The 121865-nt window shown below is 37.2% G+C and overlaps 13 protein-coding genes, 2 long non-coding RNA genes and 1 pseudogene across 19 annotated transcripts; 7 read left to right on the top strand and 9 right to left on the bottom strand.

Moving 5' to 3' along the window:
• The first annotated feature begins 33173 nt into the window (after nt 1-33173).
• LOC137722731 (Amino acid dehydrogenase family protein) lies at nt 33174-36075 on the top strand. Of its 2 annotated transcripts, none has more exons than XM_088692863.1 (5): nt 33174-33527; nt 33972-34288; nt 35040-35276; nt 35369-35536; nt 35771-36075. In XM_088692863.1, exons 1-5 carry the CDS (start codon nt 33290-33292, stop codon nt 35939-35941), a joined length of 1131 nt encoding a protein of 376 aa, XP_088548989.1. In that variant the 5' UTR covers nt 33174-33289; the 3' UTR covers nt 35942-36075. The 2 variants fall into 2 exon arrangements, with proteins under 2 accessions (XP_088548989.1, XP_068317907.2); XM_068461806.2 differs by having other exon boundaries at nt 33175-33497.
• A 5-nt stretch (nt 36076-36080) lies between these two features.
• LOC137722730 (retinal-binding protein) lies at nt 36081-40518 on the bottom strand. The gene is made up of 15 exons (XM_068461805.2): nt 40063-40518; nt 39794-39924; nt 39576-39708; nt 39325-39481; nt 39164-39242; nt 38801-38841; nt 38601-38717; nt 38428-38508; nt 37721-37783; nt 37574-37625; nt 37355-37429; nt 37209-37256; nt 37002-37037; nt 36840-36914; nt 36081-36418 (listed from the first exon to the last, which is right to left on the bottom strand). Exons 1-15 carry the CDS (start codon nt 40220-40222, stop codon nt 36344-36346), a joined length of 1323 nt encoding a protein of 440 aa, XP_068317906.2. The 5' UTR covers nt 40223-40518; the 3' UTR covers nt 36081-36343.
• A 3786-nt stretch (nt 40519-44304) lies between these two features.
• Nucleotides 44305-45174, bottom strand: LOC148697610 (putative F-box protein At5g42430; annotated as a pseudogene).
• A 436-nt stretch (nt 45175-45610) lies between these two features.
• Nucleotides 45611-49706, top strand: LOC137722651 (ethanolamine-phosphate cytidylyltransferase). Its single transcript, XM_068461702.2, has 9 exons — nt 45611-46359; nt 46448-46683; nt 46816-46997; nt 47231-47302; nt 47578-47645; nt 48271-48391; nt 48727-48792; nt 48896-49018; nt 49208-49706. The coding sequence occupies exons 1-9, from the start codon at nt 46013-46015 to the stop codon at nt 49277-49279; spliced, it is 1287 nt and encodes a 428-aa protein (XP_068317803.2). The 5' UTR covers nt 45611-46012; the 3' UTR covers nt 49280-49706.
• A 213-nt stretch (nt 49707-49919) lies between these two features.
• LOC137721739 (protein LURP-one-related 5-like) lies at nt 49920-51146 on the bottom strand. Its single transcript, XM_068460761.2, has 2 exons — nt 50698-51146; nt 49920-50506 (listed from the first exon to the last, which is right to left on the bottom strand). Exons 1-2 carry the CDS (start codon nt 50956-50958, stop codon nt 50099-50101), a joined length of 669 nt encoding a protein of 222 aa, XP_068316862.2. The 5' UTR covers nt 50959-51146; the 3' UTR covers nt 49920-50098.
• Nucleotides 51147-53332: 2186 nt separating this feature from the next.
• Nucleotides 53333-54437, bottom strand: LOC137721895 (protein LURP-one-related 5-like). Its single transcript, XM_068460918.2, has 2 exons — nt 54070-54437; nt 53333-53875 (listed from the first exon to the last, which is right to left on the bottom strand). Exons 1-2 carry the CDS (start codon nt 54328-54330, stop codon nt 53468-53470), a joined length of 669 nt encoding a protein of 222 aa, XP_068317019.2. The 5' UTR covers nt 54331-54437; the 3' UTR covers nt 53333-53467.
• Nucleotides 54438-64484: 10047 nt separating this feature from the next.
• LOC148697609 (uncharacterized) lies at nt 64485-65967 on the bottom strand. The gene is made up of 2 exons (XM_088692862.1): nt 65573-65967; nt 64485-65480 (listed from the first exon to the last, which is right to left on the bottom strand). Exons 1-2 carry the CDS (start codon nt 65667-65669, stop codon nt 65185-65187), a joined length of 393 nt encoding a protein of 130 aa, XP_088548988.1. The 5' UTR covers nt 65670-65967; the 3' UTR covers nt 64485-65184.
• Nucleotides 65968-67545: 1578 nt separating this feature from the next.
• On the bottom strand, nt 67546-70912 carry LOC137722850 (putative serine/threonine-protein kinase PBL8). 2 transcript variants are annotated; one of them, XM_088692861.1, is made up of 7 exons: nt 70225-70652; nt 69625-70104; nt 69392-69528; nt 69183-69306; nt 68393-68407; nt 68242-68325; nt 67546-68119 (listed from the first exon to the last, which is right to left on the bottom strand). In XM_088692861.1, the coding sequence occupies exons 1-7, from the start codon at nt 70274-70276 to the stop codon at nt 67653-67655; spliced, it is 1359 nt and encodes a 452-aa protein (XP_088548987.1). In that variant the 5' UTR covers nt 70277-70652; the 3' UTR covers nt 67546-67652. The 2 variants fall into 2 exon arrangements, with proteins under 2 accessions (XP_088548987.1, XP_068318052.2); XM_068461951.2 differs by lacking the exons at nt 68242-68325; nt 68393-68407 and having other exon boundaries at nt 70225-70912.
• Nucleotides 70913-71197: 285 nt separating this feature from the next.
• Nucleotides 71198-72989, top strand: LOC137723097 (large ribosomal subunit protein bL17c). The gene is made up of 2 exons (XM_068462255.2): nt 71198-71504; nt 72471-72989. Exons 1-2 carry the CDS (start codon nt 71255-71257, stop codon nt 72878-72880), a joined length of 660 nt encoding a protein of 219 aa, XP_068318356.1. The 5' UTR covers nt 71198-71254; the 3' UTR covers nt 72881-72989.
• Nucleotides 72990-73141: 152 nt separating this feature from the next.
• On the bottom strand, nt 73142-74617 carry LOC148697608 (uncharacterized). Its single transcript, XR_015961799.1, has 3 exons — nt 74379-74617; nt 73655-74179; nt 73142-73544 (listed from the first exon to the last, which is right to left on the bottom strand). It is a non-coding gene; the product is annotated as an uncharacterized LOC148697608 (long non-coding RNA).
• A 2010-nt stretch (nt 74618-76627) lies between these two features.
• Nucleotides 76628-79233, bottom strand: LOC137708859 (uncharacterized). 3 transcript variants are annotated; one of them, XR_015961797.1, is made up of 3 exons: nt 78165-79233; nt 77155-77975; nt 76628-77040 (listed from the first exon to the last, which is right to left on the bottom strand). It is a non-coding gene; the product is annotated as an uncharacterized LOC137708859 (long non-coding RNA). The 3 variants fall into 3 exon arrangements; XR_015961796.1 differs by having other exon boundaries at nt 76628-77106; nt 77212-77975; XR_015961798.1 differs by lacking the exon at nt 76628-77040 and having other exon boundaries at nt 77547-77998; nt 78165-79135.
• Nucleotides 79234-91874: 12641 nt separating this feature from the next.
• Nucleotides 91875-93167, top strand: LOC137723669 (protein LURP-one-related 8-like). Its single transcript, XM_068462867.2, has 2 exons — nt 91875-92241; nt 92366-93167. The coding sequence occupies exons 1-2, from the start codon at nt 91975-91977 to the stop codon at nt 92756-92758; spliced, it is 660 nt and encodes a 219-aa protein (XP_068318968.2). The 5' UTR covers nt 91875-91974; the 3' UTR covers nt 92759-93167.
• Nucleotides 93168-97246: 4079 nt separating this feature from the next.
• On the top strand, nt 97247-101180 carry LOC137722484 (2,3-bisphosphoglycerate-independent phosphoglycerate mutase). The gene is made up of 10 exons (XM_068461493.2): nt 97247-97665; nt 97846-98028; nt 98161-98288; nt 98457-98607; nt 98705-98908; nt 99290-99714; nt 99878-100070; nt 100155-100250; nt 100397-100552; nt 100694-101180. Exons 2-10 carry the CDS (start codon nt 97867-97869, stop codon nt 100856-100858), a joined length of 1680 nt encoding a protein of 559 aa, XP_068317594.2. The 5' UTR covers nt 97247-97665; nt 97846-97866; the 3' UTR covers nt 100859-101180.
• A 5603-nt stretch (nt 101181-106783) lies between these two features.
• Nucleotides 106784-108827, top strand: LOC137723430 (cell division control protein 2 homolog C). The gene is made up of 4 exons (XM_068462628.2): nt 106784-107612; nt 107718-107787; nt 107900-108038; nt 108438-108827. The coding sequence occupies exons 1-4, from the start codon at nt 107000-107002 to the stop codon at nt 108528-108530; spliced, it is 915 nt and encodes a 304-aa protein (XP_068318729.1). The 5' UTR covers nt 106784-106999; the 3' UTR covers nt 108531-108827.
• A 1971-nt stretch (nt 108828-110798) lies between these two features.
• Nucleotides 110799-112642, top strand: LOC137723723 (serine/threonine-protein phosphatase PP1-like). Its single transcript, XM_068462916.2, has 3 exons — nt 110799-111367; nt 111503-112062; nt 112312-112642. Exons 1-3 carry the CDS (start codon nt 111199-111201, stop codon nt 112486-112488), a joined length of 906 nt encoding a protein of 301 aa, XP_068319017.1. The 5' UTR covers nt 110799-111198; the 3' UTR covers nt 112489-112642.
• A 350-nt stretch (nt 112643-112992) lies between these two features.
• Nucleotides 112993-114324, bottom strand: LOC137722124 (F-box/kelch-repeat protein At3g06240-like). The gene has a single exon (XM_068461103.2). The coding sequence runs from the start codon at nt 114322-114324 to the stop codon at nt 112993-112995; it is 1332 nt and encodes a 443-aa protein (XP_068317204.2).
• Nucleotides 114325-121865: the final 7541 nt, after the last annotated feature.

Genomic DNA, 121865 nt, shown 5'->3' with positions numbered 1-121865 from the left:
TTTTGTTCATCAACGCTTATGCTACAAGTGCTACGTACTAATATACTTCGAAGCATGCTGAGGAAAACTATAATCACATCTCCAGACTAATAAGGCTCATTTGAGATTGATTATTTAGAAAACACTTATACTCGTAAGGCTTTAGAATTGAAATCTTTTTATAAGAATCGCAAATGCTTTCTAGAAAGGACTTGAAAGTGCATCTTCAAATGCTTTTTAGAAGCGCTTTCAAGTTTTTTGTCAAACATTGTCACAAGCACTTTCGATAGTCAAAAAAAAAAAAAAAACTTCAAGCCTTTCAGAAGCAATCTCAAGCATGCCTTAAGTTATTCTCTCATACGTGATAAAAAAAACAATTTTAGTTGTCAGAAAATTCTTTTATACGTTTCAAAATTAAGCAGTTTCACACAAACCCTAATTTTTTTTATCAATATAATCATAAACGTTTCTAATTGTCAAAAAACACTTTTACCATTTCAAGAAACAATTACAACACAATCCCTAAGTGCTTCTGTTTTTCGAAAAAGACCCTAAGCGCTTCTTGAAAAAACACTTTTATAATAATACTTAATAAAAAATTTGTATCATAAACCGGATTTTGACCTTTATGAAAGCAATCTCAAATGTACCCGTAACGATTAATGGGAGTCAAGCTAGCTATCTAGCGATGGAAACAAACAAATGAGATTATAATTATCACATATATACAAGAAGATCGAGGGAAAGAAATGGAAGGGCGTGGGCTGTGGCTCTATGGCTCGTCGTAAAGCGTTTGACGTTTTCATTGGCATTCAGAACTCGGAACGACCATTACGATGATATCTCTCGATGCAAATTGATGTCTGTGGGATATCAGTCCATCGTTATTGTTACTGTCCACAGAAAGAAGATAAAACCCTAGCATGCACTACAAGTTAATGAACTTACCAAATCTAATATCTGCCATTTACTTTACCTGCCACAAATTAAAAGTGCCAACCTCTTTCTTTCATCAGGTTGGAATATTGGATCAGAGCATTTATTTTCGATGAAGTTGTTACATATTTTGGGGGACTGGTAGTACTCATGGGTGCAGCTACCACTCTTAAATTTGATTGTATATATAGGAAATTGTTCCTTGATTATTTATTCGTCAAACTATATCATGACAGTTGAGAAAATGAACTTGACCAAAGTAGTGGACTATATGATTATTGCAATGCACTACTTTGTATCGAGAAAATTGTAGCAATAGCCCTTCAATTTTAACCTAATTAGAACAATGATCAATCAACTAAAAATTTATGATCATTGGTCATTAACTCATCAAAATATGTAACTCATCAACTCTATCAAAATTCTGTCAAAATGAGTCATGCTGGAATGACCATTGCTACAATTGGGTTAAAATTGAAGGAGTACTACTCAAAGTGGGTTAAAGTTGAGAGACCATTACTACAATTGGGTTAGAGTTGAAGGACCATTTCTACACTTTTTCTCATTTGGTTTTCGATATTTGCCCCTTGATTTAGCCTCACGTGCGTGACACATGACTTATTTTGACATAACTTCTAATGGAGCGAACGAAATGGATCATAACTGCACGTTTTGATGAGTTAAGCAACTGATGTTCACGAATTTTTAGTTAAGAGACCATTGCTACAATTTCATCTTTTGTATGGATCATGATTTTGGGACTCTCAGTTTAGATTTTGAGACTTCGAATTGAATAGTTTACAATTTTTTTTATGTTCATAATAAAAGTATCAAATGTTAAATTGCGAGTGTGAAAATTGCTACGTATCCTTTTTGTGTAACTCAATTCGAACTTTGTAAATAATCATGTTAAACTTTAGGTAATCGTGTTATATAGCCATTCAAGACATGTTTACTTGAAGTATATTCCGAGAAGAACTTTTTTCACTTAGTACCATGATCTCGAAAAATAAACATTTTCATTCAACACCTATTGAGGCACATGACCAGTTCTCTTGTGGCACCAAATCTCCGCTCGGTTGGAGGACATCTCATGTTTGGCTCACACAAATATGATCACAACATAGGGAGTTCAATACTAAAATTTGTTGTAACTTATTATGGATAAGTTAATGGCAACTCAAAAATGTCTTTCTTATATTTTTTGAAAAAGACTTTATCCTTTTACTCATCCTATCAATTTTCCAAAAGAAAAAACACATATTGATGAGAAACCTTAAGAACCCTAGCCATCATAAACAAACTAAGCATAACTGCTTGGGTGACGAAGGGACATCCATCATGCAAAGGTAAATACAATTGCCGGAAACATTGGGCGACGAAGAGGGCGTCGTATAAATCTCGTGACGTCAGACATTATACGACAAAGAAAAGTTCTTCATCGCGTGAAATGAATGTTGCGTGGCGGATTTGGTTGTCGTTGTGTGAAATGAAGAGTGACGAATGAGTGTTCATTGCACATGATACTCCGAGCGATGAAACTAGGGTTCGACCCCCTGACCCTTGCGCGACGGACATAAGGCCTTCGCAGTAAGATTTTTAAAATTATTATTTATTTATTTTTCATTTTAAATGATGATAATATTGTTTTATGTGTAAATTAATTTAATGAAATTAAAAACAGAAAATGTAAAGAAGACTATTGAATTAAAAAATTATTGAAAGTATACATACAACGGAAAAGAAATATTTTAAAATTTGAAAACAATTTAAAAAAAAAAAAACTAGAATATATAGTCATCCACGTCACAATGGCTTGTTGGTGGTGTTGCTGCTGCATTGGGTGGTTGTGAGGTCATAATTGTTGCGACGAGGGGATGGGAGGTTGTAGATGCTGCAGCGGCGGCAGGCGCTGAGCAGGGGGGAGGGGGTTAGGGGCAAGCTGAGACTGATGGGCAGCAATCTGCTCCTTTAGATCCACCACTTTAAATGTCAGTGATTCAACCTATTCTGTTCTCTGCCTTGAGGATGAGGCAAACGGGTTCCGAAGGCGGGCTTTCCTAAGCCCTCGGTGAACATTCCCATGCGTACGACCGAGGGTCTGATCGATTGTGTCCATCATGATCTGTAAACTTGCATTGTCAAGGGGAACACCTCCTTGGTCAGGGTCTTTGGGGGAAGTTGGGAAGCCACCTCATCCAAAACAGTCTGGCCCTTTTACACCATGGTGGACTAAAAAAATGAAAACAAACAAAGTAATTTTAATATACATGTAATTAATATTAATACTAATTGAATATTAAAAAATTGAAATAACTTGCAAGAAGCTGCTTCGTTAGCTCATCCGATCCCTGGGCCAGACGTACACCTCCTTGAACATGTCAATCTCAGAAAACTTTGACCCCCCTGAATAAAAAAAAAATATTAACACATAAATTACCAATTGTGTAATAGAGAGTACAAAGAATCAAAACATAAAATAAATATATGGTTACCTTACGTCCCTCCTCCAACCTATAAGAGAAGCGTCATGCACTGTAGTGGTGAAAAAGTTTCTTTTTCGACCGATTGATCGAGTTTGCCTTCACTTTTTTTTTTGCTGAATTAAAAAAAAAAGTATTAGTTTAGATATTTATAAAATTAATGAAAAAAATTAAATATTATTAAAAAATATAAAAGTTTTGATTAAATATTATTGAAATATATATTATACTTACGAGCTATTTCTCGTCTTGAAAATGGTTGCAGAGCCACTCCCATTCATCCCAACGGTCCACCAACTCTATAGGGCACATAACTGCTAAAGCGGCATCTTGCCCGTCATATTTCTCATAATGCTTGTGGAGGTCGTTCTTCCATTGAGCGAACCTAGCAGTGCAAAGGTCGTTGATGTACTAGTTTTGATTGGCATCGACGTTCGTGAGCTCATAGTGATGCTGCAAAACTCAACAAATAAATAGTAGTTAAAATTTATAATATTTGTATACTTTAATAAAAATTTAGTATTTGAGGTTGAAAATACTTATCAATAATTCATAAAGAACACCTTTCTTGACTTCAGGTAGGACAACTTTCCATGACTCCCACAGGAGGGGGCAATGATTCATGATAACCGAGCCAATGTCGCTGGCCAACGCACTATGCTGCTCCTTTGTTGCAGTTGCACGATGTCGAGGATCCCACGTAATAGTGATCTTCTCGGTCGTGGTGCGAGTGGTCTGTGATGTCTTTAAAAGTCTGCATAGGCCCTTGGTTTTTTATTTTTGAACAACCAAATAAACAAAGTAAACATTAGATGAATTCTATTTTCTACCAAAAATTCTGCGGAACCTCCCCTAAAACTATAACATTTTCTAAAACCTGCAGACAATTTAACAATAAAAACAATGCATCCACCCAACAATTCAAAACTTTATACCAATTAGGGACTTTAAAACAAAATTTAAAATTTGTATAAAGTGTTTTCACTTCTAATTGCATCATTGACCATGAATCTGTGAAGAAACTAACACATATTGGATTGCACATGTAATTAAGTTAGTTGAGAACAATATCGATGTAAGTAGTCTCATCTCTTTGAAATTTTAACACACCATATTCCTAACTTGAAAAATATACTAAAGATTTTCACTAATGAGAAAATAAAAGAATAAGAAAGACAACTTTTTAAGAGTGTAACCAAAGAATTTATCAACCAACTTTTTCTAAAAAAGATTGGGGATCTTCTTTTGTCATCCACCAACAGATTTCAGTATCCTCCTTGATAGTATTTTGTAACTAATGACTTTTTATGAACCTACCCGAAAAACCAAATAATTTCAAGTTTGATTTTCACAACAACCAAATAAACTTTCAAAATTTCAATTATACTATGAGAAAGATGCATTATCCTTCTGGGACCTCTCTTTATGAATAGAGGAAGCCTCACCAGACTGCTCAGCCTCCTCAGAACTCTGAGGCCATCAATGAGTCCGTCGGGCGCTTAGTAGAGGATGCGTCACCGAAGAAGTCAATGACATAGGAACCGTAGACACCGTTGGACTGAAAGATGTGACCGGAAGGACACCCATTGTGCCCATATTAGGTGGGGAGGTGGCAACAGCACTACCTGCTGAAGAAGGTGTCTAACTGACCCTACTAGCTGCCTAGCGGTTTGAAATTAAGTTCTACATCTATAAAAACAATAAATAAAAAAGTTACATTCCACTACTTTTAGTCAATTTATTAGAGTATATTACATGGCACATAATATACATAATCCACCAACACCAACATGTTTTTGTTTATGTTTTTCATATAAAAGCTATCAAATGTTTATAAAAAAACATAAGCAATGAATCCTAAGTAGCTTATCCGCCAATAGATCAGTAATAGACAAAGATCCAAATCCAAAGTAAAACACCAAATTCCCCTAAATTCCTTTTGTACTTGGAAGAGGGAAGGAATAACTTGGGCGTTAACACTTTGACTATTCTAACCTATTAATAGCCAGGAAGCTAGAGGGAACAGATTATGGCTAAGAAAAGTGGCAGAAAATCATGAATACTAGATATTTACCATCAGACAGAAAATGAGAGACTGGCATCTATAAGAACTCGATAATGATTAGTAGTAACTAATTAATCTGGTTTGGATATACTAAAAAAATATCCTAACCTGGAAGCAAAATAAGATATATCTTTAAATTCATTAATACCATTAAAGAATAAATCAAATTATGAAATTACCTATACATACGCAAAATATATATTCATGCACAATAAGAACATCTATAGTATCCCACATGCCTAAATATTAAATGTGCAAACCTATATGTATAACCTATTTACATGTCTTATGCAAAACTTACCATGGGCACAAGCATCAGTATGATAAAAATGAACAAGAGAAGTTAAAAGGACAAAACATGTAGATACAGGGACATACTACATTTAACCTCAAAAAAGGTTTGCCTTGTCAGTCAGTTGAACTAATGAGCTTTTCTTGAACAAGGAAGCATACAGTCAATAAACCCTATATTGAAAAACAGTTTGCAAGACAATGCAAAACTTTGCCCCCAACGATGTAGGGAAGCCTGTCAAACTTTACAAATCAAACAATCAAAATCATTAACAAGAGAAATGTCTAAACTTGACGCTATATTATGTGCATATATAAACTCCATATATTTTTACATATTAGACCTACTTCCATATAAAGCAACTAGATTTGCCATTAACAAGAGATGGCCAATGGAGCTTTGGTTCGTGTCTTGATTCACATTGACATTTAAATGCTGATATTTCTGACAAGTGATCGCTTAAAAGTACTAAGTTTATTTTCTGTTTGTTCTAAATGTTGTTCTGATAATTTGATTTTTTACAACCTCTATGCATATTTTGACAATTCATGATGGCCAACAGAGCTTTGATTCGTGTCCTGATTCACACTAACGTTACTAAATATCTAAATTTCAAGGTTGTAGATGGTAGTTTCATGTATAACAAAGGGAAGGTGGGATTCCTAATAATTTTCAAGTTCATTGAGTGCTTATTCATGCATAATCTAAATGACATATATGAAACTACTAATCAATTAATAACATTAACAAGAGAAAGGTCTGAACTTGACGCTATATCATGTACATATATATAAACTCCATATATTTTTACATATTAAACCTACTTCCATATAAAGCAACTAGATTTACCTTGCATCCTGCCCAATTCGAAAACCATCACCCAATATTCTCAATTCAAAAATCATAACCCAATATTCTCAATTCGAAAACCCTAACCCAAGATTCCCAATTCGAACCCTAAACCCTTAAATGTTCTAATTAAAACAATTCAATAGAAAAAATGAAAAACTGCACTAATAAATAATTGAATTAAGGGATAATAGGTGCTTACCTAGTACTATTACGGTTGCGGTGAGATGGTGTGGCGTCGAAGTGCGGCGAATGAGAGATAGAAAGTGATAGAGAGACAGAGAAAAAGAGAGAGAGCGAGAGAGGAAAAGACTGAGATAGTGAGTGATGAGAGCGAGAGATGGAGAGAATCTAGAGAGAGAGAGAGAGAGAGAGAGAGAGAGCAAAGTGAGATTCGGGTAGAATCGAGAGAAAGAGAGAAAGAAGATTGAGCTTCACATGCAAAGAATGAGAGAGAGATAGAGAGATGAGTGAAGACGCAGAAATAAAAATGCGCTAAATTTTCGCCAAAAAAATCAAATTTTTACATGTTTGTGTGACAAAGGTGTTCTAATTTTCGTAGTGCGACTAGTTTTCAGATAAAAAAAACAATTTTTTAAATATTTGCGCGACAAACATTTCCAAAATGTCGTCACGCATATTTGTAAATTTAATTTATTTTTTTGTTTAAATAAATAAATTTTTTTTTTTGTTTAATTAATTTTTTACAAATTTTAAAGGAAACTTTTGTTTGTATGCAAAATAAATATCATTACATTTACATCACAAATTTTCATTAATCTTTGTCTGAACTAGAATAAATATCATTACTTTCGTTCGATTCAAAGTCCTATTCCTCCTCATCTGTAGGCTCGTCAACATCGTTGTTCACATGCTCAGGTGCATTGTATCGCGGTAGATCTTTGAGGTCAATCATAATGGAGTCGATCGGTATTTCGATTTCAAAACCTCTGGCTGCTTGATACGGTTCTTGTACAATAGTCATATCCCGCAGTGTACTATGCACCAAGTTCCGTTGAAGTCTCTAGTTGTTGGTCGGTAATGTCACCATAATCATCATCGTTAGCAAGATCTCGGTCCAAAATATCATACAACCATTTGTGCTCAATCTTCTGAACTACTTTCCATCCCATCTAGCCCTTAGGGTCATCTATATAGAAAATTTGTTTGGCCATTGTTGTCAAAATGTAGGTGTCGTCGTTATACCAACATCTATTAATGTTGACCAATAGCAAACCATCGTCTCGCTTAACACCTCTAACCCTACGTGGGTTTGTATCAAACCATCAACACTTAAACAGGATAACTTGGCAGCGATCTTTGTAAAGCAATTGCACAACACTTATAAGTTTTCCATAGAAATTAATATCTGTAATGTCGCCCGCACCCGGGACATATACCCCCTATTTTGCGTACACATCTTGTCATCGCGATCAACTGCCAAAAACTTGATGTCATTTACATGATAACCGAAGTACAATTCTGGGCTTAAGGGCCCAATAGCCAAGTTGTACAATTCTTTAGTGTAAGTGGGCGAATTCATGTCCTTCAAGTTCTTCACCTAATTTAATGATAAAAAGTTGACGTCTTAGTTTACCATTTACAATTATGCAAATAACCCAAAACACAAACAACTTATAGTTTCACGAAACCAAAGAGGAAACAATTCACGGTGCTTCTTGGCATATAAATGTGAAGGATGTTCCCGCTTCATCAACTCTTCATGCTCATCTATGTAGGTAATTGTCTCATCACAATTGTTAAGTACAAACCAATGTGCTACCTCCATGTCCTTTTTGTTAAACGACTTTCCTCTTATTGGTTCACCAAAAGATCATGCAATTTGGGCAAAAACAAAAAGTTTTTCACTTCTCACACCACCATCATTATTGCGTTGTTGTCGATTGAACGTAGTCTCAACATCTTGTAGGTACATTGCACAAAATGTAAGCAACTCAAATGCGACCCATGCCTCCATAATTGATCCTTCGAGCTTTGCCTTATTCCGTACATTATTTTTTAATTCACCCAATAGTCTACATCAATAAACAAACTAACGTGTAAAATTAGTCAAATCGTACATACATCACGATCTAAAGTATTTAGGGCGATTAAATACCTTTCTATCGGATACATTCATCGATAGTTGACGGGTCTGGCTAGAAATGCCTCCTTCGGTAAGTGAATCGTGACGTGGATCATGCTTATGAAGAAAGTTGGAGGAAATATTTGTTCAAACTTGCATAGCACTTCAATAATATCGTCGCGCAACTGTTTAACATTGGACTTGTGCAAAGATCTTGCAGTTAATTGAGAAAAATATCTCACCAACAACATAATCGGCTTCACCACATCTTTTGGCAATAGGTGTTAAATTCCCACTAGAAGAAGGTGTTAAAGTATCACATGACAATCATGAATCTTGAGCCCTGAAAATTTTCCTTCATCCATGTTTGCGCAACGGCCGATATTTGAAGCATACCCATCCAGACTGTATAGAATATAGAAATTGTAAAAACTCTTTCCTCTTATCACGTTTCACCGAAAATGATGCAAGCTTCTTTTTGGCTATGTCTTCATCCCTTGTCATCTATAAACCTGGCCTAATGCCAATTTTTTCCAGATCGATCCGAGTTTTTATTATGTCCTTTGTTTTTTCCCTCGATGTCTAGTATAGTTTCAACCAGTGTATCAAACACATTTTTCTCAGCATGCATTACATTGATGTTGTGTCTCAATTTTAATTTGGATCAGTACGAGAGCTCGAACATGTGTCCAGTTCAGATATGTGTCTGGCCTTGTCCTATTTACGGATTTGCCTAACGAAGCAAAATTCAGACGATTCACCTAAGCTAAAATTTCTTCTCTGGACCATTTTCTGGGTCTTGGCAGGTCTCTGTGCCGTTGAAGAAGGCTGTCTAGTTCTGACTCCACTCGTGGTTCCACGACAACCATTTATGATGCCCTAGGTAACAAACTTTTCTCGCGTGCCAACTAAATGTTGTGGTCTGTTTGCAAACTGGGCATGCGTAATAACCTTTAGTGCTCTACCCAGACATCATAGTGTATGTAAGAAAATCTTTTATAGTCCACATCACTGCTGCTCTCAAAGTGAACATCTTCCCGATAGATTTATCGTACGTGCGAATACCATTTTCCTATAATTCTTTTAGTTCATCGACCAACGGTTGTAAATAAATATCAATAGACGTGCCCAGAACTTCAGTTATCAACAATGTCATCATCAAATATTCTTTTTTTCATGCACTTCCAAGGCGGCAAATTACACGGAATTGCGAAGATTGGCCAAGTGTTGTGGTTTTGGTTTAGCACCCCGAACGGATTAAACCCATCTGTCACAAGTCACAATCTAACGTTACGGGGCTCAAGTGCAAAATTGGGGTACAACTGATCAAACTCTTTCCATGCCTCTCCATCTACAGGATGTCTCATAACATCGTAATCCACTCGTCCATCCTTATGCCACCTCATGTCGCTTACAGTTGCGTCGACATATATAATCGCTGGAACCTGGGCTTTAATGGGAGATAAAGCATAACTTTTTGTGGAATCTTTATTGTTCTATTATGAGAGGTCATTTTAAACTACGACTCATTACATACAGGGCATTTATCCAAAGCTTTATTCTCTTTGTAGAACAAAATGCAATTTTTTTACACGAGTGAATTTTTTTTCATATCCCAATCCAAGCCCACTCAGCACCTTCTTTGCACTTTTCTGATCTTTAGGCAAGTAATTATCCTTTGGAAGCATCCTCTTGAAAACCTCCCAAAAAGTAATCAAAACACTGGTTCGACATACGAAACTTTATTTGGCCAAGCATCAACTAAACAATGGTTGTGAGCTCCGAAAATCCTTCGCAACTGGGGTATAATTATTGCTCGACACTTTTTAATAGTTTTTCATATTTTTCAAATGCTTCACTGTCCATGGTGGGAGGGACGTCATCTTCTACTTTCTCATTCGTATTTGAACTAGCATTTGGAAAAGCATCATTGATAATGTCCATAATTTGTTCATTTAGGTCCACAATAGATTCAAGCTTGGGTAATGTGTGAGGATGAAGCATGTTGTATTTGTTCTCCATGATGATTCCACGTAGTATAGGTCTTCATCATCCCATTTCTAACTAAATGGTATCGAACAGTTGCAAAATATTCAATCAATGAGTTGTTACACTTTCTACAAGGACACCGAATTTGAGTTGAACCTCGGTTGTTTGTAATTGCAAAATCAATGAACTGATTTATTCCATCCAAATAATTATCAGCACATCTGTTAGGATTATGTATCCATTGTTTGTCCATATCACTTGCAAACGTAAAAAATTTACAAGGGTTACAACAACTTCAATTACGACATGACACTTTATGCCTCTGTTATGGATCTTATCTCATTCGAGAATGCACAGTTACGTGTTGTAATTTACGGTTCCAACACAATAGAGTTCGATCATGGAAAAATTTCGGTAGCATTTCCTTGCAATTATTCAAGTGCACGACGTAGATACAAAAAACTATGATGCACCCGAAAAACGCAAAAGAGATGCTACCAAATTTCTCATGTTCAAACTCTAATGCGTGAACTGCAAAATACAACATGCAACTGTGCATTCTCAAACTGTCCAAAATTTTGGGACAATTCAAGAATTAATTGGACTGCAGTTATGCTTTCGCATCCATTCATGAAATCCAACTAATTCTCAAATGAGAAATTAAGTTATATGAACATTGCCATTTTTTGTACATCCATACAAAAATATTTGCATACAAATACATAAACTCACAATAATTATAAACTGCATACAAAACAATTTAAATGAATGAAAATTAAATAAGTTAGCTAAGAAAATATACCTCCGAGATTAACGACAACACAGCTAGAACGGTTGGATATTCGAGCAGGAAGGCAGCTACTGCAATTGTTTTGCAGCTTCTGCTTTCCTACATTCTGGTTAAATTCAGTAAAGTGAAAAGACTTTGTGCGACGAAAGCACCGTCGCGCAAAACATGGTGCTTCCACGTTTGGAGCCATCCAACTACACTTTGCAGTGTTGTTAATAACACTTTGCGCGATGAACCATACTTTGTCGTGCATTACCCTTTCTTTTTTTCTTTTTTTTTTTTAAATTTCGTATTTTGAAAAAAAAAATTGAATTTTTCCATTTAGTCTTCAATTTTTTTCAAACCACATAAATACTTAATAAAGTAAGAACTTATTTCATTAAACCATTTGTGCATAATTAATTAATATAAATATTTATTAAAATGCATTAATTTTATTCAAAATAAACATTAAGTACATATTTAATTAAACAGTTCATAATAAAAATAAAAAAAATAAAAAAACTTCTAATTCAGATCTCATTATTAAATAAGCAGTAAAATTAAAATAAAAAAACACTATTCTACTCCTCTGTTGGTAGTTCTAGTTCTCACTGTAGTTCTGCCGCACGTTGATTATCAAACTTCCACTCCCGGAAACAAGACTTGAAGATGTTGATAGCCTTCATCAAATGTGGGTTACTTTTGTCAATGTCTCAATGAGGCTGTCATGCAACAATTAATAAATTAAAATCTCACTATTATACTAAATTTAACGAACATAATTATTATTTAACTAATAACTTAACACATACAACTTACTCATCAATCAAGTGCATCTTTAGTTCCTCGAGGATGGCTCTCCAAGACTCCCAATACACAACATATTTGCCATGCACCAATACTCCAACGTCAAACCAAAAGCTAGCACGCATATTTGACTTCACAACCCTTATTAATTCATCAGCAGTGATTTGGTAACGGCTCCCACCAAAAATGTGTCGGACCCGTACCGTAGCTTTTTTCTTCTTGTCTATCAACAAAATATGTATTCATAATACTAAAGCTAAATAAAAACTTTATACAAAATGCAAAATCTACAACGCAAACCTTTTCCGGAACCTTCGCCATCCATTGTCTTTGATGAATGGACACCACAGTCGACCATCGTACCAACAATCAAAGAACAAGTTGATTATAAGCTGCAAAATTGTAAAGCGTTTCCAAAATGAATTGTGTAGAATAAAGAGAGCAGAAGCCCATATTTATAAGAAGGTTAGGGACTTTGTGCGAGGAAGCCTTTGTCGTGCAAACATCTGCATTAAATACAGTATTAATTTCTCTTATTCACATGCACTGAATGAATTGACTGAAAAAACTAAATGGACTTCGCATGATGAAGCCTGTGTCGCACAGGGTCTTCGTGAGAAAATGTTATTCCGCTTATTCGCATGCACTGCATGCTCTGACCTAAAAACTGAACGACTTTTGCACGATGAAGCCTTTATCACACAAGGTTTTACACCATACACAACCAATGTTTCGTCACGCAAAACATATAGATTTGAAATACAGCGGTAAAGTTAACCGCGTTTTTTGTGCCCTTTGCGCAATGAAATGTTCATTGCGCAAAATTTTTAGCATCGAACATAATTGATTGTAATTATAAAGTTTACGTAAACATAGATCTTTAGTATCTATATTTACGTAAACTTCATAATTACAAACAAATATTCAATTATAATATTTATTCTAAAAATGATTAAAAACTTAAATAAATTGAATTAATCCATTCAATTATTTAAACAACAAAACATGAATTAAAGCCTAATTAAGTCCAAATGCATAACCTATATAAAAAATTTTAAAAAAACCTTAAAATTAAATATTGTCCTAAAAACCATAAATTTAAAACTACTGTTTCGCTAGTCCTCCATTTCGCTCTACATCATAACGCCACTACTTGTAACCCCCCTTCAACGCCTCCTCCATCAACTTCATCAACTCTTTGTTCGTATCATCATGAGTCTAGTTATGTTGATACACATATATGCAAATAATTAATTACAACATATAACAAAAAATTTCACAAAATTAATTATTTTCACCATTTGTCACACTTACTAATAATTGATCCATCACCGCCTTCTTCACATTCTCCGGCACATGCTTCCAAGAATGCCACTCAGCAGTAGGACAATTATTTCGCATGGCTACACCAATCACATGCGCAAACTCCACATATTGCCTCATATCATAGGGCCTAGGGGGCATGCTTTGCTCCCAGTTTCTATCCTCCATTCGAGCACAAACAAAATTGTGAAGAACAAGGAGAGCAACAACGCATATTTATAGGAAGGTTAGGGACTTTGAGCGACGAAGCCTTTGTCGCGCAAACATTTGCACTAAACACAGTATTGATTCCTCAGATTCACATGCACTGAATGCTCTAACTCAAAAACTGACTGGATTTTGAGCGATGAAGCCTTTGTCGCGCAAGTGTTCGGCTGATTAGCATGCACTGAATGCTCTAACTAAAAAACTAAACGAACTTTGTGCGACGAAACCTTTGTCACCCAAGGTTTTCGTGGGAAAAACTTCGTCATGCATTTTTTCGAGCCAAAAAAAATTACCCACGGTTTTCTTATGGACTTTGCGCAATGAGTATCTTTTTTTTGTCATGCAAACTATATTGCGTGACAAAGGTGTGTGTCGTACAAATTAGCACCATTCTTGCGCAATGAAGCTATTGTTTTGTTGTGCAAAGCGCACTGGCGCAATGAATTTTGCTTTGTCGCCCAAACATCTGTCACACAAATAATTTTTCCTATTAGTGAAATTATTTAAGGGCATGTTTGGGTGAGGAACTTTCAAATTCCAAGGAATATAGGCATAATGAGGAAGAGATAAATTGCAAAAAATTAAAATAGAAGAAATTAAAAATGCACCATATGAACATTTACAATTTATGTATAAATTCCTCATATGCCGTTGTAATGTTCATGAGGATGCATTTATAATCCACCTAACTAATTTTTTGTGATCTATTTCTGTTTAAGTTCCTTGGAATTTGAAGTTCCTCACCCTAACATGCATGAAGGTTTTCATTATTACTCACTACTTAATTAAGGTTTTGATATTGAACTTTGACAAAAAAAAGTACCCAGACTAGAAGCTGAAAATGGAAACTAATTAATTTGCAACATATATTTTTTCACATCACTATGACATGAACATGATGCATGAGTCATGACAAACCATGCTATTTGCATGTTGCCAAATTTCCTTGTGACAAAAATGCACGAGAAAGTCGACGATAACGCAAGTGAATTACAAGGATTTACTCCAAGAATGTCAATATGACAGCATGAAAGATTGTGATATCTGCATCTTGGATTCTGGATATAGCTAGCTTGCATTTTTGGGTGCATTTTTGTTCGGCACACTTAAATGATGGTAATGCTCACCATTCTACTTATAATTCTTAGGAGAAATGCTAAGGAGACTCTCTGAAAGTAGGACTTTTCATGGACTATCTGCCACATCAATGTTTAATGTTAATCTTTGAACCAAAATATTGTGCCAAAAACATGAAGTGATAGATAGTCCTTGGAGAGTCACACTTTTGAGAGTCTATGGAGAGTCCCACTTTTGAGAGTCTCCTTAGCAATTCTCTTACCATTAGATAAGTTTAAATTTTGAGATTTATATATATCCCCTACACAGATCTCGAAATTTAAACTCAACTCAAGATAATAAATAAGGTAATGGGCATTACCATCACTTGAGAGTGGTAAGCAAACAAGGTAGTGGGCATTACCATCACTTGAAAGTGGTGAGCAAACATATTCCCTGCATTTTAATCCATGCATGAAATGTTTGTTTTTTCTTCCGTCAAACGTAGTGTCTTAATTCGTCGTTGTTTAATTACAATGCAGTTTGCTAATCAATTGATAATTGTTTTGGAATTTACTTTTTGGTCGAAGAAAAGGACGCGTAATTCCAGTAAGTATAAGCTAATTATCTACTAATTAAGATTTGATATGTATTTGACTCAGAAGGCCAACTTTTTCATCGTTTTCAAAGTCTTCAATACCAATATTGACATGGGAAAACGTTGCTATGCTAAAGCTAATTAGCTACTAATTACTTAATTAGTGATTCCATTACCAAGCAGAACATCTCATGCTCGTTCCAAGGCCAAACCTAATGGTAATGCTCACAATTCTACTTATAACTCATAGGAAAAATGTTAAGGAGACTCTTTGAAAGTAGGGCTTTTCATGGATTATCTACCAGATCAATGTTTAATGTTAATTATTATACCAAAATATTGTTTTAAAAACATGAGGTGACAGATAGTCTATGGAAAGTCACACTTTTAAGAGAATCTATGGAGAGTCCCACTTTTGAGAGTCTCCTTAGTAATTCTCTTACCATTAGATAAGTTTAAATTTTGAGATTTATATATATGTCCTACATAGATCTCGAAATTTAAACTCAACTCACGATAATAAATGAGGTAGTGGGCATTACCATCACTTGAGAGTGGTAAGCAAACAAGTTAGTGGGCATTACCATCACTTGAAAGTGGTGAGCAAACATATTCCCTGCATTTTAATCCATGATGAAATGTTTGTTGTTTTTTCCGCCAAACGTAGTGTCTTAATTCGTCATTGTTTAATTACAATGCAGTTTGCTAATCAATTGATAATTGTTTTGGAATTTACTTTATGGTCGAAGAAAACGACGCGTAATTCCAGTAAGTATAAGCTAATTATCTACTAATTAAGATTTGATATGTATTTGACTCAGAAGGCCAACTTTTTCATTGTTTTCAAAGTCTTCAATACCAACATTGACATGGGAAAACGTTGCTATGCTAAAGCTAATTAGCTACTAATTACTTAATTAGTGATTACGTTACCAAGCAGAACATCTCATGCTCATTCCAAGACCAAACCCTAAGGTAATATTTTTGTATTGCAGCTTCGTTAACAGCAAGGAAAATAGCTGTGTTGATATTGTAAACTAGTTTATTTATTTAAATTGCATTTAGGCCCTTTCCCAACTGCTCCATGTAATATAGAAAGAAAATGAAAAAAAAACACACACACAATTTTTAGCCTCAAACACACTTCTGTTTAATTTTGGCCGTTGTTTTTGCTTGATTTTTTTCGATGGCCAAAAACAAAGAAATGTGTGTTAGGAACTAAAATGGATGTGTGAAAATTATCTCTCACATAGAAAGACAGAAAGGAGAAGTCTTTCAATGTACTTGAAATACTACTATGTTCAGGGGTGGATCCACCTTGTGGCAAGGTGGAACAACTGACCCTCTCAAGCTCATAAATTATCTATGAAAGAGTTAGGTGTTGCCCTTTAAAAATTTGAGATGCCCTTGGAAGTTGCCCTTTAATTGCTCAACAAATTACCTCTATTGGCACTATTTGGGTAGCTACTAACCTCATACCTTTGTATGCATCGTTATGGGCACTTGTCAATAGGCTCACCTGGCATACGTTAGCATCTGTTGGCATGCTTGCTTACTCAAAAGCTAACATCAGTCGACATGCCAGCTCAAAAATTATTGGCATATGTCGACAAGCGTGTAATATGACTTAGAAAATGATCAGGCCTAACAAAATTTGATGAAATACCAATTTGTATGCTATTCCGTTCAAAAATATTGTGCGTTTCGTGCATTATTCTTACTAACTCTCCAAATAAAATTTCATGAACCCGCCGCTATCTATGCAATGTTGCTGTTTCATTCAATTTATAATGTATGTATTTATTTATTTTTTTACTAATATACATTAAAAATAAGATGTAGCTATAATATTAATTACTTATAATCTAACACGTGAAATAATACTTTTCAGGACAAGATTTTCCAACGGACAAAAAAAAAATCTCTAGAAATAAATAGAATATAAAGAAGACGGTAAAATCTAAAAGCTGTGGGCATGCAATAATAATATTTAAGCCTCGTGACCGACCCAGAGAGAGAAGAGAGTAGCTGTCAAACCTCAGTTCCTGAAAATTGAAGCCTAGTGTTTGACATTTTGCTTTCCTCTGCATTACCACCCATCAACTTTTTCTTCTTGCCCTTATTTTATTTGTATAGTATCTCTCTCTTCTATATATTTTATTACTTAACTTTTTACTGACTTTTACAGCCAACAAAAGCCTAGCAGTAAAAAACTATGTTGCCTTGTTTGACACTCCCACCGGTTATGTGTTGTTGCCCTAGATTTGGAGATTAGTGTCAGCTAATTAACTTTTGAATAATGTTTGAATACTCAAGAATGAGCAGGAATTCTTACGTAAAATTTTTCATGTTCGAATTATAGAGTTTTATGCTTATGATCAGAATTGTTCATGTTATGAATCACTCTGTAAAGATATATAATTTGTGCAAAAAATGAATTAAAATTAAGGTCCTTTAGTTAATGTATTGTAACAAATATATAGACGGTTTGTAATATTTTTACCAATTCCGTTCATTTGTCAGTTTGATGAATAAACAATCTTAGATTTAATTGATTTTTTGCAAAGACGATCTTTATAAAGTGATTTATAATATGAACGGTTATGATCATAAACAAGAAATTTTATGAATCAACAACGAACAAATTTTAAGTAGGAATTTTTCTAGCTAGGTTTATGAATGAAGTACAATAAGCAAGGGGGGTTGGACAAACTGGAACATCGATAGAGAATTGAGGAAAATTATTAGTTCGCTTAACACGCGACATGTTGATGTTATGAATTTGCTTAATTTTTTTCTACGTCCTATTATATAAAATCAGTACTAATAATTGAAAATATTATTCACAATTATATTATGCATATACTTATTAAACCAAGTTTTGGTTACTAGGTAATAAAAGCTTGTTTTTGTTGTAGCCTATTTTATCTAATAAGGGGAAGGGGGCCAACGGCAAGGGAAGAGAGACAGGGAGATGTGTTTGCAGAATCGTAGGGGAATGTGTATGTTGAGTATGTGTTATTCCCCTATGCATTGCCTGTATTTATAGCAATAAGAGGGAGAATAAATCCTTCATCCCAAAGGAATACAAGTCCATATAGGAAAAAATAACTAGAATCAAATCTAATCTAGGATTTACACAATCACACTTAAACTAGGAAAGTTCATAACACTCCCCCTTGAGTGTGTAAATACTCAAGGTAGATTTAGCATCATGCAAAGTTGAGAAAGTCGACTCGTTAGCACTGATTCTGGGAACAACGCTATTCTCAATAAGGTAGGAACTTGCATAAGGAAGTAAGTCTCACTAAAAAAAAACCCTAAGGCTATGGTAAAAACTCGAATAGGGACAAAATTCATAGTCTAAGGAAAAGTGAGTGAGAAATGCAAAGTTAAAAGAAACGTCCACGGGACGTCATCAGGGATATGATCAACCCAAGGTGGGTGCCTCATTAAAACCTAGTTAGGTAGCAAAAATCCAGTAGGAAAAATGCTCCTAATCGTAGGAAAAAAGAGTATATTAAGATCAAGCAAATACTTCAGGATACTCCCCCTGAATTTGACATAATTCCAAAGAGAACTAGCAATGTTGCAATTCAGAAAGTTTACGCATACCAATTCCTTGAATAAGCTTGTAAAACATCGCCTTTGGTAGTGATTTGGTGATGAGGTTGGCCAAATTGTCTTGTGAACGGATTTGCGTGACTTCAATCTTCTGATGCTCTTGTTGTTGATGTGAGAAGAAGAACTTTGGTGCAATGTGCTTCGTGTTGTCTTATTTGATGTAACCCTTCTTGAACTGTTCGATGCATGCTGCGTTGTCTTCATAGATTGTCGTCGGGACATCCACGACAGGGTAAAGATTGCAAGAGCTTTGAATATGGCCCACAACTGCTCTTAACCAAAAGCATTCTCGAGTTGCTTCATGTAAAGCTAGAATTTCAGCATGGTTAGATGAAGTGGCAACTAAGGTATGTTTAGTTGACCTCTAAGAGATTGTGGTGCCTCCAACGGTAAAGACATAACCCATTTGAGAACGCGCCTTGTGCGGATCAGATAAATATCATGTGTCGGCATAGCCAATAAGGCGAGAATCAACTCGAGAAGCGGGGGGTGTGGCATCACTCGAGGATCCATAGGGATAGAACAAGCCAAAATCTGTAATACCCTTAAGGTAGCTAAAAAAGTCTTTAACACCAGTCCAGTGTCTACGTGTTGGTGCATTACTGTATCTTGCTAAAAGATTAACAGTGAAGAAGATGTCAGGTCTAGTGCATTGAGCTAAGAACAATAAAGCGCCTATCGTACTTAGATAAGGAATTTCAGGCTCCAAAATTTCTTCATCATTCTCATTCGAACGAAGGGGATCTCGTTTTGTATCTAGTGATCGAACGACCATAGGAGTACTCGAAGGCTTCGCTTTATCCTTGTTAAAGCGGCATAACACCTTCTGGTGTAGTTCGTTTGATGTACTAAGATTTCATCCGAACGGTGTTTTATCTCGAAACCGAGACAATATTGAGTTTTTCCTAGATCTTTCATCTCAAATTCCGACTTCAGGTGTGCGGCCGTTTTGGCAAGCTCTTCAGGAGTTTCGATGAGGTTCATGTCATCGATATATACTGCAACTATCGCAAAACCAGAATGTGACTTCTTAATGAACACACAAGAGCATAATTCATTGTTCACATATCTCTGACTAGTCAAATACTCACTCAGATGGTTATACCACATTCTTTCGAATTACTTCAAACCGTAGAGTGAACGCCTCAGCCAAATTGAGAGCATGTTCCGGGGTTAAGAAATATTTGATCTAGTCAATGTAAGTCATTCAGGAGCTTTCATATAAATTTTTGTATCAAGATCCTCATAAAGATACACAATTACTACGCCTATCAGCTGCATAATCAGTTTTTCAAAAACTACCAAACTGATAAGGTAGCGAAAAGTAATCACAACCATAACGGGTGAATAAGTTTCATCATTTTCAATCCCGAGGCATTGTGAGAAGCCTTGTGCAACAAGACAAGCTTTGTAATGCATAATTTTGTTCTTCTCATTACGCTTCGGAACGAAAACCCAATTGTAGCCAACGGGCTTCACATGTGAAGGAGTAGAAGCTACAGGTCCAAACACCATACATTTCGTAAGCGAATCGAATTCGACTTGGATTACTTGTTTCCAGTTTGACAAATCGGTTCTACGTCGACATTCATTAACGGAACGGGGTTCAATGTCATCACTCAACATGATCTTAGTAACAGTTGTATATGCTAATGCATCGTCGATGATTATCTCATTTCTACACCACACATCATCTAAGCTAGCATAATATACCGAAATCTCACGATTTTCGGGAAGAAGATTCATCTTTTCAAGGACACTTTCGTAATCTAAAATTTCCTCATGAGTTGGATAGAATGAGTAGGCGAAAGTCAGATTCACGGTAGGCTCTTCAGAAGCTTGTGCCATGAGTTTTCTCTTCCGGAGAGGGTGAATCATTTGAACCAAGAGGTCTGCCACGCTTATGTGCAGGAGCAAATGATTAGTTAGCAACTAGTGTACATGGATCACCAAAAGTTGGGGTCCCGGGCCTCTAGGAGGGAAGTTAGTCGTACATTTGGTACATCTATCTTTGCAGGCATATTTGCAGCTGGAATATGTGATCTTGTCACTCTCGCTAGATCGGTGAAAGCATCTCGCATGTTTTGGAGATCTAATATGCGCTGCACTTCAGTTTCAGACTGAGCGGTGCGGGGATCTAAATAAGACAAAGTGGGAATCATCCACGATAATTCGTGTCACTCTTCAGGAACGTTGACTTTCTTATCTCCCTCCTAACGACAGGAAAACTGTCTCATAGAAGTGACAATCTGCGAAATGAGCAAGAAATAAATCGCCTATCAAAGGTTCTAAGTAACGAATAATAGAAGGTGAATCATATCTGACATAGAATCTTATCCTTTGTTGAGGCTCCATTTTTGTACGTAAGGGTGGCGAAATCAGCACATAGACCGCACAACAAAAACCAAGCAAATGCGATATGTTGGGCTAGTATCCACTAACCAACTGAAATGCGTTATATGGTTGGGTCGCAACAGGCTTCAGGCGGACCAACATGGCTGTATGCAATATTGCATAGCCCTAAGCAGTTCAAGAGTTTAGTACGTATGACCAATGATTGAGTAATCATTTGTAAGCCCTTAATGAATGCATTTGCCAAACCGTTCTGGGTGTGAACATGGGGTACTGGATGTTAAACTTCAACCCCAATGGACATGCAATAGTCATCAAAAGTTTTAGTTGTGAATTCTTCATCATTATCTAATGAAATAGATTTGATCAGATAATCAGGGTGATGTGCCTTGAGCTTGATAACTTGAGCTAATGGTTTGGAGAATGCAGCGTTCTTTGTGGACAACAAGCACACGTGTGACCAACGTGTGGAAGCGTCAACCAAAACCATAAAATATCTAAATGGTTCGCATGAAGGGTGAATTGGTCCACATATGTACCCCTAAATCTGTTGTAGAAAAATGGGAGGATTCCAACAAATCTTGTCATAAGAAGGCTTAGTAATAAGTTTTCCCATAGAACATGTTTAACATGCGATTCCTTGAATTGAACCTAACCTTTGAGTTAGTTGATGCCCATGTGATGACTTGAGGATACAGCACATCGCTATTTGTCCAAGATGTTCCAAACGTTCATGCCAAAGTGTAATTTCATGTGCGGTCCTAAAGGTAGGGCCAACCACTTAGTAGCTTTCTATGAGGCGTATAGTCATAGTATACAAACCACTCAGGATACGCTCAATCTTTTCTAGAATACGCTTCTGGCCATATTCGTAGGAACTTATGCACAGAAATTCAACTCCATTGTCTACGTGGATTTCAGCGTGGTAATTGTTATCTCTAATGTCGTTAAAGCTTAACAACGTTCTTCCGAAATGTGGAGAATAAAGTGCCTCATCAATGGTCAAAATTGTACCACTGGACAACATTATACATGCCTTATCGTATCCTTTGATCAAGTTGGATGGACCTGAGAGGGTTGTTAAAGGTGCATTCTTAGGTACGAAGTTAGTAAAATAGATGCGTTCACGCAAAATGGTGTGCATGGTTGCACTATCTGTCGAACAACTAACTCCCCCACTAGTCATACTTAGAATGAAAATTAATTTGAATTGGTCACATGCATAAAAGTTCTTAAAACAAATATCCATTCAAAATAATTTAAGTATTCAAGGACGGAAATTAATTAAAACTTAATATCCAAAAAATAAATCGCCAATAAATAATCCAAACATAAAGGAAAATTGTTCAAAATTAACCAAAAAAACATAAGGGGGTTCAGCCACTACTGTGGAATTCAGCCCCATGGTCTTATTTCAACTAAAAAAAATAGTTTATGTCTAAGATTCTAATATTTCATAAGTGTGGTATCCTCCTGAAAGTCAGAAACCTCAATTTTGGTACTCTCTAGTTTGTCCACTTGCACAAAGTTTGATTCAAACTTCTTATGACGACAATGATATTCAGCTACAACCTTCTAGGAAGCTAGACAAACACGGGACCAATGGTTCTTTGAACCACAATGATAACATATGTCTGCATCTATGGTTTCAGGTGTTTTGCCCTTATTCTTGAAGTTTGGGGCCTTTGGAGCGATGTTAGGTGTTTCGGGGCTTTATTTCCTCCCTTAGATGGGCCTTGACTCTATTGACCTTGATGGGGTAGCTTCTGGCCACCTTACCACGCCTCTTTTGGCGTTTCGGGTGTTGGTTTGTGTTATAGTGTGCTTCAGGCACATCAGTTTCCCCAGTAGGTCGAGCTTGATGATTTTTCATCAACAGCTGACTCTGTTTTTCAGCCAGAAGTAAAACAGAGATCAAATCTGAGAACTTTGTGAACTTCTGAGCTCAATATTATTGCTGCATGACAATATTAGTAGCAGAGAATGTCGAACATGTCTTCTCCAGGAGATCCTTTTCGGTCAAAGTTTCGTTACAAAACTTAAGAAGTGATCGAATTTGACAAACTTCATAATTATATTCATTCACATTCTTAAAGTCTTGGAAGCGCAAATGCTACCAGTCATGTCTTGCTTCAGGCAAGAAGATGTCATTTTGGTGATCAAAACGATTAGCCAAAGTGACCCATAGTGCTCATGGATCCTCCTTAGCAAGATACTCAGTTTGCAGTGCGTTATGGATATGTCTTCGGATGAAGATCATAGCAATGGCTTTCTCAGCTTCGCCAACAAGGTTGTCTGAGGTAGTTCCTTCCAAAGACCTCCAAAACCGTGAAGTCGAGTTTGTTCAAATTCGACATGTTCTTATCACAAAAGATGGACAAGATGTGGTTGGTGCAATAGAGAAAGAAAATCAATCCATTCACATAAGAGTAGAACATTCAGGTTCTAATAGACATATATTGGTTAAAATTCACATGAAAAAGCTTTGGGTTTTCATGGGTGATGTTTTTAAGGAAAACTTTAAGTATTCAAACAAGGTATGTTTTTAGAAACTTCAGGTTTCAAAATAATTATGAACTTCAAGTTCATATGTTCCTACAGACGAACACAAATATATACACAGAAAAATGCAACAAGAAAATATACAAATAGAACTTCAGGTCTAGAATTATAATTGAATTAATTATTTGGACTTCGGGCCAAACTTACAGTGTGGGTGAAAAAAATGTAAAACCCATTTGGGCCTAAAATAATTAGGCAATTAAACTCGGGGCCCAAAAATTGGACCAAAGCCCACAAGTGAGCTGAGTAAATAAGGAGTCGTGCAACCTAGGCCCAAGAATGGGCTGGGACAGGCTTGGGTGGATCAGGCATAAAAAGCAGGTGGGTTGCAGGCCTAATAGTAACAAAACCGGTTGCAAAGGAAGTGGGGCCCAAAAAGATGGCCCAGATGGGGGTGTGATCAAGTGTGACACGGGGGATACCGTGTACCGGCATTGGGCTGGGTCCAATAGAAACCCAATGGGGGTTGGATCTGGGTCGAGACAACAAATGACAGCAACAAGCCCAACGGGCGCTGATGCAAGCCGAGGATTCGAGGCCCACTTGGGCTTAGGTCAAAGGTATTCGAGACACCCCAACGGCACTGGGTATTGAAACTAAACTGGGAGAAACACCGGTGTTGCTTCAGGCGACTTTCCTCAGAGGTCATGGCATGGCGAAACTTGTGGGTTCAACTGGTAACCCAAATCGTGGATGGAAACCTAGGTTTCAACGTCGGGGAGATTCGAGAATGGTGAGGATTTGAAGAGTCTGTCAAAAAATTTCTTCGATATTCATCGGATTTCTGAGAAAATTTCATCGTCTCTGACGATGGTGAAGTCCCAAACACGACTGCAATTTATGATTTCCCAAGAATGACGTCGATGAGGCTGTGGCCGACTGCGGCCGACGCCAAGTGTTAGGGTTCGATGCCAAAAGGCATCTTCTTAGATGGAGCAAGGGTTTTGCTCCGATGCTTCTCAGCCCAAGGTGGGCTCATATAACCTCAGTGGTGTTAGAGGTCACGGGTTTGAAGAACCCCTAAGGTTTTCAATTTCGGTTTTTTTTTTCTTTTCTTTTTTTTTTTTTTTCAATTCAATGCTTATTTAAGCATATTCAAATCAATAGTTTAATGCATGTACATATATTTGATCAATTCATGGCAATATCAAATTCACATAATTCAACAATTATGAATATAATGCATACACAATTTATGTAGAATCTAAAATTCGAAAAACATAAAGTTGGGTCATGTATTATGGTGAATGTTCATGATATCAGGGCTGCAAAAATATCGAGATAAAAAACTGTTGTTTTGGAAGAACCTGATTGCGTGATGATATGGATGAACTGGTTTGATGCAGAAAAAAAATCTTCAATGTCAGATTCCTAAGCGCAGCGGTAGGAGCGTGCTAATAACGTGTTGTAGCCTATTTTATCTGACAAGGGAAAGGGGGCCGGCGGCAAGGGAAGAGAGAGGGAGGAAAGATGTGTTTGTAGAATCATAAGGGAATGTGTGTGTTGAAGATGTATTATTCCCACAACATAGGGGGCCGGCGGCAAGGGAAGAGAGAGGGAGGAAAGATGTGTTTGTAGAATCGTAGGGGAATGTGTGTGTTGAGGATGTATTATTCCCCCTACATAGTACCTTTATTTATAGTAATAAGAGTGAGAAGAAATTTTTCATCCCCAAGGAATACAAGTCCATATAGGAAATAATAAATAGAATCAAATCTAATATAGGATTTACACAATCACACTTAAACTAGGAAAGTTCATAACAATTTTTTGTTATTTCTTATTATATCATGGACGTAAAAAAAATAAGGGGCTTTTGGATCTAGGTCCAAAAACTTAGGTAGTTTTTGGGATCAAGTCCAGTTATCCAATTACATATTTTGATATCAATTTTGCCCCTTCATATAAAAATATTTAAATTCTTTAATTTTTTATCATTTATTCAGTTTTTAAATTTTGAATATTTAAATACTCAAACTAAAATATTATCTAGTAACTACCTACTATTTATGAAGAAAACAAGACCGATATAATTTAGTAACTACCTACCTATTGTATAGGAAGAAAATGTTTTATACCTACAAAGTAGATATAATCTACCCGCAAAACAAAAATAAACTACCTATTGTATTGGAAGAAAAATGCTGGGAACCTACATGGCGGAACATAAAAATAAAAATATGATATAATATACCTCCATTAAAGGAACGAATTTGGAGGGAAGAACGCAAAAATATCACCCATGAAAAGAAGAGACAAAAAAGAGGAGGATTGATAGAGGGAATTGTTTGGAAGAAGGAAAAAAGGAGGATGAAACTGACAGGGGGTTGAGGTGATTATATGGCTATAACTAATCCTACAATTAAGGGATTAGTTAAACCACAAATTATCTCATAATTAAGAAATTTTGTGTATTTACTACAATTCGTAAGCCTAAGGGGTAAATATGGTACAAATCATAAATAAACATACATGGAATCTCAATTATTGGACCTATTTCAATGAAGTGGACTAATTCTACTAATGGCTCACAAAATTGGATCTATATCAAGTTATCCCAAAAAATAATTGGTGCAAGTACAAAATAATGTTTAGCATTTTGTTGAATAAGCAAGTTCTTGAATAAGCTTAGAGATTCTTTGAGACGTTTTATGATGACCAAAATCACTTCTAACTACATCCGTTGGAAAAACTCAAACGTAATTTCGGGTTTTTAAGACAAGTCCATGTACTTCTTTAAAAAACGCTTCCAAAATGTATTTATAACTAGAAGGGTTTCATACAAAACCAATTTCAGATCCATACGGATCTTAAAAGTTTAGAAGCAGCCGCTTAGTATGACATTGTATAATTATGGAACCACTTTTACAGTGAAATATGTCTCGAGAACTGGCAGCCAGAGAACCAAAAACAGATACGAACAAAAAGCAGCACGTTCTGTCACCAAAAAGTAGGCTGACTTGTTTGAATCCCTAATACGTAATTAGAGAAAGAGATCAAAAGATTAAATAATTTACTGTAAATAATTATCTAATTAATTATGAAGGAGTTCGAACAGTAATTAGATAGATAGATGCAAGGTGTGGGCATTGCATGTAAAAAGTTATTTGTCTTTTGGACCGTCGTCCTCTCGAACTCTTTCTCTCTTCCTTTCTTCTGTTTCTGCATTTCTGACGTTGCTGACACAGCCACAAGCTAAGAACACGTGAAAGAGAGACATCACCCACGAGCATTCCCTTCATTTTTTGAGATGTGAAGATCTCGACCACATTGGTCCTTTTCACACATTTCTGAATGAATCCCAACTCATCAGCTTTTTGTTTAACCTTTTTCCCACTTTCTGTTGTTCTTTTAATTTACTCATCAATCACCATTCACCATTCACCATGCATGCTTGTCTCGTTATCTAAGTTTCTGTGTTCTTGTTCTTTTCTGCACCTCTGTTTACTTTTCCTCTCATTGTTCTTGTTCTATCCTCTCCAATGTGGAGCATCTTTTCACATCCTCACCAAGTTGTGTGTGGCTAATTTTAAACCTACTGTACATGGCCAACACAAATTGAACGACTGTGTTTCACGTGCGGTCGTTTAATTTACGTGTAGGTCAACCTGGATCTAATACTATAAAAAAGTTGAGATTCTAATATAAAATTTATCGGCTAATTTTAAATCTAATGTACATGGACAATAGTCACAATACAAAAGTGATAATGTATAATACATGTGGCTGTTTAGCGTATGATCTTAATGGTGAATTATCATTGGATTATATAGTGGACAATTACTTGATTTACAAGTATAATTACTATTCAATGAATACAAAAAGGTAATTTTTAATGATACAGGAAAATCAAAGATTATGGAGAATCTCGGTGAATTAGGTAACATTCGCAAGAAATCAGAGGATATCATCTGTCATGAAGTAACCAGGCTCTAATATAAAGAACTTGAGATTCCAAGGTAAAATTCATTGACAAGTTGATAAGTACTCCAATTCTTTAGAAGCAACAAGATTTAGTAGACTTCCAATGTGAGACATTTATTCACATCCTCAAATATAATTTAATGTTGTAATAGTATGACACTGTAAGACTCTAGTCCTTCTGAAAATTATTGACAAATGCCTTTTCTTTCTTATATGAACAGCTTATTGGAGGCAGATTGTCTTCCCTTCTACTTGGGTACCCTTCTCATCCCTTCCTATTTGTGCGGTCACAGTTAAGCCACGTCAACATTTTATATTTCTATTGTTTTTTATCTTGTTCATATTGTTTTTTGTCTTATTATCTTTATAAAAAAAATCAATATAAAATGATAGTGTGGCTTAACCATAACCGCACAAAATAAGAAGGAATGAGAATGACACTCAAACAAGAAGGCAGGCAATCTGCCTCCCAGCTTATTAGTGTTCATATTTTAAAACTGGAAAGATCAAACCCAGCAAGTTGACAAACAAAATCTGGAAAATGCTACTGTAGGAAGATTTTTACAGAAATTACATTTGTTTGATAGGAGTATGACATTCATAATGATGACATGGCACACCTACTTGCTAGCTCTTTTCTCTGTATTTGGAGGACAGATAGATAGAGAGAGGGCCTCAGAATTCCATTTGGTTTGGGTCCGCTTAGACATGGACGAAGTGGACTATTCTTCTGACAGGTGTTGGTGTTTTCTGGTCTAGCTTAGCGTCTTCACCTTTCTAATAAACTCACTCAATCCCCAGACCGCAATCAGTGCAGGGATTATATTTGGTCGAGTCGAGCTTCGAAAAATGTCACTATATTCAGAACTAGTTTTTTATAATAAGATTTTGATTCACTTTCTTTTTAGAACACGCAACAGGTTACTGTGCACAACAAGTACCCTATTCGTTATTGTGTCGGTGCTAGTGTGATAATATACCATGCAATTAGCTAGCTAAATTTCACAATACATATTAGAAAATGCAATGTTAGTTGGGTGTACGAAATTGATATCTTCTCTGATAGCTAAAATTCGCAATACATAGTAGAAAATGTAATGTTATGTGGGTGTACAAAACTAATACCTTCTCTAATACAGACGAACAAATATGCTAATTTTGTGTCTAACTTTTTTTAGAACACACTACAGTTTACTGTGCACTACAAGTACCCTATTCACTATTGGTGTCAATGACAATGTGATAATATACCATATAACTAGCTAGCTAATTTCACAGTACATATTAAAAAATGCAATGTTATTTGGGTATACAAAATTGATACCTTCTATGATACAGACGAACAAATATGTTAATTTTTTTATGTCTAAATTTTCTTGTCGTTAAGAAAATTGATTACATCTGTAAAGATGTGAACGGTATAGTGATTACACGTGTAAGATTGATTACATATAATTACAAAGGTGACAACAAAAACCTTTTTTTGGAGGTAACATGTGATGTGCCATAATCTTTACCCCACAGTGTAAGACTTCCATGCATTCAGCTTTTGTATGTATGAACGCTGTAACTTAAACCACATCAAACATCTCATCCAACTGTTGATGCCAATAAGTACCCAATTATCACTCTTGGCCTTTGAAAAGACATGTTTGGCCCAAAAAGTAAAGTGTTGACCAATGACGACTTCCATTCAAAACCCTAGAAACATACGGAGGCCGTCAAATTTGAATATTTCATGTTTCATGTTTCATGTTTCAACCACAGATTAATCTCGGTTTAGTTAGTTCTCATTCCTCAGGCGTACGATTATATTCCGTAGACCGGATGTGATCATTTATGTATTTGAGTTCGATTTTTTTTTTTTGTTTAAATTAGTTTAAAATATAATATTTCTTGTTTTAATTGTTTGAGCACATAGTTTCACGTCCTCCAATAATTTAGTAGCCTTGTTGAGAAACCCTACAACATCATCTTTGCCTGCCATCAATAAAGAAAAAGGTTGATATTTGCAAGAAAACGATTTGACGCTCAAATTTGCTTGTTCATAAAGTTTGCAATAAAATGTAAAATAATCTCATATCCCTCTCTCCCAAGTGCTTGTGGGTTAAGGTGCCATTGTATAGGCATCAAAGTCTTTCTCGATGCCAAATTCCCCTACTTCTGGCTCCAAGTTTCACATTCCTCATCTTTCTTCATGTGCCATGCATGGTAGTGGGTGTTATGTTGCCACTCTCACAAGTTTAAGAAATTAGGATACATGGAAATTAAGTGGCTCATTACTTGATGCTTAATTTTTTTCTCCCACACAAACCATCATTGCTTACATATATATATATATATATATATGTGTGTGTGTGTGTAATAATACATAATATGATTTTCAATACCTATGTGTAATGGGAAAGTAATTATCTTATGCAACAAATTACACACAATTTTGTATCTATCTCTTTTATCACGCGATAAAACATCAATAAAAAATTCGTGAAAGGGAGCGGTGTGGAGTGGGCAGTGCAGGCAATGTCATATTGTCATGTTAATAGTGTCAAAGCGATCGATCAAAATTGAGGCAGGTCACATGGATTGATGATGTATAGAACAATATGAACAAGTTATATAGGTTAAAACATATTGATGCAGAAGGCGATAATCTGCATTTGATAGGAAAAAGACGCACCAAGTTGTACCAAAACATTCGAGCCTTAACAACACAACAAAGGCATCCATTTAAACTTTAACATCAAATTTAGAATGTGGCTCAAAGCATAGGCCAAAACTTGCCGCTGGCTGTTCATCATATTGTAGCAATATTCATAAATCACGTACAAAAACTTTCAATATGTCCACTCTATCTCTCTATGTCCCTCCCTCTCTCTCTCTCTCTTATGTATGAATTTGATAAGACCATCACTTTTATCATCTGTCGAGGAGTCGACTTGATTGATTTGATGTGTGCATATACGCGCTGATTCATGCAAATATAATCTATTTTTTGCAATATTATGAAAGAGAGATGAGTTGGAAAGAAAATTACATTCGAGTGATTCCACGATAATAACTCCATGCTTCCCTCAAGGGGAGACTCTCATGTCTACACATGCACATACAGAGTTTTGTTTTACTGCTGTTTTTTTGTTCGTTTTCTTGTTTTACATTTGTCTTTGTATTTTTGTTACTTCTTTATTTCCTGGGAAGATTAATTGAAATGTTGAAACAAGCATGTCATCCTAAAACGTGCAGATCATCAATTAATTTCAACTATAAGTATATACAGTAGAGGAGCTAGGATTTTCAAATAATGGGGTCATAATTTTGACCAAAAAAACTTCAATGTATCATTTCGTTGAGAACATGTTAGGAACTTATTCTTGCCAATATCTGCCAAGGGCTTATGCCAACAACACTATGACCTGTAGAGACTTGTCGAGGGTGGCTATAGGCAATTGTGGAGAAATGTTGAAGACTATCAATCCTTGTGGCATTTCATCGAGGTGGGCACAAAAGAATTGCACAAAGAAGAGAGAAAGGGAAGATAGGGATGATAGAAAAAATAGAAGAAGTAGGAAGAGAATGTTGTAAGTTAGTTTTTCCTAGTTGTTTAGGGTTAAATACAATACACATACAAATATATATACATGGAGTTTTTGAAGTTTTTGAGATCATGGACAAACCAATAGCCTGTGCTGACTCCGCCACTGTGTATATACATATATTAGGGAAAAGTATTTGATTTAGAACCCAAAAGAAAGAAAAAGTACTTATACCAGATGTTTAAGTTAAATAGTGAAAGGAATATACTTGGCTCCCTTCTTTGCAAGTAATTATTTCTACTTACGTGTTAATTAATTACAGTTGAAAACATGTGTGTAACTATGATTTGCAAAAAGGGAAAACGATCTCATCTCAATCTGTTGAATGAATTATGCAGGAAAGTATTAAGATATTTATTTCTAGTATTTTAGGAGAAATTCTTCTGTTAACCTCAACGACAACGTCTTTTGTACACATAGAATTGCTAAAACTAGCCTACATACGTGGTTAGATGCAATACAGAAGAGTTCCGCTAAGTTATTTGTGTGGACGTATGGATGGCATGGTTGTTTGGACCGTCAAATAAAGTAAAAAGTCCCATATAGTCATCTTAAACAACAAATTACAATGCATTATTATTTTTAATTGCAATGCCGGAGCCAAGTTTTTATATGTGGGAGTGCCTCTCACATACATAGATAATTGAACTTAAAACATGAGAGATTAGAGTAATTTACATAAAAAGTAATTTGCATAAAAATGGAAAGACCCTAAATTTGATAGAGAGAACTAAAACTACTGCACAAATCTAGAAACTCAAATGAGGTCAAGATTAAGCAAGAATTTATTTCTTTTTTAAATATAAGTTAAAGCCAAAGAGTTGATAGAATAAGGAGGAGAAGTGAAGACCGCACTGCAATAAGAGTGATGGAGAGAAAAATGAGATCTAACATGTAACAAAAAGAGTTTGGATTGAGAATATACTTGATTTTAATATTACTAGACTGATGTATAGCAACAACATCTGTTATAGTAGCAAGAAGAAGAAAAAAAAAAGGCAATATCGGTCAGGACCTATTATGATCCCTTAGTGGTTCGGCCACTATCTAATTGCATTGATGTTATATTCATAAAAACGCCACCTATATAGATTGCAAGAATGATTAAGTAGCGACAATATCAATACGATTAGCTATGAAATCTGATCCGTGTCTCTATAACGTTAACATAGACTAATACAAAAATTTCTTCAAACTTAGTGGGTTCCATATGTTCGTAATGGATTATTCATAAACAAGCGTATGGACGGCTGGACCCACTTTTCTCCATGGAACAATAATGAGTGAGTAAAATTCTGAGGGAATGTCAAAGCGGATAAGAATCCTAGGGATTTTCACATCATAATCGTTCATTATATATCGTGCGGTCAATTTTCGTTACATACTATTTGTATTTAATCTTAAATAAAAAATTTCAAAATGATTTCTGATTCGACGATGTACGATAAATAGTTAAAATGTGAGGATCCTTAGGATCCCCACAATTTGGATCCGGATGGGATCCAAATCCAAAGCTTCGGCCTTTTGTGGGTCCATTTTTGTACTTGGAATATGAGCGAGGGCAGGTAGAATGGGCTTGCTCAGTTTATGGGCTTGGTTGGTCCAATCAATTGGGCCTTAAAGATATTAACAAGGCATTTGGGCCTCTGCCTTTTTGCAGATAAGCAAATGCTCTCTCTCTCTGTAAATGGTGATGCGCAAAGAAAGGAGAGTCGAGAGGAGAAAGACGCAAATGAAGTAGCAGCCAAAGGGGGTAGAGAACAATTTGGAACAGAAGAGCAAAAGCAGGGCAATGATTCCACGAGTGTCATTGCCATGGCGGAACGGACTCAGAACCAGAGTTCCGGCGGGAAGCAGAGGCTGCAGCGGAGCTCAGACCACCTTGAGAAACGACGACGGCCACCCGATTATCATCTCTCCTCCTCTTGTCTCCTTAGACATACCTGACGATTGGGCTCCCGCCACCGCCCAATCTGGGTTTTCTTCCCCTTTGAGTTTCTGTAAGCTTCCTGCTTTCCCATCTCCTGCTGGTTAGCTTTCCTCTGTTTATCTGCTTCCATTTCATTTCTTGTAGTGTTTAATGTGTTAATGTTTCAATATTTTAAGAAAATTAAGTGGTATTTGATGGTTTGTAGAAAACCCAGTTCCTAAAATTTTGATTTGTGTTAGTTCGTCACAGTATTATGTGTTAAAGTTTCCATATTTCTTTTGGGTAAATTAAGTTGTATTTGATGTTCGTTCGTTAATGTGTCCATATCATTGTCGCCAACAATGGCTACCTGACATGTTATCTGTACATTTTCGACAATACTGATATGCGTAGAGAAGCACAAAGAAGTTTCAATATTTTGAGTAAATGGAGTGGTACTTGATTGTCACAGAAAATCCGAAATTTCGGAACTTTGATTTGTGGTAATTCATGATAGTATATAATGCATTAACGATTTCAATCTTCGTCTTCATGCCCACCTCAGCAAACGAGCAGCAAGCTGCTGTGATTGATGGGAAATCGATAGCGGATGAAATTAGATCAAGAATAGGCAGTGAGGTGAGGAGGATGAAGAAGAGCATTGGAATGGTTCCTGGATTGGCTGTAATTGTGGTGGGCCACAGAAGGGACTCGCAGACTTACGTCCGAAACAAGGTGATGGCTTGTGAAGAAGTTGGAATCAAATCAATGGTTACTCAGCTACCTGAAGAGTGTACAAAAGATCAACTTCTTGGCGCTTTATCTTGTTTCGATGTGGATCCCTCTGTTCATGGTATTCTTGTGCAACTTCCTCTACCACAAGTAATTTCTTAATCTGTGCCAATACTTCTTTAAGCTTTATTTTGTGCAATATGCTGTTCTGAGAGTAAAGGATGCATATAGAGCTAGACTAAAATTGAAGTTATATATGTTGTGTTTATTTTCTCTACAAATAATTCATTTCCCCAATGAAAATGTAGTAGATGGTCATGATTCTCCAATTCCGAGATAATTTGAATCTTAAACATAGGTGATTAACTAGAACGATCATTTTATTAAGAGTGATAAAACAAACTTATATACTTGTTAGCTATTACTAATAAGTGCTTTACCTGAAACTACCACAGTCAAGGGAATGCCCCTTTATTGGGGATCTTGCTTGACTCAAAAACTGGGTGGGATAGGCCTTAAAGCCTAAATCTATCACACAATCACCCACCGATTGGAAGCTTCCCCATTTTTAGAATTCAGTTCCCTTGAAAACCACAGCACATTTCAAGCAAAACGGTGTCTGAATTGTGCTAATCCAACAATTTCAAAGTTTCGGTCACTTCGGGATTGCAGGCCCATACGTTTGGTTTCAAGCTTGTGAGATCCCTAGTTGACAAAGTTGAATTCAAGAGTACAGCCACCCACCGAACTTGAGACTTGACCCTTGAGCACCCTAGTGGATAGTTATTACTCTTAGATCACGTGTGGCAAGTTGGCAACTAAATAGTTGAGGTTTTGATGCATTACATGTCAGAACTTGCTGCTGTTGTATGGATGACTTACAACAAACTGTCTGGGACAGCATTTGGATGAGGGAAGAGTTTTGGATGTGCTGAGTCCAGAGAAAGATGTCGATGGCTTCCACCCGATTAATATGGGAAATCTAGCTATGAGAGGAAGGGAGCCTTTGTTCATTCCCTGCACTCCCAAGGGTTGCATTGAGTTGTTGCTCAGGTCTGGTGTGGAAATCACGGGGAAGAAAGCTACTGTGATTGGGAGAAGTAACATTGTCGGACTTCCAGCATCACTGCTCCTGCAGGTGATATTATATTCTTTCAAAAATGAAATTAATAGTAAACAATCCATAGATCGCTAATGTACAGGTATAATTTTCTTCGAATTGTTGTGCAGAGGCACCATGCAACAGTCAGCATTGTACATGCGTTCACAAAGAACCCAGAACATATCACCTGTGAAGCCGACATTGTGGTCACAGCTGCTGGAGTGCCTAATCTGGTCCGTGGAAATTGGCTGAAGCCTGGAGCAGTTGTTATCGACATTGGAACTACTCCAGTTGAGGTAAATACCGGACTCCTCCATCCGTTAAGTTATAACGTTAGAGAATCGAATAAATACCGCGATTGGATAATATTGATCAAGCTTCTGTTATATTGATCAACTAATGGCAACGCCATAGCAGAATCCAGTTTTCTTGCACCTATTTTTAATTAAAAGTTTGAACTTGGCAATACAAAATGACTGCTTCTTGATTAGTTCGCTTTCCGTATGTTAATTGCATATATGCATTCGCAGGACTCGAGCTGTGAGCATGGTTACCGTCTCACCGGAGATGTTTGCTACGAAGAAGCTGTGCGGGTGGCTTCAGCCATCACCCCAGTGCCTGGAGGAGTTGGACCCATGACAATTGCTATGCTTCTATCGAACACTCTCGACTCGGCGAAGCGAGTATACGCCTTCACATGAACTGTAATTTTGTTGATTGTAGCATAGTTTTGGTCATGTTAAACTGCAGGCTTTCGTTGTTTTTTTCGACTTTCAATCTCGTTCAGTGTTCAGTTTACAGTCACTCGAATCATCAAATTATCTAAGGACTACAATAGGCTGCTGAATCAAATTTTTGGGCTGATAGCCTCGTAAATAGGTAATATACAAAAGATTCATAATACAACATTCTGTACCTTCAACGATCGCACGCCCTGATGATGAAGGAAACCAATCTGGATATCCAAACCTCAGGAGATGCGAAGTAAAAAAAAACGAAATGAATAACATGGTACAATTCAATGCTGACAGAAATCACGAATCGCATCAATCTGGCATGAAGATAAAGTATCCACTCTTCAATCTGCGCCGACGCTAAACCAGTCATTCTTCCACTTCAGTCGCAGGTTCAACAGGCTCTGTGACTGGTGGTATGCAATCTACCTTGTAGCGCAGCACCTATATTCCAGCAAATGAAAAGATATAAATGTAAGAAAATTCCGATATTGAACATGTAGAGTCCAACCGCGACCAATTCATAATAAAGTTTGAAAAAAGATCAGATTTTGCTATCGATCTCTCGAACTTGATGATAAAGTCGTCTGACCTACTTTAGCTACTTTGTTAGAGATGGAGACTTAGCAGCCACTATATGTAGTTGCATAGGATTATTGAAAAGAAACGTAACAGAATATAAACAAAAGACGCCAATTCTGTTGACAGCGAGATATGATCCAACGCAACTTAACAGTTCAAACTTCAAAGTGAAGTTTCCAAGTAGCATCTAAGGCCCGCTTGTTTTCAAGCAAGAATAATATGTAAAGCGGCGTAGCAAAACAAAAACAGAATATCTACAAGATACCGAAACATGTCTGCGCACCTTCTTAAAAAAACTAGAATAGGAATTGTCCCAAATCAGTTTGTAGTTTCCCACCTCGCATGTGCAGAAGTTTCCCTGTAAAAGGACATATATTGAAGCCAGGACATTAAAATAAAAAATGGTGTTCTAACACCACAAATAGCCAGAAATAGCAGAACTTACTTGGTCAGACTCGAAACGTCGGTAAGGTAAAATGAGCTGTGGTAAAACCAGCAATGCCCCCAAAGTAATTACAAGAAAACAATTAAGTTAGAAGGAGCAACAAGAGTGAGGAAAAAAAAAAAACAACAACAACAAAACAAGGGTTGAATAGGAAGAGAATAAAGTGAGCATAGTAATTAATAACTGACACGTCATCGTTAAACTTACAGATTTTTGCCCAGATGGATTTGTATACTCAACACTAAATCCAATATCCTGACCACCAAACATAAATATCAGTATGGGATGTACGTTGTCATAAATTTTGCATAAAGCAGCAAACGAGAAATCCCAACAATGCTTAAGAACAATACCAAGTTTATCTTCCCTTGTACAAGCGAGAAATCCCAAGCAATATATGAATTTATTGCGTCCACAGCCAATGAAACCTATAATTACCGGCTGGGTATTAGTTAAACGGCAATAATTGTTAAGAAATAAATCAATAGAATTACACCCCCATGCATGTGAACACTCAAGCAAGACGTCATGAGGAAAAAGAACAAGTACCACGAGAAGATATATAAACAAACCTCATGAATTTTCCCAGCTGGAACACTGGTCTCTTGGTAATCATCGTTATTCCTATACAGAAGAAATTAACAAAAGTTTTAATTCAAAATTACAGAAGATAATTTAAACAAATAAAAAAGAACTAAACTAGAGTCTCAGTGCCCCACCTTCCTTGTAATGCGCCCGCAACCTCTGCTGGGATAAAAAAGGGGGAATTTGCAAAGACTTCACTGAAAAAAATGCATACGTAAATTGATATAGGAAATAGCACAACCTAGCAGCAGGACAAAGGAAAAACAGGCTTGCAGCCCAATATGACAACACTGCTTTTATTTTGGATGTGTAAGTGTGTGAGTACTATCATGCCTATAATACACAAGCAAGCAACCATGATTAGCAATTTTTTACTTCTACACGTTTACGGTCAAAAAAGGATAGTCAAATCAAACCCTTACCAAAAGGAAGGGGTATATAAATTGAAGGGGCAATGTTATTGGCACTCCAAAAAAGTCATTTTGCACTCCTCACAAGTGTATTTTTGTTTAAGGTGTTGCTATCCACACACCCGTTTTTACCTCCCACACATTCCTGTTAATTTCTGTCCATTTGATCTTATTCATTCGACTCGACGGCCAAAAATTACGAGGGTGTGTGGGAAGTAAAACGGGGTGTGTAGATAGCACCACCCTTTGTTTATAAATATAGAAAGTTTGGAGTGCACGCTTACTTTTTTGGAGTAATAACATCTCCCAAATTAAAACCTTAAAACCAATATGCAAGTGATTAATGCAATGACAGCGATAATAATCATTATAGTCAGGATGACATATGGAATTAAAAGTTACCCAATCCAAAACAGAAAAAGGAGTAATACCTGATGAACGTAATAAACCTTACAAATTCAGTGGTGTAGACATCAACAGCTTCTTCGAAGACAGCTAACTCTTGCTTGCTTCTTCTCAATTCATAAAACAAATGAAAGTGTCACCGTTAAAAACAATAGAACTACATCTTGAACATAACAACCTAAGGTAAAAAGATTCTCACAATTTTCTAGTCTCAAATCGCCCCCAAGACAACGAAATAAAGAGTCGTATAAGAAGCGCCATAGTTGTAAGGCTGTATAATGGTGGTCCATAACGCTGTCGTTGCTCTTCCATGGGCCTATTAATGAAGGATACAATAAGAGTATAAGATATTCATTACTATAGGAAATGCAATCAAACTACTCCCACAATAAAACTTACCCATCATCATCATTTATTTGGCGAATAAAATCAAGTAAAACCTGCATCCAAAAGGAAGTGCAGGAACAGTTACCAATGATCGACAATCTATAACATGGAATCAGTAAAATATACTTAATTCATCTACAAACATATAAACTGAAGTTCCATCAAATAACTACGCTCTCACTAATACATACTAAGGCAAAACAAGAAATCTAGGTAGATAGGCAAATCAAACTGTTAATTATTGATCACACCATTAAGAACATTAACCATGAAAATGAACAAACCAGCAGTGGATATACAGGTCCATACAAAGCATATGGTGTAGTAGGCAAATCCAGCCAATAATGTGGCAAGTAAAGGCCGAGAGGAGCATACCTGTGGAACCCCAACCAAGTACTTGACAAGCGTCTTGTAGACACCAGTTGCAGAACCAAGCTGCGCTAACAGTCTCCTCCTGAAAAGTTTTTGGGCCGAGTAGAATGTGAGATGGAGCACGTGTTGCTTTTCAACTGATTGGCAAACGCAAGGAGGCTTACCTCTCCATTTGTTGGTTCCACAAGAGAGCATAACGTTCACGTATAGTTGCTCCAGAACTAACCAAAGCTTCAACCTCTGCTTGCTTATTCCTCTCTGAACGCTCCCGCTGTAGTCTGATGAGCCTTCCCCGAAAATCCTGGGGAATGTAAGTCATAACTGCAGGCAGCACATTCAGAAAATTCCATTACGACCATAGAAAATTCATGAATAACTCATCGAAACACAACACGGGCAAGTGAGAGGGAACTACCCGTGTTGAACACACGTTCGGAATTTTTCGCTTGGAAAGTCTCCAATGTCTTCAAACTGGTTTGAAATTTCTGGTGGAGACGATCAATCACAGTAGCAAGTTCAGCATCATCAGGACTGGACTGCTTTCGAAGCTGCCGAAAGAAACACGGATCAAAACACAACGAAGGCAGCATCTTTCGCAGCAAAACGACTTACATTAACTTAGCTTAGACTTACAGTTTGAGGCCAATGGGATTTTTCAAGCAAAAATAGTATCTCTTCCATATGCTCTCGATTCTTCCACATGTTTTCGTCAACTTTATGGGGAGGTTCACTCTCCAATTCACTCACTAACAATCTCTCCTCGCCTAAAAATCAAACCCATTCGATTCATTCACTATGCAAGATATTGAATTTTTTTAGATTGCAAGCAAAAAATTGGAAAAAGTTGATCACTTTAGCAAAAATATGTAAAATTTTCATAAGGGTTTTGAAATTACGATGACCTTGAGCCGCCGGAGAGTGGCGGAGCAAATCGGCGGTGAATGATCGAATCTCGGCTGAGAGGCGAGCGACGTCGTTTGAGAGAGGGGGAAATTGGTATGTGTCGTAGTAGGAAGCGAGAAAAGCCCTGGTTATTGGTACTATACCCTCCGTGGAAGCCATTTTTACTTGTGAGCAAGACCAGTCCAACGCGATCTCCCTTTACCTATCTTTCTCTCTCCAGCTTTCTCTCTCCAGCTTTCTCTCTCTTACTTTTCTGTGTTCGTCGGCAACAGGAAGAGGGGAAGAGGAAGAAGGAAGTTACGGCGGAATAACGAATTTTGAAAAGGAATAAACCAAATAGAGAGCAATTGAGTCAAGTCCACGCCACTACCCAGCGTACCACCCTCCCCTGATTAAAATTCTCTCTCCTTCTAAATCACTTCTCTCTTCTCCTTTTTTCTTCCGGAGTTGGATTTTTTTTTTTTCTTATATTTAAATAGTTACAATTAAATCACATCGATAATTTATATTAATTTTATATAAATAAACAAAATAAAAAATATGAAATGAGGGGATGGAAGAAGATGGAAAGAGGAGAGGAGATAATCCTAATCCTCCCCTCTCTCTCCCTTCTCTTTTTATCTTTTTCTCTCAATAAAAAAATCACCTTAAAATATTGGTGTAGCTTAATTGACTCCCTCCTTTCTTTTTTACCTGTCTCCCAATAAAAAAAATCACCTTAAAATATTAACGTTGTTTAATTGTGACCGTTTAAATAAAAACGAACGAAAAGAGAATAAAATTTGAAAGAGAAAAAATCCTACTTACTTACGAATATTTTAAATTTAGATCAATTGTATTTTACTCTTAAATGGTTTTAAAATCGTTTATTATTCATTTGAAATCGTTTTTAGATTTTTAAAATCTAATGCCTAAAACCTTCTTTGATTTCAATCACTTTTCTAAAAAAAAAAAAAAAAAAAGTAGTGTAGAGAAAAAAAAAAAAAACCACCTTCTCTAATCACTCAACTTCGTCTCTAAGTTCTAATTAGATTCGAAACCACGTAGTACTATGATCCAGTGGTATTCATTTTCTTTTGTAAATAAGAGATATTAGATTCGATTCTCGCCAAAACTGAATTTGAACTACATTATTGTTAGTTCATTTTGAAGTTGAGCTCACCTGATCATATAATATCGTTCGTTAAAAAATAAAAAATTAGAGTGGGGGTGTACATTAAAAGTCAAAATGGTCATTTAACAATGACAAAATCATATGGGCGAAAGTGCAATAAAGCGGAATGAGTTGTTGAAACTGAAGCAAAGACAATAAAATAAAGCATAATGAGTTAACAAGACGAGGGCTTTGAGAGATGAACAAATACAATGTAGAAATCTCTACATTCATGCCAATGCCACCCCTATTCCGCCGGCCAATTTCCTACGCATCTCCAGCTTCACTTTTTTGAGTTCACAGCGTAGCAAACTTCACCATCGAACCCACCAAACAAGAAGGAAACATAAGCTTTCAAACGGCCGGGAAGAATTTGAAAAAATTTACTTTTCTGTTTGTAGCAATGCAATCTTTGACACCTCTGCGCTATTCGGATATTGCACCTCGCGCTAGTCGAGGGACTGGCGTTGGCCACCATGGGAGCACAATCGGGAAGAATCTGAAACAATTAAATTTTCTGTTTCCAACAATCTTTGACACCTCTCCGATTACAATGTTGCACCTGATAATATCTTTTATCCAAACATGGAACTTCTTCGTATTTACTGTCATATACAAGGTATCCTCGTTATTTTGGTCCAAAAATACCCCCTCAATCTCTGTCAATGGAGAGTAGTTTTACAATATCAAGTCCTCTAAACATATGCTAGGACTTACACAATAATTTGTTAAGAAGTAGACTTCCTCACATTTAAGTTGTTTAAAGAAAGATCTCTAAAGCTTTCCATACCTTAAAATTACACATTGTCACGTTTAGGTAGCAAATACTTCTTGTTAAGTAAATACCATTACATCTTAATAACATTTAAGTCACGCTCACAATTCTCTCATAATTGTGATTGCTAAAATGCATGAGATTAGTAGAAACATATGAAGCTATTCTATCTTTTTAGGCCTTAAAGCCTCACTAGTCTTTTAAGGGAAGCATTTTTGCTCACCACCATTAGTGTGTTGTATACTCACCATCCTATTTATCACCGTTGAATGAGTTTAAATTTTGAAATTTGTGTAGTGGATAAGCACAAATCTCAAAATTCAAACTTATTTAACGGTGCTAAATAGAGTGGTGAGTATACACCACACTAAATGGTGGTGATCAAAAATGCACTCATCTTTTAAGATAAGCACAAAATCTTTCTTCCCATGAACAACCATGATATAACAAACTCATTGGTTGCCCTGACAAATTTTGAATGCACGTCTTTAGGCCAGTATGCAAGTGTATGTACACTTCCTATGACATTCTCTTATTTTGCAAGATAATTTGAAGACTTAATCTTCCAATATCTCAAATAAGGAACTGCTTGAAGACTTAAATCTTCCAAATTTTGCAAACATGTATATGTCTAACCGTTAATTTGGCAGTTCTCTAAATCCATTGAACATAAAACTGATTCGCACGTTCATCTGTTTGGCACAAGTTCTTGGCCCTATATATATATATATATATATATATATATATGTTATATATTGAATGCAATTCAAATGAAGTTCCTTCCTTAAGAGGAACTTATCCCAGGGATTGATACTAATCTGCACTACGAAAAGCAAATGAATCCACGAGTCTCTTTATACATACCAATTGTTCTAGCTTTTCTCATTGAATAGGTTTTCAGTAGCATACTAGCTGCAATAGAACCTTGTCACCTGTCACTACTTTGGAAAACTTGGCTGAGTATCAAACATTGTCAACCGATGAAGTTGTTTTGTGATAATAAGGTTGCTTGCGATATTGCCCGGTGCAATATGATAGAACTTAAGCATGTAGAGGTTGGCAGGTTCTTTATTAAAGAAAAACTAGAAGGTAAAATAATTTAAGTGCCTCTAATCAGAACGGAAGATCAAATAGCTGACATTCTCACCAAAGCAGTTTCTAGTGAAAAGTTCTCTAAGTTTCTAGACAAGTTGGGCATGTGTAACATATATGCACCAACTTGAGGGGGAGTATTGACTTGTATTGTTTCCTATAATTTAGGATTTCCTAGTTTAGGATGAATCCCGTGTAATTTGGGTGAAATCTCTTTGTAATATCCTGTAATTATTTTTTCCTATTTGGTTATGATTAAGATTGTATATTATGCCTCTTTTTGAGAAGAATAAACATATCATTCAAAGCATTCTTGTTTCTCATATGGACATTCGTTTTTAATACACTATTGTCTTCTTGATTTGATTTACTTTCCATATGCTTCTATATTGTTATCAATATATACAAGGTGTTTGTTCAGAAAAATTATACAATGTTGTATTCCATATCGAATAAGCATGTCCAAGAGATTAATATTAAGTAAGCTTAGTTCAGACACCTCTTTGTGAAAAATGTATGTGGACACACTTGCACTAGTAGTGGTTTATACATTTGGTATTCCTTTTGTGACTGCTTGATGTATGTATATGGATTTTATATATGGATTTTATGAAGAAAACTGAGGAGATTTATATTCATGAAGGAAACATAAGCTTACAAACGGGAAGAACCTGAAACAATTTACTTTTCTGTTTGTAGCAATCACTGACACCTCGCCTATTCGGATATTGCACCTTGCGCTAGTCGAGGGACTGGCATGGCGTCGGCCACCATGGGAGCACAAACGGGAAGAATCTGAAACAATTAAATTTCTGTTTCCAACAATCTTTGACACCTCTCCTGTTAGAATGTTGCACCTGATAATATCTTTTTTGCAGACATGGAGGTTATCTACAATCATATACAAGCTATCCTCGTCATTTGGGTCAAAAAATACCGCATCAATATCTGTCCATGGGCCTATCACAACCTTTTTTTCATCCACCAAATAGACCCTCTTCTTAAGTTTCACAAACAAACTTTTTGCTTCTTCATGGATCCTCACTCTCTGATCATCTTCTTGTTCTTCTTCATGCACCTCGCAAATAGACAGATTGAGGGAATAACGGCCGTAGTCGCACATCAGCACACCCCCATCATAGCTGTTATGCACCTCACTGGAACAAAGTCCCACTCATGACTAAAACGACGTCTATAACAGGTTGTAGTAGATAAACTAGCACTCTTGTCGATCATGGACGGATCCAACTGAATAAGAATGTCTCCGTCATCACTCATCCAATACAGCATTCTTTTGGAAGCAACGACAAAACTGGGACTCATTTTTTTCAAACTAAAGTTGAACGCAGATATTACAGTTGTCTCCCTCCATTCACCAGTCTCAGAAGAGAAGATCTGCACTTTGAATTCGCGGGAATATTCTACGTCGTAGTCGTCATCACCATCATCAGGATCCATTAATCTCACAACTCTGCACCTATACTCCGCATTAAGCTGGATCATATCTCCTGGCTGATAATCTTCCTAGTTGTTATAGTAGGGAAGATCACAGATGAATCCCACCAGTACAAATGCGCACACTTGTGGTGGGGGAGGAAGGGGAACCCACTGGTTGTGTATGGATTGCAGACGTAGTAATCCCGCTGGTTAAACTCGCTTGCGCAGCACAGAACCAAGTCATTATACGTACCTACCACAACTGGCTCTTGTTTCAAACTGTGGAAACTCACAAGTCTTTGGAAAAGCTGATTCAACGGTTTAGAGGACGGAGACATTCTTTTAAGGAATTCCTCCCCTTCTGAATTTATTGCAGTAGTTATTGGCTTTTGCTTACGATCCCTTTGGAGGTATAGAAAACGGCCAATGATATGAGGATCTGAAATGAGAGTGCACCAACGCTTGGAAACGCACTTGCATTGTGAAACGTACTTATAAGGAGGAAGTTGACAAAATATTTCAACCCATAACGAGTCCGGTAGATCATCGATATTGCTGTTCATCAATTTTGATGATGGCCAACTTGATGTTGTTGCTGATGATCTTCTTACTCTTATCGAGTGACAGATATTAACCGAAGGCGGTACTGCTCCTGAGGGGGATTACCGGCTTATTCTGCTGCTGGCACTCTTCGCAGCAATAGTACGTACTCTTAGGACCTCTCATGGCAAGATGCACTGTTGAAGCCAGGCAGTCAGCTTCTGACTTCTGAGGGTATTCAGAAACAAATAAAAAAGAAAAAGAAATAAAAAAAAACAAGATAGGTACGCATCAAGCTTGGTTTCCAATCTATACTACTCACAAGGATTGTACTGTACCTAACGAAACAAAATTTTGCAATTCACGGTCTTGCTTCCAGAATTTCGTCTGTGGATTTGGACCGCCAACTGCACGAGTACTACAAGTCCAATTCAATCCAAAAGTTGCAACCTTTGAGATACACGTGCAAACAAAGCATCCTCTATATCACCGGTTTCGTCAGTGTCGAATCATCTTTGACTCGGAAACGAAAAAGGGCGACGAGGATTGCAGATATGAAGAATTTGGGTGCACAGACATGTGAAAGACGGATGAGAGAGAAACAGATGGGTCCGCGAAATATGGGTTTCGCTTTACCCGTTTCAACGCGAAACTATTTTGCCTCAATCCAAAATCTCAAACCGTCCATGTTTGATCCAACGGCGAAGAAGCACAGCGCTTTAGGCCTAGCCCAAGAATCACCCGCCGCACAGAAAAAGAAAGAGTGAAAATTGAGCGAGAGAGAGAAAATTGAGGGGAACCCCCGAACAGAACCCAACAGTTGCGAATAAAAAAGTTGCCGACTTTCTTCGATTTTTCGATTCGATACGCCGAAGGAAATGTTGGGTTGAATCAAATGACCGAAGCAATCGCTTTCGTTTGATTTGATTTGGCAAATTTCAGAAGATTCGAGATGGGTTTGGAAGATGGGAACTCAGAGAACGCGCGGAGCTGGGCGAGGTTTGTAGCCACGGGTCTCGTCGGCGGGGTGGTGGTGGCGGTGGGGGTCGGCGTCGGGGTTTCGCTTCTGGGCTCAGAAGAACGCGGCGGACCTCAGCTTCCTTTGGGACTTCCATGGCGGAGGAAGAAGAACAGACCCGTCCGGGTTTACATGGACGGCTGCTTCGACATGATGCACTACGGCCACTGCAACGCCCTCCGTCAGGCGCGTGCCCTCGGCGACCAATTGGTGGTCGGAGTCGTCAGCGACGCCGAAATCATCGTCAATAAAGGCCCCCCTGTGACTCCTCTCAACGAAAGGTACCAACTTTTTGTGTTGATCAGCTGATTAGCTTCATAATTATGGGTTATGTGAATGTGTGGTTTAGCTAATTACCTTGTTAATTAGGATGATTATGGTTAATGCTGTGAAATGGGTTGATGAGGTGATTCCGGATGCACCTTATGCTATAACCGAAGAGTTCATGAAGAAGCTGTTTGATGAATACAATATAGACTATATCATTCATGGGGATGACCCATGTGTGCTTCCTGATGGGACCGATGCTTATGCTCTTGCGAAGAAGGCCGGCCGCTACAAGCAGATCAAACGGACAGAAGGCGTCTCCAGCACCGACATTGTTGGTTAGTTCCATTTCTAGGAGAGGAGCTGATTAAATACTGATGTTCTGTTAGAGTTACGGTTGTATAGTTCTGTTATTGCGGCAGTTTGAATTTGTTAGTCTAATTTTATTATTTGATAATTCCGTGTAATAGGGCGTATGCTTCTCTGTGTAAGAGAGAGATCTGTTAATGAGAACCAACATCACTCTTCCTTGCAAAGACAATTCAGCCACGGTCACAGTCAGAAGTTCGAAGATCGTGGATCTGGAAGTGGAACCCGTGTGTCTCATTTCCTACCGACATCTCGGAGAATTGTTCAGTTTTCAAACGGAAAGGTAATTTTGTCTCCATAACTGTTTCCCTACTGGTTATTTGAAATAGAGCAATTTTTTTCTTCAATCGCTCACCTAGATTCTGAAGTTTGTTTCTTTATAAACAAGGCATATGAAAAAGGAAAGACAATTCATGATTTCTGTGTCACGTATACTTATTTTTACTACACTCTCTTGCTGGCCTTGAATTACTACGCTTTGTCACTTTTTAATGAATGCTTTATGCCTGAATGCAGGGGCCTCAGTCTGACGCGCGCATAGTTTATATAGATGGTGCATTTGATCTTTTCCATGCTGGACATGTGGAGGTAATGTGGATGATTTTACTCACATATATTTAGCTTTTACTTCGCTTACAGTACTCTTCCAAACACAAATACAAACACGAACACACAAACAAACAACACAGACACACTTACACATCTGCACCGTTTTTCTTAGATGTGGGATTGTTTTCTGTTCATTCTACTATTATGGTCTTCTTGTCTGTTTCTCTTGTTTTCCAAAATTTGCTTTAGATTTGATAAGCTAGTAAGGGAGAAAAAACTTACTTTTTGGTTACATGGCCTTCCTTTTCATATAGATCTTAAGGAAAGCACGAGAGCTTGGGGATTTTCTTCTTGTTGGAATACACACTGATCAGACTGTCAGGTACTATCTCCATCTTACTCTCACTCTCACATGTTAATTTCTACAACCAATAACCCTTTAATCACTTGAATCTACTTTAGAACCATATAGAGTTTGATAATGATAAAAATCAAATCCAATAGTAAACATACAATTGTAGCAGAACGTCCTGCACACGCACGTGTGTGTATATTATCTCGTCGCATGAAAAGAAAATGACTTCATAAGTCACTTTATACCAACTGTTCTAGGTTTTCTCATTGAACAGAACCTTGTCGCTTGTCACTACTTTGGAAAACTTGGCTGAGCATCAGTTTATCTTTCATGAAATTTGATTTACTTAATCTACCTTTATTGTTTGCACCCGTTTCCCTGCCTTGTGTGCATTTTGGTATCACATAAAAATGCCACTTTGTTCTCACCATATGTGTATTATTTCAATTCCTGGTTGCGATTGAACCCAAAACTTTATATATTTCACTAGTACTTCAGTTCATGAACGTCCACCTTGTATATATGTTAATTTATTATTGCAAACTCTCATTAGGTTTTTATTTTCTTCTTCGAAGTACAAATCCTTTTATTGCATTGTATACTAGATTTCAAAATCCACTAGTAATAGCTGTTTCTAATATTTGCATTGCAGTGCTAATAGAGGGGCACATCGCCCAATAATGAACCTTCACGAAAGAAGCCTAAGTGTTTTGGCTTGCCGCTATGTGGATGAGGTTATAATCGGTTCTCCATGGGAAATCTCAAAAGACATGGTGAGCTTGTCTTACATTTGGTCCTGAGTTTGCTTCATTATGCTTTTAGTCAGCCTTCATTCTTCTCCTGTGTTCTTCTGGTTTCCTTATGGTTATTTCTTTTCATCACAAAATTTTCTTATTCGGGAAGTTGGATATAGTTAATTTCAACACACCACCACCACCACCCCCCCCCCCCCCCCCCCCCCAAACATTTAATGTTACTTGAACTAGAATTTGGGTCTACCCAGTAATCTCATTTGAGTACTTTCCATATTTTTGTGAACTTAACTTGTTTAAAACAGTGCTCACATTTATAATTATATGATTCTTTGTGGAATGTTTTATTGCTGCAGCTCACAACCTTTAACATCTCCTTAGTGGTCCATGGAACAGTCGCAGAGAATAGCAACTTTGAAAAGGTAAATTGCAAAACAAGGTCCTAACGCTGATATATTTACTTCGGTAGCTTTAATTCTGGAGCCGCCAAGATGCGTTGGTTATTTACACATTTTTATTTTGCAGGAAGAAGGCAATCCATATGAAGTCCCAATCAGTTTGGGCATCTTCAAAGTTTTGGATAGCTCGCTTGATATCACCACTTCCACGATAATTAGAAGGATTGTATCCAATCATGAAGCATACCAGGTTTTCCCCTATACCTGAACTTCCTCGCAATACTCTTGTTCAAATGTGGACCCATGATATAGAATGAAAACTTTTAACATTATAAACATAAAGCATTCTTATGTTCAACAAATGTTTTAGTTGATATTGTTTTGAAATCTGCTTAGCATGCTTCAAACTTATGGCTTATCACTATATCTTTTCCTGCAGAAACGTAACGAGAAAAAGGCAGCAAGTGAGAAAAGGTATTACGAAGGCAAGGCTTATGTTTCCGGTGACTGATAGACGTAGATCTCTGAGGCCAATACATGGCTAGCCGTTGGGTGTACCTGTTATTTTGGTACTTCCACCAAGTAGTACTAACTTCACAGATGACACAGCTGAGTTTTGGTACATTCACATGATGTTTTTCACAGATCCTATTATCACATGCGATTCCCGAGTCTTGTCATGCAGCAATATTTTTGTTGTATAGATCGATATTTTCGGATTCAATCCACAACCTCTAGAACTTGAGAAAAACTAGTTTGATTTTCCTTCTGTGCCATATCTTTCCCAAAAAAGGAATAATCTTTAGACATCAAGTTACGAGGTAATCTCTCCGAGTTTGGTTTACTTCTTTTCGTTGTCGAAAACTTGCCCTGTATAGACATGTTTGGCATTGTTAGTAACATGTTGTGTGGCGCTGTAACAACCAGCTTTTCCATAACATGCCATGTGCATCCTGTATAAGTCGATCAACAAACAGATATGTATATGGCTATCCTTTGCCCTTCGGGATAAATACACCGAAAAGTTTCGGCTTGGGCAAGATGGTAGTATACGTATCTTCTCTCGCACGTACATATCACTTGCCGTTCACATGACGCGTCTCGAAGCAAGCGATGATCTAAATTATGTACATAATTTACGAAAATTGTGATTTGAACAAACCGATAGGCACAATGTCATGGCCAGCTGGTTTAATCCAGATTTGCATACTCTTTATGTACTTGGTAACAAGAAAATGGGAGTGATGGCTCCTCTACAAAATATGAGATCCAGTGGGGTACAAAAGTATCTTGTTTTATATGGGATTATTTTTGTACCTCGCAAGGTAAATCAAGAACACAAGATCGGGGTAAATGTCTTCCCACAAATCCGATCCAAAATAATTACAAAACCCATAATTAATTCAAGATCAAATCCAGGTTGCACCACCAAGCTGAACACGTCGTTTTCTAGCAAGACTGAATTATTTACTCGTTTTCTGGACACAGTGGCCACAAGTTCTTCACTGCAATCTAGAATTTTGCAGTTTCTTCTCCCAAAACAACCTTCAACTATGAAATCTGGAGCACTATTCGAGCTCGTGGATCCTCCCATGAACACCTCAGCTGGTGCACTTTTATTTCTGCTGCCAAAAAGATTTGATCCACTTTTCATGGTGAAGACTCTGCTAGATTTAGGGTTCTTTCCACATCCATCTTCTCCTCTATATGCATTCCATTGATCTTGCAAGCTCAACATCTGTTCATTTCAAGAATGGATTTGGATAAGCTTTCATGTATCAAATGAGATACAGAGAAACGAAAGTATTATTCTGATCAACTGATTTAACTCACGTATGTTATCTTGTATAAGTTTGAATTATATTTATTGTATCGGTTACTAAACATGCATAATGCAATGAAGAGAAGGATTTGATGACAAATAATTACCTGGGGTTTGAGGGTCAGCAAGGCTCTTCCAGCTCCATCCATGAGTACAAGTCCTCCTCTAACGCAACAGTTCTTCCTCGAATAATTGTCTACTCGAAAAGTTAGAATTCCGCGATCGTCAAACACTGTAAATCCATCAGTTCCCTGGAAACTCATGCTGGATCTCTTCCACACGGTGAGCACAGACGGAGGCACATGAACATCTTCCACCTGATGATGAAACCTTTCTTTCAACGACGCGGCCGGATGTATCCTCGACATGGTTAGCTAGATAGAGAAAATCGAAAGGTGTCGGAGAACACAGAGAGAATGATAGAGAGGAATATGAGTAGTGACAAATGATTTAGCTTTGGTTTTGCTGTCTGAAACTTGAGAATAAAACTATGTCCAAAGATATGTGTGTATATATAGAGGCAAGGACGGAGCTAGAAATTTCTTTTGGTGGGAGCAATCCGAAAATCAACTAAGAAAACCTTATTATAATATGACTTATACCTAATATGATAACAGGGATAATTTCAAATGATGATGCATCACAATTCCAATGTTACAAAAATTTCAATGTAATAGTAGAAAGTGACAAAGTGAAAAGAAAAATATTAATACATGATTACGCGGGAGAGGTTTTTCAGTTTGAATGACAAAACAAGAGCACTTTTACTCATATAATATTTAATATGGAGTATATGCAGTATGAAGGTATGTTGGATATTAAATACATATATTTTCTTCAAAGATAACGCGTGTGTATTATATAATTGTAATCTACAACTTAACAAACAAATCACTTGAGTGGGGGCATATGCCTTTAGTGAGCCTTCATTAGCTGTGTTCATGTACAGAGGTAGGAGCCTATATATATATATATATATATATTTATTGGTATATACAGTGAAAGGACGTAGGTACGTGGAAACAAAGAGAGAGAGCTTTGTGTTCTCTGTTGTCTAGCTAACTGGTTAACACTGACTTCTTACGTATGTCCCCAACTTTTTTCAACTCTGCAATCTCTACTATGGAGCCTGGCTGTTTTCCTCCTTCTATTCTTTTTCATCATTTTTTATATACAACTTACAATTATTTATATACAATTTACAAGACTCTGTGACCGCACCAGTGACCAGCCTACCTACTTTACATATATTAACAGGTTGGTTGTACGTTGTAAATTTATTTTTTGTGTCACATAATCTGGTTCTTTATGGTATCGAGACCAATTTGAATTCTTTGTCCAGTAAAATTACATATAAATGTATAATCGTAATAGATGGTGAAATAACCTATCATGCCAAACTATCTGACGAATAATATAATTGTGTACTGCACCTTATTTTCATAAGTATAGACATCTTATAAAATGTTTTCAGGTTGGAATGTTCGATCTTTTGGTGGGCACATAAAGTGCATGGTCGAGGGTTAGGCCAAGTAATCATTTTATATCATTTGGCTTTGTGAATTCATTAGCAAACATCATCAATGTCATGTTTTCATGAAAACCTAAGAAATGCATCAATGGCATTAATGCCACAGACAGAGTGGGACTCTCGATCAATGGCATTTTGGTTCATTAGCAAACATCATCAATGTCATGTTTTCATGAAAACCTAAGAAATGCATCAATGGCACTAATGCCACAGACAGAGTGACTCTCGATCAATGACATTTTGGTTATGGAGCCGAGTATTGTTTTTGATATACTAGAACACTGTCCACGTTATGTTATAAGACATACTAATTTTGTTGTTCACTTTTATTATAATACGAAAAATAATACATCACGTAACTTGTGTTATCAACGATGATCTTAAAAATTTCTCATGGCCAAACTGACGCATTTGCTTTACAAGTCATGATTACTATAAACCTCGATCGATCTCGCTAGGATTAATGGACTCCATGAAGTGATTTAATTCAACCAATGAGCAGCAATTAAGTAAGTACATTTGATGCTCATTAGTCAAAATTTCCTGCGTTCATGTGAGTCCATTTGTCGGCACACTGAAACTTTGCACCAGATATTCCCATTTGTATATTTCAAGTGGGGATATTATATAATTAAGTTAAGCTAAACATCCTATTTGGTATTTGCCACTCTACATGACCAATATTATTCGAAACCAAGAATATATTTTCGACTGGTTTTAGTTGGAAAGCAAGGGATTTCTTGTTGTCATGTTGTGTGTTGTGATTCATAATGGGTGACGTCATCCACACACCCTTTATTAATTTCTATTCTTTAATCTTCTTCAATTTATTTGATCCGACGACTAATTAGAGAGGGTTGTATGGATAACTCTACCCATTCATAATATGTAGTTAGCCAATTAATTGGCCATAAAAACTCTTTAAAAAGAACTAATTGCCATGGGAAATAATCCATAAGAAATGTGTCCGATTTAGGGAATGTACATGTAACAGTAAGATTGGACTGACAGATGGATAAATAGTAAAAGGAAGAACATATACCATTAGTGCCAATTAATTAATATATCATCGTTAGAGATTCTTAATTAAGCAAGATTGAACTCTTTTATTTCTTCATAACGAAACGAGTGATGTTCTAAACTATGCTTATTTACGAAAATTGCAATTTAAACAACGCAATGGATATACTGTCCTGATCAACTGCCCAGAATTTAGATTTGCAAACTCCTTGTTTAATTAAATACAAGAAAATTGGAGTGATGGCTCCTCTACAAAGTATAAGATTCAGTGGGGTAAAAAAGTATCCAGTTTTATATGGGATTATTTCTGTACATCACAAGGTAAATCAAGAACACAAAATCGGGGTAAATGTCTTCCCACAAATCCGATCCAAAACAATTACAAAACCCATAATTAATTCAAGATCAAATCCAGGTTGCACCTCCAAGCTGAACACATCGTTTTCAAGCAAGACTGAATTATTTACTCGTTTTCTAGACACAGTGGCCACAAGTTCTCCACTGCAATCTCTGATTTTGCAGTTTCTTCTCCTAAAACAACCTTCAACTATGAAATCTGGTGCACTATTTGAGCTTGTGGGCCCTCCCATGAACACCTCTGCTGCTTCGCTTTTATTTCTGCTGCCAAAAAGATTTGATCCACTTTTCATGGTGAAGACTCTGCTAGATTTAGGGTTCTTTCCACATCCATCTTCTCCTCTATATGCATTCCATTGATCTTGCAAGCTCAACATCTGTTCATTACAAAAATGGATTTGAATAAGCTTTCATGTTTCATATGATATAAGGAGAAACAAGCGTACTGCTCTGATGAACTGATTTAACTCACTTATGTTATAACTCATATAAATTCGAATTATAATTATTCGAACTGGTTACTAAACATGCATACTACAACGAAGAGGAGGATTTGATTACAAATAATTACCTGGGGTTTGAGGGTTAGTAAGGCTCTTCCAGCTCCATCCATGAGGACAAGCCCTCCTCTAACGCAACAGTTCTTCCTTGAATAATTGTCTACTCGAAAAGTTAGAATTCCGCGATCGTCAAACACTGTAAATCCATCAGTTCCCTGGAAACTCATGCTAGATCTCTTCCACACAGTGAGCACAGACGGAGGCACATGAACATCTTCCACCTGATACTGAACCCTTTCTTTGAACGACGCGGCCGGATGTATCCTCGACATGGTTAGCTAGCTGGGAAGAAATGAAAGGTTTCGGAGAACACAGAGAGAATGATAGAGAGGAATATGAGTAGTGACAAATAGTTTAGCTTTGGTTTTCCTGTCTGAAACTTGAGAATAAAACTATGTCCAAAGATGTGTATATATAGAGGTACGATATATATATCAGACCCTTTATGCACAGGGATTCTCATTTAAAAAAAAAATAGGGATTATGTGTGGTGTACATTCCACGTCGAATTTTAATGATCCGAACAGTTTATTTTGTAAATCTCAATTCACAGATCATTTTTGCAAAAACTCAATTTAATCCAAAATTATTTGCTTATTTAATTATCAAGATAAAATTTCATTGTTTCTTATATAACAAAGTTTTCGTTAATTTTTTAAACCCAATTAGATGTCTTAGATATTTATGATTTGGCTAATATTTTGCAATGATAATGTATGAGGTGTAACTTGAAAAATAAATGGTTTGAATCGTTAAAGTTTGATGTGGTGTGAACTCCACAAATAATTCTTATATAAAGGCTCCGTATGTATATAAGTATTTACTATGAGAGGACGTATGTACGTGGAAACAAAGAGAGAGAGTTCTCTGTTGTCTAGCTTATGGTTAACACTGCATTCTTTCGTAGGTCCCCTTTTTTGGCGCTGCAATATTCTAAGAGCCTGCCTGTTTTCCTTCTATTCTTTTCCATCATTTTTTATATACAACTTACGATTATTTATATATACAATTTACAAGACTCTTTTACCTCCCCAGCCAATAGGAGTCTCTCCGGATCTTTTGGTGAGAATTTTGAGAATCTGTGAATCGTGTTCGTTTATCGCACATCATGTGATTAGTTTTTGTCAATTATTGTTTATGTTTATTTTTAGGGAATTGTTATTAGCACTTCAAAAATCTCATTTGGCACTCCAAACTTTCTATAATTAGAAAGAAAAATACATTTGTGAGGAGTATAGAATGAGATTTTTGGAGTGCTAATAACAATTCCCTATTTTTAAATAAAAATATTTAAAATAATTTCTGACTGCATGATGTAGGATAAACGGATACAATTTATTGATCTTTGGGATCCTCATAAATAGGATCCGGTGAGAACCCGGACTCCCTCACCAGCGACCAGCCTACCTACTTTACATACATTTACAGGTTGTTTATATGTTGTGAATTTGTTTGTACTTTATGTTATTAGGATTAATTTGAATTCTTCGTCCAATAGAATTACATATAAATAGAATCACACATAAGTATATGATCGTAATTGACAATGAAATAACTTATCAGGCCAATTTATCTGACAATAATATAGTTGTGTATTGTACCTTATCTTCATAAGTATAGACATTATATAAAATGTTTTTAAGTTGTAGTGTTCGATCTTTTGGTGGGCACATTAAGTTCATGGTCGAGGGTTAGGCCAAGTAATCATTTTATATCATTTGGCTTTGCGAATCCATTAGCAAACATCATCAATGTCATGTTTCCATGAAAACCTAAGAAATGCATCAATGGCACTAATGCCACAGACAAAGTGGGACTCTCGATCAATGACATTATGGTTATGGAGCCGGGTAATGTTTTTGATATACTTAGATCACGGCCCACATTACGTTATAAGACATATTAATTTTATCGTTCATTTTTATTATAATATATAAAATAATACATTACGTAACTTGTGTTAATGATGGTCATAAAAATTTCCCACGAGGCCAAACCGACTCGTTTGCTTTACAAGTCATGATTACTATAAAACCTGGATCAATCTGGCTAGGATTAATGGACTCCATGAAGTGATTTAATTCAAACAATGAACAGCAAGGATATTTGTTGCTCACTAGCGCAAACTTCCTGCATGCATGTGAGTCCAATTGTCGGCATACTGAAACTTTTGACCAAACATTCCCATTTGTATATTTCAATTGGGGATATTTATATAAGCTCATCCTATTGGCCACTCTAGATGACCAAATTATTCGAAACCAAAAACATTTTCGTACGGTTTAGTTGGGGGAAAAAAAAAGAAAAAAGGGATTTCCTTTTGACATGTTGCGTGTCGTGATTCATTATGGTCACATTCTCTGTTAATTTTTGTTATTTTGTTCTTTTCATTTCATTCGATCTGAGAACTAAAAATTGATAATGGTGTATATAACACCCAACACCCCCCCCCCCTCTCTCTCTCAAAAAAATTCCCCCACAATTCATTATATGTAGTTAGGCGATTAATTGGCCATGAAAAACTCTTGAAAAAGGGCAGTAGTCCAATAAGGAATTTGTTTGATCAAGGGAATGAAAATGTAAGATTGGACTGACAGATGGATAAATAGCAAAAGAGAGAACAGATACTGGGCACCGTTAGTGCCAATTAATTAATATTTCATCGTTGGTTTAGAGATTTTTAATTAAGCAAGTTGCTCAGTGACCATTGTTTTGAGTCACTAAAGCACTAACAAATCACTATAACGTATTGAACGCGGGTTCATATTTTATCCATCCAAAGATTACCACTTTTCTAAAATTGTCAATTAATTTTGATTTTCATTACACATCATTGACACAAAGAAGTGATAGGTTAAAGTGGGATCACCGTTAGATAGAGTTGGTATGCCAGAGAAGTGAAAGAAATTATCATTTTGATTGGGGAGGGGCTTGGAAAACCAAAAATGGAGAAAAACCGTGTAGAATATCAAAACCGAAAAATCCGAACCAAACCCAAAGCTAGGGGTTGTTTCGATTTCGATTTTGATGGTTCAAAAATTGAACTGAAGTGAATGAGATATAAAGTAATACTTCTTTTTTTATATTTATGTTGAATATTCATTTTTCAAGTCAGCCATTAGACTAATTTCAATTCAAGCCTAGTTATCTTATATTTGATATTTCAATCCAGGCCCATTTTTTAAATGGGGAAACTTGATATAGGTCTAATTTTTTGAGTCAATAGTAGGAATAGTCCAATTTATTAAAATAAGTCTAATTCCTTAAATCTTATTATTTTATTATTATTAATTATCTCTTAAATGATAAGATTTATTATAAAAATCAAATTTCTTCCTAATTATCTCTTTGATTATTATTATTTTTTTTGTTCTTTCTTGTTCTTTATCCCGTTTTAAACCCCATTTATAGATTTTATTTTTTATTTTTATAATCAACCTATATCATAGGTTAATTATATTTATCTACCTATATGATAGATTCTTTTTTATAATCAAGTATGTCACATCCCGGCCAAGACGGACCACTTCCCGGGCCCGCTCCACCACTGTAACACGATATTGTCCGCTTTGGGCCCCGACCACGCCCTCACGGTTTTGTTTTTGAGAACTCAATTGAGAACTTCCCGATGGTCACGCATCCGGGGAGTGCTCTCGTCCTCTTCTCACTTAACTTCGGAGTTCCTAAGGAACCCGAAGCCAGTGAGCTCCCAAAAGGCCTCGTGCTAGATAGGGATGAGAATATACATTTAAGGATCACTCCCCTAGGCGATGTGGGATGTCACAATCCACCCCCCCCCCTTAGGGGCCTGACGTCCTCGTCGGCACACCATGGCCAGGGTTAGGCTCTGATACCAAATTGTTACATCCCAGCCCGGGACGGACCACTTCCCGAGCCTGCTCCACCACCATAGCACAATATTGTCCACTTTGGGCCCCGACCACGCCCTCACGGTTTTGTTTTTGGGAACTCACACGAGAACTTCCCGATGGGTCACCCATCCTGGGAGTGGTCTCGCCCCCTTCTCACTTAACTTCGGAGTTCCTACGGAACCTGAAGCTAGTGAGCTCCCAAAAAGCCTCATACTAGATAGGGATGAGAATATACATTTAAGGATCACTCCCCTGGGCGATGTGGGATGTCACAAAGTAAGATTCATGTGTCTTACTTGTAGATATATTATGTTTTTTTCTACCTTTTAGTTAAGTTTCATATCTTACTTATAGTTATGATATACATTCATATATTTGTTACTTGAGTTAGGGTAGAAGGATTTGCATATAGATTTATGTCAATATATATATTTTTTTTTGTTATAAGATATTAATTATATTTTTTGGGGTTGAAAATTCATAATATTAGAAGATTTTAATTGATGTTTAATATTTTTAGAAAATATAAAATGAGCATTAAAAAAATAAATACATATAATTAAGTAATTGGATTCACTTCTAAAAACCATCTATGTTTTTGGACCTGGATCTAAAAGCCCCTTCTTAAATCTCCTTCATTTCTAGGTTTAAAAAATAAAAATTTGAAGAAAAACGAAATTGAACAAAAAAAAAAAAAAAAAACCTAAACTGAAACAATTCGGTTTTTACTTTACAAATTGCAAGAACTTAACCAAATAGTAATTTCAAGTTGGTTTTTTATTTTGGCTAAAAATCGAACCAAAATGAACTAAACCCACCCCTAATTTTGACCCACTAAATGTTATTAAACTCCCAAAATTCATCATATGTTGTGGGAGACTAGTTTGATTCATATCTCGTCGTTCCCTTTCCAAAAAGATATCTTGATTTAGAAACAAACTTCATAAACTCCAAAAACATGGTTCATTGTAAAAGACACTAGCAATCTAGAAATCATTATTCACGCCGAAACTCACCAATCTAAGATGTTGTTCTAGTTCTACATCAACTATAGTTATCAAGAACTTTTGTATTTAGAAACGCAAAACTAATCACATTGTTAACATTCTTTCTAAAAAAAATAGGCCTTATCATTATGCATGAATATTTTGTACTATAATATTTATAAAAATAAAAAAATAATAATAATAAAAATAAAAAAATAAAAACTAATGTTTGTTATTTTTATCTCCCTTATTTTCATCATGTACATGTACAACAATAACAAAAAGGGAGCCTCTCAAATGGAAGCCGACATCCATTAAAACAAAAGGATCAAGATGGGTGATAAGCAGCCATCGACCTATGTGCCCCATGCACATAAATTCGGCTTCTCTCCATTGATCCCGTCCACTAATATTTACTTTAATTTAATTAGGCATCCATGTTATATTCTTAAACCATCAATACTGAGATAAAGAAGATGATGATGATGTCTTTTTACTGAGTATATGGCATGTGTTTAAATAGGGTAAATTACTTTGGGTTTTTAAAAGAGGGTCAATTATTTCACCTACTTTTAAACGGAGTAAAGTTTTACATATTCTGAAAAGGTCAATGACAAAGCAAAAAGGTCTGAATACAAAAGCTAGACTTCACAACCTCATCAAATTGTGATATGATTTTGAAAAGTTGAGTGTACATACGTAGAGAATTGATTTGCACACATATTTTTCCTCTCTTTATACATTTATGTTTATTTTTTGTCTTCTTTTTGAATAAAAAAAAAAATAACATAAATAAATAGCTACGAGTTTGCAGAACGAGAAAAAATATGTCCGAATATCCGTATATGTATATGTGTACCAGGCACCACATAAAATACTTATGGATATAAATCTCACACAGATTTTAAAGTTTGGTATCTTGAATAAGTTTGCTACAAATTGTATATCAATCACAGCACTGAACACATCTTGTTGAGAGTGAATATCAAATCGGAAAAAAGAAGAGATTTTGCTTGTGCTTTACTTCTCATATTGTCAATTGGTTTTGTAGTTGAACTTCAATTTTTTTTCATGGTATAAAAGTAGATTGGCCAGCCCAATAGCCACAAGCATTCTACATCACGCAATTTGTATTGTCTACGTGTTAGACTTGAAAACTCGTTGCACGTAAGGGAGCGTGTGAGAATGTGAGTACAAAGTCCCACGTCGGTGAGGAATCAATTCATGCAAGGACTTATAAAAAGTTGAGCTACTTTATATATTGTCAATTGGTTTAATGGTGAAACCTTAACTAACTTTCCATCTCTTACGAGAAAATAGATATAATTCGAATAATTATACTTCAAATCAAATGACACTTTCCGTCATCTTTTACGTGCATGCATGGCATATTATCCGAACTAAATTCTGTCCCGTAATGACCAGAAATCACCGAATTCACGCTCCTGGTAATGAAATAGCTAGTGGATCTGACTTCGCAGACACAGAAATTGAAAAGGGTTGGATCAATTCCTCCTCTAATTAAGATTAAAATAACATATGGTATACGTGTAAACCCGAAATATATGAATGTTTATATAAAATATTGACTTGAGTGGCCTAATTAGAAATTAACATTAACATAATCCAGGAAAACTCAAAAGCTACATGACATTAGGTTGAGTTGGATCATCGTCTTCTTCATATACGGCAACAGATTAAAGCAACAAAATAAATAAACGTGGATTAAGACTAAGGATGCAATAGTGGCTTAAGGATAACGATTAACGACGTTTCACAATTCATTAGTGGATAATATATATAAATTATTATTAAACTAAATATAACAGTTCGTGGTCTGACATAAAATATAGTACAAGAGCAGGCTTCTATCTATTTGAAGGAGGTGACTGGGGTGAGAAATTTTTTTTTAAAGTGCCCCATTAAGTAAATTAAACCATTATCTGATTAAGTTATAAGGATAGCTGCAGCTTTCAGCAGGTTGCACAACTACTGATCGAGACATGCACCACCTCGTGTTAATTTGTGAACCGACAAGGACTTTCATGGGTACACATTATGCTAGAACCGAAACTTTCGTGTTTATGATATCATCTACTTTTAGGCTAAAACTTACAATCCCGTATGAACTTGTGTTGTTTTGCTTATCGTTTTCATTAATCGACTTTAGATAATTATTCCCACTTCGGTAGTGATGTTGATGGGAGTGTGAGAAGAGTATATATACTAGACATGACATTAGCTAAAGTGAGAAGCGTGCAACTTTTTATTTGACTTGCTTCTCCATAACCATGCTGACATTTAGATTATTCCAGTAATTAATTAACCAAATCCTTTTTACGGGAAATGAAGGGAGAGGAATGTCTTACGATGGATAATGTTGTTAAACCTCATGCACACACTTTAAAAATAACTTCGTAACACATACAGCCACATATACATAACCCTAATATATAATTGGCATTATCCCTAGTGAGAATATATACTAAACTTAATGATGAAATGAGTGGTGACAATTAAACTGGTGGCAGCAGCCTCCTTTCGTTGTCCGATCTCTATATATATAGTATAATTACTTTGAAAGGAACCTGACTATAGTGTGATAGGGATCGGATGGACAAAGGAATCTATTACGTTTGTCAATATATTTCGTATTCTTCACTTCAAATTGAGTATTTTATCATTTTTTGCACCCACTGGTGTATTTCAAAAGACTAAACGATTAGTATTAAAATTCATAAATCTTTCTCTTGATCGATCTTTCTGATCAAATATACAAGGTACGACATGAGCTAGGTAGCCTAATTAATTAAGGACATCACCAAACAAAATAGTTAACTAATTTAAATTTGCAAGGGCGCACTCCCCAATTACTGTATATTATCAATATGGTCTTCGTCATCCATTATAATTCATTAATTATCTTAAGATATGTAAGCATCAATAACGTCCATTAGCACCAAGATTAGTATTGCGTTTTGTTTTTTAAGGAAATAAAAGGTACAATGTTGTTTTTTCCTATGGTCAGAGTATAAACTAATGGGGCAATACCACCTACTTTAACATATAAGAGGACTCTAACTTTAGAAGAGGGTGCATAACTGCATGTGTTTCAAATTCACACGTTCACTTTCCAATCAAGAAAACAAAAAGAAAAACCTTTCACTTATTTATGTTTTTTGGGAGAAAATCTTTATCTCACATACTTAGTTAATCATCGTTATTAACTTTTGAGTTAAGTTTGGATAACTTCAAAACCTTCAGGAGTGATTCTAAATTTTCTAGAGTAAAAACTCTTGGGGTGATTTCAAATTGGAACCTTTTAAAATATTCCAAAAAATTATCTAAATGTTTTGAAAAGTGGACATTTGTTAGGTCCTATAACATTAAGCGATGATTTAGGTGATTTTTACTCTCAAGTCATCTATGAAGCTTTGAATTTTCAAATCGTCGCAATTTAATTAGCCAAGCAAATTTATGGCTTAACTTGGCTAAAAGGAGTCAACTTGGAAATTAGATCTCCAAAGAAGATGATTAATTAGTGGAGAACGACTTTAATATTTGTCCACCTCATCATCTAATGCTAAAAACATCATCACTTGATGTTGGTAATTAAGATCATCACTTAACGCCAGTGACCTATCAATCGTCTAATTCATAAACCGTACATTAAATAGTTATTTAAAATGTTTCAAAAGATTGACTAATTTGGAATCACTCTAAAAGATTAAGTAATTATCTGTACTCAACCCTTTTTAAATAGGAGAAAAAATGAAAATCACCTGCAAGACGATTTCATCAATTTAGAGTATATAAAGAATATATACGCTTAGGCTTAGCTATATATTTTTCACTTGGGATAGTGTTATTTATACTCTCATTTTTACCTTCCACACACCCTTGTTAGTTTCTGGTCATTAATCTTCTTCAATTCATTCGATCTGACAACCAAAAATTAAGAAGTGTGTGAGAAGTAAAAATAGATATGTAGATAGCACCACGTACCCTTTACTTTATACCAGTGGTCTTTAAATGCATGCCCTAAACACCTTCACATTGGGGAAGTTAGGGTTTCTGCATACAATCAAGTTTTACTTATGAAACGTACATTCTATGTCACAAAACTAGTTGCTTGGCGAGAAATTTTTATTTTGTCCATAATACGGGACATATCATTAAATAAGTGAAAGATTGTTAATTTTTTTAACACAAGTACCTTACCACTTATATAGTGATACGTGATGTACCGCACTTTATTTCGGGCACATTGAAAAGAAATCTCTCTTACTTGGCGTCCGTGTTCAGCAAAATTGATGCATGCATGGCTACATATTATGATGAACTTGAAACGGTTCGTTTTATGTTATTGGACTAGCTATTGTACATAATTTTTATGTTTGGTTTTGGATGGTTTTTTTCCCTATTTGTTGTACTATTCTATGTTGATCCGATAAAACACCTTATTCCAATAAATAAAAAATGTACTCCAATCTCGTCTGTGTGACGCATACAAAGTACTTATGGTGGTCATAAGCATTTTTGGTAAAAGTCTGACGCATGTGACAAAAATAATGTAAGCCCATGGACGCCCTCGTCTCGTATGTCAAAAACCATCGTCTATTAGAATCCACCTGAGACTATAAGAAAAGTTTAACGATGACAACTCTAGCACCCTAATTAAAGGTGGTTTATATAATGCCACTTAGCCCTAAACATCCTAAAATCTTTTGAATGATCATAAAACATAGTAAATATTAGAATTCGGCTGAAAATTTTCATGTCACTACAAAGCAAGTGACTTGAACTCGTGATACTGTTATTTTTGAAACAGCAAGTCAAGGGCCCAAATCAGGCACCCTAGCCCAAATATACAAGGCATTCTTCCAGTTGCTGGATTTTCACTTTTATTGTTCCACCAGCTAATCTACATAAAAGTGCTAGATGCTTATCCAAAAAAGTGTTTCGATGATCCATAAGTACTTTTAAGTTTATATGCCAAATGTCGTCACAATGTATTTTTTGATTGTCAAGAAACACTTTTAGCTCTTCTAAAAACAATTCCAAACATCCCCTAAAAGCACTTTCAAAATCTTAAAAGAGCTCCTACTGTTGTGGAGAAGCCTGAGATGTAATATTCTTCAGATAGTGCAAATCACTTTTCTTTTAAGAAAGCATCTGGTTCCACCTTTCTTTCGTTAGTTAACCCACGTTTTGTCTAAAGGGAATTGTAGGATTCTGGTAAAGGGAGTTGTAGGATTCTGGTTTTGCACTATTTGAAATGGGTCTCACCTATTGAGAGATTCTTTCCAACGACATTCAATCATTGAATCCATTCGCAGCTGCATAAATGACTAGAATTTGTTTTCAATTAGAAGTGGTGAATATATACGTTGTTTTGGTAAGCCTTGCACCTTTATTACACAATGCCCGAGTCTCCAAAAACACTTTTAACTAGTGCTCCTCATTTCCATATAAAAATATAAATGTACCTCTAACAAAAGCGGGTTTCAAACAAAATTAAAACGATTACAAGTAGAATTGATTCCTACGAAAACACTCAACAAACAATGTAGGCCATTCATCTTCATTCAACCATGTACTAAAATAATATACCAGAACAAGAATATATGTATGTGATGGGTGTGGACCGATGCATGTACAAATATTCAAGCATTATATATAACAAGTTGCCCACGTGGGTGCGTGACAACATGATATATTTTTATACAAGAACTTCTCTAAACATCGAATAACAATATCTGTACCCTCTGAATTCTCTGACAATGCAAGGTTGTCATCATTTGTATTTTAGCCATCGGCTCAAAACCCTAATTTCAAATCTGTGTAATGCTGCTTCCTTTTCCTCCAGTCAAGGCCTACTGCTGGAACTCAAACATTTGATCGGCCGGCGAAAGGATCTGATAGACCTAAAACATATTAGGAAAAAATAGAGTGCATTTCCCAAATTTCAAATTTGTTAAACTATTGCTTCCTTCACTCACTCTAGCCGGGAAATTCACCTATAATAAACGGTATTGTGGCATTATAAGTCAATCACGCATGATCATGTATCTTAACTTTATCATATGATAATACTTGATTAGCTTGTGATATGCGAACTGATGTGACTCAAATATGGCCGGCCGGCTAAGATCTAATACACAAGTATATACCAGAAGATATACTTAAATTCAAAGACAAAGATGAGGCCTATATGTAGCTAGAATATATAAATATATATATATATATAGAGGGGGTGAAAATGGCATCAAGCAGGAGTTGTGCAATTGGTGCAGTTGCAAGTCTTGGGGACAAAAGCGCAAACTCCAAAAGGTTTGTTGGGGAGCTGGCAGTCGATGCCGAAGCAGCAAGGCATGGAGATACAGGTGGTGGCTGAGCAGCACTTGCACGGCAAACACAGCTGATATGGCGCCAGTCGCCGCCGTTGTGTATCGTGATTAGGTTTAGTCACGCCATCAATGAAAAGCTTATACTCCATCGGACCGGCGGGATGAAATGTCCCCGTCGTTGTTGATTGCTTTAGGTTTGGCTCACACGTCTCACCTGCATGATAAAAAGAGTAACTATATGCGATTATATATAAATTAAACTTAAATATATACTTGTTGCAGAAATTAAATATATAATTAACTTACCAGTTGCTAATGCAGGGTTAATGGTTAATAGTAGCCCCATGATGAAGATTAAGAAAACCACCAACTTTATGGTGGTACTATTTGTGGAGTCGTCCATGTCTCGCAGCCAAGCAAACACCAGAGAGAGAGAGAGAGAGAGAGAGAGAGAGAGAGAGAAAGAGAGATGATTGGATAACGAAACTTTGTGTGGTGGGAAGGAGAGGAGGAAGAGATTTGTTAAGAGGGGAGCGGGACAAGGAGAAATGGATATTTTATTTTTTTAATTTTCTTTGGTTCTTAGACATTTCCTCTGTATATATAGTGGAAGTTTTATGAAAAAACAGTAATGGAATCTGGGGTTACTTGGGATGTATAATATTTAATCGTGGTGAAGATCTGACTCAATTTTTATGGGTTGGCAACAAAGAAGTTTTCCAGAGAAGAAATTTTAGGGTTATTGTTATTTAACGTTCAAGGAACACATATGAAACAAGTAAACTTAAAAATGGAAAGGTAGAATAAGGAGGAAAAGGATCCTCGCCAGATCTTTTGGCTAGGGATCCTAGGAATCCCGTAATCATGACCGTTCATCATATATCGTGCGGTCATAAATCATTTCAAAATTTAAAATTTAAAATTAACTATAAATAGTACCTAACGAAAACTGACCGCACGATGTACGATGAACAGTCACGATCACGGGATCCCTATGATCCCCAGGAAAAGGATCCGGCGAGGATATTTTTCCAAATAAGGAAACTAGATGTCTAGTATTAATATGCATATGTGGATTAGGTCACTTTGCTAAAGTAAAGTTGTTCTCGAACTTCTCTTGCACACAAATTTGAATTTCCTCCTCATTGATAGATTTTTAGGTGTAGTTAAAATATAATCACGTGACGTTACTATTCTACTCACTTACAACATACGAATTTGTTTTTTTTTTGTTAATCTACATACGCTATAAGTACGATATATCAACTTTGTCATCCATTTTTATTATAATACGTGAAATAATATACTATGCATGAATAGAGCTACTATAGTGCGCCACCACTCATTTCTTGTTAGCAGAAAAAAAAAAAAAAAAAAAAAAAAAAAAAAACTACAAGTAATACTACATGGCTAAGTAATACAACCCATTTAAATGAAATAACATAATTTTGTTAATATTGACAATACCCGCCCAAGATTAATGACCACCCCACATACAAAGATCCGAAAGAAATTATAAAATGGTTGGAAAGAAGATGGGAGATCAATATAAAAGATAACATGGTTACATTCAAGGTAGTCATATTTGATGATAGTGATGGGTTGTCTTCGGTAGCCTAGACTACGGAGTAGTTCAAATTTTTTAACCATATTTGTTAATTTTCAAAGTTACTTTATTGTTTGAAGATGCATCCACTCAACTAATTTTTGCCGTCGTCTCTAACACTACGTAACCTGTGTTCCTAACACTCATAAAATATTCCCTCCCCATTTTTTTTTTTTTTTAGTACAACAATATATTTTACACTAAGAAGAGGGAGAGTTTGGTTAAGCTACACAATGTACAACCTAATTTGATGTTGAATTCGTCATCCACAAGATTCGATTCTCCCCTTGGTTGACAATCAGAAAAATTCCTCATATTAAAGGCTAAAAATAACACTTGATTTAGGCTAAATTTCCTAATATTGTTCATTATTTGGCTTATGCACCAAGAAATATCCACCTATGGCCCTTTGAACGTAATGACACATTTATACCACCTCCTTGTAGAGATTAAGGTTCCCTTCAATCCTTAGATTCAGTTCAAATGCAAGACATGCCTCTGACTGTAGACACATTTAGGCAATTCTGCTGAGTCAAAGTGATTATGGCCTCACTCAACAACTAACAATTTAACTTACTAACACTATCGTTTCTCAAAAACAAAACAAAACAAAAAATTCGACGGCCTCGCTCTACTTAAAATGCAGGCGTCGAACAGAAACGATTACTGAAGGTAGAGGAAGACGGCGATACTATATAACAAGCAAATTCTGTCATAGCAAAAAAGGTTGGGGGATGATGCATACAAAGTACAAACAAGTATACAATATAGATGACACTCTCATCTAACTCTGCAAGCTGCAGGAACTCCTGGCGATAAATTTGGGTTGGGAGATCGACAAACAACACCAGGACCTACATTGTTAGAAAACCTGTGACGCATTCTGTGCTCAGGGATTCTGGTCATGGCAAATGGTCCTCCCGTTGAGTCACTTGGTTCGTTGCAACTTTGTAGAGGTTCCAAAGTTTCAACTACATCACTCATTAAGGGCCTTGCTTTGGGGTTTTGGCTGAGACAGTAGTAAGCCAAGCTACAGGCTTTCTGTGCTGCCCTGACTGAGTACTGATTCTCCAACCTAGGGTCGATTATTTGTAGCAACTTTCTTTTGTCGTTCAGTTTTGGCCGCGCCCAATCTACCAAGTTCTGTTCCCTGCTTGGTCTCGTCTTGTCAACAGATCTCCTTCCTGTCAAAAGCTCAAGGAGAACAACTCCAAAGCTGTAGACATCACTCCTAGCAGTCAGGTGGCCTGATCATTTCACATGGAATTGATTCAGAACAAAACATGCAATTAATACTCTTACATTACGTGAACAAGAAAATTAAACACATTGACAGCTAATGTCGGCATTTCTTCATCTGGTCATATACACAATTTTGAAGTGGAAAAGGGACCACGAGACTTATTCAGCAAGTTACAGAGAAGAAAAAACCGGGTACGTGGACATAGCAACACTCTTGAGTCAAACCTACAAGTCCCTCATCACTTCAATAACAAAGTGCATATGAATTGATTACTTGCTGCGAGAGCTCCAATCTTAGATCTACCCGCTAAGAATTGATTACTGATTCATGTGTGTACCTAAAGGTTTGGGATACCTATCTAAATGAAAAGTGACAATATCTCAACACCTCATACTCTAATACAATCAGTAACAGTTACGAAAATTTTGAATCGAAAGCACATTGAAGCTGCCAAGAATCCCTTAATTCAAGTCCATCTCTAAGCATTTATGAAAAGATCTGGCCAGAAAATGCATTAGAACCGCCGAGAACGTAAGCAGTTGCTATAGAAGCCAAACTTTTATGAAAAGATCTCAATAGAAAGTGCAGTGAAGCCAAGCATCCAGTACTACGTAAAATCAGGGTTTATACTCTGAAGCAATGTTGAAACTCTACGTCAATCAAGCACAATCACTCATATTCAAAGAGCTACTCAGTCCCTATACCTCCCCTCCAAAAAGCCTGATTTGGCAATACCTAACCAGGTGCATCCTTACCCCTCTACCAATGAAAATAAAATCTGATTCTAGTGAAAGCACGAAAGTCGAAAGACAACCACTTACATAGCAAGAGTATAACTCAAATGGTACTAATGCTGGTAATACCGATCATCCCAACCCTCCCGAAGCACCTAGTTCGCAGTTTTTATGTTGGAATCAATCAGATTTTCAAGTTACTATAACTAAATGTTGTTCATCTTTACCAGAGAAAAATCTAGACTCTTTCCCACTCAACTAATTCAATTCATCATGTTCCAACAACTACATCAGCTAAATCAAGCATTTTGAACATGTAAGAACACGCCATACCAGTCATTACATACTCCGGGGCTGCATATCCATAGGTACCCATAACACGAGTCGATACATGGGTTTCATCCCCTTGAGGTCCAGCTTTAGCAAGCCCGAAATCCGAAAGCTTGGCAGCATAATCCTGCATACACATGCAACCAGTGAGACTAATTCGAGCTTGCATGCAATCATTCAACAATTTATTTGTGCACAGAAACACAACTTACAGAGTCCAACAAGATATTCGAAGTCTTGAAATCTCGATAAATCACAGGCCTTTCGGCATTGTGAAGAAAAGCAAGCCCCTTGGCAGCTCCCAGAGCAATCATCATCCTCGTCCCCCACGATAACGGAACAGTTGCCTCTAAAAATGTTCACAAAAACCCTAATTAGCAACATCAAATCACCAAAATACACCAATCAAAAACCCGAAAAATCGAAAGATTAAGAGCTTAATTACTCCGGAAAAGATGATTTTCCAAGCTCCCTCGGAACATGAACTCATAAACCAGCAATCTGTGGTCGTCCTCGCAGCAGTACCCAATCAATTTCACGAGATTGGGGTGGCGGAGCTGACCGAGGAAGTTGACCTCCGTCAGCCACTCGCGGTGGCCCTGATGGCCCTCCTTGTTGAGGACCTTGACGGCGACTGGCAGAGATTTCAACCCGACCCGAACGTTCTCGTCAATGTAGCCCTTGTACACCGTCCCGAAGCCGCCTTCCCCCAAAATGTAGTCGGAGCGGAAGCTCTTGGTGATGGTCTCGAGCTCGAAGAGCGTGAAGGCGATGACGTGCGTGTACAGCACCGCATTCTTCCGCGCGTCCTCGAAGTTCCGTGGCGTCGAAGGATCGCTCAGATCTGAAATCGAACGGCTGTGATTCTGCTTCCTCTCACCGCCGCCGTTCTTCACGGAAGACGCCAGCGTGCTCAGCTGCTGAACTGCTCAATAATAAAAAATAAAAAAAAGCCATAAGCCAAAAGCTGAAAAATTATGAAATCCCAAAATTTAAGCAGAAAGATCTGAACTTTTGAAGCATCAGGAGCTCGCAAAGCACCAACCTTGAGCATTGGTCACCACAGCTGATTCCTCCCTCGTCCCGCAGTTCCCCATCTTGACTTAATTTGACCGTTACAAGTTGCAGAAAAAGCACTCCCAGCAGAAGCAGTAAGTAAAAGCAGAAGCTGCTGAGTATGATGAAGTTGTTGCTTTTGTTGTGCTGCTCCGACTCTGCTGGTGGTGCAGAGTCTCATTCTTCGGTGGCTTTCGCTTTTCTCCTCCTCTCACCTTTTTCACCTAGCTCTCTCTCTCTCTCTCTCTCTCTCTCTCTCTCTCTCTCTACTGTGCTTAAACACTTAATTAGTAAGTAATCACTACTTTTTAACTGACAAAAAGCAAATGATGAGGCTTTAATTAGAAAATTACAGGGTCAAAAAGGCGAAAGAAAATCTGGGTTTGTTCTCCAAGTCGCAGTGGTAGTTGAAGGTTCAAACTTTAAAATCTGGGTTTCTCCTTAAAACACTGTGATGGGAGGAGCTCTGATGGTGATGGACCTGTGGCTGTGGATCTCCTCTCCCTCTCTCTCCCTCCCTCCCTCTCTCTCCTCGCTGTTGTAGTTTGTGGGGACCACTGTTGGTTTTTATTTCTTTCTTTCTCGGAAAGAGATCCGGAAATAGATATCTATTCCATCAAGATCACCAGATCAAATGATTCGAACTTTCTAAATTTTATCCAATGCCTTATCTGTTTGACCTTTTAAAAATTGTGATAGTTTTTAACCGTTAGATAAAATTTAGAATGCCAGAATCACTTAATCTGATGGCTTGAGAGAGATCCGGCTTCTTTCTCTCCAATTATGTATTTTTATGAAATATACGGATAGATTTCGTGTTGTTACCAATTGGGCCTAGTTGGAGCAAAAGTTGAAAGAGGCCCCAATTGAAGGACTGAGTTTTGGGCCCTCAGTAAAACCCAAGCCCAACCTACTAACCCAGAACCCACTTTATCCGGAACCCACGGCTCGTAGCCTCGTAGATAAGGAGGAACAACAGAGGAAGAGCAGAACCAGAGATTTTGTTGTATGGTTTTGAAATGGCGGTGACAATGGCATTGGCAACGGCTACCGGGGCAGCAGAATGCAGCAGATGGAGCATGGCGTCTCTGAAGGGGGCGCTTCCATCCCTGCCGGAGAGGTGCACCATTCCTACCGCTTCTTCTTCTTCGGCACCGTGCGGGCATCGGAGCCTCCGCCTCAGTGTCGGTCTCCGCAAACCCGAGTTCCAATTCGGGTCTTTCTCGGGTCTTTCTCCCCTTAACCCGCTCCTCTCCCTCGGCCTCTCCGGTACCACTCTCTTCTCCGTCACTACCGTTTCCTTTTGTTGCTGAATTTTCTCCTGTAGTTATCAATGGCGGCAACTGGGTTCGTACTTTCGAGTGCAATTACGTATCTTTGTGTATTATTTCAGCTCAATTTGGTATCTTTTGTGCTTTGTTTCTGTTCAATTTGGTGTATTTGTGGATTATTGCAGTTAAATTTTGTATCTTTGTGCATTATTTGAGTTGAGTCTTGTATCTTTGTATATGTTCAGTTTACATTCTCTTCACGGAACTTCAATTGCATCTGTAGCAACACATTCTTTGCTTTTTAAGGCCACGTTTGACAGCCATTTCGTTTTTTGTTTTTCGTTTACGTTTATTGTGCTAGAGATTGAGGGAAAGTGTATGAGAGAAATGAGGAATTGGGAAGGATGAAGGGAGGTGGTGGGAGTGAAGAGTGAGGAGGAAAACCAAAAACTTGAAAGGAAAAACAGTTAAAATTTTGGTTTTCAGTCTTCAATTTTTGTGTCATTCCATACACATTTGTTCCTTCACCAGCCTTCAGTCCTCCTTTCTCCCATATTTCCCCCCTATCTACAGCACAAAACTGAAAATCAGAAACAAAAAAACGAAATGGTTATCAAACGGGCCCTAGGTGACTTCTAGTGTTAAATTTTCAACTAGGGTGTTCAGTTTCTATCTCAATGATGTAGTTCAGATGGTTTTGGGACTTCTGAAATGGGAAATCCATTCTGTATTGCATTGTGGATATGGTTTGTCTGACTTTCATCCAGAGATTATTCACTGTCACGTTTCTGTTTAGATGGTTTTGGGACTTCTGAAACGTGAAATCCATACTGCACTGCATTGTGGATTTTGTTTGTCTTACTTTCATCAGATTGTTTACTGTCATGTTTCTGTTTAGATATGTTTTCTGTCATTTGGTGTCTGTGTTGGCAGGACCCTCATGCTTTTTTCTGTCTTCTCGCAGAGTCCATGAGTTTTGAACACAACTTCACCATCATTGATAATGGTGGTCGTGTTTCTGCCATGAGACATGGCAGGAAAGTTCCTAAGCTCAACAGGCCTCCAGACCAGAGGAAAGCCCTTCTTCGAGGCCTCACTACTCAGCTCCTTAAACACGGACGCATCAAAACGACTCGAGCAAGGGCAAGTGCCATGAGGAAGTACGTGGACAAGATGATCACACTGGCCAAGGATGGATCTCTTCATAAGAGGAGACAGGCGCTGGGATACATCTACGAGAAACAGATCGTCCATGCTTTGTTTGCAGAGGTACCTGACAGATATGGGGAGCGGAATGGTGGCTATACAAGAATCATCAGAACTCTGCCAAGGCGAGGGGACAATGCACCCATGGCATACATTGAACTTGTATAGGTCTGAGATTCATTTCAATTTTGAACTCGTGTCGGTCCGAGTACTTGTCAATCTAATGTTTACATTGGTTCTCATCTATTTTGCCTCATGCTGACTTCCTTTGATCTTACTCTGCTGTGTGTATTTTTTGGGTCCTTTGATTTGTTTACATTTTGTCTCCAACACTTTGTTTGAAGCAAAATTCAAAGAAAAACAATATAACATTGAACCCAAAAAAAAAAAAAAAAAACAGTTGTTATTGGCAATCTAAATTTATAGAAAGCACGAAAGAAAATTTGTATAGGGAGTTGTTCCGAATGACAATTTTCGGAGAAAAAAAATAAAGAAAGTACAGTCATTCAAACGCCACAACAAAAAGAGAAACTTCCTCCCGCGGAACATTGAAGCCTTAGCCTCGTGCTACCTTCTCAAGATAAAAGAAATTCTTCCTACTCCTTCCTTCTGCTTCAAGAATGTTTCCACAATTTGTTGAAAAACTTTACGCTTCCAGTGATGTTCTTCTGATTGGACAACATTTTTCTTGAAAGTCCATTCGAACTCACCGGATTCCAAATCAATACCGGAAGACACTTGTTCTTGGTCAATCACATTGCCATAGTGTTTGAGGGAAATCAAGCTCCGTGCACAACTGTGAATACTAGGCTCAATTGCCACCATCGGGTCTCTAGGAAATAACATTGGATATGTCACATGTTTTAGGGAACGGACACCTTACATCGAAAAATAATGCGTTGTTGTGAGAATCTAAGAAAAAAAGGCCATGCTCCCACTGACCTCAACTAGCAATCCGCGGATGGTTCTTGAGCGTATGACCATGAACCCGAAGATTCATGGCGTATTCACGCTTCCACTCTTTCCTTTCATAGTTTTTCAGCACCAATATCTCAACATGCTTACCTCTGACGGCCATAAATGCCATGCATCCTCTCAGAATAAATAGGCGCATATTGCTTGATTGAATAGGATGTGGAGTGCAATATGCAATAGAACTCCTCTTTCTTGAAGTCCAGAGAAACTATACAGCTTTCTCTTTTACTTGAGAATTGGTCGGCGGCCAAATGAATCAACCAAGTGTTGAACAACAAAAATATATACATATAAAAATAAAAAATAGAGTCCATACAAATTGGATCAAACTACAAGGCAAAACAAAAATGTAATAAAACCCAAAAAATGAGGATGGGCTTTGCATACAAATCAAACATCCATAAATAAATTTAAAAAAAATAAAATAAATAAGATATGAATTCCTTCCTGCAAAAGGGGGAAGTAGCGTGCAAAATAGGGGCTCCCCATTTTCTGCAACAAACGAAAGTGGAGTCAGTAAGAGAGGTCAAGAGAAAGTGGAGGAAGACATGGCCTCTATCTCCTCCCACGTAAAAGCTCTAGAGCCCTCCTAAGATGTCTATAAATAGGCATCAGTTGCAGTAAGAAGGGTAGGCACAGAAAAGAGAGGAGATACTCTGCAGAAAATAAGAGAAACTTTGAGAGAAAATACCAAAAGCAATGAAGTGCTGCCAGAAAAAAGAACAAGAAGTTCAACCATTCGTAAAAAGAACAAAAACACACAAGAGTTCCGCTCCCCGCCGTTGCCGTCAATCCCATGAATTTCTTCGGGATGGTCTAAACGACCCCGTGAAGTTCCAATCAACACGTTGTTGGCGCTCTAGACTTAAAAGATTACTCTAGAGAAGGAGAAGGAAGAAAAGTCTTCTAGATAACATGAATTCCGTTCACGTGGTTATCATGTTTAAAGAGACTTGAAAACAACAAGGGATCATTCTAAATGCCATTTGTCAAAAATCAAGCTAAGGAAGCAGACATTGGAAGCCAAGTTTTATATGCAAAGTCATTCTTTGCGGTCCAATGAGAAAATAGATGCATTTATGGACCAAAAGAAGCTAAAATGCAACTTTTGTTCCCCTTGACCGACCCATGCTTGGTCTCTGTGAAGAAAAACAAGAGAGCAACATATACCAACATGCAACTCGAGAGCAAAGAAATTGTTTGTAAATCTTTGGTGTTTTCTTTGCTACTCACGGGTACAAGACATGGAGGATGCCTTTGCATAAAATTCCATGAAAACCCACTTAGGATGAGAGTCTAAGAAAAAGGAGAAATTGAAAATGATGACGTCTCCCTTTATATTCGTAAAGTTCCAGCAAAATATATTGGGATGATGTTTGCCAAAGTCAAAGCATGACCTGCATAAGAAGCCTCTGCGGTTTATGAGGAAATTGGATAAATTGGAGCAATTAAAAAAAGTTTGAACTCCACCAATCTTACACATCTTCATTTGGAATTCAACGGCTAACAGACCCAAAAAGAATTTCAAAAAAAAAAAACACTGCGAAATCAACGGCGAGCTTGAGTATATTGACATTGCTATTTAGAGAAACGAATACTGGAGCGGGGAAGATTTCTGATTGGGTTTTTGAACTGTGAATCTCACGTGGGACTTGGAGTCCCACTTTATGTCTTCAAATTCCTGAGCCACTCAAGTAAAAGACTGAACTGTGCATCTCACGTGGGACTTGGAGTGCCACTTTACGTCTTTAAGGAAAAGACAAATCAAAGTCCTATTTCACAGCCTATTAGGCGATTACCGATGGTCATATATGGGTTTTAAATAAATCCAATTGGCTTCTCATTTTGCCAAGTCTGAACACAAGTCAACAAATCCAAATCAAATATTTCACGAGCTACGCTGGTTTGATTTCATTAAGGATACATAAGTAATCTGACATCAAATTTTAGACGCAATTATGAACCCGAAACGAATCTCTGGTTTATATAAACTAAATTCACTCTTGCTACTTTGACCAAGTAATTACAAATTCTACAAAGAGTAAAAGAGGAGTATGCAAAGCACAGTTCCTAGATTGCCATTTAATGGATACTGCTCACGCAACAAAGTTCCTAATTTTATAGGGAATGTTGCTCATATGAAGAACGAAAAACAGACGAGATGGAGACAAACTGATAGGGGTCTCAAGACAAAGAAAAACAAGGAAGAAAAAATGGGCAACCCCATCTCATCGACACCAAACAAAAAAAAGGAGGAGAAAAAGAAGTGCTACAAGACAAGTCAAAGCACCATCAGTACCCTTTTAAAAAAGTTGAATGCGACGTGGCTCTAAAACCCTTCTAGATCGCCATACTCAAATTCTAATTAATGGATCATTTACCTACTAATTATTCAAATCTCAAATGGCACAAAGCTGTATTAAATATCAAGTGGTATAAAACTGCTAAATTCCACACGTATATTCCCTTGTTTATACCTAGTCACATGCATAGAAAAATGTAAACGAAGAACGCAACAAATTAATTTCATGATCCTCTCCAAATCATAACAAAAGTCTCGAAAACAAAGCTCGAAGCCCACTGTTGCACTAACGCACAAAGTTGACCAGATAATTGTTCGGAAAAGAAGCTTGTTGCTAGCATTGAAGGATACGCTCAGGCTCAAGGTGCACCAAAATTAGTGTAGTTGCTGATCAAGTTTCACTCAAATTCCTAAGTTAAGAATTGGAATAAAGATCTCCAGCAAGCAATTAAGTAGGTGAAGAGACAAAGTTTGTCATAACTTTAGTTGAAGGTTGGTTTGATCCCACAAGGACAAACCCGCGCAACTTATGGCTTGAATTAATTCATGGGCATGATTGAATTAATACTTGTCTTCAAATTTTTTGGGTGGTCATTGTTAATCGTTGGGCCAAGATCAAATCAAGACACGGAACAAAATGAAGGACAAAAGCAATACAAATATAGACAACATTGAACCACTTCAATAATGTGGATGCGAACCATCTCAAAGTACAAAACTCGATGGACTCACCACTTCAAATTAGTGAAACTCACGCCATGGATCAAATTCCCTTTAATTACTGAAGTGGTCAAATGGCACAAAGCCGCATCAAATCTCAAATGGCACGAAGTTGTATTAAGCTCCAATGGCTCAAAGTCCTCGCCCGCACGAACTAAAACTACATAAGGCATCAAAAGCCCCAATGGCTCAAAGTCCTTGTCCGTACGAGCTAAAACTGCACAAGGCATCAAATGCTCCAATGGCTCAAAGTCCTCGCCCGCACAAGCTAAAACTGCGTAAGGCATCAACTGCTCCAATAACTTAAAGTCCTCGCCCGCACGAGCTAAAACTGCACAAGGCATCAAGCACTCCAATAGCTTAAAGTCTTCGCCCGCACGAGCTAAAACTGCACAAGCTAAAGTTGCACGAGACATCAAATGCTCCTATGGTTCAAAGTCCTCACCCGCACAAGCTAAAACTGCACAAGGCATCAAATGCTCAAATGGCTCAAAGTCCTCACCCGCACGAGCTTAAACTGCATGAGGCACCAATTGCTCCAATGGCTCAAAGTAGGGCTGGGCGGGGCCTAATTTTGAAGGGACCGGACCGGACCAGAATTTAAAAGAAACAGGTTAAGGATGACATTTTCCAATATAGGAACCGAACCTTACCCGGCCCGGTTCGAGCCGAGTCCACGAGTCCTTTGGTTTTTTTTTTTTTTTTTTTTTTTGTGGAAAAGAAAAAAAAAATTAAACGGAATACGTTCAGATATTCAATTATGCCTTGTATACAAAATACGTTCAGATAAAATTTGCATTGAAAGTGTGCGTGATCTCTAAATTTTTGCAAAAAAAATCTCAAAACAATAATCATTTATTTCTTTTATGTTTGGAAATTCCTTAAATTTCAGTTTAAACATGGCTTTCAATTGGAAAGACTACGCAGAATCAAGCGAGATAGGAGTATCGGATAGATCCCTTTTATTTCGTTGAATATCACATAAGTACTGGAACAACTTGAAGTCTAGAATAAATGTAAGACTTGAAGAACCCCAATGGCAATGCACTAACTTGAAATTCAGATCACATTCAAACCAACACGAAAATGCACCATATCCAAAACCAAAGCTAACTTGATTTATGTTGAGAGAACAATAATTAGATACCATTTGTTGCAGGTGAACCTGCCGCTACTCATTTTCTCTGCTAAGATCTTTCTTAAGATCTTTCCACTGAGCTTCAAATTTCAATCTAAGAAGGACTTCTCAAGGTGGTACCTCAATTCCTGAAAGTTTTGATGCAATTTTGCTATTTAACAGCATAAAAAATGAACAAAAATAAATCTAGTAAGCTACTACAGGCCAATCAAATTGTAACAAAAAGAAGTGAAATTTAAAACATGCAGCCATTATCAAGGGCAAATAGAATCATGGGTATTTGATAAAAAAAAACAAAAAAAAAACTCAAAACTCACCAATTGCATTATCCAATTTCGCTGAGCAGTTGGCCATTTCAGAGCTCCAGCACAAAAACCCACCTGGTTTTGTGCCTTTATGCAGATTAAGCTTGTGGGGGGATCTCTGAAACTGCAATTTTCGGGGAATTAGAAGATCCCACATGCAAAAAAAAAAAGTTCTTTGGACAATTGGGTAGAAAGCAAAAGCAAATTGAAGGAAGGGGAAGCAAAATTTACAGTCAACTGTGGTAACTGTAATGGAAATTGAGGGCAGTAAGGTGAAGGGGGCTTCGATTCCTCCACCCACCAATTAGCTCTGTTGCATGAATTCATGAGGAAAGCTGGGCTTTTATATTTTATATATTTTATATTTTTATTTTTTCCATTTTTGGGGTGAAAAAAGAGCTGGCTTTTGTGAGAGAAAAAAATCATAGAAACAACATTCACAATAGAAAGCTAAAAGATAGAAAATTGATGGGAATGGGAAAAAGCCATCACAACAGAAACAGCCTTCAGAGGCAAAACATATCAAACACTTGATGCGCAAATTGGAAAAAGCCAGCACAATAAAAAGCTAAAAGATAGAAAATTGATGGGAATCGGAGATTATCGAAGGAATTGGGGCAGTCGAGAAGTGACAGATTAGGTGGAAGCAGCGCAGGGGTCAGTTCTTGAGGGTTGTTAAGCTCCGAAGGTGATGGTGGAGGTGGAGTCGGTGACTCGGAGTCTGAGTCCGACGACGGTGATGTCGTCGAGAAGATCCCACATACCGACATGCGGATCGAGAAAATCCGCCAAAACGGTTTACTACCCATTTGGATTCTCACCCAGCTGCCAAATCCCATTGAACTGACGGAGAGTGTTAGAGGGGAGGGGACGACACACACTTGACGGCGAGAGAGAGTTCGAGGTTTAGTCTCCAGTGACACAATTGAGGGCTCGAGGCAAGAGAGATAGAGAACCTAGGGTAAAACTAAAACTAACAGTTCAGATTAGAGATGGTCTTACCCATCAATCTGGTCGGTCCATCCAATTACAAATGGGCCGGTCCGAGTACCCACAGTTCCTATACTCCAGGAATAGGCCCATACCCGTCCCGAACCTTGATTACCCGCCTCGACCCACGGTTCCTATACCCGTTTGCCCACCTCTAGCTCAAAGTCATCGCTTGCATGAGTTAAAACTGCACAAGGCATCAAAAGCCCCAAGTGACTCGAAGTCCTCACCTACAAGAGCTTAAACTGCATAAGGCATCAAACGTTCCTTGCTTGCATGAGCTGAAACTACACAAGGCATCAAACCCCAACAAATACATAAAGAACTACGAGTGACTTGATCCCTCAACGAGGGTACGTAGGCAATCTAGGGTTCTACCTAGTTACAGTCACAAAATCAAATAAACATCCAAACCCTCAAGTTACGATTTATTCATATTGGAATCAAAGGGTATTCCTTTCCCAAAAGAAGGGTTGTAATTAATAGGCACGTTGCCTAGAATAGGTCGAACTCAATTTAATAAAACCCTCTTCGAAAAATGAACGAGAGTGAAATTGTGTCGAGTGAATTAATTGTTTACATATTGTGTACAATTTTTGCTCAACCCCAAGTACTGAAACTCTTGAACTCAAGCTCTGAGACAACTGCATGTTGACAAATTGTCGTCAACTATGTTCTTGAAGATCTCGGATACACATCGAAAGTGATTTTACAGGCAGTCTCTTAAGGATGTTAACGAGGATGTCAAAAGGTAAGTCAGTTAACTCGGTGTTCTTACGGCGTTGTCTCAGTCTAAACTTCTTCAACCAAGCAATTTTGGCTGTCATGATAAAATTGGACAATAGGAAATGTAAGAAAACCGTGATGGAATAGGAAAGATATAATTCCTGTCGTAGTTGAAAGAAGTGAATCAAAATCCGTTTTCTAGAAGGAAAGAAAAGACATACCAAAATAGAGAAGGAAATAAAAAAAATCTAAACAAATTCAAGAAACCTTCCCTTGGTTATGTTCTTTATTTTCTCTGTGTTGGGCCCTTTTGATCGTTCTTTTGTGCTCCGGCCTGGCCCAAAAACATTCATTTTCTCCCGTTGCACACTTTTGTTTGTTCATATTTTGCCGACAAATGCAAAAATTTAAAGGAGAATCAATGGATGGATGAAAATTATTTTCCAATTGGACCATAACGAACTGTATGGATACTGATTTTTGCACTTTTATTTTCTCTTTAAGCACTTCTCTTCTAGTTTTCATCCCTCGACCCTCCTTCATTTTTTCAATTTTGTCCAAGAGGTAGAAATGCATGCCAAAAAAAGAGTCCGAAAGTCTCTTTACAAAAATATATGCCCCAATGCCAAGATTTGGATTGTTGGAAGAGTGTTTTCACACAATTGAATTTTGAAGATAGTAGGGATCAATACAAATTGAAGCCCAAAATGCTCCAGTTTGTTCTCCATGCTTTTATTCATATTTCCACCTATATAATACATAACACGGACTCCTATGTGCACGTGTGTATATTTTAACACAGAGTAATGCTAGTTAGGTAGATTAACTTTTTAGGCTAAATTTACAAATCATTGATGTCTCACCAATAAGAAGAAAAAAAAATACAATCAACACTTAAGTAATAATTTAATCATCAACAATCATGCCATATGATTTACAAAATTTGGTCTAAACATTGTCAATCTAGCATTAACCTTTCTACACGTCTAAGTTTCCAACGTCTAAAGGCACTTTGTGCTCAAAGTCTTGTTGCAGATGTTGACGGGATGTTTAACTTTTCAAGTGCTTATTAGTTGTTTGGTAGATGGCAATTTAGCTTGGGATTGGAATAATTAGGAAGAGTCACATCGTTTATCATTTCAGGACAATGGACTGAAACGACTAATCTAAATATGCTCTCTCGTCTCGTGCACGGAACGGACTAATTAGTCCAGTAATCCTTCTCAGCACATGAAAATCTGATACTGTCTTTATTTCAAGAGACTAGATTTAAACATGCTCTCTCGTCTCCAACACGGAACGGACTAATTAGTCCAGCAGTCCTTCTCAGTGCATTAAAATCTGTGACTGTCTTAATTTCAAATTTGACTCAAACCCTAGACGTACGCGTCTCCACCGGATCATTGACATTAGTAGTCCGGGTTCTGCACGTTGTGGTTCGAGTCGGTTGGACCTTTCGACCACATGAAACATGAGGCCGTAAGTCAAAAGCTAACACACGTTTTCTTTCTATAAATTTCATGTGGTCGGTCTGATATTTTCTCAGGGTGGTCATCTTCTAACTATTTTTGGGGTAGCACATTAAGAATGTATATAAATTTAGTAAGTACAACCTTGGGTACAGTTGAAATTATACGGCAGGAAATCCACTATTATTTCACGAGTATAAGATATATACATCCAGTCTTAATTACACAAGAAAACATAAAAGGACACAATATGCAACCTTCCTAAAAGAAAACCCCTATAATATCTACATAATCTTTACATACCCCTTATGACTCACGCTAACACTCCCCCTCAAGTTGGTGCATAAATATCACACATGCTCAACTTGATGAGTGAGTCATTAAACGTTCTACTACATATTGCATAAGTAAGGACATCTGCAAGTTGCTCCTTGGAAGTCACAAACGGAAGAGATACAATTTTTCTTTCGAGTTTTTCCTTGACAAAATGTCTGTCAACCTCCACGTGCTTCGTCGTATCATGTTGTACTGGATTGTCCGCTATATCCCTTGCTGACTTGTTATCACAATATAACTTCATAGTATCCTTTGGTTTGAACCCAAGTCCCCAAAGAAGCTTATGCAACCAAAGAATCTCACAAATTCCTTGCGCCATACCTCTGTACTCGGCTTCAGCTAATGATTGTGCAACCACTTTTTGTTTCTTATTACGCCACGTAACTAAATTACCTCCAACAAAAGTAAAGTATCCAGATGTTGATCGCCTATCAGTTACATCACCAACCCAATTTGCATCAGTAAAACCTTCAATTCTCATATGTCTGTGTCTCCCATATAATATTCCTTTTCCCGGTGCGAACTTCAAATATGCTAAAATACACATGACCGCGACCATATAGTCTGCACTTGGTGAGTGCATAAACTGACTCACAACACTTACGGCATAGGCAATGTCAGGACGAGTTTGAGCCAAATAAATCAATCTTCCTACAAGTCTTTGATATCTGCCTTTATCAACCAGTACCTGATCCGGATATATGCCCAGATGATGTTTCTCAACAATAGGAGTGTCTACTGGTTTACACCCTAGCATACCAGTTTCCTTCAACAAATCCAACACATATTTACGCTGAGACAAGAAAATACCTCTGGATGAACGGGCAACTTCAACTCCCAGAAAATATTTTAAGTCTCCCAAGTTCTTCATTTCGAATTCTGCCACAAGGTTTATCTACAACCTTAATATTTCATCAGAATCATCCCCTGTAATAATCATGTCATCTACATAGATAATCAACGCAGTTACTTTATTCAATTTATGCTTCACAAACAGCGTATGGTCGGAATGACTCTGACAATATCCATTCTTCTTCATGGCTTGAGTGAACCTGTCAAACCATGCACAAGGCGACTACTTAAGTCCATAAAGTAACTTACGCAATCGACAAACCCCCGTCTTCCTACTTGTATCATATCCAGGAGGAAAAACCATATATACTTCTTCCTCCAAACTTCCATGAAGGAAAGCATTCTTCACATCGAATTGTTTTAGTGGCCAATCCATGTTTGCAGCTAAAGAAATAAGAACACGTACTGTATTCATCTTGGCTACTGGAGAGAAAGTCTCCTAATAGTCTACACCATACGTTTGAGTATACCCTTTCGCTACCAACCTTGCTTTGTATCTGTCTATAGATCTGTCAGCTTTGTATTTAGTTGTAAACACCCAGTGGCATCCAACAGGCTTATTCTTGTTAGGTAGTTCCACTACTTCCCAAGTTTTTTTTTCTTCTGTAGAGCCATCATTTCTTCATCCATTGCTTTCACCCACTTTGGATCTTTCAGAGCTTTCTCCACTTGAGTTGGAACTTTAATGGACTTTATGTTATTTACCAGAGCCTTGCGTTCAGGTGCAAGGTTCCTGCATAATACATAGTTGGCAATTGGATACTTCACTTTTCCTTCCGGAGAAAACCTGTCAGGAGGCACACCTCGATTTTGTCTTAGTGGCAACTTATATGGAACTAGAGAAAGGGGATAATACGCTACTAAACTCAGCACTGGGTTCGGTAGCAGCAAGCTATTCTTGTTCAATACTGGGTTCAGCAGAAACTTGTAGAACCTGATTATTCTCCTCGGCAGTAGCCTGTTGTGGTGTAGCACTGACTTGCTGAACCTGTTCACTATTCTTGGCAATCACAACATGTTGCTCGTCCTTGCAATACACGGCACTAGGTGCTGTTCTGATGCTCGCCCCTCCTCCAGCATCACCAGTCTTGGGTTTACCACCCATATCTCCCCCTAAATCACAATCCAACCAACCAAGATCACATATATTCTCACTCTCTTCCTGGTGATTTGAAGTGGACCGGGTGGGAGCATAAAAATATTCGAATTCCAAAAATGTAACATCCATAGTCATATACATATGGCGGGTTCCAAGATGATAACATTTATTTCCCTTTTGTTGAGAGGAAAAACCAACAAAGACACACTGAAGTGCACATGGATCAAGCTTACTACGATGAATTTTTTGGATATGAACATACGCCACACAACCAAACACACGAGGGGTGAGAGTATCTGTGGACACCACGGGGGCATGTTTACTAAGCACCTGAAATGGTGTTTGAAATCCCACAACCCTTGATGGCATATGGTTTATGATATAGACAGCATAAGTGATAGTTTCAGGCCACAACCGCTGAGGAACGGAGGCACCTATGATCAATGCATGAGCAGTTTCCAAGATATGACGATTTTTCCTCTCGGCAACCCCATTTTGTTGTGGAGTGTGAGGGCACGTCGTTTCATGGAGAATCCCATAAACACAAAGAAATTGAGACAACTCAAAATTAATATATTCACCTCTATTATCAGAGCAGAGAACTTTAATAATAAAGGAATATTGTGTCTGAATCGTCTGAGAGAAAGACTGAAATACCATAACAACATCACTCTTATTTTTAATCACATATAACCAGGTCATACGGGTGCAATCATCAATGAATGTAACAAACCATTTAACTCCAGAAGCCGTACTTCCAGGGGAGGGACCCCAAACATCAGAATGCATGAGATCAAACGGAAACAAACTTTTATTCATACTTGGAGGAAACGAAACACGATGGCTTTTAGCAAGAATACATACTTCACAATGTAAGTCTGTTTCATTTATTCCATGAAATAAGCGAGGCAACATACGCCTTAAATAACCAAAAGAGGCATGGCTTAAACGGCGATGCAACATCCATACGTCTTTTAAATTACTAGTAGTGGACGTCTGAACCGCAGCAGCTCATCCACATAATACAACCCCTTTCTTTTAGTGCCACACCCAATTATCTCCTTGGTCTGAATATCATGAAGCAGACAAAAAAAAAAAAAATGGATACATTAATACAACATAATCCAATTGTTCCATAACTTGTGGTATAGATAGTAGGTCATGAGACAATGATGGAACAAATAAGCAGTGATGCAAAGAGAGAGATGGTGTAAGCCACACGGTGCCTGCTCTAGTAATAGAAGCAGTAATACCATTAGCAGTCTCCACACATGTTCTACAGGGCGTTGTCATATACTAAAACAAATTCTTATTATGTGTCATATGATCCATTGCACCAGAGTCTAGAATCTAACTTGTATAATGAGCAGTGTTGGAGGCTAAGAGAACACATCCTACAGTACCTGTATTTGAAGATGGTTCACCAAGAGTAATACGAGTCAATAAAGATTGGCTCGGTTCACCAGATTGCACCTTGGCTTTTTTATTGTTGCTCAGTGTGGCAGCAGCTAAGGATGCCCCTCCACCACTAGAGCTATTGTTCCCACGTTCTTTTGCACGCAACCATTTCTTCAACTCCGGAAACCACTCGGGTACTCCATGTTTCATAAAGCATGTATCTTCAGTATGACGGGTTTGACCGCAGAAGGTACACTTCAAATTATCTTTGTTTTCTCGGGTGAATGGATGAGAATTCAAAGATAGGTTTGACAAACCACAGGAAGGAAAACTGGCAGGAAACCGTGACACCATAGCTGCTGCAGGTCCCCTTCCTTGGCTGCCAACATGACTACCACCCATCATAGTGGTGTGATGTTGTGCTTCACGCCTAACCATAGAGAACACCTCATCGACGGACGGTAGAGGTTGGGTTCGTAAGATATCACTACGAACCTTATCAAATACATCATCCAAACCTGCTAGGAAGGCATACACTCGGTCCAATTAAACCTCCTCTCGTAACATCTTCAAATCTTGAGCACACTCCATCTTAATTGGCCTTCGTTGATCCAACTCCTACCACACGGATTTGAGATCAGCATAGTACACACCAACCAGACGCCCCTCCTGACAAAGTCGAAATGACTTAACCTTTAACTCATAAATTTGAGAGATATCAGAGCCATCATAGTACGTTCGAGCAACCTCCTCCTACACTTCTTTAACAGTACGAAGGTGAATGAAAAAAACTCATGATAACCGGCTCCATGGAATTAATCAACCATCCCTTCACAATTGCATTCCCAGCCTCCTGTATCTCAAACTCGGTACTATCTTCACTAGGTTCCTTGATGCTCCCTGTCACGAAACCCTTCTTACCACGTCCTGCGATATGCATCTCCAATACTTTCGACCAAAGATGATAGTTTGATCCGTTAAGTTTCACCGCACTCGGCACTGGCAAGGCATCATTTTGGATTACCACAGAGTTCAGAGCAAAATTGTTGGTTGGACCACCAACACCAACTCCAGGCTTCTGCCCCGAGCTCCCATCTTCAACGTTCACCATCTTCCTAATATGTTACGCACAACAACGCAACACGTCTCACAAACCTGACAACCACTTCCTTCACTGCAACACAACAGCAAAGGCATGGCAAGAGCAGAAACCACACAGCCCTTGCAGAATCACAGCAGCAGCAGCAGCACGATGGAAATTTTTTATTTTTTATTTTTTTTATTTCTTTTAAGAATTAGGGTTATAGCACACCAGGCTCGGATGCCAAGTTGAAATTATATGGCAGGAAATCCTCTCTATTATTTCATGAGTCTAAGATATATACATCTAGTCCTAATTGCACAAGAAAACATAAAATGACACAATCTGTAACCTTCCTAAAAAAAATCCCTATAATATCTACATAATTTTTACACACCCTTTATGACTCACGCTACCCGGTACTATATTTGTTGCGAAGATAATAAATCATTGACAACGATAACTCGGGCTATTATTTTTTTATGTTCTTTTGGATGATCCAAGATAGTGAGAACTTCAAAATTATGACAGTCTGTGTGCGTTTACAATTGAATATGTGGATGTCTATCCATTGGCATGAGATCTAGGGTAGGAGTTGCGAATTCGAACACGACTCGAAAATTGGCACAAAAATATAGGAGATTATGTAAATAACTAACAATGTTTAAAGAAAATATTTGAAATACATGTCATGTCAATTATTGAGTTTATCTTATTGGACATTGATTTTATAGATAATTTGTCACATTAAATATTACACTAATGTTGTTTAAAAATGTGATGTCTTTAGCATTACTCTAGTGTTGGATTAATATTATGAGTTGTTAACCTAAGCATGAGTTATTTTTATGCAAATAATGCTAACGAGGCCAAATATTTTTATTGTTTTTCTAATGAATAGGAGTTATTTGTGCTAGAGAATGATTATTAGCACCATTATGCTCGCTTTCATTCCTTATTTATTTTATTAGGGAGGAGTGCATGTGATTTTAGTGTTAATAGCAGCTCCCATTATGTCATCATCATTTGGTGTGCTTTTAAACTTGATTGATTGATATGAACACTACATGGATATAAAAGGGTAAATCCGAACACAAATAATTGTCAACCCTCTAGCCATTCTCTTAATTAATTGGTATTTTGTAAATAGAAAAGGGAATCGAACCTTTGATCTAGTTTGATACGGACATATTTCCTCATTCACCTTCTCCACTTCAACATCCCACAGATTTAATTGAACCTTATGTGCAAACATTATTCTTCTGCATTCCATCTTTTCCTTTTCTCTGTTAATTCTTCTTTAAGAAGTGTAGGAGAAAAACGAGAGAGTACAAAAATCACTTACTTGTGCTGCAAGCATGTCATAGAAACAAAGGAATATGCATCATGTAGAGAAGTCAAATCCATGTCCAAGTACATAAAGCATATATATAAACACAAAGGCAATGAAAGGTAGATTTGTGTCACACAAACACAAGGCTATTGGAGGTTGAGAGGTCGATTCATGTTTTGGAAATGGAATTTAAGTGATATTTGGGAATGGAATATCAGAATTGATTCATGGCTATTAGGTAAAGCAACAATACTTGGTCGAAGTGGAGGAATTAGAATATTAGGTCTTGCACTCAAAACCCCCAAGTGTCCCACCACCACCACACATACCATACTAAATGCGACGTTGTTTTCAGCGTGAGCTCGTCGTCTATCTCCATTTTTTATTTTCATCAGTTTCAACATCTTTATGATTGGATTATTAATTAAGTATTAATTAACGTGTTTATTTTATATTGATGATACTTCATATGATTTACAAATTTAGTTTAAAAATTTAGTCTACTTAACATTACGCGGTAGGATACTGATGAGTTAAAGTTCCATTACAAAGTTTTACCAAACTTGCTAATTATTACAACCACCAACCCCAGCCAGCCAGCCATGATTATAAGCACGGTTTCTAACTTTCTACTGATCGCCAGTCCCCACAGCCATGTGTTATTTTCATGATTTGGTGTTGCAAATGGAATCCAGTGATATGGAGTCTTGAATGTGTGGAGTTGTTGTAAGAGACGGACTTTCATGCAACAGAATGTTATTATAGTGATATTTCAAGCAAAATTTGCAGAGTAAAAGTGGGTCAATTTTTCAAATGACCTGAATGCTTACGTTTTACCTTTTACTAATCTTTGTGGCCATATTCTAAGAAAATCATACAGTATCAAGGTTGGGCGAGAGATATTAAAGAAGAGAGAGAGAGAGAGAGAGGGGGAGAGGGAGAGGAAGGGATCAATTTGTTCATATCACCCCAATTGCCTTGCGTTTTACTAATATTGTCCAATGTTGAGTCTTAATCCCTAAGGGTTGTAGGGCATGGCACGTAGTTGGAGGTTGGGAGGTTAGAAGCTTCTTGAACTAATTATCGTGTCTCCATCTTGATAAAATTCTAGCACTGTGCTACTGTTCATACATTGAAATATAGGAACGCTTAGGTCTAGTGCTCTTTTTCTCTAAAACTAGTCATTTGTCTTACTTTTTAAATAGTTAAAACACATAACAGTAGGTAATTAATTTGAAATATCGTCACTATAATCGCTCGATTATAAGTAAGTTTCTATCTTGTTGTTTGTTGTTGGGACGTAGTTGTAGTTTTCATCGTACGTATGATCTTTACATATCCTAGCTAAGCTAGTAGCTAGTAGCTAGCAGATGGTTTCGATGCTTGTTAGGTAACCATTTAAAGGAATTAGGAAGGGTTGTGGTGTTGGTCTAGAAACCCCTTGCATGGGCGGCCCCCGGTCTTTGGATTGATGACGACTTGCCCTATACCTTCTATTTTTATTTGTCATTTTTTTATAAAACAAAATGAATTCAAAGTTATGTGCGATTGGTTAGGACAAACTGGTGAGATATCCAATTGCTTTGCATCGTAATTATTTTTAAATTTATGAGACGGCCAGCAACAACATAGAAAGCTCAGTAATAATATAAACTATATAGCTTACGACTCTATTTTATCAGCCTAAAAGTAAATAATTAACTTACTACTTGCTCCAATTACAAACAAAGAAACTTGCTACTGGCCTAATAAAACAGGAAAACTTGCGTATTGTAGGGCAAAAAATGGTTTAACTAACGTCAGTTTCTGTGGAGGAGAGTAATATTTTATGGTCGTACGAATAATATCGTAAACTGTTAATCTAAATCATGCACTTGAACAATTTTTTGTTTAATTAACGATTTAGTAACTAGCTAGATAGTTGGATATTTAGTAAGAAATGTTTCTTTATATTGTGGATCTATGTTTTAGAAGTGTGAATTTTTACATTTGTCATTGGTCAAATTGGATATCACATCATGCGTGGAAGAAAATAATTGGGATGTAAAGTGAGTTTCCATCCTAACCTATATAAAAATTTTGATACAACTGCCTTATTATGATAGTTTTCACACCGAATATCTCAAACTCTTATGTATGGTCGAGAAAGACCAAAATAACAAAGTCTCATACTGTTTTTTTTTAATGCAACGATACGTATTTCATTAGAGGGCAGAAGTTGAAACCACTTCCAAACCCAACGAAAAGGCAAGGAGCACAAAATAGTCCACAGTCTTAAAAACAAAACAACCAAATCACTAAAGATCCTCAGTGAGGAGGTCGATGATGAAAGACGGAGGACAATCAAGCCATTCGCTTTGATCGCCAATATTCAAACTATAACGAGCCAGACGATTAATATCGGCTTTGGCTTGGCAACGAACATGAGTACAAACAACTTCAGTGATTGTAGAGAGCCAGAATACATGCCCTGCGAATAACATGATCAGAATACATTATATAAGTTTATCTCAAACAGAATCAAAGTAAACTTACCGAGGAGAAAACAAAATTAAATCGTAGAAGCAATCATGCAAGAAAGAAAGAAGACATCTGGAATAATTAGGGTTTTAATTTTTCCTTTTTCTTATAATTTTGGGGACCATAAGCATCGGGGATATAGATGCTCCAAGTAGAATGGGAACAAATCAAACTTAGCTATGACATACGCAAAAATTAGTCTATTGAATCTCTTTGATTTATTAATTTTATCTTGTTCAAATAAATAGATAATTTCTTCTAAGGCTAAATAGCCAACATGGTCCCTCAGAATTACATAACACATCACTTTGGTCCCTGAGATTAAAAATCAATAGAAATGGTCCCTGCGATTGTCCACCATCCATCATTTCGGTCATTCAGTTAAAAACTCCATTAAGTATCCCGGAGCTCTTGGCCGGAAGTTTGGGCAATTTTCAAAGCTTCGTAACTCAATCGTTTCTAAACCAAATTTGACCTATAATGTATCAAAACGAAGATAGGAAAGTGTAGAACATGAGTATACCTATTTGGAAGCCCAATGGTTGCCAGAGATGGTCGGAAAATAGCCTCAAAGTTGACTGGTCCGCAGGAAAATTGGAAAACTCGTCGGAAACTGGGTAAACTTTAAACATTCATAACTTCTTCAATACTCAAAGAAATCGAGTGATTCTAAAACGAAAATCATACTTCTCGACGAGACGAAGTTAGCCACTTTCGAGCCATTTTCCAGCCAAACCACAGTGAATTAGCCATCGAAAAAGATACTATTCTCTTCGTCTTGTCGAGAAGTATGATTTTTGTTTTGAATCACTCAATTTCGTTGAGTATTGAAGAAGTTATGAACGTTTAAAGTTTACCCAGTTTTTGGCTAGCTTTTCAATTTTTCCTCGGACCAGTCAACTTTGAGGCTATTTTCTGACCATCTACGGCAATCATTGGGCTTTTAAATAAATATAATCTTGTTCTACACTTTCCTATCTTCATTTTGATATATTATGGGTCGAATTTGGTTAAGAAACGATTGAGTTACGAAGTTTTGAAAATTGCCTCAACTTCCGGCCAAAAGCTCCGGGATACTTAATGGTGTTTTTAACGAAATGACCAAAATGATGGATGGTGGACAATCTTATGGACCATTTCTATTGATTTTCAATTTCAAAAACTAAAATAATGTGTTATACAAATCTCAAAAACCATTTTAGCTATTTAGACTTACTTCTAATAGAAAAAGTCAGATGTCTTCCACTTCTTAATTGGCTGGGGAAGCCAGCGCAAACCGCCCCAGCCAATAGCATCCCTATCACTCTGATTAACTAATTAAAACTAATTACTTCCATGATTAAGAGAATTAAGATGATAAATTAAAAAAATGACCTTTAGAAAATATCTACGCAGCAAAGGGACAGGCGTACCCCCACTCCACCACAAATCAGTCGACAGCCACACGAATATATTATTTTTATTTACCAAAACTTATAAAATTAAATAATTTGGAATAATTTTATTTTACATTGGCTTAGAAGTAAAGATTAGGCCTCCACTACGCTAATTATGAGAATAAGTATATTATAAAAATATATTCCTTGTCACCTTTCATCCGACGGCAGGAATACGATATATCAGCCACCTCTCTCATCCCATCCCTTCATTTTTTACTATTTTTTATTTTTTTGTTTTTTTCTCCCTCCTGTTCCTAAATTGTGTGACGTCACACGTCGGTGGAGCACTCGTGCTACGACTTTTTATCCCCAAAACGACTGTGCTTTAATTGGTGCGCCATCCCGATTCCTGCGAATTCAACGCTCATGATGCACTCATTAAATTTGGACCACGCAAATTTCTCACCACACCCACCCAACCCCCCACCCCTCACCCCGGAATCTCCTTTTCCGGGTATATATATGAATCCCAACTTGTTTCTTAAACTTATTCATTTACAAAGCCTCCCCAACAAAAAAAAAAAACATTACTTGCCTTCTGCTACTACTTGTGGCGTTCACAATTTTGGAAGGTCAGGGATGACAAAGGTGTACCCGAACACTGCAAATGCCAACACTGTCCCCGCCTGCGAGCCTCAGAGGCTCAAGAGCTCCGGCTCCGACGACGAAAACGCGACGGTCCTGACGGTGTGGAAGAAGTCCTTGCTGTTGAGCTGCAATGGGTTCACGGTGTTCGACTCCAAGGGCAATTTGGTCTTTAGGGTTGATAACTACTTGGCCGGCCATAAGGGCGAGATCGTCCTCATGGACGCCTCCGGCAAACCTCTCCTCACCATCCGTCGCAAGGTATATATGCTCACAATTTTAACTTGAGTATTTGTCGGACAATAATTATGTTTGCGTACATTTTGTTGGTGTTATTTATTTGGTTGCTGATGGTTGTACGTAATTTTTGTACGTGTTAAATCAGCGGCTGAGCTTGGGGGACAACTGGGTGGTGTACGACGGAGAAACCGACGTGAATCCGCGGTTCTGCGCGACGAAGCACGTGAACATCCTCAAGAACAAGTGCTTGGCGCACATGACCTCAGCCAACAGCTGCAAAGGTAGTGGCTCGTCGAAAAACTACGACAACAAGAACGCGGTGTTTTATCAGATGGAAGGGTCGTACGCGGAGCGGTGCTGCGCGGTGTACGACAGCAAAAGGAGGGGGGTGGCCGAGATCAAGAGGAAGGAGGCAGTGGGCGGAGTAGCGTTGGGAGTCGACGTCTTTCGCCTCATCGTGCAGCCCGATATGGACACTGCGGTGGCCATGTCCCTCGTCATCTTGCTTGACCAGATGTACGGGACGTCGAGGCGGTGAAAAGTTAAAACTCCTTTTACTTCGTCACCCACCTTTTTCCCCTTGGTGGATTCACATCTCCTCCTCCTCTATAAATTCTATGTTCCATCTCTCTTTTTTGGTCTGATCTCGTCGATCTCTGGTTGTCTCTCCGATATTCCCACTTGCGTTTATCTTTTTTCTTTTTCTTTCCTTTTTTTTTTTTCTTCTTTTAAATCGGAAAAAATCAATGAAGCTTGGTTTTTTCCTTTTATATAAAAAACCAAGCTTCTTTTAGTGGGATGTAAATAGGACTTGGAAACAACAAAGTTTATCGGACGTAGGTTTATGTTTTTAGTTTTTAAGAATTTCAGTAGAAACATATGTAATGTGTGAAAAGTTGATACGGTGAATATATTTTTGCAGTAATTATCTTGTTGCTGTTTTGGAAGTTGATTCTGCTATATGTGTTGTTGGACGTTGTGTTTGAGTTTATGTATTCTTCTTAGTTACGAAAACTTAATTGTTCTCGTTGAGTTCGATTCACTTTTCTCTCCTGTTAGAGTAATTTAGACTATCGCTTATATTAGAACTGATTGATTTGATGGAGTAACTCAATTATTAAAGATTGATTAGTGATTAATAATCAGACAAAATCATGTTTTGAATTGGTGGTACATCAACATCAGTGTACTGGAAATACGACATTATATACCAAACTGTTATAGTATAATTGGTTAGAAATTTATAAAATAAAATTCAATCAATTATAATATTACACTTGGTGCATCGAAATTTCTCTATGAACTCTGATATCACTTCTACAAGACTCTTTAAAATTGGCTCTTCAAAGTTCAAACACAACTTGGCTTCGAAAACCTAAGTTTACTTGTTCGCAATTTTCACAATATAACTTTTAAGTCTTTTATGGTATATCCAGCCATATGATTCAAATTCAATCCAAGAGTATAAAATTACTCTACGAAAAGCATCTTCAACTCAAAAAACAAATTTTACCCTTCAAGTCGAATTCAACACTCTTATAACATTAATTTATGGGAACTGTTATTAACACTCCAAAAATCACATTTTATAATCCTCACAAGTGTTTTTTTTTTTTTTTCCTAATTATAGAAATTTTGGAGTGCAAAATGAGATTTTTAGAGTGCCAATGAACTCAACGTTTATATTCATTATTATAATTAATTTTTTATGTTCCTCCAATGAACTCAACGTTTTATTTTTAATCAAGAAAATTGAGTTGAATGGTAAGAAAGTTGTGACCCAATTAATGGAGAGAGAAAGTGGTCACATATTTGTAAGGTGAGTAGTTTGCTTCTTGAGTTAGAACTGATTTGGTTGATGTGGCTCACCAAATCAAGGCATTTAAAAGCCTTTGAAGAACAATGTTGGTGACCTTACGGCTCTGACGGGCTTATTGGAACTGCTCTAACTTGGTTTAGGCTTAATTATTGTAGCAAATAGTTTTTGAATTTTACCCTTAGTTTAATTTTGCTTTGGACTCTTATATTATTTTTTTAGTCCTTGAACTTAATAATGTGTTGTACCAACTACTTAGTATTACGGTCTAGCGATATGTCTCTTCACTTGTAAGTGAAAAGCCTTAGATTCGATTCTCGTCAAATGCGAAGTTTAATCAATGATCATGGCTGACCCAGTATGAAACTTAGCAAACTCATCCACCCCCTTAGTGTAAATATTATCGTTTATTCATTTTTAAAAAAATTTATGTTGTACTATTCACTAACATTGTCTTTTTCTTTTCCGTTATATTTAGAAATATATTAGCAACTTCAACTGAAAACTTCAAAATACAATAGAAAAACTAAAAAAAAAAAAAATGAAAATTTATAACTAATATCTAAAACTTAAAATAAAATGATTTGGTTGGACTTTAACATTTTTTAGATATTAGGCAATACGATTTTAAAGTTGGTACGAGATCGAACAGTGGTTGGACTTCGACAACTAACAAATCACATATTAAACTTCAAAAAAAAAAAAAAAAAAAAAAAAAAAAAATCCTATGTATTCAATTTTCTTACACAAAAAATCCTTTCTCATCTAAATTCATTTTGGAAGTTCCTTATATACCCTTAAATTTAATGAAAAAATAGACCGCATTAGTTAAAATGATCAATGGTACGACACATTGTTAAGTTCAAAGATTAAAGAAACTAATCTGAAATTTCAAATGACGAAATTTAAATCAGGAGTAAAGTTCAAGAACCAATGCTTAACCAATGCTACAATTAAGCGATGGTTTTAATATGTAACTGTACCTCCTCCTATAATTTTTTTTATATTTTTAATTTGAGTTGTTATATTTAGTCCAATTTTTTTTTTTATTACAACGATACATGTTACAGTAATAAGAGAGAAAGTTCAACTAAACCACACAATAAACAACCTATTTTTGCATCGAATTCACCTCCTTCTATAAATTAAGAGTAAAATCAAAGAACCATGAGCGGAAAGAAAGAGAAAGATTATAGAAGAAGAAGCCTTCGACGTCATCATTTTACAAAGCCATATTGGGCCTTGAGGCAGCATCCTTGGGTCCCCAAATTGAAGCTCCTATAGGATTGAAGGCCCGTATAAGTCCGAGAAGAAACGATTATTTGTTGATAACTCTAAATAAAGGACTTCAGCCCAAGCAAAACCACAATTTTTTGTCATGTCAAATGCCAAAAAGATGATCGAATGTTTCACAAAGGTTAGGGAAAGTTTCCCCCGGTTGTCTAGTAACATGTTGGCGTTGTGTTACATCCGAAGTCAAACAGGTATTGAGTTATACTGGTATCGGTGATAGGGATATGCTCGGAAATTAATGAACACTACGAAATTTAGTCCACTTAAACTAGATTTGCCATAAAGTCATCCCAGTTACAAATATTAGGCTTAAGTCTTATACAAGCCTAATATTAAATTGACTCGTTATTTTTGTGGAGGAATCCACGATAGGGTGCGAACAACCTAATTAAGTAGTCGTCCAGCTGCACACATAAAACACCATGCTCACTACATGGTACGGAATATTTTCTTCCAAGATTCTTCTTGTATTTGAGTTGATGCTTCGTTAATAATATCGTGCTCTATTCAAATGCCATTACTAAATGCACGCATGCCCTTTTCCAAAATGAAATTCAAAATGTGGAAGACGACCTCGACGTTATTGAAATATAAAGTATGTTTGTTAAGTAGTTGAAAAACATGAATTAAATAGCACAAGAGCATGAAGTAGGCACACATAAGGTTCAATTTTTATATACAAAATTGGACGCATGCACCTGCACGCAGCACCAAAAGTTGAATAAACTACATCACAGTATATTTATTTTTTTTGTTTGGTTGAATAAGTTTGAATTCGATTTGGCTATTTATGTGAATTGAATCTAAAATACTTTGCTTCATGCAACTGAAAAGAAATAAGCTCATCAATTATACTTGAGTTTCACGTATGAGTTTACAACATCCGTACATATAATTTTAGAGGCTGATCATTATTAGTCACTTGTTATTGTAGATTAATACCAGATAAAAATCGTATATTATGATGTTGGTTTTATTTGTGCTCATATTGGAGAGATTTTTTTTTCATAAATTTGGAACACAAGGCGGTCTACTATGTGTCAAATACAAATAAAGACAATATATGTTTTTCAGTTTATCTTCACTTGTATTATACATGTAGTGTACCGACTCATTTTTTCATGCACACTGAAAATCTCTCCTATTGTTGTAGGAATAAAATCATCTTCACTTGTAAGTAAGAAGTTTTAGGTTCGATTTCGTCAAAAACGAATTTGAACCACATTATTGTTAGCCTATTACGAGGTTAAGCCCACCTCTTCTTCCTTAGTATAGATAATATCGTTTGTTAAAAAAAAAAAAAACAAAAAACAAAATCGATTGAAGATATGCTTTGCCTGGCTAAGTAAATAAATACAGTCAAATTCAGGAAATTTTCACTGATGATTTTTTTGGGGAGCTTTAATGGAAAAACTCTCTGTACTGTTCACTTTAACGAAAAACCATATTTTTACACTAAAAAGCCAAATTCTAGTATTGTAACATCCCACATCGCCTAGGGGAGTGGATCATGTAAGCCTTATATGTATATTCCCATCTCTACCTAGCACGAGGCATTTTGCGAACTCACTGGCTTTGGATTCCATCGGAACTCCGAAGTTAAGCGTGTTCACACGAGAGCAATCCCAGGATGGGCGACCCATTGGAAAGTTCTCGTGTGAATTCCTGACGTGGTCGGGGCTCAAAGTGGACAATATCGTGAAAGTTCTCGTGTGAGTTCCCAGAAACAAAATAATGAGGGCGTGGTCGGGGCTCAAAGCGAATAATATCGTGCTACAGCAGAGTTGAGCCGGGGTCAGGATGTGACAAGTACTATTAACTTTACATTAGTTTAAACTCAAAATTTTCAAACTCTTTTCATTATTTATTTATTTATTTATAATCAATATCAGTCAATTACATAATTAGAACGAAATCAGGTTCTTCTAGAGTATTCTTTTAATAATCCGAACCAAACTTTCTTTCTCCCGCAGCCGAAAGGTCAAAACGGTCGGTATCACCACGCCTCTGGTTTTCGACGTCACGTGGATTCTGCTTGGCCAATGATCGCGACTTCTCCACCTCTACGCACCAAGTGTAACGCCAAGATTTCGTGATCACCTTACAACCGTGGACCGCAAATCACTGTGTCAAATACCGCGGGGCCTATTCCCCTACGCCAAGCGGTATCCTGGAAAGGTCAAAAGGACCAAAAATCAACGGCGTCAGATTTGGAAACAAGTCCCTAGCGAGAACAAGCTCCATTCCGTCCGTTGGGTTCCGTTATATATACCGGCCGCAGGGAGATCAAGCTCGCTGTTGCTTTCTCGCTCTCTTCAGCTCTTCTGTTCCACAAGGTTCGATATTTTTCATAATTCCTAAGATTTTTTCTTTAATTAAATTTGTTTTTATTTAATTATCGAGTGCGATTTGTTTGTATTTTTGTGATAGTTTGAGTGTGAATTATTTGTATTTTTGTGACATAAAATTGGTGGGTCATTGGGTTTTGATTGAATTTTGATTTGCGTTGGAAGCAGAAAAATCGAGAAAAAAGGAAAATGGGGGGCTCAGGATTCAACTGGAAATTGCCGGACCACCCTAAGTTGCCGAAGGGGAAGGTCATCGGACTCATCGTTTTGGATGGGTGGGGCGAGGCCAACGCCGACCAGTACAACTGCATCCATGTCGCCGAGACCCCCGTCATGGATTCGCTCAAGAAGGTGACTTTCGTAATTTTAAAGATCTGGTTTTTCAAATTTCGATTGCCCTGTTCGTTTAAAGTCTCAGATTTTTGTTGTTGGATTTGAATTTCGATTCGTACTGATTGCGTGTGTGTGGTGTTGTCGATATAGGGTGCTCCTGAAAGATGGAGGTTAGTGAGAGCACACGGAACTGCCGTGGGACTTCCCACAGAGGATGATATGGGCAACAGTGAAGTGGGTCACAATGCCCTCGGCGCCGGGCGTATTTTTGCCCAGGGGTGAGTTCTAGGCTTTCCCCTTCGTTTGTTTTACTTCCCGTATGTTAAATTTGATGTGTGTATTGTTTGCTGTATGGTTTTCGATATGTTTTATGAATGTCAGTTAAGAGAATTGGATTCGTAGTGAGTTGTGATGAGTAATCATGGTTGTTTTTTTTATGGATATAGTGCTAAGCTTGTTGATGCTGCACTTGCTTCCGGGAAAATTTTCGAGGGAGAAGGTTTTAAGTATGTTAAGGAATCCTTTGCGACTAACACATTGCATCTCATTGGTTTAATGAGTGACGGTGGAGTTCATTCTCGGCTTGATCAATTGCTAGTGAGTTTTTTTAGCACTAGTCTGTTTTTTCTTTCTTTGGATTTGGTTTTCCTCCAAATTTCGCCTTTATCATATGTATTCTTTTCTCCTGGTGTAGTTGTTGCTTAAAGGAGCTAGTGAACATGGTGCTAAAAAGATCCGTGTTCATGTTCTCACTGATGGACGTGATGTTCTGGACGGTTCAAGTGTGGGATTTGCAGAAATCCTTGAAAATGACCTTGCGAAATTGCGTGAGAAAGGTGTGGATGCACAGGTTGCGTCTGGTGGTGGTCGTATGTATGTCACCATGGATCGTTATGAGGTATTGAATGAAGCCAACTCTTAAGCTCGTTCTGCGGGCATGATTGGGTCTAATTCTTCCTTCTGTATTTTTTACCGTTGTGTGTATATTGTATATAACAGTTTGTTTAAAGTACGTTCCTTTTTATGAAGTGTTCTGAATCTGATGCTCTGCATGGTGCTGCCCCTCTTATGTCTTAAGAAGGGTTTATTAGGGTTGCCATTAGCTTGTTTTATTTATGTTCCCAGAATTATCGTGCTTTTTTATTCAAACATACTACAAGCCTTCCCAAAATTTGGTAAAGTTTCCATGCCAAGAATTATAGGATTGATTTGTCTTTATGGTTAATACTTATCTGAATTGTTGCTCTGGAACAGAATGAATAAATTTTAGATTTTGCAGAATGATTGGAGCGTCGTAAAACGAGGATGGGATGCCCAAGTTCTTGGTGAAGCTCCCTATAAATTTAAGAATGCAGTTGAAGCTATCAAGACATTGAGGGCGGAACCAAACGCCAATGACCAGTATCTACCTCCTTTTGTTATTGTTGACGACAGTGAAAAGCCTGTTGGCCCGATCGTGGACGGTGATGCTGTTGTTACATTCAACTTCCGTGCTGACCGTATGGTTATGATTGCCAAGGCGCTTGAGTATGCCGATTTTGACAAGTTTGATCGAGTTCGAGTCCCAAAAATCCGTTATGCCGGTATGCTTCAGTATGATGGTGAGCTGAAGCTTCCAAGCCGTTACCTTGTAGAACCCCCAGAGATTGATCGAACATCTGGTGAATATCTTACGTACAACGGTGTCCGCACTTTTGCCTGCAGGTTTGTTTTTCTCACCAAGTTAAACTATCTGTGTTGCTGTCAAGCGTTAGGATTGTGTTTTCTCCAAATCATTTTGACCAATTTGCCCAGAATTTTCTTTTCATGGTTGAATTTTTGGCTTCCGACCCATAAATTCTTTGCTTCCAAATCTTTGCTTTCACAGTGAGACTGTTAAGTTTGGCCATGTCACTTTCTTCTGGAATGGCAATCGTTCTGGTTATTTTAACGATAAAATGGAGGAGTATGTAGAAATTCCAAGCGATAGTGGAATCACATTCAACGTCCAGCCAAAAATGAAGGCAGTCGAGATTGCTGAAAAGGCTAGGGATGCTATTCTTAGTGGAAAGTTTGAGCAGGTAATGGATAGGCCAGTCATGCGATCTAAGAATTTCTAGTATCCAAAGAAAATATTTCAGATTTGATATTTTGCTTTTGCTTAGGTTCGTGTTAACCTTCCAAATGGCGACATGGTGGGGCACACAGGCGACATTGAGGCCACAATTGTTGCTTGCAAGGCTGCTGATGAAGCCGTCAAGGTACTGTTGCTATACATGCTTGGTATAGGAGTATGTAGTCAAATTTGATCAAAAAGCCGGTGCTTGTTGCCTTGTATTCCCCTTACCCCTCACTGTAGTGAAAAAGTTCCACGTCTTCTTACTGAGTTGCTATTGTGTACTTGCAGATAATTCTTGATGCAATCGAGAGGGTTGGTGGAATTTACGTCGTCACTGCTGATCATGGTAACGCTGAGGATATGGTGAAGAGAAATAAGACCGGGCAACCTCTTCTCGACAAGAGTGGCAACATTCAAATTCTTACTTCCCATACTCTACAGCCAGTAAGTACTTCCAAATTTTTTCTGTCATTTTTATAACAAACGACAAGAGCGGCCACTGTTGATTTACCATAGATTCATAGTATAGAACATTGTCGAATTCCACAGGTTTTCAGTCATTGATTGTTTTGGTTTTTCTTGAAGGTCCCAATTGCAATCGGAGGTCCTGGACTTGCACCTGGAGTCCGTTTCCGCAAGGATCTTCCTAGCGGCGGGCTGGCCAATGTTGCTGCAACTGTGATGAACCTGCATGGATTCCAGGCTCCTAGCGACTACGAGCCATCCCTCATCGAAGTTGCTGATAACTAGGAAGGCCAGAGAAAAGAACGCACTCTAGTTTTTCCTAAATTTTGACTTAGGTTTACGAACGCCATAGAAGGAGGTTGTCGATTACGGTTTGTTTATTAAATAAGTTCGAACGATGCCTGCTCACAGTAGCTTCCGTGGGCGAGTACGCTAATTGGATCATTGTCTAAGGAGAATGACAGACCAAGAAAGATACAAAAAATGGAATTTTTTTGCTATTATTTTATGCTCTACCAATTACCATTGAGGTTGTGTTGTCTTGAAATATCAGTGTATGAAGAACAATGTTTTTCGGATTGAAATCTCAGTTTATAATTTTTTTGTCTTCCTACATATTCACAAAAGGCGTGTTATCCACACATCATTTTTAATTAAACACACCATTCCTAATTTTTGATTGACGAATTAAATAAATTGAACAGAGCAATGACAACAATTAAGGGAGCGTGTTATGCCATTTTTAATTAAATACACCATTCTTAATTTTTGGTTGACGAATTAAATAAACTGAACGGAGCAATGACAACAATTAAGGGAGCATGTGGGAGGTAAAAAAGATAGTGTGGGCACCGTCCACTCAGAAATTGCATAAGAAATTTAATTAAAGTACTTTAACCAATAACCATCTCAAGTTAAATTACATGTCATTATTATATTTTTTTAAATTAATATATTTTTTGAATTTATCATTTTATCTGCATGATGCACTTTTCCTTATTTAGTGGAGATATTAGTAATTAAACTATAAGTTTTCTTCTTCCAAATATGTTTTTTCGATTACATTTTTTTTTTTTCAGTTATACAAACATTTAATATTATTTCTTTTTCCAAATAGTTTTTTTCTTTCAAATAGTTGGTAATCAACATAAAAGTTCCATGTAATTTTTCAATTTTTTTTGTGAAATTATAATTTTTTTGCTGTTTTTTTTATGTATATTAGGTACAATACATTACGTATATATTATCTGCGAGTACGTTTGAATTTACAAAAATAATTAATAGGTACATTTGATTTGATACATATTGTTAATATTGGTAAATTATTTTTATTTTGGTACGTTTATTTTGTACACATTATGTATTGGTACGTTTATATTATTCTCAATCCTATTTTCTCTTAACGTACTAAAAGAAAAACTTATTTCGGTACATTTGATTTTGTGGGATTTAAAAATATTTTAAACTATTTTGGAAAGAAAATATCTTAAATCATAGATAATTATTGCTAAATTGTAGCTGTCACATCTCGGCCCGGGGTCCACCACATCCCAAGCCCGCTCCACCACCGTAGTATGATATTGTCCGCTTTGGGCCCCGACCACGCCCTCACAGTTTTGTTTCTCGGAACTTACACGAGATATCTTAAATCGTAGATAATTATTGCTAAATTGTAGCTGTCACATCTCGCCCCGGGGTCCACCACATCCCGGGCTCGCTCCACCACCGTAGTATGATATTGTCCGCTTTGGGCCTCGACCACGCCCTCACGGTTTTGTTTCTCGGAACTCACATGAGAACTTCCCAGTGGGTCACCCATCATGGGAATACTTTCGCGCGCTACTCGCTTAACTTCGGAGTTCCCATGGAACCCGAAGCCAGTGAGCTCCCAAAAGGTCTCATGTTAGGTAGAGATGAGAATATACATATAAGGCTTACAGGATCCACTCCCCTGAGCGATGTGGGATGTTACAATCCATCCCCTTAGAGGCCCAACGTCCTCGTCAGCACACTTTCGACCAGGGATTGGCTCTGATACCAAATTTTCACATCCCGACTCGAGGTCCACCACATTCCGGGCCCACTCCACCACCGTAGCATGATATTGTCCGTTTTGGGCCCCGACTACACCCTCACGGTTTTGTTTCTCAGAACTCACACGAGAACTTCCCAGTGGGTCACCCATCATGAGAGTGTTCTCGCGCGCTACTCACTTAAATGCGGAGTTCCTATGGAACCCAAAACTAGTGAGCTCCCAAAAGGCCTCGTGTTATGTAGAGATGAGAATATACATATAAAGCTTACAGAATCCACTCCACTGAGCGATGTGGGATGTTATAGTAGCATTATTGTGAAAATAAATTGAAACTAACCATTTTTTTTTTTTTTTTTTTTTTTACAATTATCTCTAACGGAGGAGAGTGTAATTAAAAGGCTATATTATAGGAAATTTGTTATGATATAATGTGCATATAGCACCAAAATTATGACCAAAAAAGTTTAATCAAATCACTAAAAGGCATGGATGTTTGATCTAGAAAATTCAAAATTGAGACGCCTATATCAAAATATCCCTTTTTAAGTAGGGTGGAAGGTAAAAAAGATAGTGTGGGCACCGCTTATCTGTGAGTAACACCCACGTTTTTTTTGTAAAAAATGCAATTTTTTTTCGCTTAATATTTTTTATGAGCATTAAGGAAAACATTGTAAGGCATTTGGAAGCGGTTTTACGGTTTATTGAGCAATAAACATATATTTAACAGAATATTTAAGCTGAAAACTTAAGGAAAGTGAAAAATGCAGTAGTGAGACCCAAAACAATGTCAAGATGGGGTTCTACGCTCAAGAATAACAACATAAACTCTTACATTGTGACATCCCACATCGCCCAGGGGAGTGATCCTTAAATGTATATTCCCATCCCTACCAAGCACGAGGCCTTTTGGAAGCTCATTGGCTTCGGATTCTGTAGGAACTCCAAAGTTAAGCGAGAAGGGGGCTAGAGCAATCCCATGATGGGTGACCCACTGGGAAATTGCTCGTGAGTTCCCAAAAACAAAACCGTGAGGGAATGGTAAGCCCAAAGAGGACAATATCGTGCTACGGTGGTAGAGCGTGCCCGGGAAGTGATCCGCCCCGAACTGGGATGTGACAATTTGGTATCAGAGCCTAACCCTGGTCGTGGTGTGTCGACGAGGACGTCGGGCCCCTAAGGGGGGTGGATTGTGACATCCCACATCGCCTAGGGGAGTGATCCTTAAATGTATATTCCCATCCCTACCTAACACGAGGCCTTTTGGGAGCTCACTGGCTTTGGGTTCCGTAGGAACTCCTAAGTTAATTGAGAAGGGGGCTAGAGCAATCCCATGGTGGTGACCCACTGGGAAGTTGCTCGTGAGTTCCCAAAAACAAAATCGTGAGGGAATGGTAAGCCCAAAGCGGACAATATCGTGCTACGGTGGTGGAGCGGGCCCGGGAAGTGATTCTTCCCGGGCCGGGATGTGACATACATTAATTTTCAAACTTCATAGCAAGGCGAAGGTAAAAATAATAAATTGAACGATGATTTAAGTATGAATTTTTAAAATCGATTAAAACCCGTGAGTGTTAATCCACGTTTATTGTAAAAAATGAATTTTTTTTATTATCTCAAAATACTTTCCATGAGCATTAACAAAGGGTATATTTATGATTTATTGAGCAACAAATGTATGTTTAGTAGAATATTTAAGCCCAAAACTAGAAAAATAAGTGAAAAGTATAGTAGGGAATCTCAAAATATTGTCAAATGTGGTTCTATCCTCAAGAATATCAACGAAAATTCTTGCCTTAATTTTCAAAACTTCACGGTGAGGCTCGGTAGCATGGTACCGATCTTTACCTATTCTAATTATTTATTTTATTTGAATAACCACTATTAAATTTGAAGATCTTTAAATCGTTGATTACAAGTGTTTAAATATATATTATAATAGATTTTTCACGAAAAAAAAATATTTTGAAGAACATGAACATGATAGTTTGTTGCTATGGCAAGAGAAATAAAAGAAAAATTGACAAACATATATGAAAATAAAACTAAAAAAGAAAAAAAAATTGAAAAGGGTGATCGGTATGAAGCTAGCAACGTATATGAGATAAAGTCACTACCTCGCTAGCGACTATTTTTGCAGACAATCGGTAGAAAAGTACCAATCATATGATTTTCTATATTTTTATATTCTGTTTTTTAATATTTTTTCATTGATTTTTTTTTTCTTCCTACCTTACTTTATTTACATTCAATATCTTGAAGCATACTCAGATGATCTTAATGTACTATTTTTCCATACTATTAGGAGCATTTTTCCCACTGAGTTTTTGCTACCTAACTAGGTTTTAATGAGGTACCGATCCCGGGATGATCATACTTCATTGAGTTCATTACCTTCGTCCAGTTTGACGAGTGTTTTAGACATTATGCATATTTTTCTTACTTTTCTCCTTCGTCTATGGATTTTCCCTATTCCTTGGGTTTTACCATAGCAAGGTTTTTGTGAGTTTTTTACAAATGCATACTTCAAAGTAAATTTGAGACTTGCAATCACCCGTTGTGCTAATGACTTCATCAACTATTCTACCTTATCTGCTGAAGAATCTGATACGATGATTTGTTGAGTATTTACACACTCAAGGGGGAGTGTTGCAGACTTGTAGTCATATTTAGAATATGAATGTGATTGTGTAAATCCTAGTAGATATGAGAATGTATCTTATATTTTTATTAGGAGTAGATTACCTATTAAGAGTTGTAATCCTAAAGGAAAAGGTTTTTACCTATCCTACTACTATAAATAAAGGTACAATGGGTGGAATAGACCACACCCACAATTACACATCTCTCTTTTCTCTCTATCTATGCTGCACCCCTCTCTCTAGCCTCCATAATTGTTTAGTAAATTATGCCTACAACACGTTATGGAGGCCATATAAAGAGAGAGGGTGCGGCAATAGTAGAGAGAAAGAAAGATGTGTAATTGTGCGATGTGTTCTATTTCACCCCATTGTGCCTTTATTTATAGTAGTATGAAAGGTTAATTCCTTACCCTTTAGGATTACAACATTTAATAGGTAATCTACTCCTAATAGGAATATAAGATATATTCCCATATCTATTAGGATTTACATAATCACATTCTTATTACAATAGAATTGCAACATATAATAGATTTTTCACGGAAAAAAAATATTTTGAAGAACATGAACATGATCGTTTGTTGCTATGGCAAGAGAAATAAAAGAAAAATTGACAAACATATGAAAATAAAACTAAAGAAGAAAAAAAAAATTGAAAAGGGTGATCGGTACGAAGCTAGCAACGTATATGAGATAAAGTCACTACCTTGTTAGCGACTATTCCTAATAAAAATCGGTAGAGAAGTACCAATCATATGATTTTCTATATTTTTATATTCTGTTTTTTTATATTTTTTCATTGATTTTTTTCCTTCCTACCATACTTTATTTACATTCAAATATCTTTAGATTTATACTTGTATCCTTGTTTTTGAGTGTTTTGACATGACTTATAAGAAAATTTTCATCAAAAATCATTAATAGAACATGGATATGACATTTTGGTGTTATGGTAAGGAAAAAATGAAAATTTTAACACAAAAAAAAAAAAACAGAAAATAAATAAATTGATGCTTTAGGAGCATGTCAATAGTAGCAGGCCATAAAAATAACACCTTGAGTTTGGCACGTTTCAACAGTCAACGCACTTGAATATTTTCTGGCTCGTCGCTGCGCGGCGGAGAAATTTATTTTTAAGAAGGGGATTCTAAAAAATGGGATATTTCATGGACTCTTAAATCTTTGTTGTATCAAATTATGCGGTAATCAAACTTTATAATTCGGTGTTTGTTTCACTAATCAATTTGAATTATAGTTGATGCAATTATTAAATGTTTTAAAGTTATTTTTTTGGTAATCAAAATGTCAACATATTTTCAACCATCACGGGATGGTTCAGAATTGAAAAAGAATTTTAAGTCTGTATTCTACATCATACGTATTTGGTTCGATTCTGATGCTGGTGACTGCCACGATGGTGGCTAGGGTCATTGCGAGTCTTCGATCACTGATGTAGTGAGGCCAAAGACCGATCTCTGTTTTTCCAAAAAAAAAGAAAGTCAATATAGTAAAACATTGAAAAACGAGGAGGCAAGCGAATTCAAATTTCTAACAACATCGCAACGGCGGGACGCGTGGCCCTTTTTCCTTTCCGTTCCGTTGGCATCGTCCCCCCACGCTCCTTTCCGCCCCTCCTTTAAATTTAAAAATTTAAACCCCCAACAGAAAACGGACGGTCCGATTTCGATCCAGAAAAACGAGACACCAGAAAATTCAAATTTTTAGGGTTTCTGATTCCGCGATCTCTCAGAAATGGAGAAGTACGAGAAGCTCGAGAAGGTCGGCGAAGGCACGTACGGCAAGGTCTACAAGGCGAAAGACAAAGCCACCGGGCAGTTGGTGGCGCTGAAGAAGACGCGCCTTGAGATGGACGAGGAGGGCGTGCCGCCCACTGCCCTCCGCGAGGTCTCGCTCCTCCAGATGCTCTCTCAGTCGCTCTACATCGTTCGATTGCTCTGCGTCGAACACGTCGACAGCAAAGAGGGGAAGCCCGTCCTGTACTTGGTGTTCGAGTATTTGGACACCGATCTCAAGAAGTTCATCGATTCACACAGGAAGGGGCCGAATCCTGGGCCGATGCCTCCGTCGCTGGTGCAGAGCTTTATGTACCAGCTGTGCAAGGGGGTGGCGCACTGCCACTCCCACGGCGTCCTCCACCGCGATCTGAAGCCGCAGAATCTGCTTCTTGACAAGGAAAGGGGGATTCTGAAGATCGCTGATCTCGGACTCGGCCGCGCATTCACTGTGCCTCTCAAGAGCTACACGCACGAGATTGTTACTCTCTGGTATAGAGCGCCCGAGGTTCTGCTCGGTTCGGCTCACTACTCCACTGGCGTTGATATGTGGTCCGTAGGATGCATCTTCGGTACTCCTTTCTTACTCCCTCTCGCGAATTCTTCAATTTCATTTCGATTCAATGCTTTAATTGATTAATTAGTTAACTAATTTGATCGATTATGCTAAATTGCAGCGGAGATGGCGAGGAGGCAGGCTCTTTTTCCGGGAGATTCTGAGTTCCAGCAGTTGCTTCACATTTTCAGGTGTTTGTGTTATGTTTCCCCTTGTTTTTCGCGTTTCTCGAATCCAATTTTTGGGAATGTGAAGAAGGAAAAGATCAAATCTTTACTTGCTACTGTTTTACTATATGTGTAGGCTGCTAGGAACACCATCTGACAAGCAGTGGCCAGGAGTTTCTTCTCTGCGAGATTGGCACGTGTATCCGCAGTGGGAGCCTCAGAACTTGGCTCGTGCTGTTCCTGCTTTGGAGCCTGAAGGAGTTGACCTCCTAGCTGTAAGTTTTCTTCGATCATTCAATGCTTCGATTAACTTGTCGCTTAGAAACCAACGATGTGTTTAGTCTTCTCAACAGCATTCTTCAAGAACATAGCCAGCATCCATCTATGCATCGTACTAGTTTCTTGGAATGCTTAATCTCATTTCTTAACTCTGATTTCTTTTCAAGAACATGGTGTTCTCCAAGGTTATTTTCATTTTTCAACGTCAATTAGAAATCATGGAGCTTGAATCAACGTGTAGATTTGTTGTGTAATTGGTTGTCCGGTCCATATGCGACAGATTGTTTTCAAGTCTTGTGATGAATGAGTACCGTAAACTTGTAACGGTTAAGTTGTTTAACAAAATGTGTCGTCATTGGATCAGTCTAATACCGTCTTGCTTTTGGACTATGCAGAAAATGCTTAAATATGATCCAGCTGAGCGAATCTCCGCGAAAGCTGCCCTTGACCACCCCTATTTCGACACCCTGGACAAGTCTCAGTTCTGAACTTTCACTTATGAACACAAAGATGCTATGAAGTGCTTTCTCATACCTAGGAAGAGATGAATTCAGTGCTGCCTTGCCGTTTTTCAACTGTTGTCGGGGGAAGTCAGCCGTCATCATCTTGGTGATTCGAAATTATTTTATGATGTTTGCATCCCTGTAAATCACGGTGTGGTTATCCTTGTTAGACAAATCATCGTTTTTAAGTATCGTTATTTGAGTAATGCTAATCAAGCAAATTCGCAACCGCGGTTGATGTTAGCGAAGAAGATATAAAAATGGAAGTTTCCTGTTTATGAATCTCCTTTATTGATTTAAGAAGGGCTATTATACAAAATGGTCTATGAGATTGAAAATCAATAGAAATGATCCCTGAGATTGTCCACCATTCATAATTTTGGTCCTTCCGTTAAAAACGATTTTGGGTAATTTTCAAAGCTTTGTAATTCAATCGTTTCTTAACCAAATTCGATCCATAATATATCAGAATGAAGATAAGAAAGCGTAGAATAAGATTATATCTATTTGGAAGCCCAATGATTGCCAGAAATGGCTGGAAAATAGCCTGAAAGGTGATTGGTCTGCAGGAAAACTCGTTGGAAACTTGGTAAACTTTAAACGTTTATAACTTTTTCAATAGTCAACGAAATCGAGTGATTCAAAAACGAAAATAATACTTCTTGACGAGACGAAGAGAATTGTACCTTTTTCGAAGGCTAACTCGTTGTGGTTTGGTCGGACAATGGCTCGAAAGTGGCTAACCATTTTCGAGTTAGCCACTTTTGAGCATTTTTTCTGGCCAAACCACGGCGAGGTAGCAGTAAAAAATGATACCATTCTCTTCATCTCATCGAGAAGTATGATTTTTTGTTTTTGAATCACTCAATTTTGTTGAGTATTGAAGAAGTTATGAACGTTTAAAGTTTACCCAGTTTCCAACGAGTTTTCCAGTTTTCCCGTGGACCAGTCACCTTTCGGGCTATTTTCTAACCATCTCCAGCAATCATTGGACTTCCAAATAGGTATAATCTTGTTCTACACTTTCTTATCTTCATTATGATATATTATGGGTCGAATTTGGTTAAAAATCGATTGAGTTACAAAGTTTTGAAAATTGCCCAAAGAGTTTTTAACAAAAGGACCAAAATCATGGATGGTGAACTATGTCAGGGACCATTTCTATTGATTATGCAAATCTCAAAGACCATTTTGTATAATAACCCATTTAAGAATCATTCCTGTATTGCTGAAACATTGAAAAGAGGGGCTCTAAAAGCGATCACGAGTGAAGATGTGTCGAAGTGAAAGCCCCTGGGATTATTGAATGTAAATATGTGAATACGAGGTTAAAAGCGGTAGATAGCCTAGTTCCTGTAGGCCGTGATCAACAAGAACTTACAACTGGGGGCCGACAAACTGGAAAAATCATAGATGATTAGGTACTTCGGATACCGTATTAATAATGTTAACCATGTGAATAGGTAATTTGGATATCCTATTAATAGTTTTAACCATGTGATTTGGTTTTTGACCTAAGAAAGTTAATACTGTGGAAAACATGGTTTATAGGAGAAATTTTAAGTGACGATCACACTAGGTTAACTAATCCATGTCTGATGTTTTAAAGGACGACAATTTTGATATTTCATAAACCTAAGGTGTATTATAATCAAGGTTCTAAAAAACGTTAGGCGTTAGTCAGGCGACGAGTTGGGGTCTAGCGCCTAGGCGGTTAGGCAGGATCTAGGCGGGCGCCTAGACGGATTTAACTAATTCCATTACATTTCATGTAAACAAGTGTATGTTTATACTTAAAATATATATAATTTCATCATAAACTACAAAAATAGAATGACACATATATTATGAAGTATTGGAATATAATGAAAACATGGGGAACAAGCATATAATGTGTGCTCATTTAAGTATTTGACAAGTCTCTTACAATTTATTAAAAAAAAAAAATGCAAAATGAAAGTTATCTATTTTCTGCCTAAATGAGTCAATGCCTAAGCGGGCGCCTCAGTATGTATGTGGGCCCTTTCTTAATTTTCAAACGCCTAGGCATTAACGCCTAGCGCCTAGGCGGAGAATTTTAGAACAGTGATTATAATAAATAGATATTGTTGGGTGACAGTGTGATCATCATGCTAGAATTTTCTGCGTATCGCACCGACCAAACTAAACAAGAACGTAGTCAATTTGGTTATGATCTGTCTCATTATCAAGATCATTTACAGCATAATTATCCCATTTTCCATGTTAAAAACAGCCCATCTAAGTCGGGGAAAGGTTGTGGGGTGCTTATTTTCTGGTCCTAATTGGTTGGCAACATTTTAACCTCTCCATAAAATTAAGGTTTATTTCACAACTCACAAACCTCAAAACAGAACAAGTCTCTCAAATCCTCTGACCGAAAAACCACATCAAAATTTCCCACCAAATATAAACTCACTCCACCGATTCTCTCTCTCTCTCTCTCTCTCTCTCTCTCTCTCTCTCTCTCTCCCCCCTACTTTGTTTCTCATCATTTTTCTTCATTTGTTTGATCACCTTCTCTGTTTTTCCCTTATTTTTTCCCTTTTTATTTAAAATTAATACATAATTATTGTTTAGAAACTGTAGGATCAAATCATAAAACAAAATAGGGAAAAAGTTAGGGAAGTGGGGGATGGAAGGATTGGATGCGCTGATACAGAGACTGCTGGAAGGCAGGGTTAACAGAGGTAAAAAGATTCAGCTAACCGAATCCGAAATCCGGCAACTTTGCATCACTGCCAAAGAAGTCTTCCTCCGGCAGCCTAATCTTCTCGAATTGGAAGCCCCCATCAACGTTTGCGGTACGTAAAATGTTTATGATTCCGGCTTGCATTATTTGTTTGTTGTTGATCTGGTAATATGTAAACTTGTAATGCAAGCAACGAGTTTCAGAACGCTGATATTTGTACAACATTTATTGATCCGGGATTTTGCAGGTGATATACACGGGCAATATCCGGACCTCTTGCGATTATTCGAGTATGGAGGCTTCCCACCGGACGCCAACTATGTGTTCCTTGGAGACTACGTAGACAGAGGAAAACAAAGCATAGAGACAATATGCCTTCTCCTTGCATACAAAGTCAAATTCCCGGACAACTTTTTCCTCCTCCGAGGGAACCATGAATGTGCTTCCATCAACCGAATCTATGGATTCTACGATGAGTGTAAACGCCGCTTCAGCGTCCGGCTATGGAAGCTCTTCACAGACTGCTTTAATTGTTTACCTGTGGCTGCAGTCATAGATGACAAGATCTTCTGTATGCATGGTGGCCTGTCTCCTGAATTGAACAGCTTGGAACAACTCAGAGCCATCGAAAGGCCGGTTGATGTGCCGGATCAAGGGCTTTTGTGTGACCTACTTTGGTCGGATCCGGACAGGGACATTAAAGGGTGGGGTGAGAATGATAGGGGTGTTTCTTATACCTTTGGGGCAGATAAGGTTGCAGAGTTCTTGATGAAACATGATATGGATCTCATATGCCGGGCTCACCAGGTCTCTGTTTTTCCCTTTTTTATATTTTATAAAGTTCACCGGTTGTATACAATTATGTCCCAACATGTTTTAGGTCACATAATGAGAGAGGTACGCCGCTTGATTGTATGCAACTGGTGATAGGAAAGAAGAATATCAAGTTTTCAAGAATTATTTTATGGAAATGATTTCCGCGGTTCCCTTTTTATCCTTCTGCAAACCTTTTTCTCTGCCATTTGAATCTCCTTCGATTTAATCCTTTGTTGACAGGTTGTCGAAGATGGATATGAGTTCTTTGCAGAACGGCAGTTGGTGACCATATTCTCGGCGCCAAACTATTGCGGAGAGTTCAACAATGCAGGTGCATTGATGAGTGTGGATGCAAGTTTGCTTTGCTCATTTCAAATAGTGAAACCCTGGAGAGGGAAAGCTCCTCAGGTAGAATGATTCTAAAGCAATTGGGGCGCTCTGGAATTTGAATACTATTTACAGAAGGCAAATTTGCATGCCAAAAGAAATCTTGCATATTTTCCTGCAAGCAAAAGCATTAAAAAGCTGTCTGTGTATATAAAACCGTCATATACATATAACTTTTCTGGTATCTTGCTTGCATAATTTTCCCAGATTTCGCTGATTTTCTTTAAGCTCGGTTCATCTTTCTTGGAATCAAAAAAATATAACGAGTCTTCATTTGCTTCCTCTTCGAAAGAAAATGGAGTGATCAACGAGAGCTAAGCCAAGATCTTCGTTTGAAATTTAAGAAAAGATGGATGAACAGCTTACAAGGTTGTTTGATATATTCAGTTTGATCACATAAATTCGAAGGTAACGAAGAGTCTAGCAAGAAATTAAACATTCAAAAAAGGAAATACAATTAACTAAACATTGAAATAATAAGCAAAGCAACTTCCTCTATCAAACTGGTGGAAAACTAGAGTCTTGCCTTGTGCTTCAGTTACATAAATGCCAAATGTTCATAAAGGAACCACTGCGACGACTTTCTTCTGCTTCAATCGGCTTCCCATAACGTTTTAGCGGAATCAAATTCCCATAACATTTCAGGGAAATCAAGCTCCTGGTATAACTAAAGATGCTCGTATACAACCCCTTTTGGTATATCGGACATTTTACTCGATGTATGCAAACAGTTCTTAGATCCAAAAGGACTACAGTGCTGTTGCTCTTTCTCGAACGTTTGAAAAAAATCCCATGCTCCCATTCGCAACAAGTCCAAAGCCTATAACTTCTATACCGACATTCTGCATTAATCATTCTGGCTTCTATTCTGTGACCTAAAACCCACTCTTTTTCATCATAGTTTTTCAACATCCATATGTCAAGGTGTTTATCTGATGAAGCATCAACGACGGACAAAGATCCTCTCAGATTAATCAAGTGAAAGCGCTGGACAGAGTGGAACTTACGCGGCATGTTTCTTAAGGGGGGATCAGGAATATTCCAACCGAACTCCTCTTTCTTGAAATCGAAAGACAGTATGCTCATACAGTGGCGAATATTTGCTTGAGCTCTTCCAGTTGTTGCGCGACGAATTAACCAGTGCATATCGCCATATGCTGATAAATTCTTGACCGTTAAATCACAGGGAGGAACTGAGCAGATCTCTCTCCATAATCTTGTGCCCAACACATAAACATGAGCAACATAATAGTTGTACTCCGAATCTGCACAAACCCGAACAACTTTGTGTGTACTAGTCGTGTTGTCAAATCCCATACCAAACCAATAATAAGAGAATACTGTTGTTTTTAGATGTTCCGGAACTTGGACGATACAAGTCGGGAGCATCACAGCTTCGCCCTTCAACGGATTTAACAGCACGCACCGGCTTCCATTGTGTCTGTCTTTCAAGCAAATCAAGTTGCAGAAAACAAAATGTACATTGAAAAAATATTCGTACCACCAAGACATGATCTTTGAGACAATCCTCGTCTTATCTCTTCTCATTTCTAAAGTATTGCCATCGTATTCAAATGATTGCATGGCAATTAGCTCCGCCATGTACTTTTTTTTGGACTGAGAAACAATCACAAGTTGAGGTACTTCAGCAGCAGCGTTGGTAGTAACAAGAGAACTCATGTGTTGGTTAAGAAACGAGGGGCGGCTGACTATGTTGTGCAAGGCTTTCGAGACACATCCCACGGAACAAACTGATTCCGCCGGCAGTCTAGAGAAAATGTCGACCAGGTTATCGTTGTCCAGGTCCATCAAGTTTCTGTTGCTGTTGCTGCAGTGCCTCATCATTTTAGTCCTCGGTGTCTCCATTAGTCCTACTCAGTCAAACAAAATCGAAAATGTAATAATCTGACTCAACCGGATAAACGAGTTCAATTAACAAAGAGAAGGAGAGGTGTAGAATTTCAACTTACAAACACCAGTAGAGGAGGGTCTAGAATTTGAGAATTAAACTTATGAGAGTTTTATGTTTTATCAAATGGGAATTGTTCATTAATTTTAATCAGGCCAATAAAAATACAAGAAAGCAAGGTACTCTACATCATCGGGACAATAACGTGTTACAACTCACAAAGGGCCAAGGTACATATGGAACATAAAAGTCATGCTTGGATAAACAAAACACCAACACCATTGAAGCATAATTAAATCTATAACTTTAAAATGAGATATGGCTAATTTGCACGATAAATTCAGAATGAATTGTCACAACCAATTCAGACTCAAGATATGTCGAAAGGAACAACAAGAGGAAGCCATTATACCTTATTTCTCAACAAGCACTACTAATGTTGAAGTTGCTCAGATCCGCCTATCACACATATGATATGTCCGTCTCAGATAAGATTGGCTCATCTCAGATCAGATCAAAATTCGATAGCCCAGAACACCACAAGCCTAGATCGCTCCGAACCTAAATTGCCTAGTGAAGAGTCCAATGAGATAAACAAACGCAATTTAATAGAGAAGGATATACTTGACAATTTGAGAAGTATCAACAATTCATAGAAGTGTAATTTCACAATTGGTAATGAGAGTTGATATTGACACCCAAGAAAATCATCATGCATTACCTAATAGAAAAATCAAGATGCACTCACTAATGTTGCTCTACTCTGTCTGTCACAAATCGGATCTGCATGTCTCAAATCAAATTGCTCCGTCTCGAATCAATCAAAACTTGAGAGCCTAAAACGTCGCAAGCCTAGATCGGTGCCTAGTGAAGAGTAATAAGATAAATAAACATAACCTATTTAATAAAACATAAAAGGGTAGAATTGACAATTTGAAACCTTTGTTAATCACCAATCCATTAAAGTGTAATTTCACAGTTGATAATTGGGGAGCAAAAAAATCCAATTTTTTTTTTTTTTTTATACGTTCACACATAGACTTTTATCTGAGAATGATGAGAATGTTCTCAGTAAATTAGCAAGGTCCACATTTGTTCCATGGCCATTTCAACTCTCTTAAAGACTTGAGCAAATGACCATGACCTCATCAAGTTCTTTTGCTCATAACAGGGAGAAAATTCATAAGTATTAAAAATATGATTAATTACTAAATCTTATATTTATGCTTTCCTAATTGAAGATCAACTCAATCAAGCAAAAAATCACAATCACATCCAATCAAAGATATTACAAGATAATGCCAAGATATTATTTAAGTAATAATATCTTCGAGATACTTCTTTCCTCCTCCATACTACGAATGACATATCTTGGCCAACTGGATGATGATACATAACGAGAGAATCTCTCTCCTCATTCTCCACCAAATTTGGCTAAGCTTTTGTTACGCAATTAAGCTCTAAATTCTCCCTATTTTCAGAGAAACTAACATAGGCATCGTAGATCCATTGTCCACCCCCCCCCTCCCCAACCCCACCAACCCAACTCTTTGGGCGCATGACTTTGGTCTTTGATCAAATGTGTTTATTTGTTTTGCAAATACAAATTCGTCAATACCGAAGATAACAGATTTTTGCTACCACAATAATGTGAGGTGTTATTGACATTCCAAACAAGTTATAATGCACTATTTGGTAGAAAAATAAAGAAAAAAAAAATAGCTGCATAAAGTGCAAATAACAATTTTTTATACCAATAAATAAAACAATAACAATATGTAGATAGCCCTAAAATTTCTCAAAGATAAATATAGAAAGAAACAAAAATTAGAAATTGTGGAACATAATACGTTATATATACTCATATTTAAAAAGGGAATTGTTATTAACATTCTAAAAATCTCATTTGGCACTCTATTCTTTCTATAATTAGAAAGAAAAATACATTTGTGAGAAGTGTAGAATGAGATTTTTGAAGTGCTAATAATAGTTTCCTCTAAAAATATCCAGAGAAGTTGATTTGCTTGCCACTAGTCACTACTTGTGAGTAGTGAAGGTAGTATTTAATTATTTAATGTAGAGATTTGTCCATGACTTTCTTTTTGTATTATGCAAAAAGCCAATGGAGGGGCCTTTGGAGTTCATAATGTCTAGTTTAGTCATTTTCATTTGTCACATTGTCTTAAAAACGGTGACTGAAATTTGAGAATCGCCAACCAAAATATACTTAATGTTTTTATTTTCTTTAAAAATAAAAATACATAGCTATTTAGTACTACGATTTAATGGTATAACTCTTTATTGGTAAGTGAGAGGTTTTAGATTCGATTTTTGCCAAAGGCGAATTTGAACCACATTATTGCTAACTCATTGTGAGACTTTGCCCACTCTCACCCTTTAGTGTAGATAAGAGTAATGCTAGGAAAACTAAATTTGTAAACAAAATTTATAAACTAAATGATGTGTCAACAATAGGAAATGAGCATGTTTATCAACGCTTAAGTAATAACTCAATCATTAACTTCTATGTCATTTAGTCTACCAAATTTGTCTACAAATTTAGTCTCTCTAACATTACTCGTGTAAGTTATATCGTTTGTTAAAAAAAAATGATCATGGTGAAAGGAAGGGAAAATAAATTTGTAGAAACAATTAGAATAATGGTGCCTGAACTTCAGTCTAATTGGAGCTTTACTTTCTAAATTGAAAGTTCGTGAGCGTTGATTCATGAACGTTCATCCCATTTTAATCCCTTTAAACCAGCAGCGGAGCCACACTGAAGTCATTGAGTTCACGTGACCCCTATAACCCAAACGTTTTCTCTCTTTTTTTTTTGTCTTGAACCCTACAAGTTCAGGAAAGAAATGGCTTGAAAGTGTGAGTTTTATTTTTATTTTTTTTCTCAGCCGGTCTCCCCTGTGCAAACTGCGTGTTGTGTTTACGTAGGAGTGGAACAGTCAGTTTTACTTGTTCCCGTGACATGTCCTCTAGCCGCGGCAGTTTGGTTCATAAGCCCTTTAGAATACGATCTCGAGAAGCTGTCGATTGTTCTTTGAAGGATTGGTTGATGCGATGCAAATATTGGAAAGCAGAAAAAAAAAAAAAAAAAAAAAAAAAAAAAAAAAAAAAAAAGAAAAAAGAGTAGCAATCAAATAAAGCAGCAAGCCATGACGAGAGAGAGTGGCATGCTGTTTTCCCCCAAACGGGGAGATAAAGGTTAATGTAGATGGTGCGACGGCAGCTGATTTTTGGTGGGGTGGGAATTGTGTTACGTGATGACTATGGCAAGTTTGTTGCTGCAAAGGCAAGTTGAAGGAGTGGCTTTTGCTGTTCGTTTGGGATCTACGCAGCTATGTTACGATCGAGATTCTTTGGGTGTGGTTAATGCTATTCAAGCTCTGAGAGAGGATAATTCTCTATTGGGACGAGTTGTTGACGATGTGAAATGTTTGTTGAGGAGAGTTCCTGGTAATTTTACTGGGGATACGTTCCTCGGGAGGCCAACGGTGTAGCGCATCGTTTGGCTAGATTTTCTCTGGGTTGTGCGAGTTATTTTCAGTGGTTCGAAGAGCCACCTGACGTTATTCAGATTGTGCTTTGGAAGACAAATGTACTTGGGGCCAGTTATTAAGCCCTCCCCTTGATTATCAATTAATTACTGAATAAATTATGCTCCCCTTTTACCGTCGAGGTTCACTAAAACATATAAATAAATATTGACCATGGCGAAAGGAATGCAAATTTGTTTTGTATAAATTCAGGCCTTTATGCCACTGTTTTCTCCGTATAACTTTGGCAAGAAAAATGTTGAGAACTTTCTGTTGTCTTGCTTCTTCTTTTTTTTTCTGGATGGGGTTGATTTTCTTTCGGCTCGAAACCAAAAGAAATGAAAACGAATCGTCGTTCGTTTCCTCTTTAAAAGAAAAATGAAGTGAACCTAGATAAACCAAGGTCTTCCTTTTCATTCTTGGCAGTATAATTCAAGGAAATATGGATGAACAGATTGTTTCGGTACATTCAGTTTGATCAGAAAAATTTAAGGGAAACAAAACAACTAAGTTTATAGCAAGAGAACATTCAAAATATAAAATTGAATCCACTAAATATGCATATAAATGAGATAATAAGGAACTTCCTCTAGTCAAACTTCCATATGTTTGTAAAGGCATTAAGATCCCTCGTACTTGTTTTCGGTTCCACCAGATTTCTATAACTTCTTAGGGAAATCAAGCCGCCGGTATAGCGGAGCACGCTCGTATCCAATCCCCCTTTCGATAATGGACATTCTACACAGTTCATGGAAGCACTTCTTAGATCCAAAAAGAATATAGCGGGTTTTGCTGCAATCGGATTTTTTGAACAATATGCCGTGCTCCCATTCACAGCATGTCCACAGCCTAAAACTTTAATAGGGACTTTCTGCTCTCAGTGTACTGCCCTCTATTCTATACCCAAAAATCCACACCCTTTCTCATCATAATTTTTCAACATCCAGATGCCAAGGTACTTATCTGATGAAGCATCAACAAGGGAAAAAGATCCACTCAGATTGATCAACTGAAAGCGCTCGATAGGTGGGAAGCTACCCGGCTTTTTTCAAAATGGGGATTCGGAATGTTCAAACGGAACTTCTCTTTTTTTAAGTCTAAACACAGTATGCTTATAGAGTGGCCAGTAACTGCTTGAACTCTTCTTGAGCAAAGAGTTAATCAATGCATGTCTCCGTAAGCAGATACCTTCTTATCAATTATTATTTCACGAGAAGGAACTGAGTCTATCTCCTTCCATGAGCTTGTTCCCAAAACATAAACATGAGAAACCAAATACTCGGAAACGAGTCTTCCAAAAATACCAGCAATCTTGCATCCATAAACACGAACAATCTTGTATGTATTGGTCGTATTATCAAATCCCTACCGTACCAATATTCAAATGATTTGGGATTCAGATTTTCCGGAACTTGGACGCTTGGGAGCATAGTTGGGAGCATCATAGCTTCTCCCTTCAGCGGATTCAGCAACAAGCAGCGGCTTCCATCAGTTCCATCTTTCAAGCAAATCAAGTTGAAGAAAACAAAAGCTAGATGAAAAGAATATTTGTGCCGGCGAAACATAACCTGTGATACAATGCTATGTCTGCTCTTTTCCAGTGAATTGCCATCATATTGCAGTGATTGCAAGGCCATGAGTTTTTCTGTGTACTTATTTCTGAATTGCGCAACAACCATGAGTTGAGGCACATTAGAAGCGGCGTTTGGTTGAAATCAGAAAATGCATTTGTTGCTTAGCAAATAAGGGGCAGTCGACGATGTTCGATAAGGTTTTCGACACGCATCCGATACACCAAACTGACTTCACCGGCAGCCTAGAGAAAATGTTGACGAGGATATCGTTGTCGAGGTCCATCAAGTTTGAGTTCCTGTTGCTGCACCTGCCTTGTCCTTGTTGGAGAACAATTCAGAAATAAACAAAAATAACAGAAATAAACAGAACTTGAAATTCTAATATTTTATTTACCAAATATACTTGATGTGCAGAATGAAATTATACAACAAATACATAAACTAATATAACAATACAATGATACTAACTTGATCACAGAAGGTAGAGGCTAGCGTAAAAGTTATGTCCTTCGAACAGTATTTTCGTCCCACTCTTGTGCTTGTGGTTCTACAATGTCTGCTCGACCAGGATACAACTACCAAATTCTACAACCCGCACTTGATTATAGAACTCTAGCGAATTGCTTTGTGTGTTTACTCTCTGGAACTTTTGTACGGAAGATAAGGAGGAAGAAAAGATGATTCTGACTTGGATACTGTGTTTACAAATATATAGGCTGTTTCACACCCTTTCAAATACCTGTTCAGTGTATTTGAAAGCACACAACTCTTTCTAATAGTTGTATCTTTTAGTCAAAAAATACAACTCTTTCTAATAGCTGTATCTTTTAGTCAAAAAATACAACTCTTTCTAACAGCTGTGTCTTTTAATCAAAACGTTTTTTTAATTAATAAATTAATTAAAAAAAACTTAATCCGAAAATGAAAATTAATGAATCTGATTAATTTTAAATTCCAAGGCCCCAAGTGCCCCAAGGCCCTTGTCTTGATTAAATAATATTAATTGTATTTAGGCTATATTATATTCAAGCCTAATCCACACAACCATAAGGCCCAAGCCTTCAATCCATTTCCAAATGGTCCAAGTTCTAATTACTAAGAAAAAGGAATAAGCCTATATAAAGGCTTGTTAAAAAACACTATTGACCAATGTGGGACAAAAGGGTCTCAAACTCCAACAATCCTTGCCTCTCCTCCTCATCCTCCTGGTCTCCATTAGTCCTCCTTAATCAAGCAAAAGAACAAAATAAAACATTAACTTTATAAGTACAAGAATTTAAAGATTGATTGAGAATTTAAAAATCATAAACAAGAAGCATAAAAGTTAATGTTTTATATTATGTTATTTCCGTATCAAGTGAGAATTCATATGTTTCAGTCAAAAACCAATAGTTACAAAGGGTAATTACATGAGGGGTAGATCTATATCATCTAAATATAAAATATTCCTCCACATAAAAGATCGACACATTTGCAACCATAAATTAGGCTTAGATAAGTAAAGAATTTACAGCATGAAATAAAATTAGAACTACGACTCTAAAAAGAGAGATAACAAATTCTCAAAAAAAATCAGAATGAATTGATGCAACTTATTATGGCACATAACAAAAAAAACTAAAATCAAAGAAAAAACAACTTGCACAAAAAATTATGAAGAGGCATTGTACCTTATTTCTCAGCAAGAACTTACTAATGTTGCTTAGATTTGCCCGTCTTATATTAGATCCAAACTTGAGAGCCTGGATCGCCTAAATTGCCGAGAGCTACACCTATATCACTGCTAGCCTATATTGCCACCAGCCTAGATCGCCTTAACTACCGCATGTCTAACCTATTTAACATAAAAGGATAAAGCTGACATTTTGAGACGGTCATTGGTTAAAAATCCATAAAATATGATTCACAAATAGATAAGGAAAGTTGCTAATGACGTGTCAAAAAAATCATCACACACTCCTCTTATAATTAAAAATAAGAGAGAAAAGGAGTGTATTATGAAATTTTCAAAGTGTTGGTAACAATTTCCATGAATTTTTTGGAGCGTAATAACAATTTCCTTTTCAAGTGTCAGTAACATATCTTACATGCTTGTAAACCAAAAAGAAAACATACCTCACATGTGAAATTTGAAAAAACAAAAAAAAAATCCATGAACTCAACAAATAGAGAAAAAAAAAAAGAGAATTAAAAACAAGAAAGATATCTTTTTGATTTTCAATGAACTTTAGAAGATCGAGTGAAGTTGATTTGCTTTTTACTGGTAGTGAAGTTACTCATTGTTATAAAAAATCTGCAGAGATTTGTTTTCAAGGGCCGGTTTTATGCTTTTTTGTCACCGGACATCTCATCCAATAACTCCACAATACGGAGTCA

Source organism: Pyrus communis, chromosome 4 (genome assembly GCF_041283825.1).
Source record: "Pyrus communis isolate YQ-2024b chromosome 4, ASM4128382v1, whole genome shotgun sequence".
Classification (NCBI taxonomy): domain Eukaryota; kingdom Viridiplantae; phylum Streptophyta; class Magnoliopsida; order Rosales; family Rosaceae; genus Pyrus; species Pyrus communis.
This window is presented reverse-complemented; position numbering and strand designations above follow the sequence as displayed.

What these genes read in the sequence shown, in the direction of transcription:
- LOC137722731 (XM_088692863.1), top strand. Translation starts at nt 33,290, where the DNA reads ATGATTCCACGAGTGTCATTGCCATGGCGGAACGGACTCAGAACCAGA. An exon ending in TGCAACTTCCTCTACCACAA is followed by an intron (nt 34,289 to 35,039) that starts GTAATTTCTTAA and finishes TGTCTGGGACAG; the next exon opens with CATTTGGATGAGGGAAGAGT. An exon ending in TTGGAACTACTCCAGTTGAG is followed by an intron (nt 35,537 to 35,770) that starts GTAAATACCGGA and finishes ATGCATTCGCAG; the next exon opens with GACTCGAGCTGTGAGCATGG.
- LOC137722730 (XM_068461805.2), bottom strand. Translation starts at nt 40,222, where the DNA reads ATGGCTTCCACGGAGGGTATAGTACCAATAACCAGGGCTTTTCTCGCT. An exon ending in CAGCTGGGAAAATTCATGAG is followed by an intron (nt 37,430 to 37,573) that starts GTTTGTTTATAT and finishes CGGTAATTATAG; the next exon opens with GTTTCATTGGCTGTGGACGC. An exon ending in TACAAGGGAAGATAAACTTG is followed by an intron (nt 37,257 to 37,354) that starts GTATTGTTCTTA and finishes TTTGGTGGTCAG; the next exon opens with GATATTGGATTTAGTGTTGA.
- LOC137722651 (XM_068461702.2), top strand. Translation starts at nt 46,013, where the DNA reads ATGGGTTTGGAAGATGGGAACTCAGAGAACGCGCGGAGCTGGGCGAGG. An exon ending in CACACTGATCAGACTGTCAG is followed by an intron (nt 47,646 to 48,270) that starts GTACTATCTCCA and finishes TTTGCATTGCAG; the next exon opens with TGCTAATAGAGGGGCACATC. An exon ending in CCAATCATGAAGCATACCAG is followed by an intron (nt 49,019 to 49,207) that starts GTTTTCCCCTAT and finishes CTTTTCCTGCAG; the next exon opens with AAACGTAACGAGAAAAAGGC.
- LOC137721739 (XM_068460761.2), bottom strand. Translation starts at nt 50,958, where the DNA reads ATGTCGAGGATACATCCGGCCGCGTCGTTGAAAGAAAGGTTTCATCAT. An exon ending in TGCTGACCCTCAAACCCCAG is followed by an intron (nt 50,507 to 50,697) that starts GTAATTATTTGT and finishes TGAAATGAACAG; the next exon opens with ATGTTGAGCTTGCAAGATCA.
- LOC137721895 (XM_068460918.2), bottom strand. Translation starts at nt 54,330, where the DNA reads ATGTCGAGGATACATCCGGCCGCGTCGTTCAAAGAAAGGGTTCAGTAT. An exon ending in TACTAACCCTCAAACCCCAG is followed by an intron (nt 53,876 to 54,069) that starts GTAATTATTTGT and finishes TGTAATGAACAG; the next exon opens with ATGTTGAGCTTGCAAGATCA.
- LOC148697609 (XM_088692862.1), bottom strand. Translation starts at nt 65,669, where the DNA reads ATGGACGACTCCACAAATAGTACCACCATAAAGTTGGTGGTTTTCTTA. An exon ending in TAACCCTGCATTAGCAACTG is followed by an intron (nt 65,481 to 65,572) that starts GTAAGTTAATTA and finishes TTTATCATGCAG; the next exon opens with GTGAGACGTGTGAGCCAAAC.
- LOC137722850 (XM_088692861.1), bottom strand. Translation starts at nt 70,276, where the DNA reads ATGGGGAACTGCGGGACGAGGGAGGAATCAGCTGTGGTGACCAATGCT. An exon ending in TGTGGTGACCAATGCTCAAG is followed by an intron (nt 70,105 to 70,224) that starts GTTGGTGCTTTG and finishes ATTATTGAGCAG; the next exon opens with TTCAGCAGCTGAGCACGCTG. An exon ending in CTTTTCCACTTCAAAATTGT is followed by an intron (nt 68,120 to 68,241) that starts GTATATGACCAG and finishes TGAAATGATCAG; the next exon opens with GCCACCTGACTGCTAGGAGT.
- LOC137723097 (XM_068462255.2), top strand. Translation starts at nt 71,255, where the DNA reads ATGGCGGTGACAATGGCATTGGCAACGGCTACCGGGGCAGCAGAATGC. An exon ending in CCTCTCCCTCGGCCTCTCCG is followed by an intron (nt 71,505 to 72,470) that starts GTACCACTCTCT and finishes GTCTTCTCGCAG; the next exon opens with AGTCCATGAGTTTTGAACAC.
- LOC137723669 (XM_068462867.2), top strand. Translation starts at nt 91,975, where the DNA reads ATGACAAAGGTGTACCCGAACACTGCAAATGCCAACACTGTCCCCGCC. An exon ending in TCCTCACCATCCGTCGCAAG is followed by an intron (nt 92,242 to 92,365) that starts GTATATATGCTC and finishes GTGTTAAATCAG; the next exon opens with CGGCTGAGCTTGGGGGACAA.
- LOC137722484 (XM_068461493.2), top strand. Translation starts at nt 97,867, where the DNA reads ATGGGGGGCTCAGGATTCAACTGGAAATTGCCGGACCACCCTAAGTTG. An exon ending in TCATGGATTCGCTCAAGAAG is followed by an intron (nt 98,029 to 98,160) that starts GTGACTTTCGTA and finishes TTGTCGATATAG; the next exon opens with GGTGCTCCTGAAAGATGGAG. An exon ending in CTTCCCATACTCTACAGCCA is followed by an intron (nt 100,553 to 100,693) that starts GTAAGTACTTCC and finishes TTTTTCTTGAAG; the next exon opens with GTCCCAATTGCAATCGGAGG.
- LOC137723430 (XM_068462628.2), top strand. Translation starts at nt 107,000, where the DNA reads ATGGAGAAGTACGAGAAGCTCGAGAAGGTCGGCGAAGGCACGTACGGC. An exon ending in GTCCGTAGGATGCATCTTCG is followed by an intron (nt 107,613 to 107,717) that starts GTACTCCTTTCT and finishes GCTAAATTGCAG; the next exon opens with CGGAGATGGCGAGGAGGCAG. An exon ending in CAGTTGCTTCACATTTTCAG is followed by an intron (nt 107,788 to 107,899) that starts GTGTTTGTGTTA and finishes CTATATGTGTAG; the next exon opens with GCTGCTAGGAACACCATCTG.
- LOC137723723 (XM_068462916.2), top strand. Translation starts at nt 111,199, where the DNA reads ATGGAAGGATTGGATGCGCTGATACAGAGACTGCTGGAAGGCAGGGTT. An exon ending in AGCCCCCATCAACGTTTGCG is followed by an intron (nt 111,368 to 111,502) that starts GTACGTAAAATG and finishes GGGATTTTGCAG; the next exon opens with GTGATATACACGGGCAATAT. An exon ending in TCATATGCCGGGCTCACCAG is followed by an intron (nt 112,063 to 112,311) that starts GTCTCTGTTTTT and finishes CTTTGTTGACAG; the next exon opens with GTTGTCGAAGATGGATATGA.
- LOC137722124 (XM_068461103.2), bottom strand. Translation starts at nt 114,324, where the DNA reads ATGGAGACACCGAGGACTAAAATGATGAGGCACTGCAGCAACAGCAAC.